Source organism: Mauremys mutica, chromosome 12, assembly GCF_020497125.1.
Source record: "Mauremys mutica isolate MM-2020 ecotype Southern chromosome 12, ASM2049712v1, whole genome shotgun sequence".
In the NCBI taxonomy this organism is placed as follows: Eukaryota; Metazoa; Chordata; order Testudines; family Geoemydidae; genus Mauremys; species Mauremys mutica.
Window position 1 is genome coordinate 53,227,517 of NC_059083.1, and position 115,792 is coordinate 53,343,308.

At 47.3% G+C, this 115,792-nt stretch overlaps 5 protein-coding genes across 6 annotated transcripts; 1 reads left to right on the plus strand and 4 right to left on the minus strand.

Annotated features, from left to right (window-relative positions):
* Positions 1–18,677: 18,677 nt before the first annotated feature.
* On the minus strand, positions 18,678–19,689 carry LOC123347039 (olfactory receptor 6N1-like). The gene has a single exon (XM_044984464.1). It carries the CDS (start codon positions 19,687–19,689, stop codon positions 18,712–18,714), a length of 978 nt encoding a protein of 325 aa, XP_044840399.1. The 3' UTR covers positions 18,678–18,711.
* A 25,392-nt stretch (positions 19,690–45,081) lies between these two features.
* On the minus strand, positions 45,082–46,035 carry LOC123346967 (olfactory receptor 6B1-like). The gene has a single exon (XM_044984402.1). The coding sequence runs from the start codon at positions 45,961–45,963 to the stop codon at positions 45,082–45,084; it is 882 nt and encodes a 293-aa protein (XP_044840337.1). The 5' UTR covers positions 45,964–46,035.
* A 958-nt stretch (positions 46,036–46,993) lies between these two features.
* Positions 46,994–89,721, minus strand: LOC123346295 (olfactory receptor 10A7-like). Of its 2 annotated transcripts, XR_006572967.1 has the most exons (3): positions 89,333–89,721; positions 47,356–47,502; positions 46,994–47,093 (listed from the first exon to the last, which is right to left on the minus strand). XR_006572967.1 is itself a non-coding variant. In XM_044983628.1 (2 exons), the coding sequence occupies exon 2, from the start codon at positions 87,527–87,529 to the stop codon at positions 86,546–86,548; it is 984 nt and encodes a 327-aa protein (XP_044839563.1). In that variant the 5' UTR covers positions 87,530–87,559; positions 89,333–89,721; the 3' UTR covers positions 86,235–86,545. The 2 variants fall into 2 exon arrangements, 1 of the variants encoding a protein (XP_044839563.1); XM_044983628.1 differs by lacking the exons at positions 46,994–47,093; positions 47,356–47,502 and adding an exon at positions 86,235–87,559.
* LOC123346296 (olfactory receptor 6N1-like) lies at positions 63,263–64,377 on the minus strand. Its single transcript, XM_044983629.1, has one exon. The coding sequence runs from the start codon at positions 64,375–64,377 to the stop codon at positions 63,397–63,399; it is 981 nt and encodes a 326-aa protein (XP_044839564.1). The 3' UTR covers positions 63,263–63,396.
* Positions 89,722–108,684: 18,963 nt separating the features above from the next.
* LOC123346968 (olfactory receptor 6N1-like) lies at positions 108,685–109,600 on the plus strand. Its single transcript, XM_044984403.1, has one exon. It carries the CDS (start codon positions 108,716–108,718, stop codon positions 109,598–109,600), a length of 885 nt encoding a protein of 294 aa, XP_044840338.1. The 5' UTR covers positions 108,685–108,715.
* The last annotated feature ends 6,192 nt before the right edge of the window (positions 109,601–115,792 follow it).

Here is a 115,792-nt window from a genome sequence, read left to right on the forward strand (position 1 = left end):
TTGTGGAGCACACAGCAAGCAGCAATAACAAAGAGGATATTGGTTTGGCTGAGGTCTGAGTGAGTCAGTAATGTGCGCCAGCGCACCTTTAAATGGCCAAATGCACATTCTACCACCATTCTGCACTTGCTCAGCCTGTACTTGAACAACTCCTGACCACTGTCCAGGCTGCCTGTGTATGGCTTCATGAGCCATGGCATCAAGGGGTAGGCTGGGTCCCCCAGGATAACGACAGGCATTTCGACATCCCCAACTGTTATTTTCTGGTCTGGGAAGTAATTCCCTTGCTGCAGCCATTTAAACAGAGTAGTGTTCCTGAAGACGCGAGCATCATGAACCCTTCCTGGCCATCCCACGTGGATGTTGGTGAAACGTCCCTTGTGATCCACCAGTGCTCGCAGCACCATGGAAAAGTACCCCTTGCGGTTTATGTAGTGGGTGCCCTGGTGCTCCGGTGCCAAGATTGGGATATGGGTTCCATCTATCGCCCCACCACAGTTAGGGAATCCCATTGCAGCAAAGCCATCCACTATGACCTGCACATTTCCAAGAGTCACAACCTTTCGTAGCAGTAGCTTAAAGATTGCTTTGGCTACTTGCATCACAGCGGCCCCCACAGTAGATTTGCCCACTCCAAATTGATTCCCGACTGACCGGTAGCTGTCTGGTGTTGCAAGCTTCCAGAGGGCTATTGCCACTCGCTTCTCAACTGTAAGGGCTGCTCTCATCTTGGTATTCTGGTGTTTCAGGGCAGGGGAAATCAAGTCATAAAGTTCCATGAAAGTGCCCTTACGCATGCGAAAGTTTTACAGCCACTGGGAATCGTCCCACACCTGCAACACTTTGCGGTCCCACCAGTCTGTGCTTGTTTCCCAGGCCCAAAATCAGTGTTCAATGGTTGGAACTTGACCCATTACCAGCATGCTCTCCAAAGCGCAGGGGCCCACGGTTTGAGAGAATTCTGTGTCCATGTCCTCATCACTCTCGTCGCCATGCTGCCATAGCCACCTCCTCCTCAACTGGTTTTGCAGGTCCTGGTTCAGCATTGACTGCACAAGAATGCATGAGGTGTTTACAACGTCCATGACTGCTGTCTTGAGCTGAGCAGGATCCATGCTTGCCGTGCTATGGCCTCTGCACAGTTCACCCAGGGAAAAAGGCGCGAAACGGTTGTCTGCTGCTTGCACGGAGGGAGGGGTGAGGCTGTACCCAGAACGACCCGCAACAATGTTTTTGCCCCATCAGGCACTGGGATCTCAACCCAGAATTCCAATGGGCGGGGGGAGACTGCGGGAACTAGGGAATAGCTACCCACAGTGCAACGTTCCGGAAATTGACACTAGCCTCGGTACATGGACACACACCGCCGAATTAATGTGCTTAGTGTGGCCGCGTGCACTCGACTTTATACAATCTGTCTTTAGAAAACGGTTTCTGTAAAATCAGAATAATCCCATAGTGTAGACATACCCTAAGGTTCCACAAGTACTCCTGTTCTTTTTATGGAAGTTAAGAATCCAACTCCCATTTCAAAATGATTTGGTGCCTAGCTCCATTAGGTCCCTTGGAAAATCCTTTGCTCAGGTCTTTCAGTGTATCACATTTCGGTAGTAGATACACAGTCATTATGGATCCATAGAAAATTGTCACCACAATCAGGTGAGAGGAGCAGGTGGAAAAGGCCTTTTGTTTCCCGGTGGTGGAAGAGATTCTCAGGATGGTGGAGATGATGCACATGTAGGATGTCAGGGTTAGTAGGAATGGAGGCAGGGTGAATACACAGGCTATTGTGAAAACCACCAGTATGACCTAGTGCGTGTCACTGCAGGAGAGTTCCATAAGTGGGATGGCATCACAATAGAAATGATCAATTTCATTTGGGCCACTGAATAATAACTGTGAGAAGAATGAGATTAAAATAATTACACTCAAACAACCATTTAACCATGACCCAGCAGCCAATTGGAGGCAAAACTTGCTATTCATAAGAGTTGAATAGTGCAGTGGTGTACATATTGCTAAATACCGATCATAAGACATCGCTGCTAGGAGATAGCATTCTGTACATGCCAGAGAACCAAAGAAATACAGTTGTGTGAAGCAGCCACTGACTGAGATGGTTTAGTCCCCAGTCAGGAGACTGGCCAGCAACCTGGGCAGGATGGTTGAGGTGTAGCAGGTCTCCAAGCAGGACAAGTTGCCCAGGAAGAAGTACATGGGGGTGTGAAGGTGCTGGCCAGCCACAATGAGCACCACAATGAGGGTGTTCCCAGCCATGTTTGCCATGTAGATCACTTGGAACATCAGGAAGAGAAGAATTTTCAGGTCAGGGAGATCCCCGAATTCCAGAATGATGAATTCTTTGATGGCCGTTTGGTTTCCCCAGTCTCTGTCTGCCATGGTTTGAGTCCAGGAACAATAAAACACCCTGTGCAATTGAACTGAAAGAACATAGAGTTAAAAGTTAATCAAATCTTGTTAAATAATGCCATAAATATTCAGAAACTCACTCCCTCTCCTGGTTACGGGATGAAATTTTAAAACTAAATGTAGATTACAGAGCAAAGTGCCAGGAGTCTCAGTCTGAGGACAAAACACTGCTCTGATGGGGAAGAGAGTGTATATGTGGATACCAATGATTACTATAACAGCCCAGTTCTCTGGCAGTCAAGTAATGATAGACAGAGAAAAGATCTTCTCTGTCATATCATATCCCATCTGGTGACATATCAGAGTGTAACACTGATGCTTAAATGCTGTATTTCACTTCTGACAATGCTCAGAATCATGCCATATCTTACGAGTCAAAATCAATAAATACATCAACTGAAATCTTGGACTGGGATTTCCAGTATGATCTAGTGTCTGTAGGCACTGATCTTCTGTTAGTATTAATGGAAATAAATCAAAGATTATGAGGGTTGGGAGAGACCTCAGGAGGTTATCTAGCCCAACTGCCTGCTCAAAGCAGAACCAATCCTCAACTTTTTTTTTTTGTCCTAGAACCTGAAATGGCCTACTCAAGAAGCGAGCTTATTACCCTGGGCTTAGCACACCAATGCTCAGGCCACTGAGCTATCCTTCCCCCTACAGATTAACTAATATATCCTGATATATTTAGCCTTTCAGTACATGTAGAACAAGAACAATTTTCACCCCCTCACAAGAGATCAGTTTGTTATAATTTATGAAGTGGTGCAAATTCTCCCTTAGTTCCTGTGATGGTGATGTGGTGAGGGAATGACAATCCCTCTTCTGTTTCCCAACATTAGCTATGTAGCAGTAATAAAATACAGCTCTTTGAGGGGTGGGTCTTAGGAAGAGGCAGAACCAGGCTGATGTTCAGCTCTAACTTGGGAGTGAACCTCCCCACTCCATAATGAGTGTGAGATGATAATACAGGAACAAGAAAGACACTGGGGTGGGGGGAAGATGCCAGAAGTCTCAATTTGAGAACCGAACATTTGTAGCCATGCAGAACAGCCTCTGCCATGATCAGAGCAATCACAACTGGAACAGCCCATATCTCTGGTAGGCGAGTACTGATATAACGGATCAGACTATTTCTTTTTCTAACATTATATCCCTTTCGTGACATATTAGAGCCAGGGGCGGCTCTAGGAATCTGGCTGCCCGAAGCACAGCGGCATGCCGCGGGGGGCGCGCTGCCGGTCGCGGTTCCCGCGGCTCTGGAGGACCTCTTGCAGACGTGCCTGTGGAGGGTCCCCCGAGCCGCGGTACCAGCGAACCCTCCGCAGTCATGCCTGCGGGATGTCCACCGGAGCCGCAGGACCAGCGCACCCTCCGCAGTCATGCCTGCGGGAGGTCCACTGGAGCCGCGGGACCAGAGCACCGTCCGCAGTCATGCCTGCGGGAGGTCCGCTGGTCCCGCGGCTCCGGTGGACCTCCCGCAGGAATGACTGCAGAAGGTCTGCCGGAGCCGCCTGCCGCTCTGCCGGCAAAATGCCGCCCCACACGTGCGCTTGGCGCGCTGGGCTCCGGAGCCAGCCCTGCTTAGAGCTTAACAATGATGCTTAAATGCTGTATTTCCTTTCCGGCAATGACCAGAATCATGCTATGTCTTAGGAGTCAAAATCAAACAAATAAATCTTGGACTGAGATTTGTCAATGTGGTCTAGAGTTCTTAGGCACTGACCTTCTGTTAGATTTATTTCCATTAATTCTAACAATATATCCTGGTATATGCAGCATTTCAATGCCCTGTAGGAAAAAGAACAATTTTCGCCCCCTCACAAGAGATCAGTTTATGCCATAAAATATGAAGTGGTGTAAATTCTCCCTTAGTTCCTGTGATGATGATGTGGTGAGGAAATGACAATCCCTTTTCTGTTTCCCGACATTAGCTATGTAGCAGTAATAAAATACAGCTCTTTTGAGGGTGGGTGTTAGGAAGAGGCAGAACCAGGCTGATGTGCAACCCTAACTGAGAAGTGACCCACCCTCGCTCCATAATAAATGTGGGATGATAATAGAGGAGCAAGAAAGGCACTGAGGTGGTGGGGGGAAGATGCTGTCCCTGAACTCAGAGTCTAGAAACAATCTGGCATGTGTGATCCAGGCTAGTAAGACTCTATCACTACTCACCACCCCATTGAAAAGTCATGGAAGATGGGAGACATTCCAGAAGACTGGAAAAGGGCAAATATGGTGCCCATCTATAAAAAGGGAAATAAGGACAACCTGGGGAATTACAGACCAGTCAGCTTAACTTCGGTATCTGGAAAAAGATAATAGAGCAAATAATTAAGCAATCAATTTGCAAACACCTAGAAGATAATGAGGTGATAACTAACAATCAGAATGGATTTGTCAAGAACAAATCATGTCAAACCAACCTGATAGCTTTCTTTCACAGAGTAACAAGCCTTGTTGATGGGGGGAAGTGGTAGATGTGCTATATCTTGACTTTAGTAAGGCTTTTGATACTGTCTCGCATGACCTTCTCATAAACAAACCAGGGAAATACAACCTAGATGGAGCTACTATAAGGTGGGTGCATAACTGATGGGAAAACTTTTCCCAGAGAGTAGTTATCAGTGGTTCACAGTCATGCTGGATGGGCATAACGAGTGGGCTCACACAGGGATCGGTTCTGTGTCTGGTTCTGTTCAATATCTTCATTTATTTATATAATGGCACAGAGAGTACGCTTATAAAGTTTACGGATGATACCAATCTGGGAGGGGTTGCGAGTGCTCTGGAGGATAGGATTAAAATTCAGAATGATCTGGACAAACTGAAGAAATGATCTAAAGTAAATCAGATGAAATTCAATAAGGACAAATGCAAAGTACTCCACTTAGGAAGGAACAATCAGTTGCACACAAACAAAATGGGAAATGACGGCCTAGGAAGGAGTACTGAAGAAATGGATCTGGGGGTCAGAGTGGATCACAAGCTAAATATGAGTCAGTGTAAGACTGTTGCAAAAAAAAAAAAGCAAACCTCATTCTGGGATGTATTAGCAAGAGTGTTGTAAGCAAGACACGAGAAGTAATTCTGCTCTACTCTGCGCTGATTAGGCCTCAACTGGTGTATTGTATCCAGTTCTGGGTGCCACACGTCAGGAAGGATGTGCACAAATTGGAGAAAGTTTAGAGAAGAGCAACAAAAGTAATTAAAAGTTTAGAAAACATGACCTATGAAGGAAGTTTGAAAAAATTGGGTTTGTTTAGTCTGGAGAAGAGAAGACTGAAAGGGCATATAACAGTTTTCAAGTATTTTGAAGGTTGCTACAAGGAGGAGGAAGAAAAATTCTTCTCCTTAAGCTCTGAGGATAGGACAAGAAGCAATGATCTTAAATTTCAGCAACGGCGGTTAAGGTTTGACATCTGGAAAAACTTCCTAACAGTCAGAGTGGTTAAGCACTAGAATAAATTGCCAAGGGAGGTTGTGGTATCTCCATCATTGGAGATTTTTAAGAGCAGATTGGACAAACAGGGATTGTCTAGATTAGCGGTTCTTAACCTGTACTGCAGCCTGCACCCCTTTGGTTCTCAAAATATATTCTCGCACCCCTTATGAAAAATCACTAAAGTAGGTCAGTTCTTTAAACCTAGATGTGTCCTAACTATAGAATGAAAAAGAATAATATATTTATTTTAATTTTGCAGTAAAATTAAGAATACATGAAAAATTACACACTTTTTTTTAAGTTTACAAGCTCAGTGACTCTTCTGCTGTTGCTTTTGTTCAATGATGTGTGAGAAACAAGGAAGTTTTTTTGCAATAGCCACACATGTCATCACTTGCATTTAGGCAGTTTCTGGCCTTTGTTTTGATATGTAAGAGTGATGCAAGTCGCAAATGGCACAAGGATCTCCAGCACTGTCTTCGCCAGTTGTGGAAACAGTGCTAGTTGAGCACACAAGATATTCTCAAGCTAAATTATCTCAATAATTTTACCACAATTAGCTTAAAAACGTGAAAATATTTTTGTTTGTATATTACAGTAATCGTTAATAAATGTATAATGTTAATAAATACCATAGATTTGATTAAACAAAGTAGTTGTACTTACGTGCCTGTGCTTAATTTGTGTTTTCGATGATTTGCCTTCTAAAAAGATCTGGCATCCCCAGAAAGGGCATCGCACACCCCCAGGGGGTGCGTGCACCCCAGGTTAAGAACCACTGGCCTAGATAATACTTAATTCTGCCTTGAGTGCAGGGGACTGGACTAGATGACCTCTCGAGATCCCTTTCAGTTTCACACAAAGCTGGATCCTCAGGGTAAATCAAGGTAGCTTCATTTGTGTCAGTGGAGCAGATCCTCAACTGAGGACCTGTCACAAGACATGGATCTCACACTCCATCTCTGTGAAATTGTGCTATGAACGCTGACTGCACTGCAGTGGGAAGGAGAGGATAAAACTGTTAACATTCATCTGAAGAAGAGCTCTGTGTAGCTCAAAAGTGTCTCTTGTTCACCACCAAAAGTTGGTTCAATAAAAGATATTACCTCACCCACCTTGTCCCTCTAATATTCATAAATCAAAGTCATGCCCCTGTTTAGAAGGTGGTATAGAAATGCAGTCAGGAAGACGGTGCTCACCTGTAACTACAAGACAACCCAAGATTGAAGTGATGAACTCTTGTTTCTCAGGGTTCGGCAGCCAGGACTCAGGATTCTCAGCTGAGGTTCTTGATGCTCCTCCTTCTGCAGAAACTGGGAGAAGGTAGAATGGGGAACTTCTGTTTTCCCTGCCCCTTACACCAAGAAGAAGGGGAACATACAACTAAAATAAAAGGTGGGTGTAGTGGGGCGGCTGCCCCATTCCTGCCCTGAAGGGGTTAAAAGCAGTCCTGGAGAGGGCTGCGCCTGGGTAAAAGGGATTCAGAACAGCTGGGGAAGCTGAGTGAGTAGCTGACCACAGCTTTGGCCAGCTCAATCAGGGCCCAGCTGGCCCTTATAAGAGGGATGTGGGCCAGAAGCAAAACACCCACTCTATCTAGCTTCTTGAGAGAGAAGGACCTGGCTGCCTGGGAGCTGAGACAGGTACCTGTGGTGGAGCAGAGCTGGGGAAGGGCAGAGGGAGCTGGGGAACTCCAGCCAGGTAAAACCCCAGGCTGCAGGCCTTGCTAAAAGGGCCAAATAGGTACCGGGGCTGCAGAGGGGCAGCCCAGAGATAGGCAAAGGAAGCAGGTCCTAACCACCTAACCTCCTTGCCGATGATGAGTGGTTTACAGACTGCAGTCTGCCCCAGGGAGTGGGGGCTACACGATGACGGGCAGTAGCCACTGAGGAAAGGTGGCGATAAAGGGTGGGGGTTCCCTTGGGAGGGGAGACCCAAAGTGCGGGGGCACTGCCAGGGGGCAGCACCCCAAGATAAAGGGGCACCAGGGTCCGAGACACCAGCTAGCAGAGGGCGAGACACCAGGCGAGACACTAGCCTGCAGAGGGCGTGCTAGGATGGAAGAGCTAATGCCCGAAACAACCAGCAGGAGGCACTGTGCCAGTGGGTCATTGCCCCCCCTCTGCCGCCCACAGAGGGCAATTTAAAATCTATAAAGTGAAATACTTGTTCACCCCAATTGTAATTAAACTGTGGAACTCACAGGGATGCTGGCAGATCAAGTGCTAGCTCATACCAAGGTCCCCCCATTTTCAGCAGGACAATAACAGACACAAAGGTGGAAACAGTCTGGCTCACTTGTGGGTTAATATTAATAAAATTGGAACTAGAATTATAAAAAAGGGTTTAATGTTTGGACTCTGCTGAATGCTGGTCAGTTGCTGCCTGCATTGATCTCCCTGTAATGTTTGTTCCATATGGTAATTTAATATTTGAGCGGTTGTAGTGAGCTTCTGTGAGTATGAATCACCACACAGGAGAGGGACATTAATGAGTGTGAAGAGCTGCTCTTCCACAGACATGAAGCCTCTCCTGAAAAAGGAAACCCATCAGTACCAGATAGGGTGACCAGATACAAGTGTGAAAAATCAGGACAGGAGATGGGGGGGTGAGGGGGGAATAGACACCTGTATAAGACAAAGCCCCAAATATCGGTACTGTCCCTATAAAATGGGACATCTGGTCACCCTAATACCGGGTGGGCAATGGGTGGATATTGCAACTATAATCTCCGTACAATTTGACTGAATCATAGAATCATAGAATCTCAGGGTTGGAAGGGACCTCAGGAGGTCATCTAGTCCAACCCCCTGCTCAAAACAGTACCAAACCCAACTAAATCATCCCAGCCAGGGCTTTGTCAAGCCTGACCTTAGAAACCTCTAAGGAAGGAGATTCCACTACCTCCCTAGGTAACCCATTTCAGTTCTTCACCACCATACCAGTGAAAAAGGTGTTCCTAATGTCCAACCTAAACCTCCCCCTCTGCAACTTGAGACCATTGCTCCTTGAGAAATAATCAAGTTGTTATTGACTATTAGAACTTATTGTTCTGCTCTCCTCCCTATGAAGATGAGTCATGGAAGTGGATTGAGTTTGCAGATCAGAGCAGATGGCAGGAGGGGGAGAAAAACCCCAAACAAAAGGAACTAGGGATCTCTATGCTGATTGGACACTTGGGGCAGGCAGGGTGTTTCTAGACATTAGCAAGAGATCCCCAGCTGCTTAGCCTGGGTTAGTACTAAAAGTCAAATACAGCTTGCTGCTGAGAGAAGCCTGTATTACCTTTTGAAACCTGAGACTGTGACTCATTTATGGGTCTGTTTTCTTGCTTTAACCTTGTAAATAACTCTCATTTCCTTTTCCTATTTAATACAACTTCCTATACAGGAGTTCACTATAGGATTGGCTCCAAGTGTCCTCTTTGGTGTGAGGCCTAAAGTGCAATTGACCTGGGGGATGTCAGGAGTAACCTGAATATTGCTGAGATCCTTGTCATAAGGGGTCGTGTACCACAGATATGCTCACCTGGGTGGCAGGACAGTGTGGCGCATCCAAGCAGAATTTTTGGGGGGACTATCTCAAGGCTATTAAAGTTCCTGAGGAGTTTGCACTAGGTGCAGTTGGTTGGTGAAATCTAAGTTTAGAACTGACAACCAATGAGGGCTTTGTGCCCTGGTTTGTAACTGTCTGTCCTCAGCTTGGCACTCACACTCTTGCATCCCCATTGGGAGCATCACACTGACTGCCACAGGAAGTCATTGATATCAAGGACTTAACTAGATTTCAGAAGAGATTGGATGTTCCTGATAGCCATATAAATATCCAGACTTATCATAATAAAGGCAACAATAGAGATTGGCTTAACCCCCAAACCATGAGGTTTAATAACCATTCCAAAACTAACTATTATAGACCAATATGACACATGTGAAGGGAGATTATCCCAGAACTGCTATTGCAGTGTTCTTACATTTGCCTCTGAAACATCTAGTGCTGCCTGCTCTCGGAGAGCAATACTGGAGAGAATGGCCTTGGGTCTGATCTAATCTGGCAATTCCTATATTACTACATTCTCCTAGAGCGATACAGAGAAACCCTAAATTCCAGTTAGTTCAATAATCTGCTCTTTTGATATTTCAGCCTCTGACCGGCTGTTCCCTGAAAAAAAGCTGACCTGGTTCAGATTACTTCATAACACTTTTTGGTGAAGATCAATACAAAAATCATTTGAGACGAGGTTGTCAAACTGTCTATAGGATTGCAACATTAATTCTAATAAAATATTAGGACATCCAGTTCCTAAGTGGCTTCATAATCTGAACCATAGCACCTAAGTGATGTCTATATCTTGTTTATTCTCTGGGTTCAGCTGACTCATGGATTCTCTTGCAACCTGCCTGACTCAGATACAGTGAAACAGTTTTTGTTATTTACTTTTAACTAAAGCCATTTGTTTTCCAAATTCCCTCTCAGCCTCCTAATTTCGTTCTTACACTTTATCCACTTCACAACCCATTTTAATGTTCATTTTTATCAGCTTCACTTAGTTTTGATTTCCATTATTCTATTCCAGGCTTCACCCTCGTTATCCTGAGCCAGATCCTTAGCAGAGGACCTTTCACAAGGCATATATCTCAATTTCCCCATGGAGAAATGGTGCTATTAACACCGATTGGCACTGGTGTGGGAAGGTGAGGCTAAAACTGCTAATATTCATAGAGACAAGGTGAGTGAGATAATATCTTTTATTGGATCAACCTCTGCTGGTGAGAGGGACAAGCTTTTGAGAGCTAGAGAACTTGTCTCTCTCTCCAACCAAACGTGGTCCAGTAAAAAATATCACCTCACCTACCTTGTCTCTCTAATATCCTGGGACCAACACAGCTACAACAACACTGCTAACAATATTCACAAAGCACATTCATGCCCCTGTTTGGAAGGTGGTATAGAAACGCAATCAGGAAGAGGGTGCTCACCTGTAACCACAGGACAGCTCAAGTTTTGAGGGATGACCTCTTATTTTTCAGGGATTGGTGGCCAGAACTCGGTTTCTTCCACTGAGGTAACTGGGTCTCTTTATTCAGTAGAAACTGGATCTGCTCAGCGAAGTCACCTGCATTTACCTGAATGGACGAGCTGCTGCTGCGATCTGTCTTAGAACATTGATGAGCTGGTGAATGTGATCTACCTTGGAAAATGGGCTTCCCCTTTGATTTAAGAAGTGTAAATGCTCTCTCATATTTGTATTCTTTCTTCATGCTTTTCAATATGGTCCCACTTCAACCTTTCTCCCACTTGGTTCATTTTGTGCCTCCAAAGCTTTGTAACTAACAATGCACAGCGTGACTTTCAATTATGCAGCTCCCACTGTACATCATTTTTAGTGTAATGATCCTTCGAGGAAAATATTTTAGATCATGCTGTAGACGTGCGGACTCACATCTGTGGCGCCTCCTGCTGGTCTCTCAGGGAATTAGCTCTTTTACCAGCCAGGAGCAACCTCTGCAGGCCGGTGACCCACTGCAGGCCGGGTCCTCTGGCCCCTGTGTCCCTCCCTGGACCCTGGTGCCCCTTTAACTAGAGTGCTGCCCCCTGGCAGTACCCCCACAGTTCTGGGTCTCCCCCTTCCAGGGGAACCCACTATCCCCACCTCGCCTCAGTATCAGGCTACTGCCAATCATCATCTAGCCCCCACGCCCTGGGGCAAACTGCAGTATCAGCCGTATCTGCAGTATCACTGGCAAGGTTGGGTTTGGACCTGCTGCCTTTGCCTATCCCCGGGCTGCCCCCTGCAACACCCAGTACCTGTTGGCCTTGTGCTAGGCCGCAGCCTGGAGCTTTGCACACTGGAGTTCCCCAGCACTGTTCTACTCAGGTATCCTGTCTCTAGCTCCCTGCAGCCAGGCCCATCTCCCTCTTCAGGCAGAGGGAGACTGACCCTTCCGGCTTCCCTGGCCTTCTTAGACTCATGGCCCCAACTGCAGCCACTTCCCCTAATCAGCCAGCGTTTTACCTTGCCCAGCCCCAGCCCTCTGCAGGGCTTTTCCAAACCCTTTCAGGCTGGAGCGGGTGGTCACCCCGCTACACATGGACAAACACCAGCTTACAATTTTGGGAGATGCCTGTCCAAGGTGATGGCCACTTATAATGTACTTGCACTGCCCCTTTATTAGTATTCAAGAGATGCTGCCATCTAATGGGCATTTTTGAAAGTAGCTGCCCATATCTCACGCCTACAACATGCTGCCACCTAGTGGCCATTTTACAGTAATAACTTTCCCACTATTATATTGGCTACTGAAGTCTTGGTCACTGGTCAGTATTTCTGACACCCCCCTCTCATTTCCTCTACTCTGCTGCCATCTAGTGTCGATTTCCCAGAATGGCAGCCTGATGCTCTCCTTTCCTCTATGGATTCTTCTTGCTATAATAGCTGACTCTTACCCGTTCTTGACTCTCATGGCACCTGGTAGACGTTTTTTAGTATAACTAACAGCCCATAACTCACTCCATAACATCTGCTACTAGCCACAGCTCATTACGCAGCACAGAGGTCCTCTTCTCTTCAGTGCTCTCTGCTCAACACTTATACACCATTATACAACTTCACCTCACCTTCCACTTCCCTCTGTTGGTCATTTGGCAACATAATGTCCCCTTTCTTGCCCTTCCACTTTGGCTGGTGTCCATTGGGTCAGTTTTGTCTGTTTAAGTGGAAGGACCAGGGACGGAAGTGGCTATAACCATGGTCACATCATGGAGTTTTTAGCTGGGTATCAGGCAGAGTGGAGACAAAATTTTAACCAGTTTTTTTAATAAAATAACTTCCTGATGACTGTTTGACAGACCTGACCCTAGGAACAGCCTCAGATACCCTGGCAAAAACCCCAGCAGGGTCAAAAGAACAGCCGTTCTGGGTCAGATCAATGGTCCATCTAGCCCAGTATCCTGGTTTCCGACAGTGGCCAGTGCCATTGGCTAGGGACACTATCCCTCCCCAATCTGGCTAATAGCCATTGATGGACCTATCCTTCATTAACCTATCCTTGGGTCTCGGCAGTCCCTGTGCCCCTGGCTTGTCAGTCTACCTCTTTGTTTGCCCAACCTCCCCACCTCCAAGGGCCCTGTGAGCCTGGAGCTATTGCTTTGCTGGAGCTGGTCACAGCCACGCGTAGCCAAGATAAGAGCTATGAAGCTGTTCCTGGTGATGTGTCAAGGGGTCACTGCTGGGCCTAGCGGATTGCATCCAGCCATGTAAGTGCAATGGAGGTGGTTGGTTTGTGTAGGCAAGAGAGAGAGCTTGGGGCACTGAGCCTGATATAAGATTTGAGGCCTGAACCATAGTCAGCAAAGTCCAGCCACGCCATGAACCAAAGTCAGGCCATGTATTACAGCAGATGCTTACAAGTTCACTGTCCAATACATGACCTTGGCAAAAGTATTACTAGCATTGCTAATACACAGGCACTCCTAAGAAGCAACAGACACTGGGTATGTGTGTGACCACACTCCAGGAGATTAGTATGATTAGTCAGAACATATTGTATGAAAAGTATAGGTGGTTAGAATATAGCCCTCAAAGGACGCAGCATTTTGCTTTTACTGCTTTTACTGCCGTTTCTTCTCCTCTAATGATGCAGCAAATCAAGGTCACACTGATCCAGCATTTATTGATAAAGGATTCAGAAACTGGCATAGGGCTAACGAATGTTTTAAAAACCACCAACTGTCAAAATCTCATGTGTTGAGCTGTTCTTCATGGTCAAGTTTTAATGAAGGGAAACCTATTGGTGTTTTGTTGGATGAGGGCAAGCAGGCTTATCTATCTAAACAAGAAGAAGAAAGGTGCCATAACCGAAGTGTAATGGAGCGACTGACTGACATTGTTCTGTGTTTGGCGAAAGGTGGGAGACCATTCGGGGTCACAATGGAAAAGCTGACAGTTTTGAGAAAGGTTTATTTTTAAATCTTGTCAATATGCTCCAATAATAGGATCCCGTAATGGCAAAGCATGTGCAACAATATCCTCAAAATGCTACCTATCTCAGTAATCGCATCCAAAATGATTTAATTGTGGCATTGCACAACGTTGTGCAACAAAAGATTGTGTCTTCACTAAATGGAAAAATGGTCTCAATAATTGCTGACGACACTACTGACTGTGGACACCATGAACAGATGTCCGTTGTGGTGCAGTATTTTGACAATGAAAAATACAGTCCAGTAGAACATTTTGTGTCTGTTCAGAGACTATTAACAGTTGATGTTTAGTCAATTTTTGACCAGTTAAATGACATCCTTGCCTTCATGGAGCGGAGTCCTGTGCAACATGCAGTAATGGAGAATATTTCACAAGAAGTAGGATCCCAGCTGAAGACATTGAAGTCACTGTCAAACACAAGGTGGGCATGCAGAGCAGAAGCAGCGGCTGCTGTAAAACAAAACTACTCCTTCATTTTACAAGCTTTACAAGAGATTATCGAAACAACTCACCTTGCTGACACTAAAATAAAAGCCAGGGGCCTTATCCATGAACTAAACTCATTCAAGTTCACCTTTACCCTTCACATGATGCACCCTATTCTCCAGATGGTGGTAAAAGTGAGTAAGGCTCTTCAAGCTCCAGAGCTCAACTTACTTACTGCAATGACTGGGGTGAAAAGCTTGCGTTAACTCTTTGGCTGCGATGAGAATTGGCCAAGAACAGTTTCAATCTCTTCTCAATGACAGTGTGAAAGGAATGATATATTGATTCCCCCAGTTAAGAAGCGAAAAACATCCACTCGTATTGATGACACATTTGAGTCCCAGCATCACTTTGATACAAAAGAGGAGCAGGAGAGAATAACTTCATTTTACCCACTCCTAGACTCAATGATTACCAGCATTGACCAGCAATTTGAAGAGGAGACTTGTAAAATTGTGACTGCAATGGGAAAACAGCCGAGCTTAGAGGATATGAGAATCATTGCCAACAAATGGAAAGTGTCCTTGGATGAGTTGGAAGCTGAAGTCGGATTGCTTCAGGGTCATGACGGCTCTGTTCATAAAGGTAGCACTACGAACACCACCAGAGAGTGTCTTGATTGGCTAAAGCAGGAGGCGGAAACCTATGGCACACGTGCCAAAGACGGAACGAGAACCGATTTTTAATGGCATGCTGCTGCCTTGTGGAGTCCTGGCAGGCAGCCGCGTGCCATTAAAAGTCCAGCCCGGCCCGGCCCACTCTTCTCTGCCCTCCACTCCCCCCACTCCCTCCCGCGGGGGCAAGGGGAAGGGGGCAGAAGCTTGGTTCTGCCGGCTCCCCTGCCTCTTCCTGCAGTGTGCTGGGTTCCTGCCCCTCCTTCTGCTCTCTGTCCCTCCCTCCCAGCTGGCCGATCAGCTGATGGCCATTGCAAGGGAGGGGGTCGGGGAGGAGCTCCCGGCTGAGGCAGAGAAGAAGCGGAGGAGGGCCTTGGGGAAGCAGGGGGTGGAATAGGGGCATATCCCCTCCAGACCCCTGCCATGAGCACCCCACGACCCCAGCCCTCACCCCCAGCCCTCTGCCCTGAGCCCCCCTTCACACACACACACAGCCCTCTGCCCTGAGCCCTGCAGCCCCGCAACCCCCCTAGGCCCCTGCCCTCTGCCCTGATCCTCCCACACACACACCCAGCCCTGTGCCCTGACCCCCACCTCACACACACCCAGCCCTCTGCCCTGAGCCCTGAAGCCCCGCACACACCCCAGGCCTCTTTCCTCTACCCTGACCCCCGCTCACACACCCACAGCCCGCTGCTCTGACCCCACCCCCACACACCCAGCCCTCTGCCCTGAGCCCTACACCCTGCACACTCCCCAGGCATGGGGGGAGGGATAGCTCAGTGGTTTGAGCGTTGGCCTGCTAAACCCAGGGTTGTGAGCTCAATCTTTGAAGAGGCCACTTAGGGATTTGGGGCAAAAATTGGTCCTGCTAGTGAAGGCAGGGGGCTGGACTCAATGACCTTTTGAGGTCCCTTCCAGTTCTAGGAGATTGGTATATCTCCTATTATTACCTTAGGCCCCTGCTCTGAGCCCTGTACCCCCCACACACACCCAGTCCTCTGCTTGACTCCTTCACCCCCCCACAACCCCAGTCCTGACTCTGGCACCCCCACACATACCCAGACCCCCACCCCATGCACCCCCCACATCCTGACTCTTGCACCCCCCACATCTCCACCCCCACCCTGAGCACCAAATGGAAGCTCCTTCACTCCCTCCACACATTCCCACCTGCACCCCTCACACCAAATTGGAGCTGCCCAGGTACGCGCTCCACACCTAAACCTCCTGCCCCAACCCTGAGCTCCCTCCCTCATTCTAGCTCCTGGCCAGACCCTACACCCCAACCGCCAGCCCGCTCCATCACCCCCAGCCCTGTGCTCAGTGCGCACCCACCCTCAGCTCAGCCTGCTGCCGGCCTAGGTGAACAGAATCCCAGACCAGCAGCGGGCTGAGCAGGTCGGCGGCGTAAGATCAACATTTTAATTTAATTTTAAATTAAGCTTCTTAAACATTTTGAAAACCTTGTTTATTTTACAATACAACAATCACTTACTTAGATATATATAGGCTTATAGAGAGAGACTTTCTAAAAAATATTAAAATGTATTACCGGCACATGAAACCTTAAATTAAAGTGAATGAATGAAGACTCGTCACACTGCTTCTGAAAGATCACCGAACCTTGAGCTAAAGGAATCGGATCGGTCTTCCATATTCCAGGCCTTTTACAAATCTATTCAGTGCTTTGCAGTCTTACCTGTTACAAGCTGTTCATGTGAAAGAGACTTTTTGAAACTAGCACATGTAAAAAACAAACTAAGAAGTACAGTGTCCCAACAGCACCTCAACTCACTCATGATTTTGGACATTGAACAAGAATTGGCTTTGTCAGTTAATTACAATGATGTGATTGAAGAATTTAAGTCCATAACACCTGGTGAGCGACGCCTCCTTCTCTAGGAAACCTTAACCTGTTTTGGTCAATTTGGGTTAGCTCATTAACTGGTTAAAGATACAGTGAATTTTCATGATCTTTATCTTTGTATACATCTGGTTATCACTACAGCAAAAATTTCGTATTTTGTGTCTCGTTTTTTAAGTTTGTGTTTTTTAACTAAAGTTTAGTTGTTAATTTTAAAAGAAAATAAGTTTAGTTAAGCTTTAGTTTCTTTAGTTTGTTTGATGAATAAAAATAATGTCCTTTATGATTGAATATCACTAAATGTTCTCCTTTTAAAAAATAATTTAAAAAAATTCCCTGGGTGCACACCCTAATGAAATGTGCTTCACATGCCTATGGTCAGGAGGCTATACAGAGAGAGAGAGAGTGAGAGAGAGAGATCTCACCACTCTCTGAAGCTTGAATCTCAGGGTTCCCAGGTGATGTTGGTCGTGGGTGGTCCGGAGTGCTGGAGACAGGAAGAGAGACCACAGCACAATGAATCAGAAAGATGAAGTTCCAATGGAACTGATGCAGAGTTTGGATACAGGCATCAGAACATTTACTTGGGTGGTGGTAAAGGGTTTTTGTAGGGAAATAACAATGAACACTAGATTTGTTTATGGGAAAATTGATGATTCAAGGGACTATAACAAAGTCGTTTGGTCCAGGCTACACAATAAGAACTGATCATTCCTGGCTATGGGCGGTGTTCCTTCGCGGGAGCTCCTAATGCAATTAGGTCGTTTCAGTACTTTGAATATCAATAGAGGATTTATTACTAGAATTGGTCTGATAATTACTGAGCTAGGTGTGTGCAGTCATGGGTTAATTTCCATCTGGAGCACATATTTCCCATCATGCAATGCTTCTCTGCTTTTCTGATCCCAGAGTTCGGTGCAGTTCTTGCCTTGGAATCTCTGTTCTCCATTCTCTATGCTAATAGAGATGCCTCCCTTTCCCATCTTTGAAGCAAATGAGGCTGGGGAGTTTCCTTAATCATATCACCCTTGTCTGGAGGGGCTTAGATGTGTCTCCCACTGTCTTTCTTCTGATCAGTTTTGGTTCAAGGAGGGGCTGGGGGAGGAGGCCTTTGTGAGTCAGACTGCAGCGCTCCTTGACACTGTAGGATGGGGGCGGAGGGCAGAGTGGCAGGGGAGACGTGCCAGACATGGGTGGAGGGAGACCCTGGACCTCCAAGCCCCCAACAGTGGGGGGTGGGGGCAGAGCCAGCTCAACAGCTGCACAATACCTCCACATTGTCACAATAATTATAGTAAAAGTCAGGGACAGGTCAGGGGCTTCCATGAATTTTTCTTTATTGCCTGTGACCTGTCCCTGACTAGATGACCTTCTTTTGTCTCTTCTAACCCTAAACTTCTATGATTCTTTGAAACCTTAGCCCTAATCAGAAATATTGCTATGGAAACTTAAGAAAGGCTGGATTTGAATACAAAACTTTATTATCTTACGTAGAGAAACAATGAACAAGGGATATACCCAGGGATTTATTTTCATTGTTAGTGGATTTTCTGCCTTACACAATGTCAGCTCTGTGTGGTTTCAGAAGCTGTACACACTCCTCACAGAGGGTGAACACTTAGCCAACACCCTGGAGAAAAATACCCTCATACTGTGTGTATCAGTGCTGAACATGAGAGAGTGACAGAGCTGTCAACATCCTCACTTTCCTGGATCACACAGCAGGGAATCATAAAGACTGTCTCGGTAACTCCATGCAGATCATCTCCTTTTCTTTTTCCTTTTCTTTTTCACATTAGTGCTGAGATTTTTAATGGGAGATTTCAAGTTAATTTTAATGGGGGCTGATTGCTTAAATCACCCAGGCAGCTTTGAAAACCTCAAGCTAAGTTATTCTCTTGGAGTCTCTGCACGTTTCGGTGAAAGCCAGATATATACTGATTGCTTTGCACAAGGCTTCCTTGACCTCTCTGTTTCTCAGGCTGTAGATGAGGGGGTTTACCAGGGGAGTCAGGACTGTGTAGCAAAGAGAGACCACTTTGTTCAGGTCTCGCAGTGTATCATGTTTCGGCAGCAGGTATACAATCATTATGGATCCATAGAAAATTGTTACCACAATCAGGTGAGAGGAGCAGGTGGAAAAGGCCTTTTGCCTCCCACTGGTGGAAGGGATTCTCAGGATGGTGGCGATAATGCACACATAGGATATCAGGGTTAGTAGGAATGGAGGCAGGGTGAATACAGAGACTAATATGAAATCCAGCAATATGACCAGGTGGGTGTCACTGCAGGAGAGTTCCATCAGTGGGATGACATCACAATAGAAATGGTCAATTTCATTTGGGCCACAGAATATTAACTGTGATAGGAATAAGAAAAAGATGGTAACAGCCAAAAAACCATTTAACCATGACCCAGCAGCCAATTGGAGGCAAAACCTACTATTCATAAGAGTTGAATAGTGCAGGGGTTTACATATCGCTAAATACCGATCATAAGACATCGCTGCTAGGAGATAACATTCTATACATCCCAGAGAACCAAAGAAATACAGTTGTGTGAAGCAGCCACTGACTGAGATGGTTTTGTCCCCAGTCAGCAGACTGGCCAGCAACCTGGGCAGGATGGTTGAGGTGTAGCAGGTTTCCAAGCAGGACAAGTTGCCCAGGAAGAAGTACATGGGGGTGTGAAGGTGCTGGTCAGCCACAACGAGCACCACGATGAGAGTGTTCCCAGCCACGGTTGCCATGTAGATCACTTGGAACATCAGGAAGAGAAGAATTTTCAGGTCAGGGAGATCCCCGAATCCCAGAATGATGAATTCTGTGATGGCCGTTTGGTTTCCCCAGTCTCTCTCTGCCATGGTTTGAGTCCAGGAACAATAAAACACCCTGTGCAATTGCATTGAAAGAACACAGAGTTAAAAGTTAATCAAATCTCATGAATTAATTCCATAAATATTCAGAAACTCACTCCCTCTTCTGGTTATGGGCTGAAATTTTAAAATTAAATGTAGATTTCAGAGCAAAGTGCCAGGAGTCTCAGTCTGAGGACAGAACACTGCTCTGATGGGGAAGAGGGGGTGTATATGGATACCAATGATAGACAGAGAAATGATCTGTCATATCATATCCCATCTGGTGACGTACCAGAGCGTAACACTGATGCTTAAATGCTGTATTTCACTTCTGACAATGCTCAGATTCGTGCCATGTCTTATGAGTCAAAATAAATAAATACATCAACTGAAATCTTGGACTGAGATTTCCAATGTGGTCTAGTGTCTGTAGGCACTGATCATCTGTTAGAATTAATGGAAATAAATCATAGAATATAAGGGTTTGAAGGGACCTCAGGAGGTCATCTCGTCCAACCACCTGCTCAATCCTCAACTTTTTCTTTTTTGCCCCAGAACCTGAAATGGCCCACTCAAGGACTAAGCTCATAATATTGGACTCAGCAGCCAATGCTCAGACCACTGAGCTATCCCTCCCGCTATAGATTGAACAATATATCCTGGTATATTCAGCCTTTCAGTACATGTAGAAAAGGAGATCAGTTTGTTATATAAAGAAGTAGTGTAAATTCTCCCTTAGTTCCTGTGATGGTGATGCAGTGAGGGAATGACAATCAATTTTCTGTTTCCCAACATTACTTATGTAGCACTAATAAAATACAGCTCTCTGGAGGGTGGGTCTTAGGAAGAGGCAGAACCAGGCTGATGTGCAACCCTTCTCACCCCATAATAAATGTGGGATGATAATAGAGGAGCAGAAAGGCACTGGGGTGTTGGGAGGAAGATGCTGTCCCTGAACTCAGAGTCTAGAAACAATCTGGCATGTATGATTCAGTAAGACTCCATCACCACTCACCACCCCACTGAAAAGTCATGGAAGATGGGAGACATTCCAGAAGACTGGAAAATGGCAAATATAGTGCCCATCTATAAAAAGGGAAATAAGGACAACCTGGGGAATTACAGACCAATCAGCTTAACTTCTGTACCCTGAAAGATAATGGAGTAAATAATTAAGCAATACATTTGCAAACACCTAGAAGATAATGAGGTGATAAGTAACAGTCAGTATGGATTTGTGAAGAACAAATTGAGTCAAACCAACATGATAGCTTTCTTTCACAGAGTAACAAGCCTTGTTTTGATACCGTCTCACATGACCTTCTCATAAACAAACTAGGGAAATACAACCTAGATGGAGCTACTATGAAGTGGGTGCAAAACTGATTGGAAAACTTTTCCCAGAGAGTAGTTATCAGTGGTTCACAGTCATGCTGGATGGGCATAACGAGTGGGCTCCCACAAGGATCGGTTCTGGGTCTGGTTCTGTTCAATATCTTCATCAATTATTTATATAATGGCACAGAGAGTACGCTTATAAAGTTTACGGATGATACCAATCTGGGAGGGGTTGTGAGTGCTTTGGAGGATAGGATTAAAATTCAGAATGATCTGGACAAACTGAAGAAATGGTCTAAAATAAATGAGATGAAATTCAATAAGGACAAATGCAAAGTACTCCACTTAGGAAGGAACAATCAGTTGTACACATACAAAATGGGAAATAGCAAAGAATCCTGTGGCACCTTATAGACTAACAGACGTTTTGCACCATGAGCTTTCGTGGGTGAATACCCACTTCTTCGGATGCAAGAAGTGGGTATTCACCCACGAAAGCTCATGCTGCAAAACGTCTGTTAGTCTATAAGGTGCCACAGGATTCTTTGCTGCTTCTACAGAACCAGACTAACATGGCTACCCCTCTGATACTTGACAAAATGGGAAATGACGGCCTAGGAAGGAGTACTGCAGAAATGGATCTGGGAGTCAGAGCGAATCACAAGCTAAATATGAGTCAGTGTAACACTCTTGCAAAAAAAAAAAAAAAGCAAACCTCATCCTGGGATGTATTAGGAAGAGTGTTGTAAGCAAGACACGAGAAGTAATTCTTCTGCTCTACTCTGCGCTGATTAGGCCTCAACTGGAGTATTGTATCCAGTTATAGGCACCACACTTCAGGAAGGATGTGCACAAATTGGAGAAAGTTTAGAGAAGAGCAACAAAAATAATTAAAAGTTTAGAAAACATGACCTATGAAGGAAGTTTGAAAAGATTGGGTTTGTTTAGTCTGGAGAAGAGAAGACTGAAAGGGCATATAACAGTTTTCAAGTATTTTGAAGGTTGCTACAAGGAGGAGGAAGAAAAATTGTTCTCCTTAACCTCTGAGGATAGGACAAGAAGCAATGGTCTTAAATTTTAGCAATGGCGGTTAAGGTTCGACATCAGGAAAAACTTCCTAACAGTCAGAGTGGTTAAGCACTAGAATAAATTGCCAAGGGAGGTTGTGGAATCTCCATCATTGGAGATTTTTAAGAGCAGATTGGACAAACACCTCTCAGGGATTGTCTAGATTAGTGGTTCTTAACCTGTATTGCAGCCGGCACCCCTTTGGTTCTCAAAATATATTCTCGCACCCCTTATGAAAAATTACTGAAGTAGGTCAGTTCTTTAAACCTAGATGTATCATAACTATAGAATGAAAGAGAATCATATATTTATTTGAATTTTGCAGTAAAATTAAGACTACATGAAAAATTACACACTTTTTTTTAAGTTTACAAGCTCAGTGACTCTTCTGCCCTTGCTTTTGTTCAATGATGTGTGAGAAACAAGGAACTTTTTTTGAAATAGCCACACACATCATCACTTGCATTTAGGCAGTTTCTGGCCTTTGTTTTGATATGTAAGAGTGATGAAAGTCAAAAATGGCACAAGGATCTCTAGCACTGTCTTCGCCAGTTGTGGAAACAGTGCTAGTTGAGCACACAAGATATTCTCAAGTTTCATTGTCTCAATAATTTTACCACAATTAGCTTAAAAACTTGAAAATATATTTTGTTTGTATATTACAGTGATCGTTAATAAATGTATAATGTTAATAAATACATAGGTTTGATGAAACAAAGTAGTTGTACTTATGTGCCTGTGCTTAATTTGTGTTTTCTATTATTTGCCTTCTAAAAAGATCTGGCATCCTCAGAAAGGGCATCGCACACCACCAGGGGGTGCATACACCCCAGGTTAAGAACCACTGTCCTAGATAATACTTAGCCCTGCCTTGAGTGCAGGGGACTGGACCATATGACCTGTCGAGGTCCCTTCCAGTTCTCTGATTCTATGATTGGGGCTCACACAAAGCCGGATCCTCAGCCGGTGTAAATCAAGGTAGCTTCATTTGTGTCAGTGGAGCAGATCCTCAACTGAGGACCTGTCACAAGATGTGGCTCTCACACTCCATCTCTGTGAAATGGTGCTATGAATGCTGACTGCCACTGCAGTGGGAAGGAGAGACTAAAACTGTTCATATTCACCTGAAGAAGAGCTCTGTGTAGCTCAAAAGCATCTCTCGTTCACCACCAACAGTTGGTCCAATAAAAGATATTACCTCACCCACCTTGTCCCTCTAATACTCACAAATCAAAGTCATGCCCCTGTTTAGAAGGTGGTATAGAAATGCAGTAAGGAAGACAGTGCTCACCTGTAACTACAAGACAACCCAAGCTTGAAGTGATGAGCTCTTGTTTCTCAGGGTTCAGTGGCCAGGACTCAGGATTCTCAGCTGAGGTTCTTGATGCTCCTCTTTCTGCAGGAACTGGGAGAAGGTAGAATGGGGAACTTCTGTTTTCCCTGCCCTTTACTCCAAGAACAAGGGGAACATACAAGAGAATTAAAAGGTGGGTGTAGTGGGGCGGCTGCCCCATTCCTGCCCTGAAGGGGTTAAAAGCAGTCCTGGAGAGGGCTGCGCCTGGGTAAAAGGGATTAAGAACAGCTGGGGAAGCTGAGTGAGTCGCTGACCACAGCTGTGGCCAGCTCAATCAGGGCCCAGCTGGCCCTTATAAGAGGGCTGTGGGCCAGAAGCAAAACACCCACTCTCTCTAGCTTCTTGAGAGAGAAGGACCTGGCTGCCTAGGAGATGAGACAGGCACCTGTGGTGGAGCAGTGCTGGGGAAGGGCAGAGGGAGCTGGGGAACTCCAGCCAGGTAAAACCCCAGGCTGCAGGCCTTGCTAAAAGGGCCAAATACCTACTGGGGCTGCAGAGGGGCAGCCCAGAGATAGGCAAAGGCAGCAGGTCCTAACCCCCTTGCCGATGATGAGTGGTTTACAGACTGCAGTCTGCCCCAGGGAGTGGGGGCTACACAATGACTGGCAGTAGCCACTGAGGCAAGGTGGGGATAGAGGGTGGGGGTTCCCTTGGGAGGGGAGACCCAGAGTGTGGGGGCACTTCCAGGGGGCAGCACCCCAGATACAGGGGCACCGGGGTCCGAGAGGGACATGGGGGGGCTAGCAGCAGGCGAGACACCAGCCTGCAGAGGGCGCTCTCGGCTGGAAGATCTAATTCCCGAGACAACCAGAAGGAGGTGCCGTGTGAGTGGGTCATTCCCCCCACACACACACAGTAGGCAATTTAAAATCTATTAAGTGAAATACTTTTTCACCCCTATTGTAATTAAATTGTGGAACTCACAGGGATACTGGCAGATCAAGTGCTAGCTCATGCCAACGTCCCCCTGTTTCAGCAGGACACTAACAGATACAAAGGTGGAATAAGTCTGGCTCACTTCAGGGTTAATATTAATAAAATGGATACTAGAATTATAAAAGGGGTTTATTATTTGGACTCCCTTCAGTGCTTGTCAATAACTGCCTGCATTAATCTCCCTTGTAATGTCTGTTCCATATAGTAATTTAATATTTGAGCGGTTGTAGTGAGCTTCTGAGTATGAATCACCACACAGGAGATGGACGTTAATGAGTGCGAAGAGTTGCTCTTCCACAGACATGAAGCCTTTCCTGAAAAAGGAAACCCATCAGTACCAGATAGGGTGACCAGATAGCAAGTGTGAAAAATTACGACAGGAGATGTGGGGGCGGGGAGGTTAATAGACACCTGTACAAGACAACGTCCCAAATATCGGGACTGTCCCTATAAAATTGGGACATCTGGTCACTCTAATACCGGGTGGGCTATGGGTGGATATTACAACTGGAAACTCCCTACAACTGGATTGAGAAACAATCAACAAAAGGACTAGCACAGGGGTTAGCAACCTTTCAGAAGTGGTGTGCAGAGTCTTCATTTATTCACTCTGATTTAAGGTTCTGCATGCCAGTCATACATTTTAACGTTTTTAGAAGGTCTTTCTATAAGTCTATAATATATAACGAAACTACTGTTGTATGTAAAGTAAATAAGGTTTTTAAAATGTTTAAGAAGCTTCATTTAAAATTAAATTAAAATGCAGAGCACCCCGGACCGGTGGCCAGGACCATAGGCTCGCCATAGGTTGCCTACCCATGGACTAGAAACTTATTGTTCTGCTTTGGTGTGAGACCTAAAGTGCAATTGACCTGGGGGAAGTCAGGAGTAACCTGAATATTGCTGTGATCCTTGGCATAAGGGGTCGTGTACCACAGATACGCTCACCTGGGTGGCAGGACAGAGCGGCGCAGCCAAGGGGAATTTCTGGGGGGGGGACTCTCTCAAGGCTGTTAAAGTGTCTGAGGAGTTTGCACTCGGTGCAGTTGGTTGGTGAACTAAGTTTAGACCTGACAACCAATAAGGGGTGTGTGCCCTGGTTTGTAACTGTCTGTCCTGAGTCTAGCACTCACACTCTTGCATCCCCATTGGGAGCATCACACTCACTGCCACAGGAAGTCATTGATATGAAGGACTTAACTAGATTCCAGAAGAGACTGGATGTTCCTGATAGCCATATAAATATCCAGAGTTATCATAATGGCAACAATAGAGATTGGCTTAACCCCCAAACCATGAGGATTAATAACCATTCCAAACCGAGCTATTATAGATGAACATGACATATGTGAGGGGAGATTATCCCAGCACTGCTTTTGCAGTGTTCTTACATTTGCCTCTGAAACATCTAGTACTGCCTGCTCTCGGAGAGCAATACTGGCCAGGATGGCCCTTGGTTCTGATCTAATCTGGCAATTCCTATATTACTACATTCTCCTAGAGCAATACAGAGAAAACCCAAATTCCAGTTAATTCAATAATCTGCTCTTTTGATATTTCAGCCTCTGACAGGCTGTTCTCTGAAAAAAAGTTGACCTGGTGCAGATTACTTCATAACGCTTTTTGGTGAAGATGGATACAAAGAAATAATTTGAGAGAAGGTTGTCAATTTTCTATAGGATTGCAACATTAATTCTAATAGGATATTAGGACACCCAGTTCCTAGGTGGCTTCCAAAATCTCAACAATAGCACCTAAGCGATGTCTATATCTTGTTTATTCCCTGGGTTCAGCTGACTCATGGATTCTCTTGCAACCTGCCTGACTCAGATACAGTGAAATAGTTTGTTTACTTTTAACTAAAACCATTTATTTTTCAAATTCCCTCTCAGCCTCCTAATTTCTTTCTTACACTTTACCCCCTTCACAACCCATTTTAATGTTCCTTTTTATCAGCTTCACTTAGTTTTGAATTCCATTATTCTATTCCAGGCTTCACCCTCGTTATCCTGAGCCAGATCCTTATCTGAGAATCTTTCACAAGGCATATGTCTCAGTTTCCCCATTGTTAAATGGTGCTATTAACACCGACTGGCACTGCTGTGGGAAGGTGAGGCTAACACTGCTAATATTCACAGAGACAAGGTGAGTGAGGTAATACCTTTTATTGGATCAACTTCTGCTGGTGAGAGGGACAAGCTTTTGAGAGCTAGAGAACTTATCTCTCTCTCCAACTGAAGTTGGTCCAGTAAAAGATATCACCCACCTTGTCTCTCTAACACCCTGGGATCAACACGGTTACAATAACACTGCTACCAATATTCACAAAGCACATTCATGCCCCTGTTGGAAAGATGGTATAGAAATGCAATCAGGAAGAGGGTGCTCACCTGTATTCACAGGACAGCTCAAGTTTTGAGTGATGACCTCTTATTTCTCAGGGTTTAGTGGCCAGTATTCAGTTTCTTCCACTGAGGTAATTGGGTCTCATCATTCAGTAGAAACTGGATCTGCTCAGCAAAGACAGCTGCATTTACCTGAATGGATAAGCAGCTGCTGCGATCTGATGAGCTGGTGTATGTGATCTACCTTTGGAAAATGGGCTTCCCCTTCGATTTAATCAGTGTAAATGCTCTCTCATATTTGTATTCTTTCTTCATGCTTTTCAATATGGTCCTACTTCAACCTTTCTCCCTCTTGATTCATTTTGTGCCTCTAAAGCTTTGTAGCTAACAATGCACAGTGTGACTTGCAATTATACAACTCCCATTGTACATCATTTTTAGTGCAATGATCCTCTGAGGAAAATATTTTTGATCAGGGTGTAGACGTGCAGACTCACCCCTGTGGTGCCTCCTGCTGGTCTCTCAGGGAATTAGCTCTTTTACCAGCCAGGAGCACCCTCTGCAGGCTGGTGAGTCACCTGTCCTCTGGCCCCTATGTCCCTTCCTGGACCCTGGTGCCCCTTTAACTGGGGTGCTACCCCCGGCAGTACCTCCACTGTTCTCGGTCTCCCCCTCCCAGGGGAACCCCCAACCCACTATCCCCACCTCACCTCACTATCAGGCTACTGCCAATCATTATCTAGCCCCCACGCCCTGGGGCAGACTGCAGTATCAGCCTACTCTTCACTGGCAAGGCTGGGTATGGACTTGCTGCCTTTGCCTATCCCTGGGCTTCCCCCTGCAACACCCAGTACCTGTTGGCCACAGTCTGGGGCTTTCCAGGCTGGAGCTCCCCAGCCCTGCTCCACTCAGGTACCCTGTCTCTAGCTCCCTGCAGCCAGGCCCATCTCCCTCTACAGGCAGAAATTGACCCTTCCGGCTTCCCTGGCCTTCTTATAAGGCCCTGTTGCTCAGTTTGGGGCATGACCCCAGCTGCAGCCACTTCCCCCATTCAGCCATGGTTTTACCTTTCCCAGGCCCAGCCGTCTGCAGGGCTTTTCCAACCCCTTACAGACTGGAGCCGGTTTCCGCTACACATGGACAAACACCAGCTTACATTTTTGGGAGATGCCTGTCCATGGTGTTGGCCACTTATAATGTACGTGCACTACCCCTTTGTTAGTAGTCAAGAGATGCTGCCATCTAATGGGCATTTTTGAAAGTAGCTGCCCATATCTCACGCTTATAACATGCTGCCACCTAGTGGCCATTTTACAGTATAACTTTCCTATTATTAAAAAGACAAGGAGTACTTGTGGCACCTTAGGCCTTGTCTACACTACAGGACTATTTCGAATCTACTTAATTCGAATTTGTGGATTCGACCTTATGAAGTCGAATTTGTGTATCCATACTAAATACACTAATTCGAACTTCTGAGTCCACATTAACGGGGCCGGCGTCGACTTTCGAAGCGGTGCACTGTGGGAAGCTATCCCACAGTTCCCGCAGTCCCCGCTGCCCATTGGAATGCTGGGTAGAGCCCCCAATGCCTGCTGGGGGAAAAAATGTGTCGAGGGTGGTTTTGGGTAACTGTCGTCATTGAACCGTCAATCACGCCCTCACTCCCTCCCTCCCTGAAAGCGCCTGCGGGCAATCTGTTCATGCACTTTTCTGGTCAGTGACAGCGTGGACGCCACAGCACTGCAAGCATGGAGCCCGCTGCGATCCTCGCCGTTTTCTCCTCCTCGCACTTTATCGTCCACCTCTTCCACATTCAGCTGCTGAGAAATTGGGCTACTTTTCAATGGTTCTGCAAGCACTGGGGGACCATAGGGGACGTTTTACCAACATGAACGTCGTATGGCCGGGCAAGGTTCCTGATGCGTGTGTTTTCAGGAACTGTGGGCTGCTCAGACGCCTGCTGGAAGGTAGTTTCTTCCCGTACCACGAAATAACTGTTGTGGATGTGCATTTGCCTATAGTGATCCTCGGTGACCCAGCCTGCCCGCTAATGCACTTGCTCATGAAGCCCTATACAGGCGCCTGGGACAGCGACAAGGAACTCTTTAAATACCAGCGAGCAGCGTGACCTGTGACTGTTCAGTTTCTTTACAGAGAAGCTGAACCTGCCCCTGTTTCTTTACCCAGTTACTGTTGACTCTCCTCTTTGGTTAAATACCCCGTTCTCCCCGTTTCCTCCACTTCCAAGACACGTGTAAAAATAAAATACATGTCACACTGTTACTGAGGAGAGGTTTCTTTATTCATGACTTTTCGTTAAAGGGTCGAAACTGGAACGCAGACTGCGGTGGGTAGGGTGTGCGCTGATGTAAAGACCGCCTCTAAACTCAAGGAATGACAGGCTCCTGCTCATACAGCGGTCCGCATTGCCGGACTGCTTGTTTCAACGGAGCCTGCCATCCCTCCTTTTTGGGATTCTGTGTGCGGGGGGCTATGTGGCCTTGTGGCGGAGGAGGACGGATACAGATTCCTCTGCTGCGTGACTCAGCGGTCCACGACAAGGACCGCTGTATAAGATCTGTACCTGCCCTCCCCCGCTAAAAAGTCACATCCCCACCGCCCACACAGAACCTGGAAACCACCTCCCATACCGAACACGGTGCCTGCTGACTGCACTGTGTGTGTTACCCGCTGCTGATCCGGCCCCCGTGTCTGTACCCTGCAAAAGGTGCCTGTCCTATGCAATTAGCAACGCACTTCCCCACGCACCCCATTCAAACACAGTCTTCAGTGAAGAAACATGACGGAAACAGTACTTAACAGCAAAGTATTTTTATTACTTAAGTACACAGTTATGGGATGGGACTGGGATTGGGACTTGTTTGAGTCCGGAAGGGAAGGACTTATGCAAATGTAGGGTAGGAGAGCTTTTGGTTACTTGAGCACTCTGCTGGGGTGCAGTGACAGTATTCACGGCCCAAGGCGGGCATCCTCCTGGTTATTTGAGGTGAGGGGGGAATGTGACTTTGTGGCGGGGGAGGGCAGTTGCAGAGATACTGCCGGGGGCTCTGTCCTGCAGCGGTCCTGCAGAACATACACAAGTCGCCGGAGCGTGTCCGTTTGCTCCCTCAGTAGTACAAGCATTGCTTGAGTCGCCTGCTTGTGTTCCTCACGCCACCTCTCCTCCCATTCGCTGTGTGAGCGCTGGTACAGAGAGACTTTCTCCCTCCACTGCCTCTGCTGGTCCGCCTCGGCTAGGTAGCAGCCCACACATTCATCGAAAATCGTGTCCCTTGTCTTTTTCTTTCGCCGCCTAATCTTCGCCAGCCTCTGCGAGGTGGATGCTGTGGCAGGTCTGGAGACAGTGGAAGCTGTGAGATGGGAAACAGTTAGTTAATTCCTTGCAATGATACTTTTTTGTGAACAATTAACTGAGTCTAGGCTGTCTCTGTGAATTTTTTGTTGAGACCCCTGTGCCTGCTGTTGCACAAATCATTTGCGCGGTGGATTCTGGGTACATGTCGCCAGTCATTCCTTCCTCCGGGAAAGCAATGGCAGACAATCATTTCGAGCACGTTTTCCATGAAATGCCCTGGCACACGCCATAGCGTGGCAACAATGGACCCTATTTTGCCTTTTGTATATGTCACCGTATGTGTACTGGATGCCGCTGACAGAGGCGGACCAGCAGCGCTACACAGCAGCATGCTTATGCTTTTGCATGACAGCAGCGATGGTTACCAGGCATACTGCACCGTCTACCATACCATGAACTGGTAAGAAGACGGTAATAAGATGGTCATGGTTACCTGTCCTTTTGCACTGCGCCATTTGGTGCTTTCATAAGTGCCCCTGGTCGATCAGCCAGGGGCGCAAAAGCAAAATTTGGGAATGACTCCCCGAGTCAATCCCTCCTTTTTGGGTATCTAAAAATAGAATCAGTCCTGCCTAGATTATGGGCAAGTGTACTAGAGAACCACTGTATCATACAACCAGAGACCACAGCTGCTCTCTGTCCAATCCTGCATAAATTTTGAGCTGAACGCTATTCACAGGGTGTGCTCCTGAAACAACCCCAGCTGTTCATTCCGTTCTTCCCCCAGCCTTCCTGGGTTCCAATACCATTGTCCCCCCACTTGTGTGATGAAGTAATATAGAATGCATGAATAAGACACAGGTAGTCGTTTGTGAGAAATGAGTGGAAGGAAGCCTCCAGCTGCAATGATAGTCCAGAGATGACATTAAGGGGTGTGGAGGAGGGAGCCCATCATCCCTCTGCTAGTCCAGGGGCAATTGAATCTTTTCTTTACAATGAAGGGTGGGGGCTGATGGAGCTCAGCCCCCTGTTGCAATGATGAGGACGGTTACCAGCCATACTGCACCATCTACCATGAAAAATTAGCAACAGGCGGCCTTGACCGACCTGTTCCAAGCAAGTTGGTACGGTCGTTATGGTTACCAGTCCTTTTGCACTGCCCCATGTGCCAATAGGCTGATGATGAGGATGGATTTCCATCGTTTTGTACCATCAGCCATCCATAGCGTGGGGGGAGCAAGGATGTTGGTGTTGAGTGCTGCACCATCGCGTCTATCTGCAGCATTCAGTACAGATACGGTGACATGTAAAAGAGTCAACAGAGGATTGTTTTCCCTTTAACTTCTGGGGGTCGGGGGGCTGCGTAAATTGCCGAGCTATGCCCCGACCCACCGCGGACACTGTGTTTGACCCTAGAAGCATTTGGAGATCAGCCAAGAATGCAAATGCTTTTCGGAGACAGCAGGAACTGTGGGATACCTTGCGTCCTCGTTCCCCCCTCCCTCCATGAGCGTCCATTTGATTCTTTGGCTTTCCGTTACGCTCGTCACGCAGCTGCGTGCTGAGTCTGTGCTATGCCGTCTGTCCGTTTATTTATTAAAAATACTTTGGACCAGGCGTAACGTAACATTTCTTCCCCTACTTAGATGCAGGAGTCTCCGAGCGAGATCACCGTGAGGACGGGCACTGAAGGAGATAGAGAGCGCATGCTGCGTGAAATCTAGCACGAACCACGGACCTATGCAGCCGTGCTCTGGGAGGCAGTGCTCCCTGAATACCGCGTGAAAGCCTCGCGCGGAAAAGTGTGCTACCACGGAGCACCCAATAAGGCAGCTCTCCCCAGGAACCTCCTGCTGATGCTTATCGATTAACGGCAGGAGAGCTTCGTGGCATTCTCCCAGGAGGATTTCTGTTCTATCACCATATATACAGAGACCTCCTTTTCACACACTTCAGATTCCTGTTATATTAAGAATAAAAGTTAACATGGTTAAAGCACTTACCGACAGATCCTACCCTTGATTCAGGATCCGGGTTCCTGGCCGGGGAGGGTTGGTAGGGGATCTCCGTGACGGTGATGAATAGATCCTGGCTGTCGGGGAAACCAGCGTTGTAAGCGCTATCGCCTGCCTCGTCCTCCACAAACCCTTCCTCATCTTCCCCGTCCGTGAACATCGTCGAGGAACTGTCCGTCGACACTGTCCCATCATCAGAGTCCATGGTCACTGGTGGGGCAGTGGTGGCAGGCTCCGTAGCGTCCGTTGGCCGCTTTGATTTTTTGGTAGGCTTGTCTGGGGTCCTTGATTTTCACGCGGCGCTGCGTTGCATCCCGGCTGTATCCTCTGTCTGGATCATGGCTTTGGAGACCTTCTCGTAGGTCTTTGCATTCCGTTCGTTGGAGCGCAGCTCCGAAAGCACAGACTCCTCGCCCCACACACCGATCAGATCGAAGAGTTCCCGGTCAGTCTATGCCGGGTCCCTCTTTCTATTCAGAGATTACATGAACTCCTCTGCTGGAGAGCTCTGCATTGCTGCCGGTGCTGCGGAGCTCGCCCCGATGTGCAACCAGAACGTCAGATTCAAACCGCCCAGACAGGAAAATGAATTCAAATTTTCGCGGGTCATTTCCTCTGTGGCTGGGCAGAGAATCCAAGCTCGGGCTGCTGTCCAGAGCGTCAACAGAGTGGTGCACTGTGGGATAGCTCCCGGAGCTACTAAGTTCGATTTCCATCCACACCTAGCCTAATTCGAACTAGCCATGTCGAATTTAGCGTTACTCCACCTGCCGGGGTGGAGTACCAAATTCGAACTAAAGAGCCCTCTAGTTCGAATTAAATGGCTTCCTGGTGTGGACGGTTGAGCGGTTAGTTCGAATTAACGCTGCTAAATTCGAATTAAAGTCCTAGTGTAGACCAGGCCTTAGAGACTAACAAATTATTTCAGCATAAGCTTTCGTGGGCTACAGATCACTTCTTCGGATGCATAGCTACTGAAATCTTGGTCACTAGTCAGTATTTCTGACACCCCGCTCTCATTTCCTCTACTCTGCTGCCATCTAGTGTCAAGTTCCCAGAATGACAGCCTGATGCTCTCCTTTTCTCTATGGATACTTCTTGCTATAATAGGTGACTCTTACCCGTTCTTGACTCTCATGGTACCTGGTAGCCGTTATTTAGTATAACTAGCAGCCCATAACTTATTCCATGACATCTGCTACTAGCCGCAGTTCATTACACAGCACTTCTCTTCAGTGCTCTCTGCTCAACACTTATACACCATTATACAGCTTCACCTCCCTTCCCTGCACCTCCTCTGTTGGTCATTTGGCAACATAATGTCTCCTTTCTTGCTCTTCCACTTTGGCTGGTGTCCATTGGGTCAGTGTTGTCTGTTTAAGTGGAAGGACCAGGGACGGAAGTGGCTATAATCATGGTCACATCATGGAGTTTTTAACTGGGTATGAGGCGGGGTGGAGACAAAATTTTAACCAGTTTTTTTATATCCATAAAAAAACCTCTTGATGACTGTTTGACAGACCTGACCCTAGGAAAAGCCTCAGTTACCCTGGCATAACCCACAGCTTGGTCAAAAGAACAGCTGTTCTGGGTCAGATCAATGGTCCATCTAGCCCAGTATCCTGTCTTCCGACAGTGGCCAGTGCCATTGGCAAGGGACACTATCCCTGCCCATCCTGGCCAGGGGTGAGCTGCAGCGGGTTCGCACGGGTTCGCGCGAACCCGTTGTTAAATTTAGCAGCCATTTTAGAACCGGTTGTTAAGGGCTGCTAAATTTAACAAGTTCCCGCCCACTCCTCTCCTGCTCCGCCCCCTTCTCCTCCCCCTCCCCTGCTTCCCGCGAATCAGATGAACAAGCAGCATGGAGGCAGCCAGCAGGTAAGCTGGGGCGCGGAGGGGGAGGGGAGGTGCGGCTGGCTCAGCAGCTCCCGGTCCCAGACCGCCTCTCCCTCCAGCCCAGCGCCGGCCCAGGGAGTCGGGCCCCGTGGCTGCTGCCGAGCGGCCGGGCCCCGGTGCCGGCCCGGGGAGTCGGGCCGAGCGGCCGGGCCCTGGTGCCGGCCCGGCCCGGGGAGTCGGGCCGAGCGGCGGGCCCCGGTGCCGGCCCGGCCCGGGGAGTCGGGCCGAGCGGCCGGGCCCCGGTGCCGGCCCGGCCCGGAGAGTCGGGGCAAGTGGCTCGGCCCGGCCCCGGTGCCGACCCGGCCCGGGAGTCGGGCCGAGCGGCTCGGCGAGTCGGGCCCCGGTGCCAGCCTGGCCCGGGGAGTCGGGCCGAGCGGCTCGGCGAGTCGGGCCCCGGTGCCGGCCCGGCCCGGGGTGTCGGGCCGAGCGGCTCGGCGAGACAGGCCCCGGTGCCGGCCCGGCCCGGGGAGTCGGGCCGAGCAGCACGGCGAGTCAGGCCCCGGTGCTGGCCCGGCCCGGGGAGTTGGGCCGAGCGGCTCGGCGAGTCGGGCCCCGGTGCCGGCCCGGCCCGGGGAGTCGGGCCCCGGTGCCGGCCCGGGGAGTCGGTCGTGGTCCTGGCAGAGTGGACCTGGTCCCCAGGCAGTGTGGTAAGGGGGCAGGGAGGGGATGGGTTGTGGGGGGGTGGATAGGGGTCAGGACAGTCAGAGGGCAGGGAACAGGGGGATTGAATGGGGGCAAGGGTCCCGGGGAGCAGTCAGGAAAGAGCAGGGTTGGATGAGGTGGTGGGGGCACTCAGGGACAGAGAGAAGGGGTAGTTGTATGGCGTACGGGTTCTGGAGGGCCATTGAGAATGAGAGGAGGGGTTGGGTGGGGCGGCAAGGGGCAGTCAGGGGACAGGTAAGGGGGGGATGGGTCAGGGGTCTCGGAGTGTGTGTGTTAAGGAACATGAGGGGTTGGATGGAGCACGACCCCGCCCCCCACGGAGGGGGCGGGGGAAGGATGGAACCCATTGTTAAAATTTTGGAGGGAGGAGGGAACCCGTTGTAAAAATTTGGCAGCTCATCACTGATCCTGGCTAATAGCCATTGATGGGCCTATCCTCCATTAACCTATCCTTGGGTCTGGCCAGTCCCTGTGCCCCTGACTTGTGAGTCTACCTCTTTGTCTGCCAAACCTCCTCACCTCCAAGGGCCCAGTGAGCCTGGAGCTATTGTTTTGCTGGAGCTGGTCACAGCTGGGCCTAGCGGATTGCATCCAGCCTGTGTGAGTGCAATGGAGGTGGCTGGTTTGTGTAGGCGAGAGAGAGAGCTTGGGGCACTGGGCTGATGTAAGACCTGAGGCCTGAACCATAGTCAGCAAAGTCCAGCCACGCCGTGAACCAAAGTCAGTCCATGTATTACAGCAGATGCTTACAAGTTCGCTGTCCGATACATGACCTTGGCAAAGGTATTACTAGTGTCGCTAACACACAGGCACTCTTAAGAAACAACAGACACTAGGTATGTGTGTGAACACACTCCAAGAGATTATTATGATTAGTCAGAACATATTGTTAAAGATGATTAGTATGGTCTGAAAAGTATAGGTGGTTAGAATATAGCCCTCAAAGGATATAGCATTTTGCTTTTACTGCCATTTCTTCTCCTCTAATGATGCAGCAAACAAAGGTCACATTGATCCAGCATTTACTGAAGAAGGATTCAGAAACTGGCATAGGGCCAACGAATATTTTCAAAACCACCAACGGTCAAGATCTCAGGTGTTGAGCAATTCTTCATAGTCAAGTTTTAATGAAGGGAAATCTATTGGTGTTTTGTTGGATGAGGGCAAGCAGGCTTATCTGTCTAAACAAGAAGAAGAATGGTGCCATAACCGAAGTGTAATGGAGCGACTGATTGACATTGTTCTGTGTCTGGCGAAAACTGGGAGACCATTCAGGGGTCACAATGAAAAAACTGAGAGTTTTGAGAAAGGTTTATTTCTAAATCTTGTCAATATGCTCCAAAAATAGGATCCCGTAATGGCAAAGCATGTGCAACAATCTCCTCAAAACGCTACCTATCTGAGTAATCGCATCCAAAATGATTTAATTGTGGCCTTGCACAAAGTTGTGCAACAAAAGACAGTGTCTTCAATAAATGGAAAAATGGTCTCAATAATTGCTGATGACACTACTGACTGTGGACACCATGAACAGATGTTCATTGTTGTGCAGTATTTTGACAATGAAAAATATAGGCCAGTTGAACATTTTGTGTCTGTTCAGAAACTATTAACAGTTGATGCTCAGTCTATTTTTGAGCAGTTAAATGACATACTTGGCATTCTTAAAATTGATTGGTCATCAGTGATGTCTGTCTGTTTTGATGGAGCATCCACTATGTCTGGATGTCCTGCAGGAGTTCAAATGAAATGTAAAGAAAGAAATAGTGAAATACTCTATGTACATTGCTATGTGCATTGTTTGAACCTCGTCCTAGTAGATGAATGCACTTCAAGTAAACAAAACAGAACTGTCTTTGATTTTTTTGGTGTTATTCAGACTCTTTTTGCCTTCATGGAGGGGAGTGCTGTGCAACATGCAGTAATGGAGAAGATTTCACAAGAAGTAGGATCTCAGTTGAAGACTTTGAAGTCACTGTCAAACACAAGATGGGCATGCAGAGCAGAAGCAGCAGCTGCTGTCAGACAAAACTACTCCTTCATTTTACAAGCTTTACAAGAGATTATCGAAACTGCTCGCCTTGCTGATGCTATAATAAAAGCCAGGGGCCTTATCCATGAACTAAACTCATTCAAGTTCAGCTTTGCCCTTCACATGATGCACCCTATTCTCCAGATGGTGGTAAAAGTGAGTAAGGCTCTTCAAGCTCCAGAGCTCAGCTTACTTACTGCAATGACAGGGGTGAAAAGCTTGCATAACTCTTTGGCTGCGATGAGAAGTGGCCCAGAATATTTTCAATCTCTTCTCAGTAACAGGGTCAAAATGTGTGTAGAGAATGATATATCGATTCCCCCAGTTAAGAAGCGAAAAACGTCCACTTGTATTGATGACGTGTTTGAGTCCCAGCATCACTTTGATACAAAAGAGAAGCAGGAGAGAATAAGTTTATTTTACCCACTCGTAGACTCAATGATTACCGGCATCGACCAGCGATTTGAAGAGGAGACTTGTAAAATTGTGACTGCAATGGGAAAACTGCCGAGCTTAGACATTGGCAAGGATGATATGAGAATCATTGCCAACAAATGTAAAGTGTCCTTGGATGAGTTGGAAGCTGAAGTCGGGTTGCTTTGGGGTCATGACGGATCTGTTCCTAAAGGTAGCACTACGAACACCACCAGAGAGTGGCTTGATTGGCTAAAGGAATCGGATCGGTCTTCCACGTTCTTGGCCTTTTACAAATCTATTCAATGCATTGCATACTTACCTGTTAAAAGCTGTTCATGTGAAAGAGACTTTTTGAAACTAGCACATGTAAAAAACAAACTAAGAAACACAATGTCCCAAAAGCACCTCGACTCACTCATGATTTTGTACAAATTTGTCAGTTAATTACAATGATGTGATTTAGGAATTTAAGTCCAAAACACCTGGTGAGCGATATCTCATTCTCTAGGGCAGGAAAATGAAGAAACCTTAATCTGTTTTGGTCAATATGATTTAGCTCATTATCTGGTTAAAGATCATGAAAGTTGACTGTATCTTTCTATACACCTGGTTATCACTACAGCAAAAATTTGGTATTTTGTGTCTCATTTTTTAAGTTTATATTTTTAAGTAAAATTTAGTTGTTAACTAAACTTTTTTTTTAATTAAGTTTCGGTTTCTTTAGTTTGATGAATAAAAATAATGTCCTTTATGATTGAATATTCAATAAATGTTCACCTTTAAAAAAATAAAAAAATAAAAATTCCCTGGGTGGACACCCTAATGAAATGTGCTGCACATGCCTATAGTCAGGAGGCTATACAGAGAGAGAGAGAGAGAGAGAGATCTCACCACTCTCTGAAGCTTGAATCTCAGGTTCCCAGATGGTGTTGGTCATGTGAGGTCTGGAGTGTTGGAGACAGGTAGAGAGACCACAGCACAATCAGTCAGAAAAATGAAGTTCCAATGGAACTGATGCAGTGTTTGGATCCAGGCCTCAGAACATTTACTTGGGCAGTGGTAAGGAGTTTATGTAGGGAAATAACAATGAACACTAGATTTGTTTATGGGTAAACCAATGATTTAAGGGAGTATAACAAAGTTGTTTGGACCAGGCTACACAATATGAACTGATCATTCCTGGCTATAGGCGATGTTCCTTGGAGGGAGCTCCTAATGCAATTAGGTTGCTTCACTATTTTGGATATCAATAGAGGATTTATTACTAGAATTGGTCTGATAATTTCTGAGCTGGGTGTGTGCAGGCATGGGTTAATTTCCATCTGGAGCAGAGATTTTCCATCATGCAATGCTTCCCTGCTTTTCTGATCCCAGAGTTCAGTGCGGTTCTTGCCTTGGAATCTCTGTTCTCCATTCTGTATGCTAATGGAGATGCCTCCGTTTCCCATCTTTGAAGCAAATGAGGCTGGGGAGTTTACTTAATCATATCACCCTTGTCTGGAGGGGCCTAGGTGTGTCTCCCACTGAATTTCTTCTGATCAGTTTTGGTTCAAGCAGAGGCTGGGGGAGGAGGCTTTCATGAGTCAGACTGCAGAGCTCCTTGACACTGTGGGATGGGGGCGGGGGGCAGAGTGGCAGGGGAGACCTGCCAGACATGGGTGGAGGGAGACCCTGGACCTGCAAGCCCCCAACAGTGGTGGTGGGCGGGGAGCAGGGGCAGAGCCAGGTCAAGAGCTGCACAGTACCTCCACATTGTCACAATATTTATAGTAAAAGTCAGGGACAGGTCATGGGCTTCCATAAATTTTCCTTATTGCCTGTGTCCTGTCCCTGACTTTTACTATAAACATCTGTGACAAAATAAATGATCTGAATAATGGGAACGATTGTACACTCAGCAAATTTGCAGATGACACTAAGGCCTGGTCTACACTAGGACTTTAATTCGAATTTAGCAGCGTTAATTCGAATTAACCGTGCACCCGTCCGCACCAGGAAGCCATTTAATTCGACATAGAGGGCTCTTTAGTTCGAATTCTGTACTCCTCCCCGACGAGGGGAGTAGCGCTAAATTCGACATGGCTATGTCGAATTAGGCTAGGTGTGGATGCAAATCGAACTTAGTAGCTCCGGGAGCTATCCCACAGTTGACGCTCTGGACAGCAGTCCGAGCTTGGATGTTCTGACCAGCCACACAGGAAAAGCCCCTGGAAAATTTGAATTCCTTTTCCTGTCTGGACAGTTTGAATCTCATTTCGTGGTTGGACATCGGGGCGAGCTCAGCAGCACCGGCAGCAATGCAGAGCTCTCCAGCAGAGGAGTTCATGTAATCTCTGAATAGAAAGAGGGACCCAGCATAGACTGACCGGGAAGTCTTGGATCTGATCGGTGTGTGGGGCGAGGAGTCTGTGCTTTCGGAGCTGCACTCCAAAACACGGAATGCAAAGACCTACGAGAAGGTCTCCAAAGCCATGAGAGACAGAGGATACAGGCGGGATGCAACGCAGCGCTGCGTGAAAATCAAGGACCCCAGACAAGGCTACCAAAAAATCAAAGCGGCAAACGGACACTACGGAGCTTGCCACCACTGCCCCACCAGTGACCATGGACGATGGGACAGTGTCGACGGCCAATTCCTCGGCGATGTTTGTGGACGGGGAAGATGAGGAAGGGTTTGTGGAGGACGAGGCAGGCGACAGCGCTTACAACGCTGGTTTCCCTGACAACCAGGATCTCTTCATCACCGTCACGGAGATCCCCTACCAACCCTCCCCGGCCGTTAACCCGGACCCTGAATCAGGGGAAGGATCACTCGGTAAGTGCTTTAAACATGTAAACTTTTATTCTTAATATAACAGGAATCTGAAGTATGTGAAAAGGACGTCTCTCTATATATGGGGATAAAACAGAAATCCTCCTGGGAGATCTCCACGAAGCTCTCCTGGAGGTAATCGAAAAGCCTCCGCAGGAGGTTCCTGGGGAGAGCTGCCTTATTGGGTGCTCCGTGGTAGCACACTTTTCCACGCCAGGCTTTCATGAGGTACTCAGGGAGCATTGCCTCCCCGAGCACGGCTGCATAGGCCCCTGGTTTGTGCTGGCTTTCACGCAGCATGCGCTCTCTATCTCCTTCAGTGACCCTCCTCAGGGCGATCTCGCTCGGCGAGTCCTGCATCTAATTAGGAAAATTACCATAATGTTACGCCTGGTCCAAAGTATTTTAAAAAATTCTCCGGACAGACGGCGTAGCAGAGAGTCAGCACGCTGCTGCGTGACAAGCGTAACGGGAAGCCAAAGAATCAAATGGACGCTCATGGAGGGAAGGAGAGGGGGGGGGCTGAGGACGCAAGCTATCCCACAGTTCCCGCTGTGTCCGAAAATCATTTGCATTCTTGGCTGAGCTCCAAATGCTTCTAGGGTCAAACACAGGGTCCGTGGTGGTTCAGGGCATAGCTCGTCAATGTACAGCCACCCCCCACCCCCAGAAGGAAAAGGGAAAGAAATCGTCTCTTTACTCTTGTAAATGTCACCCTATGTGTACTGAATGCTGCTGGTAGACGCGATGCTGCAGCACGCTACCGTAGCATCCTCGCCCCCCCTCCCCCGCCTCATGGGTGACTGATGGTGCAAAACAACTGGTACCCGTCCTCATCATCAGCCTTGCGGTAGATGGTGTAGTGCAATAGGACTGCTACCTGTCCTCATCATCAGCCCATAAGTAGATGACCTGCTAACCGTCTTCATCATAGCAACAGAGGGCTGAGCTCCATCAGCCCCCGCCCTTCATGTGTAAAGAAAAGATTCTGTACTGCCTGGAGGCTGCCTTACCCTCATTTCATTTCCCTAACAAGTCACTGTTTCTTATTCCTGCATTCCTTATTACTTCAGCATACAAATGGGGGGACACTACAATGGTAGCCCAGGCAGGCTGGAGGAGGAGGGAAGCAACAGGTAGGGTTGTTGCAGGGGCACCCCCTGTGAATGGCACGCAGCTTGTCATTCCTGTGGGATCTGACACAGAGCGGCTGTGCTCTGTAGTTCTCTGATACACTAAAACCCTAGTACAGTTGCCCCATATTCTAGGCGGGACTGTTTCTATTTTTAGATACCATAAAGGAGGGATTGACTCGGGGAGTCATTCCGTTTTGTCTTTTGCGCCCCCGGCCGATCTCGGCCAGGGGCACCTATGACAGCAGCAGAAGGTGTAGTGCAAGAGGACAGCTACCCGTCATCACCTTGCCAATTTACATTGGCGTGGTTGATGGTGCAATATGGCTGATAACCATCTCTGCTGTCATGCAAAAGCAAATGAATGCTGCTGTGTAGCGCTGCTGAATCGCCTCTGTCTGCGGAATCTAGTACACATACGGTGACAGTGACAAAAGGCAAAACAGGCTCCATGGTTGCCACGCTATGGCGTATGCCAGGGCAATCCAGGGAAAACGGGCTTGAAATGATTGTCTGGCATTGCTTTCCCGGAGGAATGACTGACTACTTTACCCAGAACCACCCGCGACAATGAAATTTGCACCATCAGGCACTGGGATCTCAACCCAGAAGTGCAAGGGTCGGGGGACACTGCGATGGGGTAGAACAGGGGCAGAGTTTATGCTTTCAGGATTGCCTGCTGCAGGAGTGCGGACGAGATAAGTGCTGTGCATGGTGGTGTTCACAGACACAGACTAGACTGTGTTCATTGTTCGCAGAAATGTATCTTTGCAAGGAATTCACTCCCTCTTTCCCATCACACAGCTTCGACTGTCTCCAGACCTGCCACAGCATCCCCCTCACAGACGCTGGCAAAGATTAGGCGGCGAAAGAGAAAGACATGGGACGAGATGATCGCTGAAGTTATGGGGTGCTCCCGAGCCGAGGCGGACCAGCAGAGCCAGTGGAGGGAGACCCTCTCTCTGTACCAGCGCTCACACAGCGAACGGGAGGAGAGGTGGCGTGAGGAAGACAAGAAGGCGACTCAAACGCTGCTTGGACTAATGAGGGAGCAAACGGACACGCTCCGGCGCCTTGTGGATGTTCTGCAGGACCGCAGCCAGGAGGACAGAGCCCCCCCGCAGTGTATCTGCAACCGCCCTCCCCCGCCAAAAAGTCCCATACCTCCCGTCACCCAAAGTAACCAGAAGGAGTGGCGCCAGGGGCCGTGAAAACTGTCACTGCACCCCAGCAGAGTGCTCAAGTACACAAAAGCTCTCATACCCTAATTTTTGAGAATTCCTTCCCTTCCTGACTCACCCTAGCCCCAGTCCCAGTTTCATCCCCTGACTGTCTGGTTAATTATTAAAAATACTTTGCTGTTAATTACTGTTTCCGTCATGCTTTTTTACACAACGCTGCGTTTGAAGGGGTGGGTGGGTGGGGAAGGGGGTAGGGTATTGCATAGGACAGTCACCTTTAGCAGGGTACAGAGACGGGGGCAGGATCAGCAGCAGGTCACACACACAGTGCAGTCAGTAGGCACCCTGGTCGGTATGGGAGGTGGTTTCCAGGTTCTGTGTGGGTGGGGGGTACGTGACTTTGTAGGGGGGGAGGGGGGTTACAGATCTCATGCAACGGTCCCTGTCCTGGACCACAGAGCCACGCAGCAGAGGAATCTGTATCCGTCCTCCCCCGCCACAAGGCCACATAGCCCCCGCACACAGAGTCCCAAAAAGGAGGGATGGCAGGCTCCGTTGAAACAACCGGTCCAGCACTGCAGACCGATCTGGGAGCAGGAGCCTGTCATTCCTCGAGTTTAGAGGTGGTCTTTACATCACCGCACACCCTACCCAGCACAGTCTGCGTCCCAGTTTCAACCCTTTAATGCAAAGTCATCAATAAAGAAACCTTTGTAAAGTTACAGTGGAACATGTATTTTATTTTTAAATGTGTGTTAGAAGTGGGGGAAGCGGGGTGGACGGGGTATGTAACTGCAGATGCTGGTCAACAGTAACTTGGTAAAGAAACAGGGGCAGGTTCAGCTTCTCTGTAAAGAAACTGAACAGTCACAGGTCACGCTGCTCGCTGCTCGCTGGTATTTGAAGAGCTCCTTGTCGCTGTGCAAGGCGCCTGCATAGGGCTTCACGAGGCAGGGCATTAGCGGGTAGGCTGGGTCCCCGAGGATCACTATAGGCATCTGCACATCCCCAAGAGTTATTTTGTGGTCCGGGAAGAAACTACCTTCCTGCAGGCGTCTAAACAGAGCAGAGTTCCTGAAAACACGCGCGTCATGAACTTTGCCTGGCCACCTGACATTGATGTTGGTAAAACGTCCCCCATGGTCCACCAGTGCTCGCAGCACCATTGAAAAGTAGACCTATTTCTCAGCAGCTGACTGTGGAAGAGGTGGACGATAAAGTGCGAGGAGTTGACAACGGCCATAACTGCCGCGGGCTCCGTGCTCGCAGTGCTGTGGTGCCCGTGCTGTCACTGAGCAGAAAAGTGTACGAACAGATTGCCCGCAGGCGCTTTCGGGGAGGGAGGGAGGGCGTGATTGACGGTTCAATGATGACAGTTACCCAAAACCACCCTCGACACATTTTTTCCCCCAGCAGGCATTAGGGGAAATCCCAGAATTCCAATGGGCAGCGGGGAGTGCGGGAACTGTGGGATGGCTTCCCACAGTGCACTGCTTCCAAATTCGACGCTGGCCCCGTTACTGTGGACTCACACAGTCGAATTAGTGTTTTTAGTGTGGATACACAAATTCGACTTCATAAGGTCGATTCCACAAATTCGACTTAAGTTGATTCGAAATAGTCTTGTAGTGTAGATATACCCTAAACTAGGAGGAGAGGTAGATATGCTGGAGTGTAGGGCTAGGGTCCAGAGTTACCAAGACAAATTGGAGGATTGGGCCAAAATAAATCTGATGACGTCCAACAAGGACAAGTGCAAAGTCCTGCACTTAGGACGAAAGGATCCCATGCACCGCCAGAGGATGGGGACCAACTGGCTAAGTGGCAGTTCTGCAGAAAAGGACCTGGGGATTATGATGGATGAGAAGCTGGATATGAGTCAGCAGTGTGCTCTTGTTGCCAAGAAAACTGATGGCATATTGGGCTGCATTAGTAGGAGCATTGACAGCAGATTGAGAAAAATGATTATTCCCCTCTATTTAGCACTGGTGAGGCCACATCTGGAGTAGTGCATCCAGTTTTGGGCCCCTCACTACAGAAAGGATGTGGACAAATTGAAGAGCGTTAGCTCAGCAGAGGGAAATAAAAATAATTAGGGTGCTGGGGCACATGACTTCTGAGGAGAGACTGCAGGAACTGGGGGGTTCCAAAGAGACTGGAGCTTGGCTGTTCTCAGTGGTGGCAGATGACAGAACGTGAAGCAGTGGTTGAATATTAGGAAACACTATTTCACTAGGAGGGTGGTGAAGCACAGGAATGAGTTACCTAGGGAGGTGGTGGAAACTCCACCCTTAGACATCTTTAAGGCCTGGCTTGACAACGCCCTGGCTGGGATGATTTAGTTGATGTTGTTCCTGATTTGAGCAGGGGGTTGGACTAGATGACCTCCTTTTGTCTCTTCTAACCCTAAACTTCTATGATTCTGTGAAGCCTTAGCCCTACTCAGAAATATTGCTATGGAAACTTAAGAAAGTCTGAATTTGAATACAAGACCTTATTATCTTACGTAGATAAACAAGGAACAGGGGAGATATCCAGGGATTTATTTTCATTGTTAGTGGATTTTATGCCTTACACAATGTCAGCTCTGTGTGGTTTCAGATGCTGTACACACTCCTCACAGAGGGTGAACACTTAGCCAACACCCTGGAGAAAAATACCCTCATACTGTGTGTATCAGTGCTGAACATGAGAGAGTGACAGAGCTGTCAACATCCTCACCTTCCTGGATCACACAGCAGGGGATCATAAAGACTGTCTCAGTAACTCCATGCAGATCATCTCCTTTTCTTTTTCACATTAGTGCTGAGATTTTCAATGGGAGATTTCAAGATAATTTTAATGGGGGCTGATTGCTTAAATCACCCAGGCAGCTTTGAAAACCTCAGGCTAAGTTATTCTCTTGGAGCCTCTGCACGTTTCAGTGAAAGCCACATATTTACTGACAGCTTTGCACAAGGCTTCCTTGACTTCTCTGTTTCTCAGGCTGTAGATGAGGGGGTTTACCAGGGGAGTCAGGACCGTGTAGGAAAGGGAGACCACTTTGTTCAGGTCTCGCAGTGTATCATGTTTCGGTAGCAGGTATACAATCATTGCGGATCCATAGAAAATTGTCACCACAATGAGGTGAGAAGAGCAGGTGGAAAAGGCCTTTTGTTTCCCGGTGGTGGAAGGGATTCTCAGGATGGTGGCAATAATGTACACATAGGATATCAGGGTTAGTAGGAATGGAGGCAGGGTGAATATGGAAGCTATTATGAAAGCCAGCAATATGACCAGGTGGGTGTCACTGCAGGAGAGTTCCATCAGTGGGATGGAATCACAATAGAAATGGTCAATTTCATTTGGGCCACAGAATATTAACTGTGATAGGAATAAGACAAAGATGGCAGTAACCAAACAGCCATTTAACCATGACCCAGCAGCCAGCTGGAAGCAAAACCTGCTATTCATAAGAGTTGAATAGTGCAGGGGTTTACATATTGCTAAATACCGATCATAGGACATCACTGCTAGGAGATAGCATTCTGTACATGCCAGAGAACCAAAGAAATACATTTGTGTGATACACCCATTGACTGAGATGGTTTTGTCCCCAGTCAGGAGACTGGCCAGCAACCTGGGCAGGATGGTTGAGGTGTACCAGGTCTCCAGGCAGGACAAGTTGCCCAGGAAGAAGTACATGGGGGTGTGCAGGTGCTGGTCAGCCACAACGAGCACCACGATGAGGGTGTTCCCAACCACGGTTGCCATGTAGATCACTTGGAACATCAGGAAGAGAAGAATTTGCAGGTCAGGGAGATCCCCAAATCCCAGAATGATGAATTCTGTGATGGCCGTTTGGTTTCCCCAGTCTCTGAATGCCATGGTTTGAGTCCAGGAACAATAACACACTCTGTGCAATTGAATTGGAAGAACATAGAGTTAAAAGTTAGTCAAGTTTCATTAATTAATTCCATTACTATTCGGAATCTCTCCTTCCTGTCCTGATTATAAGCTGCAATTTTAAACCTAAATGTAGAGTTCAGAGCAAAGTGCCAGAAGTCTCAATTTGAGAACAGAATATTTGTAGTCATGTAGACCAGCCTCCGCCATGATCAGAGCAATCACTACTGGAACAGCCCATATCTCTGGTAGCCGAGAACTGATATAACAGATCAGACTATTTCTTCATCCACCATTATACGCCTTTAGTGACATCATAGAGCTTAACAATGATGCTTAAATGCTGTATTTCATTTCTGGCAATGACCAGAATCACGCTGTGTCTTAGGAGTCAAAATCAAACAACTAAAATCTTGGACTGAGCTTTTTCAATGCGGTCTAGAGTTCTTAGGCACTGACCTTCTGTTAGATTTATTTCTATTAATTCTAACAATATATCCTGGTATATTCAGCATTTCAGTGCCCTGTAGGAAAAAGAACAATTTTCGCCCCCCTCACAAGAGATCAGTTTATGCCCTAAAATATGAAGTGGTGTAAATTCTCCCTTAGTTCCTCTGGTGGTGATGCTGATGTGGTGAGGGACTGGCAGTGCCTTCTCTGTTTCCTGACATTGACTATGCAGCAGTAATAAAATACAGCTCTTTGGAGGGTGGGTCTTAGGAAGGAGCAGAACCAGGCTGATGTGCAACCCTAACTGGGAACTGACCCTCCCCACTCCATAATGATTGTGGGATGATAATACAGGAAGAAGAAAGGTGCTGGGGCAGAGGAGGGGAAGGGGAAAAGATGCTGTCCCTCACCTCGGAGTCTAGAAACAATCTGGCATGCGTGATCTGGGGTAATAAGACTCTATCTCCACTTACCACCCCATTGAGGCACACATGAGCCAGATCTTCTGCTGGTGTAAATCAAGGTAGCTCTATTTTTGTCAGTGGAGCAGATCCCCAACTGAAGACCTGTAACAAGACATGGATCTCAAACTCCAACTCTGTGAAAAGGTGCTATGAACACTGACTGGGACTGTGGTGGGAAGGTGAGGCTAAAACTGTTTGAATTCACCTATAGAATAGCTCTGTATTGCTCAAAAACTTCACCAATAGGAGTTGGTCAAATAAAAGATATTACCTCACCTGCCTCATCCCTCTAATATTCACAAAGCACATTCATGCCGCTGTTTAGAAGGTGGTATAGAAATGCAGTCAGGAAGATGGTGCTCACCTGTAACCACAGGACAGCCCAAGCTTGAAGTGACGAGCTCTTGTTTCTCAGGGGTCGGCAGCCAGGACTCACGATCCTCAGCAGAGGTTCTTGTCTCTCCTCTTTCTGCAGGAACTGGATTTTCTCAGAGAAGAGACCTGCAGTTACCTGAAGGGATAAACTGGTGCATTTGATCTTTGTTTGGAAATGGGGCTTCCCCTTTCATTTACCAAGTATAATGCTCCCTCATATTTGTATTCTGTCTTCATGCTTTTTAATATGGTCCCACTCTAACCTTTCTCCCTCTTGGTTCATTTTGTGTCTCCAAAGCTTTGTAGCTAACAATGCCCCATGTGATTTGCAATTATACAAGTCCCATTGTACATCATTTTTTAGTCTAACGATCCTTTGTGGAAAATATTTTAGATCATGAACAAACACCAGCTTCCATTCTTGGGAGATGCCTGTCCAAGGTGATGGGCTGTTATAATGTACAGTAGAACCTCAGAGTTACGAACTGACCAGTCAACCACACACCTCATTTAGAACCTGAACTACACAATCAAGCAGCAGTAAAGACCAATAATAATAATAATAAAAATTAAAAGCCAATACAGTACAGTACTGTGTTAATCATAAACTACTAAAAAAACTAAAGGGAATGATTAAAAAAAATGTGACAAGGAAACTTTCTGTGCTTGTTTCATTTAAATTAAGATGATTAAAAGCAGCCTTTTTCTTCTGCATAGTAAAGTTTCAAAGCTGTATTAAATCAATGTTCAGGTGGAAACTTCTGAAAGAACGACCATAACATTTGTTCAGTTACAAACATTCCAAAGTTAGGAACAAATTCCATTCCCAACATGCTCCTAGCTCTGAGGTTCTCCTGTACTTGCACTGCCCCTTTATTAGTATTCAAGATATGCTGCCATCTAATGGGCATTTTTGGAAATAGCTGCCCATATCTCAGTCTTACAGCTTGCTACCACCCACTTTCCCATTATTGTATTGTAGGAACTTTACACTTCTCAAGCACTAAGGGGGTTGGAAAACCGCCCCCGAATTTAGAGCGGCTGAAGTGGTTCCCACCCCCCCACACTTGATCAGGAGACACACAGATTAAGCGCCGACCAGGTGTGTACCACTGGAACACGCAATGCATAGAGCACCAATCAGGGGAGGGGGCGAGGAGTTGGATTGGGGTTGCACATGTGCATAATAGAATGATTTATGTAACCATTATAATAAAAGGACGTGGAAAACCCCCGCTTGGGGCGCTCCACTGGAACAGACTGACGGACTTGGCTTTATTTATTGCAACATCTGGTGACCCCGACGTGATTCCCCCTGCTCACCGGCTGGAATAGCCCTCGGTGCACCGAATCTCGCTGAAAAAGCTTCATTCCGTGAGTATGGGGGGGAAACAGTCAGCTCAGCAGAAAGTTCATGCGAAAGAGCTGCAGGCTATCATGCAACAGGCTGGCAGGCCAGTCTCCCTGGGTCAGTTAGAACAGCTACTTGCTGAAATCAATCGCCAATGTCCTTGGTACCCGGATCACGGGTCACTGTCGGTAGATGATTGGATAAAGATAGGGGCGACACTGCACGCGGAGCCTCGAGCCGCGGTGCAGTGGCTCCTGCTTTGGCAGCGATGTAAGGAGGCTCTGGAGACAACTGGGATTGGAGCGTCCTCCAGGGCTATCCTTCTCGCCCCCGTGCCTTCGGCCCCCCCTCCTTACCCTCGGATCTTGCCCCCCAAGCCGCCTGAGACGGTACCCGAATGCCATGATGCATGTCCGGGTGCGGATGGCTCTTCACGGCCGAATTTTCTCCTGTCCCCTTTTCAGGCAATGATACAGAGGGAAAAGGAAAAAGGGGAATTAAATGGGGAGGAGATGAGAGAGCTATTGGCTGCGTTCCCAGTGACACATCGCCCTGGCAACGCAGAGGGGGAGGTTGAAGTGGAGATTACAGCCCTCCCCTATTCCGTTCTCCGAGAGGCGAGACGAGCGGTTACTGAGTCTGGATTGAAATCCACCTTTACCCGAGGCATGTTAGAAGGGATTGCAAACGGATATAGCATGCTCCCCCAAGATTGGAAGGATCTTTGTAGGATGCTTTTAAGCCCCGCGCAGTATGTTATTTGGGATAGTGAATTTCAACAGGAAGCATTACAACAGGGGCGGGCATCGGGGGGGGCCTATACTCCCGAGCAGCTGTATGGAGCAGGACAGTTTGCCAGCATACGGGAGCAGGCTGCGAATATCCCTCTCGTAACGCTCCAAGTTGTGGGGCGTTGTGTTTTAAGAGCCCTGTTCAAAGTACCGGTGACAGGGAAACCCTCCCGGTCCTTTACCGTTACCCGCCAGAGCCCTCAAGAGTCGTATGTGGAATTTATTAACAGATTACAGGAGGCTATTCAGAGGCAGGTAGATAATCCTGACGCCCAGTGGGAATTAATGAGGAAACTCGCTTATGAGAATGCTAATGTGGACTGCCGCAAGGTGTTACAGTCCATTGTGACCAAACCGGAGTACACTCTGGCAGAAATGCTAAAAGCGTGCACAGATGTGGGCACTCAAGTGCATCAGATGAATTTGCTGGCAGCAGCCATGCAGAAGGGGTCCAAACCCCAGGGAAAGTGTTTTAATTGTGGGAAACCAGGCCATTTTAGGAGGGAGTGTCGGGCCCCTGGGGGGGGGGGGCAATACCGGGACGCAACAGCAGTCCAATAGGCCAAGGTCTATTTGTCCCCGATGTAAGAAGGGTTACCACTGGGGAAATCAATGCCGTAGCAATCCCCCGCTCCATGCCCAGCCTCCGGGAAACTGGGCAACGGGCGATCCCCCAGCCCCGGCCCAAAGGTGGGAGGAGGCACCGCCTATGATACCCCGGTGACCACCCTAGGAAGTGCGGGAATTGATTTGTTGTTGCAGGAAGATAGGGAGCTCACTTTCCCCGGGGAGGTGGTGGCGATTCTTACCCAACTTTCTGGACCCCTGCCCCCGGGCACTATGGGGCTAATCCTCCCTCGTTCCCATGCTGGAAAACATGGCATTCAGATAGTCCCCGGGGTAATAGATAGTGATTATAAGGGAAGTATTTATGTCCAAATCTGGGCTCATATGCCAAAACAGCTGCATCGAGGGGATTCATGGGCCCAGATGGTGATCCTTCCCTTCTGTTTGCCCGCAGGGGGAACAAATGTGACCCGGGACGCTGGGGGTTTCGGGTCCACCTTAGCGAAGGCCCATCCTCAGGTGGCGGCGATCACTCAAGCAATAGGACGAGCAAAATTTAAGCGTACCTATTACTGCAACGGTATCCCCCTTGAAGGGCTGGTGGATACTGGAGCTGACGTTACAGTCATCTCCGCTCGGCAGTGGCCGTCCACCTGGGACAAATCCGAAGTGCCAGCTATTTGGGGAGTGGGCGGATTGCAGGCTGCTCAACAAAGCACCCGATGGATTGCTATAACTCCGCGACAAGGGGGAAAGGAGATTCTCCTTAAACCCTATATCATGGATATTGCTGTATCCCTATGGGGAAGAGATTTGTTAAGCAAATTTGGATCACATCTTACCATTCATGACTGAGTTTACTGCCCTTCCCCTTTTTGGCTAACACATTTTGTTAGTGCCTGGCTGAGTCCTGCCATTTTCATAGCAGCTTTTTTTGACTGTCCGCCAAGCCCCCCGCTTTCTTGGCTGTCCGCCAAGCCCCTCTTTCTTGGCTGTCCGCCAAGTTTTAGCTGTGCGCGGTGTCCTTGACTGTGGCCAGTGTTTTTTCTCTGTAGCTTTTTTCAGTTAACTCATTCTGTTCTTTTCGGATCCCATTGATAGTTATGCATTTTTCCATCAAAATGCTAAATTTTTAGTGAAGCATTTTATGATTTTTTTAATTTAGGCCCAACGTATTGTTCAAACCTGTAATCATTGTGCAAGTCTTCATCATTACCCCGAACTGGGTGTTAATCCCCGCGGCCTTCAATCCAACTAAATTTGGCAAATGGATGTCACGCTTTATCCCCCTTTTTCTCCTTGGAAATATTTACATGTTACCATTAATACCTACTCTCATTATATTTGGGCCACCCCCCGACGGGGCGAACAGGCCAAACACGTGATTAATCATGTTCTTGCTGCGGTGGCCGTTATGGGCCGCCCCCGACAGATAAAAAACGATAACGGCCCCGCCTACGTTTCTCACAGGTTTGCAGATTTTTGCACGCAGTGGCAAATTAACCACGTTTTTGGTATTCCGTACAATTCCACTGGTCAAGCCATTGTGGAACGAACCAATCGTACACTTAAAGAGTACCTGATAAAGCAAAACAAAACAGTGGGGGATGATGGGCCAACCCTGGGAGCCAAGCAAAACCAATTAGCGATAGTATTGTTTACCTTAAATACTTTAAATATTTTTCAAAATTTTACAGCCACTGAACGACATTTTAAGACGGAAACCCCGCTCCCACGCCCATCTGTCAAATATAGGCAGAGCCCAGACCCTAAATGGTATGGCCCCGTTCCATTGATAACCTGGGGACGGGGGCATGTCGCTGTGCTTACTCCCACAGGTCCGTTGTGGGTCCCTGCCAAAAACGCGCAACCGTGTCACGATGATGTGGCATTAAAGCCCCAAGAACCCGATACCCAACTTCAATCTGAACCTAACCGAAACCTTTCAAGCGTGCCGAGCCACAAAGACGGCACCAAAGGTTACCTGGGGGCAGATGAAGCGACTGGCGCAGCAGGCTCAGCAAATGCTGGAGAATAACAAGGCCGAGCCTACCCCCAAAAGTTTTACTGCTGCTATTTTTGCCTGTTTGATTGCTAATTCTTTTATTATATTGTTGTGTTGTTTTTGTGTGTTACCGGCTAGGGCCGAACTCGAATTGCATAGCCGCATGCATTATAATATATGGGCTTGATTTGCGGTCCTTGCCAATCAATCCTCCTTTTGTTTACAGCAGGCCCCTGAGATGCATGGCCTGTTGGGCACCTGCCTGGTCCCAGTATGTAAGGCGCCGGGCAGTGCTGCACATGCAACGGGGATGTCTAATTTTATAAATGTTACCGAGATTCAATATTTTTCAATGAGCCTATGGGGCCAGGCCACTTATGTGAAACCCGCGAGTGCCCTGTCCCTTTTTACCCCATGAGTAGCCAATTATTAATAGCTTAGTCGATTGGCATGTGCTTTAGCGAAAAATATTAATTATATGTCTGCCGCCTTAGCCTTGCTGAATCAAGAACAGGAGGAGCTTCGCAATGCCATATTAGATAATCGAGCGGCAATTGATTACCTGCTATTGCTCAGCCATGTGGGTTGTGAGGAGGTATATGGCATGTGTTGTTTTAATCTAACGGACAATTCTAAACAGATTCAAGCACACATAGATAACCTCCAAGAACTGGCACAACACATTCAGCAGGACAGGAACCCATCATGGTGGGATGACCTCTGGGCGTGGCTGCCATCCATGGGATGGGTCCGAACTGTTTTGCAATATGCTTTGATTGTTATTGCCTGCTTGATTGGTTTTTTTTTGCTTTGCTCAGTGTATTCCTAATATAATTAGGATGTGTTTTACACCCTGTCGGCGCAAACCCCTGCCTACACCCCAAGCCGTCATGTATGCATATAAAATCATGAAACATGCGGACCAGGCACGGGTCGACAAAACAGAAAAGGAGGGGATGTAGGAACTTTACACTTCTCAAGCACTAAGGGGGTTGGAAAACCGCCCCCGAATTTAGAGCGGCTGAAGTGGTTCCCACCCCCCCACACTCGATCAGGAGACACACAGATTAAGCGCCGACCAGGTGTGTACCACTGGAACATGCAATGCATAGAGCACCAATCAGGGGAGGGGGCGAGGAGTTGGATTGGGGTTGCACATGCGCATAATAGAATGATTTATGTAATCATTATAATAAAAGGACGTGGAAAACCCCCGCTTGGGGCGCTCCACTGGAACAGACTGACGGACTTGGCTTTATTTATTGCAACATTGTATTGGTGGCTGAAATCTGTTGGTCACTGGTCAGTATTTCTGACCTCCCCTCTCCCTCTCTTCCTCTACTATGATGCCATTTAGTGTCCATTTCCCAGCATGACAGCCTGTTACTCTGCTATCCTGTAGTGCATTCTTCTTTTAGCTTTCCCATTCTTGCCTCTTATTTCACCTGGTGCCCATTATTTAGTAGAACAGCCCATTTCTCACTATTTAACATCTGCTTCTATCCACATTCATTACACAGCATTGAGGTCCTTTTCTCTTCAGTGCTCTTTACTCACAACTTATACACCATGATCAGGGGCGGCTCTAGGATTTCCGCCACTCCAAGCAGGGCGGGACGCCGCGGGGGGCGATCTAGCGGTCGCCGGTCCCGCGGCTCAGGTGGACCTCCCGCAGGCACGCCTGCGGATGCTCCACTGGAGCCGCGGGACCAGTGGCCCCTCCGCAGGCACGTCTGTGGGAGGTCTACCGGAGCCGCGGTCCCAGCGGCCCTTCTGCAGGTATGCCTGCGGGAGGTCCGCCGGAGCCGCCTGCCGCCTTCCCGCTGGGACGCCGCCCCAAGCGCGTGCTTGGCGCGCTGGGGTCTGGAGCCGGCCCTGACCATGATACAGCTTCACCTCCCTTTTCACTTCCCTCGGTTGGTCATTTAGCAACACAACATCTCCTTTCTTGCCCTTCCACTTTGGCTGCTGTCCACTCGGCAGTACTGCTACACCTGTCCCATTCCTCTGCCCTCTAGTGGCCCTACACAGCATAATCTCATCTTGTCTCATTTCTTATCTACTGCTGGGTGTGCACTGTTCCAAATTATAGCCACTAGGAACCAAATCAAACATCACGATTGCAACATTAGTGGCTACGAGAGCAAGTACAAAAGCAGCAGCTTTCAAAGTATTAGCAGGGGTTTCCCCTACATCCCCTGCAACTGTTTCCAATGGAAAAGCGTAGATTGACCCTACAATGACCGAATCCCCATTGCTCTCCAGACTGAGATTCTCAGAGGCATCTATGGAAGTTAAGTTTCAGAGTAGCAGCCATGTTAGTCTGTATCTGCATCTAAGAAGTGGGTTTAGTTCTCAAACAAATTTTTTAGTCTCTAAGGCCTGGTCTACGCTACATGTTTATACCGAATTTAGCAGCGTTAAACCGATTTAACCCTGCACCTGTCCACACAGCGAATCCCTTTATATCAATATAAAGGGCTCTTTAAACCGATTTCTGTACTCCTCCCTGATGAGGGGAGTAGCGCTGAGATCGGTATTGCCATGTCGGATTAGGGTTAGTGTGGTCGCAATTCGACTGTATAGGCCTCCGGGTGGTATTCCACAGTGCACCATTTTGACCGCTCTGGACAGCCATCTGGAGTCGGATGCACTCGCCAAGTAGACAGGAAAAGCCCCGTGAACTTTTGAATTTCATTTCCTGTTCGCCCAGCATGGAGAGATCATCAGCACAGATGACCATGCAGAGCTCATCAGATAACAATGCAGTCTCCTGAGAATCGAAAAAGAGCTCCAGCATGGACTGCACGGGAGGTACTGGATCTGATCGCTGTATGGGGAGAGGATTCCGTGCTAACAGAATTCTGTTCCAAAATACGAAATGAAAAAACATTTGAAAAAATTTCCAAGGCCGTGATGCAGAGAGGCCACACCAGGGACTCACTACAGTGCCGTGTGAAAGTTAAGGAGCTCAGACATGCCTACCAGAAAACCAAAGAACGTCTGTGGCAGGGCCGAAAACATGATGCTTCTATGCCGAGCTGCATGCAATTCTAGCGGGGTCTGCCACCACTACCCCACCCCTGTCTGTGGATTCCGAGGTGGGGGTGGTAATCTCAGCCATGCCTGAGGATTCTGCAGACGGGGAAGATGAGGAGGAGGAAGAGGAGGACGAGCTTGCAGAAAGCACACAGCATTCTGTTCTCCCCAACAGCCAGGAGCTTTATCTCAGCCTGACAGAAGTACCCTCCCAGCCTTCCCAAGCCACTATCCCAGACAATGAAGCCATGGAAGGGACCTCTGGTGAGTGTACCTTTGTAAATATAAAACATGGTTTAAAAGCAAGCATTTTTAATGAATAATTTGCCCTGAGGAATTGGGATGCATTCACGGCCAGTACAGTTACTGGAAAAGTCTGTTAACATGTCTGGGGATGGAGCGGAAATCCTCCACGGACATCTCCATGAAGCTCTCCTGGAGGTACTCCAAAAGCCTTTGCAGAAGGTTTCTGGGCAGCGCAGCTTTATTCTGTCCTCCATGGTAGGACACTTGACCACGCCATGCATGTAGCAAGTAATCTGGTATCATTGCATGACAAAGCCTAGCTGTGTATGGTCCCGGTGTTTGCTGGCATTCAAGCAACATCCGTTCTTTATCTCGCTGTGTTATCCTCAGGAGAGTGATATCGTTCATGGTAACCTGGTTGAAATTCAGGAATTTAATTAAGGGGACAGAGATGGTTGGGCTGTTTGCCTGTGGCTTAAAAGAAATCCTTCCCTGCATTTAGCCAAGCAGCGGGAGGAGGCAGGGTTGACTGGCGCTAAGCTTTTTGTATTTGGCTAGCTGGGATCTTCCCTGCTACCAGCCACGCGGTGCGGGGGAGGGTGCCTAGCAGCGATCGTCCATGATACCAGCCATGCGGTGGGGGGAGGGGTAAAGTGATCATCCCAGAGAATTGGATGGGGGCGGTTCTGGTGCTGCACGTTAACAGGAAAGAAGCAGCACTCAACGGGCTTTGCTTGCTATTTGGGAAAGGAGGGCGCTGGATATATGAAGGCTGCAGAAGCCGAAAGACAATGGCTTACCATGGCCGCATGCATCCCGAAATCTGATGCCCGGACCTGCGTCTGTGATCTCTAACACCAAAGCCGCAGGCACTTAATATTAAAATGCAAAATGCGACCTTGTAGTGAGATCACACGTGCTATGTAAGGTGAATAGTGTTGTTCACCGTGAAAGAGTATAACCATTGTTCTGTAAAATGTATCTTTTTAAATACTTCTCTCCCTTTTTTACCTCCCTCCTGCAGCTGCAAATTTTTCAAGACTCCCTCCTCCGTCCCGAAGGCTATCTCAGATAAGGCGGCGGAAAAAAAAGACGTGAGACGAAATGTTCTCGGAAATCATGAAAGTGACCTGCAATGAAAGAGCTCATCTGACTGAGTGGAAGGATGTGGTATCAAAGGACAGGAAAGATGCCAGTGAATGTGAGGAGAGAAGAGATGTTCGAGATGAGAGGTGGTGGCAGGAAGATCAGAGGAGGCATGATGCAACGCTGGGGCTGCTGCGTGATCAAACGGACATACTCCAGCATCTGGTGGAGCTTCAGGAATAGCAGCAGGATCACAGAGTGCCGCTGCAACCCCTGTATAACCGCCCTCCCCCCTCACCATGTTCCTTAGCCTCCTCACCCACCAGACGACTAAGAAGGCGTGAGGGGAGGCTCTGTGCACCCGCCCATTCCACCCCAGTGGACAGCCCAACCAAAAGGCTGTCATTATTTTGAAATTCTTTTAGTGTCCTTTTCCTTCCCTCCTAACCTCCTCCCAAACCCCACCCGGGCTACCTTGTCAGTTCTGCCAACCTGCCAACCTGAAGCATATTCTCACCAGCAACTGCACACCGCACCATAGTAACTCTAGCTCAGGAACCAATCCATGCAACAAACCTCGATGCCAACTCTGCCCACATATCTACACCAGCGACACCATCACAGGACCTAACCAGATCAGCCACACCATCACCGGTTCATTCACCTGCACGTCCACCAATGTAATATATGCCATCATATGCCAACAATGCCCCTCTGCTATGTACATCGGCCAAACTGGACAGTCTCTAAGGAAAAGGATAAATGGACACAAATCAGACATTAGGAATGGCAATATACAAAAACCTGTAGGAGAACACTTCAACCTCCCTGGCCACACAATAGCAGATCTTAAGGTGGCCATCCTGCAGCAAAAAAACTTTAGGACCAGACTTCAAAGAGAAACTGCTGAGCTCCAGTTCATCTGCACATTTGACATCATCAGCTCAGGATTAAACAAAGACTGTGAATGGCTTGCCAATTACAGAACCAGTTTCTCCTCCCTTGGTTTTCACACCTCAACTGCTAGAACAGGGCCTTATCCTCCCTGATTGATCTAACCTCATTATCTCTAGCTTGCTTCTTGCTTGCTTATATATACCTGCCCCTGGAAATTTCCACTACTTGCATCCGAAGTGGGTATTCACCCATGAAAGCTCATGCTGCAAAACGTCTGTTAGTCTATAAGGTGCCACAGGATTCTTTGCTGCTTCTACAGAACCAGACTAACACGGCTACCCCTCTGATACTTGTCAGTTCTCTCCCTCTTTTTATAATTAATTAATAAAGAATACATGATTTTTAAATTAGAGTGACTTTATTTCCTTAAAAGCAGCAAAGAATCCTGTGGCACCTTATAGACTAACAGATGTTTTGCAGCATGAGCTTTCGTGGGTGAATACCCACTTCTTCGGATGCAAGTAGTGGAAAGCTCATACTGCAAAACTTCTGTTAGTCTATAAGGTGCCACAGGATTCTTTGCTGCTTTTACAGAACCAGACTAACACGGCTACCTCTCTGATACTTTATTTCCTTAGCAAGCAAGTGGTAATCAAAGGGGGAGAGTGGGTGGCTTAGAGGGAATGAGTCCATCAATGGGGGGTGGTTCATCAAGTAGAAATAAACACAACAGTCACACCGTACCCTGGCCCGTGATGAAACTGGTTTTCAAAGCTTCTCTGATGCGCACCGCTTCCTTGTGTGCTCTTCTAATCGCCCTGGTGTCTGGCTGTGCGTAATCAGCGGCCAGGTGATTTGCCTCAGCCTCCCACCCCGCCATAAAGGTCTCCCCCTTACTCTCACAGAGATTGTGGAGCACACAGCAAGCAGCAATAATAATGGGGACATTGGTTTGGCTGAGGTCTGAGCAAGTCAGTAATGTGCGCCAGCGCGCCTTTAAATGGCCAAATGCACATTCTACCACCATTCTGCACTTGCTGAGTCTGTAGCTGAACACTTCCTGACTACTGTCCAGGCTGCCTGTGTATGGCTTCATGAGCCATGGCATCAAGGGGTAGGTTGGGTCCCCCAGGATAACTACAGGCATTTCAACATCCCCAACTGTTATTTTCTGGTCTGGGAAGTAATTCCCTTGCTGCAGCCATTTAAACAGAGTAGTGTTCCTGAAGACGCGAGCATCATGAACCCTTCACAGCCATCCCACATGGATTTTGGTGAAACATCCCTTATGATCCACCAGTGCTTGCAGCACCATGGAAAAGTACCCCTTCCGGTTTATATACTGGGTGCCCTGGTGCTCCGGTGCCAAGTTAGGGATATGCAGTAATGAGCTGCTAAAATCTTAACAACCGGTTCTCTATAAAAAGTTCTGATTTAAAAGATGTGCCAGAGCATGTATTTTTTGTACCAATAGGGTTACCATACATCCGTATTTTCCTGGGAGGAATTTTTAAAATTTAAAAATTCCGCCCAGACAGCAATTTAAGAACCGAAAAGCTGGACATGTCCAGGAAAATGCGGCTGTATGTTAACCCTACCTAAAGTTCTTTTTTAAAAAGATGGGCCTGAACTAGAAATGAGCTCCTTTTCACACGTGTGGGTCCCCGCCACTCCCTTGCGGTGTGCTAGGGTGACCAGATATCCCTATTTTACAGGGACAGTCTCAATTTTTGGGTCTTTTTCTTATATAGGCTCCTATTACCTTCACCCTCTGTCCCGATTTTTCACACTTGCTGTCTGGTCACCCTAGGATGTGCACATGTGTGGGTCCCAGCTGCTCCCTGCCCCCCCCCCTCATTGAAGCAGGTGTGCAGGGTTAGTGCCCTGAGAACTGCAGGGCACCAGTGAACATGGGGCTGGCTGCAGACAGGGGCGTGGGGCAGGGCTAGCTGGAGGCAGGGAGTGTGACACGGGCTAGCTGCAACAGGGGCTGGCTGTGGGTAGGTGATGCAGACAGGGGCTAGCAGGGGGCAGCTGCGGGCAGAGGGTGGCTGTGGGCAGAGAGTGGCTGGGGCAGGGGCTGGCTGCGGCTGGGGGTGGCTGCGGGTGGCTGTGCCTGGGGGTGACTGTGGGTGGCAGGGGCAGGGGAGCAGGAGCTGTGGCAGAGGGTGGCTGGGGCAGGAGCTGTGGCAGGGGCTGTGGGCAGGAGATGCAGGTATTCACACGCGGGGAGCAGCTGGGAGCAGCCGGACGCATCCCGGGACCCACCAGGCAGCAGCAGGAGCCCCAGGGCCAGAGGTCCGAGGAGCAGCAGCAGCAGCAACTGGGCCAGGAGGCAGCCCACATGGCTCCCGCAGCAAAGCAAAGCGCCCCCCTGTGGCCGGGAGGAGGAATTACACCCTTCAAGCCAGAGCCCGTCAAAGCTTCCCTCACAGGGAAGCCAGTTTCCAAGCGGTTCTAAAACCGCTTCTAAATTTAACAACCGGTTCGTGCGAACCGGTGCGAACTGGCTCCAGCTCACCCCTAGGGATATGTGTTCCATGTATCGCCCCACCACAGTTAGGGAATCCCATTGTAGCAAAGCCATCCACTATGACCTGCACATTTCCCAGAGTCACTACCCTTGATAGCAGCAGCTTAATGATTGCTTTGGCTACTTGCATCACAGCGGCCCCCACAGTAGATTTGCCCACTCCAAATTGATTCCCGACTGACTGGTAGCTGTCTGGCATTGCAAGCTTCCAGAGGGCTATTGCCACTCGCTTCTCAACTATGAGGGCTGCTCTCATCTTGGTATTCTGGTGTTTCAGGGCAGGAGAAAGCAAGTCACAAAGTTCCATGAAAGTGCCCTTACACATGTGAAAGTTTCTCAGCCACTGGGTATCGTCCCATGCCTGCAACACTATGCGGTCCCACCAGTCTGTGCTTGTTTCCCGGGCCCAAAATCGGTGTTCAATGGCTAGAACCTGCCCCATTACCAGCAGGATCTCCAAAGCGCAGGGGCCCACGGTTTGAGAGAATTCTGTGTCCATGTTCTCTGGTCAGGTGTTCATCAGGTTATTGAGCTTGTTAACCCTTTACAGGTAAAAGAGACTTTAACCCTTAACTATCTGTTTATGACAGGTCCAATAAAATATATTATCTTGCCCACCTTGTCCCTCTAATATTCACAAAGTACATTCATGCCCTTCTTTGGAAAGTGCTATAGAAATGCAGTCAGAAAGACAGTGCTTACCTGAAACCACAGGACAATCCAAGCTTGAAGTGATGGGTTCTTGTTTCTCAAGGCTTGGCTGCCAGGACTCAGGATCCTCAGCAGCCACCAGAACATAGGTTCATCAGCTAAGGTTCTTGTCTCTCGTCTTTCTGCAGAAACTGGATGTTCTAAGTGAAGAGACCTGCAGTAACCTGAAGGGATGAATCGGTGCATTTTATCTTCGTTTGGGAAAGGGGCTTCCCCTTTGATTTACAAAGTGTAAATGCTCGCTCGTATTTGGATTCTGTCTTCAAGCTTTTTAATATGGTCCCATTTTAACCTTTCTCCCACTTGGTTCATTTTGTGTCTCCAAAGCTTTGTCGCTAACAATACCCTGTGTGACTTGCAATTATACAAGTCCCATTGTACATCATTTTTTAATCTAATGATCCTTTGTGAAAAATATTTTAGATCATGAACAAACACCAGCCTACACTTTTTGGAATATGTCTGTCCAAGGTGATGGGCTGTTATAATTTACATTAGAACCTCAGAGTGACGAACTGACCAGTCAGCCACACATCTCATTTGGAATCAGAACTATGCAATCAAGCAGCAGTAAAGACTAAAAATAAAAATTAAAATTAAATCCAATACAGTATAGTACTGTGTTAAATGTAAACTACTAAAAAAAAATAAAAGGAACATTTTAAAAAAAAGATTTGACAAGTAAAGGAAACTTTCTGTGCTTGTTTCATTTAAATTAAGATGGTTAAAAGCAGCCTTTTTCTTCTGCATAGTAAAGTTTCAAAGCTGCATTAAGTCAATGTTAAGTTGAAAACTTTTGAAAGAACCAACATAACGTTTTGTTCGGTTATGAACATTTCAGAGTTAGGAAAAACCTCCATTCCCAAGGTGCTCCTAACTCTGATGTTCTCCTGTACTTGTACCGCCCCTTTATTAGTATTCAAGATATGCTGCCATCTAGTGGGCATTTTTGAAAATAGCTGCCCATAACTCAACCATACAGCTTGCTACCACCCATTTTCCCGTTATTGTATTGGACACTGCAATCTATTGGTCATGAATCAGTACTTCTGAGATCTCCCCCCACCCCTCACTTCCTCTACTCTGCTGCCATTTAGTGTCCATTTCCCAGCATGACAGCCTGTTACTCTTTTCTCCTGTAGGGCATTCTTCTTTTTGCTTTCTCATTCTCGTCTCTTATGTCACCTGGTGCCCATTATTCATATAAAAGCCCATTTCTCACTACTTAACATCTGCTACTATCCACAGTTAATTACACAGCATCGAGGTCCTTTTCTCTTCAGTGCTCTTTACTCAGCACTTATACACCATGATACAGCTTCACCTCCCTTTCCACTTCCCTCGGTTGATCATTTGGCAACATAACATCTCCTTTCTTGCCCTTCCACTTTGGCTGCTGTCCACTGGGCAGCACCGCTACATCTGTCCCATTCCTCTGCCCTCTAGTGGCCCTACACAGCATAATCTCATCTCTCCTCATTCCTTACCTATTGCTAGGTGTGTGCTGTTCCAAATTATAGCCACTAGGAACCAAATCATACAACATCATGACTGCAACATTAGTGGCTATGACAGCGCATACAACAGCAGCAGCTTTCAAAGTATTAGCGGGGGTTTCCCCTCCATTCAGTGCATTTGTGTTGATGTGGGATCTGCTTCCAATGGAAATGCATAGATTAAACCTACCGTGACAGAGTCCCCATTGCTCTCCAGGCTGAGATTCTCAGAGGCGTCTATGGAAGGTAAGAGTCCAACTCCCATTTCAAAGTGATTTGGGTTCCTAACGCCATTAGGTCCCTTGGAAAATCCTTTCCATTGTGTTGGAGCCCTATGGTTCTCTCACCATTGCCCAGGTCCCTTACCTCTGGCCAAGCCCTGACGTGCTCCTAGTGACTGAGCCAGCGCTGCCATGTTAGGCACCACAGGAGCTCTGCCCGTTGGTAGGCAGTAGCTTTGTAAGGCACTTGGGGCTGACTAGACACAGTGTCCTGAGAACTAGCCCTCTCGGAACATGTGTTTGTTGCAGTGATTTCTGGGGGCACTGATTGTAACAGGTCCCCTCCCTTTGAACTTCTCTGTGCAGTTGGTGGCGGAAGAGCAGCAGCTGCCTTGAAGGGCTGAAGGCAGAGTCCCTCATCAGTGATGGTTTGACAGACCCAACCGCAAAAGTAGCCTCAGATCTATGTGTGCCTGGCAAAACCACAGCTGGGTCTGGAGAAAATCCCAGTGGACCTAACATGTGCATATACTTCTCTGTGGTTGCCCAGCCTCCCCGCCTCTAAGGGCCCAGTGAGCAGTTGCTTTGCTGGAGCTGGTCACAAGCCGGGCTTAGCTCAGATAAGAGCTATGAGGCTGTTCCTGGTGAAGTGTCCAGAGATCACTGCTGGGGCCTGGTTGTTTGCGTCTGGCCTGTGAGCGCAGTGAAGGTGGTTGATTTGCAGAGGGCTATGCTGGCAATAAGCACAATTTCAGAGGTGGCATATTTCCCAGGCTTACGTCCCTGCATATTTCCCAGGCTTACGTCCCCACATATGCTGCACCAGGAGTTAGTATTTTTATTGTCCAAACATTTATTTTGATCAAAAATGGCTTTTTTACAGATATAAACATTGGTTAAAATTTGGTCTCCATTCTGCTTAGTGACCAGTTAAAAACTACATGACGAGAATCTGATTATGGCCACCTCACTCCCTGGTCCTTCCACTGAGATGCACAACACTGAGTGCTGAGATTTTCAAAGGGAGTTTTCAACTTAATTTTAATGGGGGCTGATGGCTGAAATCATCCAGGCAGCTTTGAAAACCTCAAGTTACATTATTATGTAGGTGTATCTGCACGTTGTTGTGAAAGCCACATTTACTGACTGCTTTGCTCAAGGCTTCCTTGACCTCTCTGTTTCTCAGGCTGTAGATGAGGGGGTTTACCAGGGGAGTCAGGACTGTGTAGCAAAGAGAGAGCACTTTGTTCAGGTCTTTCAGTGTATCATGTTTCGGTAGCAGGTACACAATCATTATGGAGCCATAGAAAATTGTCACCACAATCAGGTGAGAAGAGCAGGTGGAAAAGGTCTTTTGTCTCCCAGTGGTGGAAGGGATTCTCAGGATGGTGGAGATGATGCACATGTAGGATGTCAGGGTTAGTAGGAATGGAGGCAGGGTGAATACACAGGCTATTATGAAATCCACCAATATGACCTGGTGAGTGTCACTGCAGGAAAGTTCCATCAGTGGGGTGCCATCACAATAGAAATGGTCAATTTCATTTGGGCCACAAAATAATAACTGTGATAGGAATGAGATTAAGATAATTACAGCCAAACAACCATTTAACCATGACCCAGCAGCCAACTGGAGGCAAAACCTGATATTCATAAGAGCTGAATAGTGCAGGGGTTTACATATTGCTAAATACCGATCATAAGACATCGCTGCTAGGAGATAGCATTCTGTACATGCCAGAGAACCACAGAAATACAGTTGTGTGATGCAGCCACTGACTGAGATAGTTTTGTCCCCAGTTAGGAGACTGGCCAGCAACCTGGGCAGGATGGTTGAGGTGTAGCAGGTCTCCAGGCAGGACAAGTTGCCCAGGAAGAAGTACATGGGGGTGTTAAGGTGTTGGTCAGCCACAACGAGCACCACGATGAGGGTGTTCCCAGCCACGGTTGCCATGTAGATCACTAGGAACATCAGGAAGAGAAGGATTTGCAGGTCAGGGAGATCCCCGAATCCCAGTAGGATGAATTCTGTGATGGCCGTTTGGTTTCCCCAGTCTCTGTCTGCCATGGTTTGAGTCCAGGAACAATAAATCAAGCTGTGCAATTGAATTGGAAGAACATAGAGTTAAAAATTAGTCAAGTCTCATGAATTAATTCCATAAATATTTGGAAACTCCCCTTCCTGTCCTGATTACAGGCTGCAATTTTAAAGCCTAAATGTAGAGTTCAGAGCAAAGTGCCAGAAGTCTCGGTTTATTTCTCAGGGTTTGAGACAAGGTGGGTGAGGTAATACCTTTTATTGGACCAACTACGTTGGTGAGAGACAAGTTTTCGACGACACAGAACTCTTCAGGGTTTGGCAGACAGGACTCCGGTTCATAGGCGGCAGGTTCGTATAATTTTTGGTGGGGCCCAAAATGGTGCCCTCCCCCCCCGCGCTCTCACCCTGTAAACTGATATAAAATGAAGCTACAATGCGTCAGCACCACAAGATTACAAGGGTCAATTAAAAGTGGAAAGTCAGAAGCAGCACTTGTCTATTAATACCTAATATACGGTATTAAATTTTGTTGCACCTATTGTGACAAAGTGGGAATGTTCTTAATGTTTTCTCTGAATACTGTGTGGGTGCCTCAGTTTCCCCTGCAAAGTGCCAACTGACGGTGTTGGGGACAAAGAGATCAGGTGGCCTCCTTGTCCGGAAGAGACACAAAGGCCAGATGAGGGAGTGTCAGTTTGGAGCTGGCTGGGGAAATCGGGAGAGGCCCAGAACTTGGGTCTGGGCTCCCCACCCCGCAAGATGGACCTGACTGAGGGGTCCTGTTTTCTGTACATACAAGCTCTGTTTTAGACTGTATCCCTGTCATCTAATAAACCTTCTGTTTTACTGTCTGGCTGAGAGTCACATCTGACTGCGGAGTTGGGGTGCAGGGACCTCTGGTTGCCCCAGGACCTGCCTGGGCAGACTCGCTGCGGAAAGTGCACAGTGTGGAAGGGCATGCTGAATGCTCCGAGGTCAGACCCAGGAAGGTGTAAGCTTCTTGCCCTGGAGACAGTATGCTCAGAGAGGAGGCTCCCCCAGAGTCCTGACTGGCTTTGTATGGAGTTGTTCCAAAGCATCCCAGCATCCCCTTCCACACCATGCGCTTCCCAGAAGTCTGCACAGGCACTGACACTCCCTCCTCTGGCCTTTGTCTCTTTTCCAAGCATTAGGAGGCCACCTGATCTCTTTGTTCTCCAGCACCTTCAGTTGGCACCTTGCAGGAGAGTGGCCCAGGCCATCAGTTGCCCGGAGACAGGGTTGCAGCCATTCTCTGTGCAGACAGCATCACACTGGCCCTCTAGGGCTTTACAACAATCACACCCCCTTATCCCACCATCTAGAGCCTTAAGAAATGCATTGGGGAAACTGAGGCACACAGACAGTATTCAGAGAAAACACCTGTATACGACCAGTTACATACTTTGAAGGGTGTAAAATAATCAAATATTGTGCTAAATACAATGATACTCCAAACTGACCACCAAAGTTGCATGTTTTTCCCCTCAGGTGAGGGTTCTGGGGTGGGGCTGGGGATGAGGGGTTCACAATGCAGGAACGTGCTCGGTGCTGGGGGTGAAGGCTTTGGGGTGAGGCAGGGCTGAGGATGAGGAACTTGGGGTGCAGACAGGCTGCCCCAGGGCTAGGGCCAGAGAGGACTCCCCATCACCACCACTGGCAGCAGCAAGCTCCAAGGGAGGGACCCCTCCTCTCCCCCCTGCCCCCCACAGCACACTCACTCTGCACCACAGTCACTGCATATGTTCCTTCCTAGGGCCCCTCAGGTCCAGAAAGCCCACTCACCTCCCCTGTGATGGGTACTAGGGGGTGGGGGTTGCCATCACAGGTGGCCTTCCATGTTGCTGCCCCTCACCATAACTTCACTGTGGATGGGGCTGCCCCTTGCCCAGCATGGGGCAGAAGTGGGGTCTGTATGGTGATGGCTATGGGGCAGGGGAGCAGGGTGTCATAAAATTCACCCAAGCCCCAGCTGCTCAGGTAGGTCTATGAATCCCCCTCCCCCATCTGCCCTGTGGTGGGTGGATGCTGGAGGGGAGGGGCACTGCCTTCACATATGGCTTCCTGCCTCCCTGACCCCTGCTGCAGCCTGCAGCCCCTCACCGTAGCTTCAGTGGGGGGGGACGGTGGGAGGGGATGGCATGGGGCTGCCCCTTCCCCAGCGTTGGGCAGGAGTGGGGGCTGGGGGGGAATCATAGGGTCAAACACTCACGGAAGCCCAGGACCTGCTCAGGTGGGTGAGGTCAGTCTCCGAGTCCTGGCCGGAAGTGCCCTTTGCATCTCCTCCAGGTAGGGGGAGGGGAGGGCTGCCAAGCATGGCACAGCCCCCTCCCCTCCCCCGGCCGGTGCTCCAGCAAGCAACAGCAGCAGAGGCAACAGGCAAGGCAAGGGAGAGAGACATGCCTGCGTTTAAGCCTCCAGCCTCCGGGGTGGGGCAGAGGAGAGGGCTGCCACCAGCACGGCGGGGCCCCCTCCCTCTCCCTCTCCCCATCCCCCTCCACTCGGAGATGGTACAGTCAGCAACAGTCAGCAGCAGCTTGCACTCACTGCTGACTGCTGTTGCTGTTATGCTAGGCAGCTGAGCGGCAAGGAAGAGACTGAGACATGCAGACGCAGCTGCCTGCGTTCAGGCAGTTAAGCTCTCTGGGGCCGGGCGGGGAGGGGAGGGGGGAAGCTCTCCAGCCCTGGCGGTGGCGGCGGCGGGGGGGCGCTCCAAGCAGGGGAAAAAAAACATTGGTGGGGCAGAGCCCCTGCTTGGGATTTATTCCTGGGGCTAAAGCCCCAGAGCCCCATATAAGTCGGCGCCTATGCTCCGGTTCCACTGAGGTTCTTGTCTTTCAACATTCTGCAGAAACGGGACTTTCTCATTAAAGAAACCTGCAGTTACCTGAAGGGATGAACTGGTGAATTCTGTGATGGCCATTTGGTTTCCCTAGTGTCTGTCTGCCATGGGTTGAGTCTAGGAACAATAAATCTTTTCCTAGATTGAATGGGAAGGACATAGAGTTAAAAGTTAATCAGATCTCATGAATTAATTCCATAAATATTCAGAAACTCCCTCTCTCTCCTGGGTACAGGCTGAAATTTTAAGGCTAAATGTAGATTTCAAAGCAAAGTGCCAGGAGTCTCAGTCTGAGGACAGAACATTGCTCTGATGGGGAAAAGGGTGTTTTACGTGGATACCAATGACAACTATAATGACCCGTTTCTCTGGTAGCCAATAATGATAGACAGAGAAATGATCTGATCCGTCATATCATATACCATCTAGTGACATACCAGAGCTTAACAATTATGCTTAATTGCTGTATTTCATTTCTGACAATGGCCAAAATCATTCCATGTCTTAGGAGTCAAAATCAATAAATACATCAACTGAAATCTTGGACTGAGATTTCCAATGTGGTCTAGTGTCCGTAGGCACCGATCTTCTGTAATAATTAATGGAAATAAATCTAACAATATATTCTGGTATATTCAGCCTTTCAATTCTCTGTAGGAAAAGAAACAATTTTCACCCCCTCACAAGAGATAACTTTATCATAATTTATGAAGTGGAGTAAATTCTCCCTTAGTTCCTGTGCTGGTTACATGGTGAGGGACTGGCAATGCTTTTTCTGTTTCCCGACATTAACTATGTAGCAGTAATAAAATACAGCTCTTTAAATGGTGGGTCTTAGAAAGGGGCAGAACCAGACTGATGTGCAACCCAAACTTGGGAGTGACCCTCCCCGCTCCATAATGAGTGTGAGATGATAATAGAGGAGCAAGAAAGGCACTGGGGTGGTGGAGGGAAGATGCTGTCCCTGAACTCAGAGTCTAGAAACAATCTGGCATGTGTGATCCAGGCTAGTAAGACTTTATCACCACTCACCACCCCATTGAAAAGTCATGGAAGATGGGAGACATTCCAGAAGACTGGAAAAGGGCAGATATAGTGCCCATCTAGAAAAAGGGAAATAAGGACAACCTGGGGAATTACACACCAGTTAGCTTAACTTCGGTATCTGGAAAAAGATAATAGAGCAAATAATTAAGCAATCAATTTGCAAACACCTAGAAGATAATGAGGTGATAAGTAACAGTCAGCATGGATTTGTCAAGAACAAATCATGTCAAACCAGCCTGAGAGCTTTCTTTCATAGGGTAACAAGCCTTGTGGATAGCGGGGAAGCAGTAGATGTGGTATATCTTGACTTTAGTAAGGCTTTTGATACTGTGTCACATAGCCTTCTCAGAAACAAATGGGAAATACAACCTAGGTGTATAAGGTGGGTGAATAACTGATTGGAAAACTGTTCCCAAAGAATAGTTATCAGTGGTTCACAGTCATGCTGGAAGGGCATAATGAGTGGGGTCCTGCAGGGATCAGTTCTGGGTCTGGTTCTGTTCAATATCTTCATCAATGATTTAGATAATGGCATAGAGAGTATGCTTATAAAGTCTCCTGTGGCACCTTATAGACTAACAGACTTTTGCAGCATGAGCTTTCGTGGGTGAATACCCACTTCTTCGGATGCAAGTAGTGGAAATTTCCAGGGGCAGGTTTATATATGCAAGCAAGAAGCAAGCTAGAGATAACGAGGTTAGTTCAATCAGGGAGGATGAGGCCCTGTTCTAGCAGTTGAGTGAAAACCAAGGGAGGACAAACTGGTTCTGTAGTTGGCAAGCCATTCACAGTCTTTGTTTAATCCTGAGCTGATGGTGTCAAATTTGCAGATGAACTGGAGCTCAGCAGTTTCTCTTTGAAGTCTGGTCCTGAAGTTTTTTTGCTGCAGGATGGCCACCTTAAGATCTGCTATTGTGTGGCCAGGGAGGTTGAAGTGTTCTCCTACAGGTTTTTGTATATTGCCATTCCTAATATCTGATTTGTGTCCATTTATCCTTTTCCTTAGAGACTGTCCAGTTTGGCCTATGTACATAGCAGAGGGGCATTGCTGGCATATGATGGCATATATTACATTGGTGGACGTGCAGGTGAATGAACTGGTGATGGTGTGGCTGATCTGGTTAGATTCTGTGATGGTGTCGCTGGTGTAGATATGTGGGCAGAGTTGGCATCAAGGTTTGTTGCATGGATTGGTTCCTGAGTTAGAGTTACTATGGTGCGGTGTGCAGTTACTGGTGAGAATATGCTTCAGGTTGGCAGGTTGTCTGTGGGCGAGGACTGGCCTGCCACCCAAGGCCTGTGAAAGTGTGGGATCATTGTCCAGGATGGGTTGTAGACTGAAGGACTGTCTGGATATGTGGACTCTCTACTCAGACCCTATGCCACCAGCACTCCCAGCTATCTCCGTGACACCACTGATTTCCTGAGGAAACTACAATGCATTGGTGACCTTCCAGAAAACACCATCCTGGCCACCATGGATGTAGAGGCTCTCTACACAAACATCCCACACGCTGATGGAATACAAGCTGTCAGGAACAGTATCCCTGATGATGCCACAGCACAACTGGTTGCTGAGCTCTGTGTCTTTATCCTCACACACAACTATCTCAAATTTGATGACAATATATATCTCCAGATCAGTGGCACCGCTATGGGCACCCGCATGGCCCCACAATATGCCAATATTTTTATGGCTGACCTGGAACACTCCCGTCCACTCACGCCCCTTCTCTATCTATGCTACATTGATGACATCTTCATCATCTGGACCCATGGGAAGGAGACTCTGGAAAAATTCCACCACGATTTCAACAGCTTCCACCCCACCATCAACATCAGCCTGGACCAATCTACACGGGAGGTCCACTTCCTAGACACTACGGTGCAAATAATTGATGGTCACATTACCACCACCCTATACCGAAAATCTACCGACCGCTATGCCTACCTTCATGCCTCCAGCTTTCATCTGGGCACACCACAAGATCCATTGTCTACAGCCAAGCACTGAGGTACAACCGCATCTGCTCTAACCCCACAGACAGAGACCAACACCTACAAAATCTCCACCAAGCATTCTCAAAACTACAGTACCCGCACGAGGAAATAAGGAAACAGATCAACAGAGCCAGACGTGTACCCAGAAGCCTCCTACTGCAAGACAAACCCAAGAAAGAAACCAACAGGACTCCACTGGCCATCACATACAGTCCCCAGCTAAAACCCCTCCAGCACATCATCAGGGATCTACAACCCATCCTGGACAATGACCCCACACTTTCAGAGGCCTTGGGTGGCAGGCCAGTCCTCGCCCACAGACAACCTGCCAACCTGAAGCATATTCTCACCAGTAACTGCACACCGCACCATAGTAGCTCTAACTCAGGAACCAATCCATGAAACAAACCTCGATGCCAACTCTGCCCACATATCAACACCAGCGGCACCATCACAGGACCTAACCAGATCAGCCACACCATCACCGGTTCATTCACCTGCACGTCCACCAATGTAATATATGCCATCATATGCCAGCAATGCCCCTCTGCTATGTACATCGGCCAAACTGGACAGTCTCTAAGGAAAAGGATAAATGGACACAAATCAGATATTAGGAATGGCAATATACAAAAACCTGTAGGAGAACACTTCAACCTCCCTGGCCACACAATAGCAGATCTTAAGGTGGCCATCCTTCAGCAAAAAAACTTCAGGACCAGACTTCAAAGAGAAACTGCTGAGCTCCAGTTCATCTGCAAATTTGACACCATCAGCTCAGGATTAAACAAAGACTGTGAATGGCTTGCCAACTACAGAACCAGTTTGTCCTCCCTTGGTTTTCACTCAACTGCTAGAACAGGGCCTCATCCTCCCTGATTGAACTAACCTCGTTATCTCTAGCTTGCTTCTTGCTTGCATATATAAACCTGCCCCTGGAAATTTCCACTACTTGCATCCGAAGAAGTGGGTATTCACCCACGAAAGCTCATGCTGCAAAAGTCTGTTAGTCTATAAGGTGCCACAGGATTCTTTGCTGCTTCTACAGAACCAGACTAACATGGCTACCCCTCTGATACTTATAAAGTCTGTGGATAATACCAAGCCAGGAAGGGTTGTGAGTGCTTTGAAGGATAGGATTAAAATTCAAAATGATCAGAACAAACTGGAGAAATGGTCTGAAGTAAAAAGGATGAAATTCAATAAGGACAAATGCAAAGTACTCCACTTAGGAAGGAACAATCAGTTGCACACATACAAAATGGCAAAAGACTGCGGAAGGAAGGAGTACTGCAGAAAGGGATCTGGGGATCATAGTGGATCACAAGCTAAATATGAGTCAACAGTGTATCACTGTTGCAAAAAAAGCAAACCTTATTCTGGGATGTTGTAAGCAAGACCCAAGAAGCAATTCTTCCATTCTGCTCTGTGCTGATTAGGCCTCAACTGTAGTATTGTGTCCAGTTCTGTAAGCCACCTTCAGGAAATATGTGGACAAATTGGAGAAAGTCCAGAGAAGAGCAACAAAAATGATGAAAGGTCTAGAAAACATGACCTACGAGGGAAGATTGAAAAAAATTGGGTTTGTTTAGTCTGGAGAAGAGAAGACTGAGAGGGGACATAACAGTTTTCAAGTACTTAAAAGGTTGTTACAGGAAGGAGGGGAAAAAATGTTCTCCTTAACCTCTGAGGACAGGACAATGAGCAATGGGCTTAAATTGAAGCAAGGGCGGTTTAGATTCGACATTAGGAAAAACTTCCTAACTATCAGAGTGGTTAAACACTGGAATAAATTGCCTAGGGAGGTTGTGGAATCTCCATGATTGGAGCAGATTGGACAAACACCTCTCAGGGGTTATCTAGATAATACTTAGTTCTGCCTTGAGTGCAGGGAACTGGACTAGATGACCTCTCGAGGTCCCTTCCAGTTCTACAGTTCTATGATTGGGGCTCACACTAAGCTGGATCCTCAGCTGGTGTAAATCAAGGTAGCTTCATTTGTGTCAGTGGGCCAGATCCTCAACTGAGAACCTGTAACAAGACATGGATCTCACACTCAATCTCTGAAATTGTGCTATGAACGCTGACTGGCACTGCAGTGGGAAGGTGAGGCTAAAACTGTTCATATTCATCTGAAGAAGAGCTCTGTGTAGCCCAAAAGCATCTCTCGTTCACCACCACAAGTTGGTCCAATAAAATATATTACCTCACCCACCTTGTCCCTCTAATATTCACAAATTGCATTCAATCCTCTGTTTGGAAGGGGATATAGAAATGCAGTCAGGAAGATAGTGCTCACCTGTAACTACAAGACAACCCAAGCTTGAAGTGATGAGCTCTTGTTTCTCAGGGTTCACGGGCCAGGACTCAGGATCCTCAGCTTGACGATCCTCTTTCTGTAGAAACTGGGAGAAGGTATAATGGGGATCTTTTGTTTTCCCTGCCCCTTATTCCAAGAACAAGGGGGGCATGCAACAAAATTAAAAGGTGGGCAATTTAAAATCTATAAAATGAAATACTTGTTCACTCAAAGTGTAATTAAACTGTGGCACTCACTGTGATGCTGGCAGATCAAGTTCTAGCTCATGTCAAGGTCCCCCGGTCTCAGCAGGACACTAACAGATACACAGCAGGAATCAGTCTGGCTCACTTGTGGGTTAATATTGATGTAAGCAGAGTCAGGATGAGCTCTACCCTGACATCTGGTGGTGAATTATGGCGAGTGTGGAAAAGAACTTAGGGAGCTGATCTTGTTTGCATAGGCACATCCACTCCGCGTTGCATGAGCCCCAAATGGTCACTTTGAAAGCTCTGGGATCCCCAATTTCTCAGTTATTGGGGTAGGGGGAATAAAGTGTTGTTACCCTGATTATGTGAATGAAGGACTATGAGTCTGTTTTATGACAGAAAGTAACACTCGCTAGACAAAGGACATGGGTTCCAAAACCCAATGAATAGAGAGAGGTTGGGGGCAGGTGTGTGTACCTGATGGCATGGGCCCCTTTTGAGGGCCTGACACACCAATTGCACCTCCTTCTGCCTCTCCACTGTTGAATAGCAGAGCTAATTTTGATTCTATTAGAAGTCTAGCTAGAGGCTTCTGAGCTGAATTCACTTTGTGCCAATGGTGCACTGGGGCTCCCCTACTACAAGCTGAAATAATTAAGAGCTGAAACCACTAAAAGAGCTAAAATTACTGAGCTGAGATCACTGAGTGCTGTGTTAACTAGTGTGGGAGCCTGAAGATATATTGCTAAGAAGCTGGCAGAGCAGTTTGCAGGATGGTTGGAGCGGCGAGCGCAGTGGAGTGGAGCAGCTAGTGGAGCGGAGCAGTGTGTGGGACAGTTGGAGCAGCCCACAGAACAGTGAGTGGAGCAGAGCGGAGCAGTTTGCGGGGACGGCTGGAGGACAGAAGTGGAGCGGAGCGGCTGGAGTAGCAGAGCCATTCGTGGGGAAGGCTGCAGCAGACCTCCACGGAGAGGCGGGGTGGTCAGCCTCAGCCCACGTAAGGTGCCCCTTAACACTCTGTGTGCACCCCCCCCCCCAATTCCACCCATGCTGGGGGGAGGGTAAAACTCTGCAGATGAACTTTTGAACTCTGGGGCGGCACTGACCAGGGACAGAGACTTTTGGGTTGTTGGACTTTGAGGTGATTTGAACTTAAGACCCTGAGGGAAAAAGACATTGCCAAACTTACTTGGAGGTGGGTCTTTTGCTCATGGTTTGTGTCATGAATCCTGTTTGTGGTGTTTCCTGAATGTAATGCCTCATTGTTTCACTCCTTTACGCTACACTCAGACTCCGTGCTTGCGAGAGGGGAACTATTGCCTCCTAGAGGCACCCGGGGGGGGGGGTATGTAATTGTCCCGGGTCACTTGGTGGGGCTCGACCCGGTTTTGCATTGCGCTATTGAAACGGAACTGCTGGATACTGAACCCGGCCCTTGTTGCTGCCAACTCAGAGGGGCAGAAGGGTAACATTAATAATATGGGTATTAGAATTATAAGAAAGTTTGGAATGCTTGTCAGTTGCTACCTGCATTAATCTCCCCTGTAATGTCTGTTCCGTATTGTAAATTAACATTTGAGTGGTTATAGTGAGCTTCTGTGAGTATGAATCACCACACAGGAGAGGGATGTTAATGACTGTGAAGAGTTGCTCTTCCACAGACATGAAGCCTCTCCTGAAAAAGGAAACCCATCAGTACCAGATCAGGTGACCAGATAGCAAGTGTGAAAAATCAGGACAGGAGATGGGGGGTAATAGACGCCTGTGTAAGACAAAGCTCCGAATATCGGGACTGTCCCTATAAAATAGTATCAGAGGGGTAGCCGTGTTAGTCTGGTTCTGTAGAAGCAGCAAAGAATCCTGTGGCACCTTATAGACTAACAGACGTTTTGCAGCATGAGCTTTCGTGGGTGAATACCCACTTCTTCAGATGCAAGAGATAAAATAGGGACATCTGGTCACCCTAATACCAGGTGGGCAATGGGTGGATATTCCAACAGTAATCTCCCTACAACTGGATTGAGAAACAATCAACAAAAGGACTAGAGACTTATTGTTCTGCTCTCCTCCCTATGAAGATGAGTCATGCAAGTGGATTGAGTTTGCAGCTCAGAGCAGATGGAAGGAGGAGGAGGTAAACCCCAAACAAAAGGAACTAGGGATCTCTATGATGATTGGGCGCTTGGTGCAGGGTGTTTCTGGACATTAGCAAGAGATCCCCAGCTGCTTAGCCTGGGTTAGTCCTAAAGGTCAAATACAGCTTGCTGCTGAGAGAAGCCTGTATTACCTTTTGAAACCTGAGACTGTGAATCATTCATGGGTCTGTTTGCTTGCTTTAACCTTGTAAATAACTCTCATTTCCTTTTCCTATTTAATAAATCTTCCTATACAGTAGTTAACTATAGGATTGGCTCCAAGTGTCCTCTTTGGCGTGAGACCTAAAGTGCAATTAACCTGGGGGAAGTCAGGAGTAACCTGAATATTGCTGTGATCCTTGGCGTAAGGGATCGTGTAACACAGATACGCTCACCTGGGTGGCAGGAGAGACCAAGGGGTCTTTCTTGGGGGACTCTGTCAAGGCTGTTAAAGTGTCTGAGGAGTTTGCACTTGGCGCAGTTGGTTGGTGAAATCTAAGTTTAGACCTGACAACCAATGAGGGGTTTGTGCCCTGGTTTGGAACTGTCTGTCCTGAGTTTGGCACTCACACTCTTGCATCCCTATTGGGAGCACCACACTCTCTGCCACAGGAAGTCATTGATATGAAGGACTTAACTAGATTCCAGAAGAGATTGGATGTTCCTGATAGTCATATAAATATCCAGAGTTATCATAATAATGGCAACAATAGAGATTGGCTTAACCCCCAAACCATGAGTTTTAATATCCATTCCAAACCGAGCTATTATAGATGAACATGACATATGTGAGGGGAGATTATCCCAGAACTGCTACTGCAGTGTTCTTACATTTGCCTCTGAAACATCTAGTCCTGCCTGCTCTCAGAGAACGATACTGACCAGGATGGCCCTTGGGTCTGATCTAATCTGGCAATTTCTATATTACTACATTCTCCTAAAGTGATACATAGAAACCCCAAATTCCAGTAGTTCAAGAAGCTACTCTTTTGATATTTCAGCCTCTGACAAGCTGTTCCCTGAAAAAAGTTGACCTGGCGCAGATTACTTCATAACGCTTTTTGGTGATGATCGATACAAATAAATCATTTGAGAGGAGGTTGTCAAACTGTCTATAGGATTGCAACATTAATTCTAATAGGAGATTAGGACACCCAGTTCCTAGGTGGCTTCAAAATCTCAACCATAGCACCTAAGCAATACCTATATCTTGTTTATTCCCTGGGTTCAGCTGACTCAGGGATTCTCTTGCAACTTGCCTGACTCAGATATAGTGAAACAGTTTTTGTTATTTATTTTCTTCAAATTCCCGTTCTTACACTTTACCCACTTAATAACCCATTTTAATGTTCCTTTCTATCAGCTTCACTTAGTTTTGATTTCCATTATTCTATTCCAGGCTTCACCCTAGTTATCCTGAGCCAGATCCTTAGCTGAGGACCTTTCACAAGACATATATCTCAATTTCCCCATTGTTAAATAGTGCTATTAACACCAACTGGCACTGCTGTGGGAAGGTGAGGCTAAAACTGCTAGCATTGATAGAGACAAGATGCGTGAGGTAATATATTTTATTGGACTGACTTCTGCTGGTGAGAGGGACAAGCTTTTGAAAGTTAGAGAACTTGTCTCTCTCCAACAGAACTTGGTCCAGTAAAAGATATCACCTCACCCACCTTGTGTCTCTAATATCCTGGGACCAACACGTTTACAACAACACTGCAGACAATATTCACAAAGCACATTCATGCCCCTGTTCGGAAGGTGGTGTAGAAACGCAGTCAGGAAGAGGGTGCTCACCTGTAACCACAGGACAGCTCAAGCTTCGAGTGATGACTTCTTATTTCTCAGGGTCTGGTGACCAGGACTCGGTTTCTGCCACTGAGGTAATTGGGTCTCATCATTTGACCGAAACTGGATCTTCTCAGCAAAGACACCTGCATCTACCTGAATGGACGAGCAGCTGCTGTGATCTGTCTTAGAACATGCTCTTCCCCCTCCACTTACAAAGTGTAGAGTCCTCATATTTGTAGCCTTCTCCATCGAAGGCTGCATCTCCCGTGATTCACCTCTGAAGAGGTTGAGCCTGGGGAGTTAGTGCTGTGTTTTCTGTGGGTACAGTACAACTGTCCTCATGCAACCAACCTCTCACGCCCATAGGAATCACCTTTCTGCTACCAGCTGTATGAGGTTATTGCTCTGCATGGCTGAAATGTAACGTAGTGTCCCTGGAGTGCATGGCCATGCAGAGACTGAAACTACTCAGCAATCTTTACTCATGTCGATTGTCCCATTGCCTTGAGTAGAACAATTGCATAAGAAAAAATGGGTAAGCTGACTTAAGCCTGCCAGACTGGGTGCTGAAGCCACAGTTTAACAGACACACAGGAAACTGAATGTAAAGTAAATTTAATCCATAGTTTGCAATAGAAAGATTTGGATGAAAGAATCTCTTTCTCCCACTTACACCCTGTAGTGAGGTGGTCTGGCTCCCCGCCACCCCAGAGGGGGACGAGCCTCTCTGGACACCAAAGTGGGCGGAGCCAGCAAACCCTGCACCTGCCCCTCAGAGGTCAGGGTGCAGGACAGGAAGTATAAAAGCCCGACCCCAGAGCTCACTTGGAACTCAGCCACCAAAGTGACCAGATGCTTGTGGCGTAGCTCCCGATGGGGAGATCACGGCGATTGGTGGCTGACATGAGGACTGGCCAGACCAGCTAACGCCTGAGCGTAGCCCGAGCCCAGTGATGCTGCCAAGCCTACCGCTCACCTGTTACCCTGAGGAACTGCCAGGCCTACCACTTGCCAGCTACCCCGAGGAGCCCATGGTGTGTGACCCCGTGGAGGATGCTGTCCAGACCCTGGTACCTCTAGACGGGGAGGTAGGAAGTAGCCCGGAGGCAGCCAACCCGAGTCTGGCTGCAACACTGCCAGAGCCAATGTCAGTGTGTTGCGGTCAGGATCCCCACTGACACAGCAGCGGGTCTTCTGACGCTGCTAGGGCCCCGGGCTGGGATAGTCTCCCCATCTCCCAGGCTGCTCGGAGCCAGGAGCCTGGGGTTTGCATTTGAATCTGTCTGCTCAGCCTTGCCTGAGGACCTGAGCTACTGACTCTTGCCCGCCCTGATCCAGGGCCTGGGCTTGCTACTATTGAACTGTTTGCTCAGCCCCCGCCCCCAGAGGGCCGGAGCTGCTGACTGACACACCTGACCAAAGTAGCGAAGTGGTCTGGCTCCCCCCCACCCTGGAGGGGGACGAGTCCCGGACGAACAGCCCACACATGGTGGAGAATATGGGCCTTATGACAAGGGATCTGCGGTGGAGTGTGCCCAAGCGACCATGGATATGGACAAGCTTATTAAGTTCTTAGCCGAATGCCAACAACAGCAGCAGCAGCTGGTCCAGCATTGGTCGGGACCCAATAGCAACAGCTGATTTTGGAGCTGAGACGTCAGAACCGGGACCACCAGCAGCAGTGCCTGCAGCAGTTGGCGACCTTGCTGCCCTGTCCTGCAGAGCCCCAGCCTGTGGGTGCCACTGGGCCCCCCAGCCTGGCCCCTCCCATCCGGTTGACAGAGATGGCCCCAGCGCCGACCCAGAAGCTTTTCTGGTAACTTTTGAAAGGGTGGCGTTAGTCACAGGCTGGGCCCAAGACCAGTGGGCTACACTTTTGGCCCCATATTTGACCGAGACCGCCCAAACCGTATATTGGTGCCTGTCCACGGATGCGGCTTGGGACTACACCCAGGTAAAGGCAGCAATCTTAGATGGCTTGGACATTAACCCGGAGACCTTCCGACAGAGGTTCCGGAGCTTGGTCTACCTTATGGGGGCCCGACCCCGGATGGTAGCCCAAGAGTTGAGGGAAGCCTGAAATCGGTCACTACAACCCAAAAGGCAAACCTCAGATGAGCTCGTTGAACAAATTATTCTGGAGCAATTCATCCATATACTCCCATCACGAGGGAGGGCCTGGGTCCTCCGCCAATGGCCTACAACCTTAATGGCTGTCATCACACTCATGGAGGATTTTCTCGCCGCCGAGGCACCAGTGAGACCGTTCACTCAAGCTGCCCTGACAGGACTGGAGCGCCCTAACCCAGAGAAAAGGGGAGCCACCCGCAGCGAACCACTAAATTCGTCATGGAGCCCGAGTCCTGACCCCTGACCTGCCGAGGTCCCGGTTCGACAAGCCCCGGCACCTCGACCAGATGCCCGAGGGACCAACTGAAGCCTTCCCTGGGGCCAGATGGGAACACTCTCCCAGCCTGGATGCTCGGATATTGGACCCTGTTTTTCCTGTGGGAAATATGGCCATTTACAACAAGACTGCGCCAAGATGGATTGCAACTTTGGCCAGGTCTGCACGAGAGAAGCCCACGCCCGATGCTCACAAGCCGCCAAGATTACAGTGCCAGTGGTTGTCAGGGAATGTGCAACCTTGGCCCTAATTGACTCAGGCTGTGGCCAGATACTGGTTCACCAAAGCCTCGGCCTCCAGGCTGACCCATGCCTGGGGATGATCCGTCTACAATGCATTCACGACGACATACGACCCTACCCCAGTGCCCAAGTCCGACTGACCATGGATGGGGTCACGTGATCGATGGTTGGTCTGGCTCCTCGGATCGCCTACCCAGTGATCCTGGGGCGGGACTGGCCAGACTTCCTGGAAATCCTCCACTCCAATGCCAACGAGAGGCCCGCAACTACCCCAGTACTGGAAGGGAGCCTCCCTGAGACCCAGTCAGAGGGGGAGGAGGTGCCAGACCCCAACGGGACCAGAAGAAGAGCCCAAGGACATCCCTCCAGAAGCTCCTGCTGAACCCCTGCTTCATACTGACTTTTGTCATGACCCAAGGGCAGATCCCACCCTCAGTCATGCTTACGAGCAACTAGCCACGATTGATGGGGCCATAATTGACCCGCACCAGGCGAAGCAGTGGCCACACTTCGAACTGTGACAGGATTGGCTATATCGGGTAGAATGGGACCCACGCACTGGAGAACCCCAGAGCCAACTACTCGTGCCTCGATGTCACCGGCGGCCAGTAATGAAACTCACCCACGAAATCCTTGCTGCCAGTTACTTGGGCCATGAAAAGACTCTAGCCCGAATACTGACATGCTTCTTCTGGCCCGGCGTCCATGAGAAAGTAAGGAACTATTGTAACTCCTGCCCAGAGTGCCAGCTAGCCGCACTCCTGCGGACACCCCATTAACCCCATGCCCATAGTCGAAATGCCCTTCGAACGCATGGCCATGGACCTGGTGGGGCCCCTCCTGAAAAGCACTGCGGGGTTTCAGTATGTGTTGGTCCTAGTAGATTATGCTAATCATTTCCCAGAGGCAGTACCGCTGCAGAGCATCACTGCCCAAACCATTGCGGGCGAGCTCGTGAAGGTCTTTGCTCATGTAGGCCCTGGGAGATTCTCACGGACCAGGGCACCAAGTTTACCTCCCAACTGCTGTGGCAGGTGTGTAGGCTCCTGGGGATCAAGCAGTTGCACAACACTATCCACCATCGACAAACCGAAGGTTTGGTTGAACGGTTTAACCGTACTCTAAAAGACATGTTGCGCAAATTCCCCCCAGAAGAACTACGCCAGTGCGACCAGCTACTCCCGCCTTTGCTTCTGGCGATCCGGGAGGTGCCCCAGGCCTCTACGAAGTTTTCCCCTTTTGAGTTGTATGGCCGCTGCCCACGGGGGTTGCGCAACCTGATGCACAAAAACTGGGAACAAGCTCCATCACCAACCCAGGGCCTTTTTAAGTATGTCTTCCAGCTCCAGGAACACCTCGCTCAGGCCGGGAAGCTCGCCCGGGAAAACTTAAGGGCCGCCCAGGATGCTCAAGCACGAACCTATAACCGAGACACGCAGAGCCGTGACTTTAAACCTGGGGACTGGGCCCTGAGGGCCTGAGCTACTGACTGATTGTTGCCGGCCCCGATCTAGGGACAGGGCTTGCTACTATTGAACTGTTTGCTCATCCCCCGCCAGAGGGCCAGAGCTGCTGACTGCTGCACAGCCAAGCTAATTCCCCGATAGACCCGATCAAAGTAGCGAGGTGGTCTGGCTCCCCGCCGTCCCAGAGGGGGATGAGCCCCGGCCGAACAGCCTACACACCCCCAGTGGAAATATTTTTCCCAAGGAACTTTGATGTTATCAGTAATTACTAATGTTTGTTTATTTTACAATATTCTCACCCTTCTGCTGAGCAGTAGCAGAATTCAGGGTCTTGCAGATTGGTTTCCCATCGGAAAACCAGTGATGTGGAGTCTGGGTAATTTCTTAGTGTAACATTTTTGTTTTTACATTAAACACACCAGTCCTGGAACAGAGGTGACCACAGACAACATGATCCTCCTTTTAGGGATCCCATACGTCAGGAGCAGGACTAGTGTGCAAGGACCTTCCCCCACACAATACTTTCAGCCCAGGACCCTAAGGGTGAAAGCTGGGCCATCACCATTGAGTGGGAGCTGGGCAAGACAGGATACTTCTCTGTGTGACCTCTCTGACAAGTGTAGCTGTGATTCTCTCTTATGCTGTTGCATCATGAACTAACTTCACATATTTTTCATGCAACAGCCCTCCGGTCTGCATCCTAATAGCGATTGCAATAGCTTCTCTATAGTCCAGTGTCATTCATGGGATGTGCCTTGTGGGTGGCCTGACCATTTTGTGTGTTGGATTCTCATTTCTGAGAGATTCCCATCTCTCCCAAAAGAACAGAAAATAAATCATTTGAGATGGGAAAGGAAATGTCCAGGATTCTCGGTCTACTGGGGTGATGCACAGTGCCCACTTTTGGGGGAAACACTGCTTTAAAGTAAACTTCTTAGGTTTTCTGATCTTTGCTTTGGCCAAGGTTCATCCCAAGCATCACTGAGTCCTCAAAACTGTACCTGCAAAAGTGCCAGAGAGATTGTACAGATGACAGTTTGGAAAGGGTTTTCCATATATGTGTCCTTTTTTATATTCAGTTCTTTTTGAGCCCCTCCCTGGTTACAGAATGGAACCTAGACATTTGGAGGCTGCCTAGCTAGTATCCCCTATCCCTGGTCTTACTAACTGAAGAGATAGGGAGCAGGACAATGTATTTGAACTCACGTCCTAGACGGAAATATCTGAGGTGTGAAAAACCTCATGCTTTAGGGCTTGAGCCAATCTCTAAGTATTAGAGATCCAGGTGAGAGCTATAAGGGGGGCAGATTATCTCACCTCTGCCTCCTGTGGCATTCTTACACCTTCCTCTTAAACATCTGGGTCTGGCCACTGTCAGATATTGGACTAGATGGACCATGTGTCTGATCCAGTCTGGCAATTCCTATGTTCCTATGGAAACAGAATAGGTGAAACTGGGATCATCCTGCTCAAAGCACAGACCAGTATCTGAGTTCTGGAATGCTTGAATTAGACACTAACATAAGAGAGCACATTTGACAAGGTTAAGCTCCATCCACTAGATGGCAGTTCCCCGCCCTATTTCACCTGTGCCCCCGCCCCCCACACACAGTTGCTTAAGTTCTTTTGATATTGTCTATAGATCCATTCCGTTTCTGCATTACACCGTTCTCCACACACCTGCCTTCCAGAAGCTGGTATACAAGCACAATGTTCTTTTTGGCTAAAAAAAAAAATTCTCCTATGAACCCAAATAAAATAGTTTGTTTCAGCCTTTGGGCGACAAACCGCTGTATATTTATTTATTATTAGCATGAGGGCAAAATTGATTGGGAAAACAAAATTCTCAACCCCTTTTAGGCGTTGTTCATTTTTATGGTGATGGTTTTTTAACTTTGTAATAAGGGTCCCACTTTAACCTATCTCCCAGCTGTCTAATTTTATGTCTCCAAAGCTTTTTTGCAAACATTGCCCAATGTGACTTCTTGATTCCTTATAAAATGCAGGAAAAATCCCATGGGGGAAAATACTACACATAACGAACACTAGTTTAAATTTTTTGGAGATACCTGTCCAAGGTGGTGGCCTGTGATAATGTAACATAATAAATATAATAAATAATAATCCTATATCCGCTGCCATCTTGTGGGCATTTCAGAAAATAGCTGCCCATTGTTCCTGCTTAGAATATGCTGCCCTCTAGTGGACATCTTGCAGCATCACTGACCTTTCCACATTACTTTATCCTGTTCTTAAATCTATTGGTCAATACTCCTGACCCTTCCTCATTTCTTCCAATCTGCTGCCCTTAGTGTCGATTACGCAGCATGATAGTCTATTGCTCTGTTCTTACCTTCTCCTCTCTTCTAGAGTTAGCTCCAGTGAATGCTATTAGCTGCCTCTTTCCATCCTTGATGCTCTTGTGTTCCCTTTGGTCATCATTCAGTATAACAGCCCATTTCTCATCCCTTACCATCTACTACCATTTCACATTACTTGTTCCACCGTGGTACACTTTTTCTGACTTTAGGTAATGTTGGTGTCCTAGGAATGGCTTGGCTGTCTGCCTCTAATCCCCTAATTAACGTGACTACAGGGATCCTCAATATCTTAATTTATGCATTGCTCACTCGCATATTCCTCACTTTGGTTTCTAAAGAATTTTCCAGTTCATTCCGTAGCATAGAGGTCCATTGCTCCACAAAGTTCTTTCTTCACCGTTTATACTGGCGCCTTCTAGTCTGTATTATACAGCTTTACCTCTTTACACTGCCCTCTGCTGGTCACTTGGCAGTGTGACTTCTCCTTTCCTGTCCTTCCATTTCTGCTGCTGCTATCCATTGGCCACTGACCAGCATCACCACACCCTTCCCATTCCTTACGTCCTCTGCCCTCTAGACACCTAAGAACACAACCTCTCATTTCTTACCTTCGGCCATGTATGGTCTATTCCATATTATAGCTGCTAGGAAATGTTGTTGTCAATTTTAATGGAATCAATGAGCCCACAGAGTCAATGCTCTTCACATGACCTTGTCACTGTACAACATTAAATAGTTACATATGGCTTGGGGTTTGGAATACAGAAACCTCAGCCTGCTTAGACTCATGACAAGCACCCTAGAAAATTTATGCAAAAATTTGGAATTGCATTGGTTAGTATACAAGTCATGAAGCATTTTGAATCAGGAATTTGGTTTGTATAACCGCTCATCTCAATTAAAACTTATCTAAGTGCTTCTTTCAGAGACCGGCTCTTGGGTTGAATCCTTCTTTCACCAGAATCCTTAGTGGGGAAGACAGAGTTAGTTGTGTTCTTGGATTTTTTACTCAGCTGTGAGTTTTGTGGTCATTTTTCCTGCTTGTCAGAAAACAGACAAAATGGGGGAGAAGAGAGAGGACAGCAAAAATGGGAGTGGGGGCATGTGGCTTTTTACTGAAGTTCTCAATATTTGAGGTAGCTGGTCCATGGACAGATTCTCTGGGTTGGCAGGTTGGCCACGACTCTTGTTGCTCTGCGTGTGGGTTTAATTCCCCAGTCTGGGACATGATCTTTTTGGTCTGGGCAGTGTCTTCTCTTTCATTGGTTGTTCTGAGGCTGGGCAGGGCTGGATGGGCCGTCTCATTGCATTAATACTTCAGGATGCAGAATCAGGTCAAAAGAGATGGACAGGGCACAGGGTCATGCAGTAAGGTGCATGCGGGGGGTGGGGGGAAGATGAGCAAGTGATGACGGGAGCATACTGTGATTATGGGGGATGAAATGAGTGAGAAGATGATGGAGAAAAAAAACACGGTGCAAAGAACGTGTCTGTATGTGCAAGAGGGAGTGAAAGAGACTCTGCATGGGATATTTCAGCTGAATTAGTTAAAATTTGCAAAAGTTATAAGCAGCTGAAAATCTCATCTGGGAAGTGTCAAACAACCTGAACAGTAGATGTTGCTATGTGCTATACACACTGCATGTTATTAAAAGCATCTACACTTCTCATTAGAACACCCAGCTCTCCATTGCTTATGACTAGGGTTATGATTTTGTCACAGCTATTGTTAGAAAAAGTCACAGGCAGGATGTAGGCAATAAACAAGAAATCACTGAAGCCCGGGGCTGAAATTGCGGAGGTCATGTAAAAATCCCAGACTCAGTGACTTCCAGGACTAACTCGTAGCATTACTTATGGTTTTGCCACACGTTAACCATTTCAGCTGAAATTGTATATGCTGCTCTCAAGTCTGATACTGTTGTTATCACGAAGGCTGTGGTACAGATTCCTTTTGATAGTGGAAAGGATGGTGACAGATTGTCTACTATTGGTGTGTACATTAAAGATTAAAATGTTTAAAATGAGGTTTGGGTAAAGAGGATTTTTTTTTTATCATTTGAAGTGTGGGAATGTTGCTAATAAAAGATCTAAAAATTGCTGCTTTAAAGACTTTTTTTTCCTAGGGAATATCTCATCTTTTTTCAACACACACCCCCCCCCCGCAGAGAAGAAATGACCCAGAAAGCTGATGTTACCAGCTGTGCTTAAATTTATGCCATTTTCAACCCAGTAGATTCCTTTCTGTTAACCAGACATTTGACACTTTGTAGGATTAGATTTAATTTCTCTCTCCTACTACTGGGACATCCTGCCCAAATAAATCCATCCCGCTCACGACCTTTAGCCCTTCCCAGCCCCTTATGAATCCACAACCCTTGATGCACCAGCTCCCTGACCCCTTCCCCACTCTGCCTCCAGCCCTCCTGGCTCTCCTGTGCCCCGCAGCACCAGTTCGCTGAACCACAATGGGACCTCAGGCACCCTTGTATCAACAGATCAGCACATCAGTCACATGCTCCATGCAGTTGGAAGTTGTTCTACCGTAATGATGCCGAGGTCACCATTGGGGTGTTGGGTTGGAGGGCGAGTGCGATGAAGCTGGGGTATGTATTGCACTTCAGTGTGAATTGGAGATGGAAGCAAAAGCCTCCCAGTGTCATGATGTGTTTTACCCACAGCATCGCAGGCAATGTGTATGTAGCAAGGGACATCAGGGGGCTTTTCCTTGACCTTCTGATTTCCATCCTGATAAGGTATGGGGTGGCAGGGGTGTGTCCTGATGCAACCTATACAAGATTTGTTTGTTCTATTCCATTCTAGTCTATTCATCTGTTTATATGACACCTATCTCCATGGTATATGAGTAGGCTTGGCAGAATTATATTTTGATATTTTTTAAATAATTTCAGTGGAGAATATCACTGTTTGCTTTCAAGCATTTTATTTTTTATTTTTATTGATTTAAATGTTCACTATTCCCCCAAATTATGGGGCGTGTGTCAGACTAGGGATGTCAAACAATTATTTAGTGACCGACACTGAGCTTCGTGAAGTTAAAGCTTTATAATCCTTAAAATACAAATTGTCAATATCACATGTCAAAATACACAAAGTAAATATCCGTAAATCAAAATCAAATATGTCCTCAAGAAGCATTTTTCTTACTTTGTCCATAGGTAAGTTTTGATTGGTGTTGATGGAAATATATTTTCGGTGGTTTGTGTGTACAGTGAAATCGATGTTTACCAATCCTTACCGAAAAAATCGAAATCCTTCCAAGCCTATACATGAGCAGCTTCTAGCAATGCATTGAGCAATGTGACTAGTAAGGATGTGGTTCTTTCTCTCCATCTCCTCAGTGAGAACATTTCATGTGGATAATTTTTTAAATATTTGTGTATCTAGTTCATTTTAACCTAAAAAACCCCAGTTTGGTAAAATTTTTGAACTCTGGAAAGTTATATATTTCCTAAGAGCTTTCCTCATGGCCTCCTTCACCTCTTTGTTTCTCAGACTGTATATGAGAGGATTGACCATGGGAGTCAGGACTGTGTAGAAGACAGAGAACATTTTGCTTAAGTCTTTCAGCTTATGGGTTGCTGGAAACATATAGACAACAGTTATGGTCCCGTAGAAAAGTGTAACCATGATGAGGTGAGAGGAGCAGGTGGAAAATGTTTTTTTCCTCCCTGTGGTGGAAGGGATGCTCAGGATTGTGGAGATGATATAAAAGTAGGATGTCACAGTTAAAAGAAATGGGATCAGAGAGAAAATCAAGGATAGTGTAAAAGCCAAAACTTTTATCAGGTGAATGTCACTGCACATGAGCTTCATCATTGGGACAAAATCACAAAAGAAATGGTCAATTTCATTGGGACCACAGAAAATTAACTGACACATTGATAATGTTGATATGATACCAGATAGGAATCTGCTTATCCAAGACCCAGCTGCTAGCCAGAGACAGGACCTGCTGTTCATAAGGGCTGCATAGTGCAGAGGTTTACATATCGCTAAACACCGATCATAAGACATTGCTGCTAGGAGATAGCATTCTGTAGATGACAGAAAAACAAAAAAGTAATATTGTGTGATGCAGCCACTAAATGAGATGGTTCTGTCCTTAGTCAGGAAACTGGCCAGCATCCTGGGCAGGATGGTTGAGGTGTAGCAGGTCTCCAAGCAGGACAAGTTCGCCAGGAAGAAGTACATGGGGGTGTGAAGGTGCTGATCAGCCACAACTAGCACAACAATGAGGATGTTCCCAGACATGGTCACGATGTAGATCACCAGGAAAACCAGGAAGAGAAGGATCTGTAGTTCAGGGAGATTCCCAAATCCCAGGAGGATGAAATTGGTGATGGACGTTTGATTTCTCCAATCTGTCTTTGCCATTAAGAGTATGTAGAGGAAACTAAGGAAATTCTTCAATATAAAAATAATACTAAAGTGAAATTTGGGGACATAGTAATCAATATAACTTGATAATATTTAAAGCCAAGATCCTATGAGCCTCACAGTTGCATCTCCCCAGACTAGGGAGATTTTTTTTGTCTGGGAAGTTCTCAACTGTGTTATACCATCAGACTAGATGGTCACAATGGTCCCTTCTGGCCTTGGAATGTCTATCTATAAATCTTAACAGCTGAAATAGATTATTTATAGTCTATGATCCCCCCACAATTTGGAGAAGATAAACTTAAAAATTATTGTAATTAATGCTATAACCTCTTTCTGTTTACCTAATGGCCCCATAACCAGATCTTTGATTTTTCAATCGCATTTAAGTGCCTAAACCTTAGGCCCCTTTCAGATCTCAGCCTGATATTTCACTATCTCACCATCCTGTGTGGGGAAAAAAGTCTGGTCATTGTTTCATCTATTGAGGTATCCCACCTCCTAGGGCAGAAGTACAACCCACCTACTCTGGGGTTCTGCTATGAGTATCAGAGGGGATGATGAAGATAGATATTTATAGACCACTTTTCACATTCAAAACACTTTACTATAGATACCAAATCTGATTTAAAAATGCCTATTACTTTCATGGAAGATTTTGGAAGGAAACAGAATTAAAATTTACCATTAATTTTTTTCAGAGGTTTTGCAAAAAGAATAAAAAAAGGGGTTTCCAAAACACAATTTTTAACTGAAAAAAATTCCATTTCTACTTATTTGAAAATATCACAGGATGCTCAAAACCTATATTTTTATTTTGTTTTGATGAAATATTGAAATGAGATTACCTAGCTACCTAACATAACTTGCTCCCAAGCCATTATTTTACTGAATATTAAATATATATACCAGGGGTAGGCAACCTATGTCACACGTGCCAAAGGCAGCATGCGAGCAGATTTTCAGTGGCACTCACACTGCCTGGGTCCTGGCCACTGGTCTGGGGGGCTCTGCATTTTAATTTAATTTTAAATTAAGCTTCATAAACATTTTAAAAACCTTGTTTACTTTATATACAACAATAGTTTAGCTATATATTATAGACTTATAGAAAACAGGGCCGGCTCCAGGCACCAGCCCAGCAAGCAGCTGCTTGGGGCTGCCAACGGTGAGGGGCGGCACATCCGGGGCTTCAGTGGCAATTTGGTGGCGGGTCTCTCACTCGCTGTCAGAGCAAAGGACCTGCCGCCGAAATGCCACCGAAGGCTCTAGCGGCGGTGGTAGAGCTGCAGATCATGATCGTGGATATTTTTGTTTTGTTTTTGGGTTGTTTTTTTTGCTGCTTGGGGCGGCAAAATCCCTGGAGCCGGCCCTGATAGACAGAGACCTTCTAAAAATGTTAAAATGTATCACTGGCACGCGAAACCTTAAATGAGAGTGAATAAATAAAGACTTGGCACACCACTTCTGAAAGGTTGCCGACCCCTGATATATACTTTTTGAAAGTCTGGAATGAAAACCAGCCATCACAAAACCAAACAAAATATAATTACCAAATACAATTGTAAAAAAAAAATAAAAAAATTCCAGCCAGTTGTCCTCAATAATGCCATGATGGAAATTCAGCCTAGTGGTAGAAAAATCCTGAGTTGGGCTGGAGAATTGGAGAAATTAATCTCCTAGTTGATTGAAACTAGGAGAGGAGCGATGGTGAAATTATTTCATTCTATGACAATGGAGACCATAGAAAAAGATAATGATTCAAATTTTAACCTAAAGGACTGGGAAAGGTTTGTTTACCTGATGTAAAACAAAGCTGAGTCTCTGTTGTGATCTCTGGACTCAGAAGTTTGGAGACCAGGCTACAGGATTCTTAGTCTGTCATCTAACCATACCTCTTTCATGTACTTCACTTCATTCGGTAAGAGAGCGGCAGATACTTGAAGGAACTCTCTAGTTCTGGTGAGATCCAAGGTACGTAGAGTTTTGTATCTCTTACCAGACAATGAATGTGTCTTCTGATTTGTTGTTCACCCTTCATATGAGAAGGTGAAGTCTCCCTTGATATATCTAATAATGAGTATCGTAGTGGGAAGAAAAATTAATAATCATATTTTTTTTCAACAGTGGAAACATCATTAATGGAGTGAGATCTCTAATCTGAAAGGGAAAGCAAACCCAAAGGATGTTTTCAGACCACTCTAGAACTATGGAAAAAACACCCCATTGGTTGAAGCAGGAGAATTTTAAAGGCCCAGTGTATCATTCCTTGTGCACCTCATCCACTAGAGGAACTATGAGGATCATAGAATCATAGAATCATAGAATTCAAGATCAGAAGGGACCATTATGATCATCTAGTCTGACCTCCTGCAAGATGCAGGCCACATAAGCCGATCCACCCACTCCTGAACTAATTCTCTCCCTTGACTCTGCTGTTGAATGCTCCAAATCATGATTTAAAGACTTCAAGTAGCAGATAATCCACCAGCAAGCGACCCCTGCCCCATGCTTCGGAGGAAGGCGAAAAACCTCCAGGGCCACTGCCAATATACCCTGGAGGAAAATTCCTTCCCGACCCCAGATATGGTGATCAGCTGAACCCCGAGCGTGTGGGCAAGACTCTCCAGCCAGACCCTCCGGAAAAGGCTAACAATATCCCAACATTGACCCTTTGTACTAATTACCAGTGTGGCACGTTATTGACCTATTGACTAAACCCGTTATCCTATCATACCATCCCCTCCATAAACTTATCCAGCTTAATCTTAAAGTCATGGAGGTCCTTCGCCCCCACTGTTTCCCTCAGTAGGCTGTTCCAGAATTGCACTCCTCTGATGGTTAGAAACCTTCGTCTAATTTCAAGCCTAAATTTCCTGACTGACAATTTATATCCGTTTGTCCTCGTGTCCACATTAGCACTGAGCTGAAATAATTCCTCTCCTTCCCTGGTATTTATCCCTCTGATATATTTAAAGAGTGCAATCATATCTCCTCTTATCCTTCTTTTGGTTAAGGAAAACAAACCGAGCTCCTCAAGTCTCCTTTCGTATGACAGGCTTTCCATTCCTCGGATCATTCTAGTGGCCCTTCTTTGTACCCGTTCCAGTTTGAATTCATCCTTCTTAAACATGGGAGATCAAAACTGCACACAATACTCCAAATGAGGTCTCACCAACGCCTTATATAACGGGACTAGCACCTCCTTATCTCTACTAGAAATACCTCGCCTAATGCATCCCAAGACCGCATTAGCTTTTTTAATGGCCACATCACATTGCCTACTCATAGTCATCCTACGATCAACCAGGACTCCTAGGTCCTTTTCCTCCTCTGTTACTTCCAACTGGTGCATCCCCAGCTTATAACTGAAATTCTTGTTAGTCATCCCTAAATGCATAACCTTACACTTCTCATTATTGAATTTCATCCTGTTACTAATACTCCAGTTTACAAGGTCATCCAAATCTCCCTGGAGGATATCCCGATCCTTTTCCGAATTGGCAATACCTCCCAACTTGGTGTCATCCGCAAACTTTATCAGCCCACTCCTACTTTTGGTTCCGAGGTCAGCGATAAATAGATTAAATAAAATCGGACCCAAAACTGAACCTTGAGGAACTCCACTGGTAACCCCCCTCCAACCCGACAGATCACCCTTCAATATGACCCTCTGCAGTCTCCCCTTTAATGGCCAGAAGTTAGAACATTCACATCCAGCCTGCGAGTTTTCAAAGCTGCCTAAGAGATTGGAAGCCCAAATCCCATTACATTTTAATGAGAATTGGATGTCCTATTCCTTGAGATAGCTTTGAACATCCAACTCCATCCTGTCTCCCACTTCCTCCTCATGCGACAGAGGGATGCACCAGCTGCCACCTGAAATGAGCTCAAGTCTCCATCCACATGGCCACCTTACAACCCTGTGAAATCCCCAAAGGGACTCAGGTGGCATGCCCAAATGAAGATTTATTAGGAAACCAGAGCCATGAGGGCTGAAAGAGGTCTACAGCTGCTGAGAGCTGTATCACATCACTCCCAGGGGCAGGAAAGCAGTGCTTGGTTCAGGGTATGGACTGAGGACAGAGTTTTATCTGTGGCTCCTCTCCAGGCACCAGCACGCCAAGCGTGTGCTTGGGGCGGCAAGCCACTGGGGGCGCTTTGCCAGTCACTGCGAGGGCGGCAGGCAGGCTGCCTTCGGTGGCTTGCCTGCAGAGGGTCCACTGGTCCTGCGGCTTCGGTGGACCCTCCACAGGCAAGCCGCCGAAGGCAGCCTGCCTGCCATGCTTGGTGCGGCAAAATGCCTAGAGCTACCCCTGTGTGTCTCTTGCCTTCCCTGCAATCTTGAAGACTGGTAGGTGAGCAGCGAGGCCAGGATCCTCAGGCCAGGATGGAGATGGACCAGGGCGGAAAAGGAAAGGATCCTGCTGGATCAAATGTGAAGAGAGGACAGAACCCTGAGATGCAAGAGGAATTTTCCATAAACAGGTCCAAGAGGGCAAGGTGCAGGCAGTGAGGCAGACCACAAAAAACAAAACAAGACAAAGGTGCTCAGGGTCTTAGAGCAAGGCAAGAACCCTGACCTGGCAGAAAAGCGAGAGCACAAGATGGGGAGCTGAGCCCAAAGTGTAACCCAAGCCAGTCCCAGACAGGAGGCCTGGCTCCCACTGAAAACTAGCAGCCCAGACAGTAACAGCAGCAAAACATAGGTAGGGAAATTGTGGCACACACTCCAGATCGATGGTTTGAGCCAGTTACCTGGGACCCACCTGTGATTTAGTGAGGACAACACCTGGGCCAATCAGCAATCTCCTGCTTTGGTCATCACCAGTGGATGGGAGCTGAGAGGGGTGTAACAAACACCCTGGAGTGTGTCTCTTCATCTTGATCACTGCTGCGTTTCTTAACTGGACACAGATTCCACCCCCTGCTGGTCACTATTGTGGTAGCCTCCTGCTACGGGAGAAGTACAAGTGTCATTTGCTGGACCTCATTCTACAAAAAGCATTTACCACATCTGCATGTTGAGATTCTCATTCCCAAAATGCTCCTACCTCTCCCAAATGCACAGGAGACATCTGAAGGGTCCTCAGGCTTGAGTGCTGTTGATCATTCATGGTCTCCTCTTATGAGGATAGACCACAGTCTTAAATGGACTTGTTAACAATCTCTTTGACTGAGTCTATATTCTTCCACAGTGTCATTGAGGATTTCTCAAAGCTAGGTCTGAAAACATTCAGGAAACATTTTGGTTAGGAAATTAGAGAAGGTACTTTTATAACTGGGGCCTTTATTGTCCAGCTGGGTTTGAAGTGTCTTTGCATGGTTGCAAAATGAAATGTGGACATTAAACTTTGGTGCCTTAGATGTTTCTGAGATCTTTGATTTCCTTCTTAGTATTTCCTCCACACACACACTATCAGCTCTTCCTCCCTACCTTTACCTGCACAGAGCACCTTCCAATAAAGCAGAACACTCAGAAAAAGCGTTGTGCGTGACCAAGTATTCATGGTTGGAGGGAGGGTAAGGCAGCTGTGAATAAGTTTGTACTGAGTCCCACCTCTCAATCCTAAATATCCTGGCACTGCACAGATGAGGGTCTTACATAGGAACTAATCCTTGACCACCTTAAATTTGGCTGAAATTTTCAAAGGAGCCCAAGGGAGTTAAGCATCCATATCCAACTGGGATTTGGGTGTGTAATTACCTTAGTCTCCTTTGGAAATCCCAGCCTTCCTGTTTGCCATTCAAGGTTATCATTTTGGCTATCACTTGAACTCAAGAGAACTTGCTCTACGAGATTTAGAAAAGAGCAAACTTGAGGCTATCTAAAACCATACAGAAGAGGAGAGTGGTTTGTGTAGAGGCACAATTTACACATGTACAGATGTGTGTACACACATCAATCTATGCAAATATTGTGGTATAGTCTGTGTAACCACTGTATTTGTGCATCACAGTGTATTGTCTATATTCCCTGAAGTTGGCATTTCTATCAGTAAATTTTCTTTCAGATGACAGCTGTTCTATTTTGACCTGAATTAAACTAGTGTTTTGGGGCATGAATAAGACCATCCACTTATATCTGATTACAGATCCCTGTAGGAGATTGTTGTTTCTTATCCAATTCCAAATTTTTAAATAAGTACAATTTGGTTCCAAAACTTTTTAATAAGGTCTCACTTCAACTCATCACCATACGGATAATTTTGTGTCTCCTCATGTGTCTTGACTTGTTTTTCCCCAAATGTAATTGCATTTAGAGAAACTGCCTAATGAGTCTCGGGGGTCGGGGGACGTTTCATATCATCATGAAGCTCTAGTTTACCTTTTGGAGTGATGACTGTGCAGTATGATGGTGCATTACAATCCACTGCTTTTTGCTAATATTCATCCTCTGCTGCCTTGTAATAGTTATTTCATGGAATAGCTGTCCATTATTAATTCCTGACAGTACTGTCATCTACCGGACACCTCAAAGAACAAATATCTTTTCCATTAGGAATCCTGAAGAGATATCTAGTGGCCAATATAGCTGACTATTTTTCTCCCTCCTTCCCCCTCATACACTTCTTGCCACCTAGTGGTCATTGTGAAGTATAACATCCCTTTCCTTGTGCTCTCCAATAAAACATTACGGGCCATATTCTACTCTGGTGTAAACTGCTGTAGCTCTGAAGGAGACAGTGGGCCAGATTCCCTGCTGGTGTACCTCAGCGTTGCCCCATTGAAATAAACAGAATTATTCAAGTTTTGCCAGAGCTGAGAATCTTGCTCTATAGCTGACCCTTTCTTATCCTGCATTTTCTGCACCCCTCTAGAGAGGTCTTTCTATAATGTATCAGCTGCTTTCCCACCCCCGAGATTCTGCTGACCTCTGACCTCCATTATGCATATCACTCATCCAGTACAGTATCCATGCTAAGTTGTCATCAGTAATCCTATGCAGCAGCAGTTAGACAGTATAGCTGTCCTTCCTTCCTTCCCAGGCTAAGGGCACATTTGCTTCCTGAATCTTCCACTTATTTGCTAGGTAGCCTGTGGAAAGTCACCTTGCTTCGCTGTACCTCTGTTTCCATTCCCACCTTTGCTCTGGTTTATCTATTTAGAATGTAAGGGAGGAGCAGGGGGGCTTCGGCTGAGGTGGGAAGCAAGGGGCTCAGGGGGGAAGTCAGAGGTGGGGGGGCTCTTGTTTAGGCAGGAGGGTGATAGGTTAGCTTGTAGGGATATTAAAGAAGGTTTATAGTAGAAATGAAAGTGATTCCCCATAAGAAGGTGTCAAGTGGGCAGGGCCAGTGCAAGGATACTTTGCACCCTAAGCAAAACTTCCACCTTGCGTTCCCCACCCCTCCCCCCAGAGCATCGATTATAAACTTTCAAAAATGAATACTGCATAATTTGGCATTGTTCATTAGAATTAATACACATTCAGCTTGAAAATTTATTAATTTCATTATTTAGTCTACATATTTAATGAAAATAAATGAATAACCTGACAAGTTGTGGGGCTGGCTGGCTTCAGGCAGGGGGTGTGCGGCAGGGGTTGGCTGGAGACAAGGGGGTGCAGGGCTGGCTGGAGGCAGGGGAGGAGTGTGGGGTTGGCTACAGGCAGGGCAGGGTGATGCAGCAGGGGCTGGCTGGAGGCAGGGGGTGTGGGGCTGGCTGGAGACAGGGGTGTGGGGCTGGCTGGAGGCAGGGCGGGGGGGTGCAGCAGGGGCTGGCTGGAGGCAGGGCAGGGGGGGTGCAGCAGGGGCTGGCTGGAGGCAGGGTGTGGGGGTGCAGCAGGGGCTGGCTGCGGGCAGGGGGTGTGGGGCTGGCTGGAGGCAGGGCAGGGGGTGCAGTGGGGGCTGGCTGCAGGCAGGGTGGCGGGTACCAGGGCCATCCCTAGATATTCTGGGGCCCTACGCAGGCTTTCGTGGGGGGGGGCAGGCCTTGGGGGAGGCTGGCTTTGAGGGCAGGGGGAACCACTCCCCCACACTCCCCGGTGGCGCGACTGGGGCCGGGCCTCTGTGTATGCAGACCCAGCCCTGCTGCAGAGCTCAGGGGAGTGGGGGCAGAGCTGAGCGGGGGGGCGGGGGCTGGGGAAGAGCCCGAGCAGCAGGGAGCAGTGCAGCGCCCCCGGCGGCCAGAGGAGAAATGACATCACTTCCCGGCCAGCTGGAGCTGATCAAAGCCGCAGCACCGGGTGAGCATCCCAGACATTTCGGGCACCGCTTTTTGGCGCCCTCAAATCTTTGCGACCTAGGCAGCTGCCTAGTTTGCCTAATGGTTGCACCGGCCCTGCAAGTGGGAACAACCAGCTGACCCCCGGAGGGCAAACTGGAATCCACCCCACCATCTCAAAGGATGAGAAAAACAAACATCTGACAGCATGGAGCCATCAGGAATGTGCCATCTACTGACTGATTCAGCAACAGCAGGATGAGGCAATTCCCATAGACGGACATAGGAATAAATCCCTATAAAAATGGACTCTAAAGACTAAGAACTTTGAGTCTCTGGTTCTGCTACCACCCCCCAGGAGCATCAGGTGCGCATCTGACACAGACTCAGCTCCACTCTCATGGACAGGATACCTGGCCAGTATTCTGTCATGAACAACTCCCAGGCTGGTAACTATAACATCTATACAGAACCTGAATGGATGATTGTGTGAATGAATATATATATATAAGAAAAAAGTAAGTGATAGGAATAAGTAGTCAAACAATGTTGTTTACTGTTATCTTTTGTTTTATTATTATGTTTACAATAAATGTGACATAAATGTCTTATCCCCTTTAATAAGATCCTGATGGTTTTTATTTTATTGGTATAACAAGGTCGGGGTGAGAGATGGCGGCTCAGGCTGAGGTGGGAAGCGAGGAGTGTGGGGGATTAGGCTGATGCGGGAAGTGAGAGGCGGGGGGGTGTGCGCTCAGGCAAAGGCAGGTAGCCCTGAGGCAGGTGGTGAGAGACAGGTCACACTGAAGTGGGAGGTGGGAGATGGAGGGGATGAGGTGAGACACATGGGGCTGTGGCTGAGGTGGGAAGCCAGAGGCAGGAGCAGGAGGTGAGAGAGATGGGGGATCTCTCTGAGGCAGGAAGTGCTGAGGAGGGGAGAGTGAGAGACAGATGGGCTCTAGCAAAGGTGGGGGCACTGAGGAAAGGCCTCAGGGTGAATTACAGGAGATCAGACTGAGGTGGGGCACGCTGAGGAAGGTCCTGGAAATGGGAGATAGGAGCTCCGGGTCAGGCAGAGTGGAAGGGCTCTGGCTGAGGTGGGGTGCACTCAGGCAGGGGACAACTATGGCTAAGGGAGCTGTCTTGGGGCTAGAATTTCAGGTTGTCTGCCAACCCGGGAAATACAATTGGTTCATGCTCAGTTTGAGCTGAGGACATGGAGTCTGCTCAGAACTGTCTTAAGGCTCCCTTAATGCTCACACACTCTCTCTCTGATGCACCTTCCAGAACACTGGATATGAGAAGCTGGATATGAGTCAACAGTGTGCTCTTGTTGCCAAGAAGGCTAACGGCATTTTGAGCTGTATAAGTAGGGGCATTGCCAGCAGATCGAGGGACATGATCATTCCCCTCTATTCGACATTAGTGAAGCCTCATCTGGAGTACTGTGTCCAGTTTTGGGCCGCACACTACAAGAAGGATGTGGAAAAATTGGAAAGAGTCCAGCGGAGGGCAACAAAAATGATTAGGGGGCTGGAGCACATGACTTATGAGGAGAGGCTGAGGGAACTGGGATTGTTGAGCCCGACAATCTAGCCAGCTTTCTAACCACCTTATAGTCCATTCATCAATTCCATGTCTCACCAACCTGATTACCTTCTATGATGAGATAACTGGCTCTGTGGATATGGGGAAAGCAGTGGATGTGATATATCTTGACTTTAGCAAAGCTTTCGATACAGTCCCCCACTGTATTCTTGCCAGCAAGTTAAAGAAGTATGGATTGGATCAATGGCTCGATGTCAGGTTGGCAGCCGGTATCAAGCGCAGTGCCCCAGGGGTCAATCCTGGGGCTGGTTTTGTTCAACATCTTTATTAATGATCTGGATGATGGGATGAAGTGCAGCCTCAGCAAGTTCGGAGATGACACTAAGCTGTGGGGAGAGGTAGATATGCTAGAGGGTACGGATAGGATCCAGAGTGATCTAGACAAATTGGAGGATTGGGCCAAAAGAAATTTGATGAGGTTCAACAAGGACAAGGGGAGAGTCCTACACTTAGGAGAGAAGAATCCCATGAACCGCTACAGGCTGGGGACCGAATGGCTAGGCAGCAGTTCTGCAGAAAAGGACCTGGGGATTACAGTGGATGAGAAGCTGGATATTAGTCAGCAGTTTGGCCTTGTTTCCAGGAAGGCCAATGACATATTGGGCTGTATTAGTAGGAGCATAGCCAGCAGATCAAGGGAAGTAATTATTCCCCTCTATTCAACACTGGTGAGGCCACACCTGGAGTATTGTGTCCAGTTTTGGTCCCTCCACTACAGAAGGGATGTGGACAAATTGGAGAGCATCAAGCAGAGGGCAACGAAAATTATCAGGGGGCTGGATCACATGATTTATGAGGAGAGGCTGAGGGAACTGGGGTTATTTAGTCTGCAGAAGAGAAGAGTGAAGGGGATTTGATAGCAGCCTTCAACTACCTGAAGAGGGGTTCCAAAAAGGATGGAGCTAAGCTGTTCTCAGTGGTGGCAGATGACAGAACAAGAAACAATGGTCTCATTGTTTATGAGAAGGTCATGCAAGACAGTATCAAAAGCCTTACTAAAGTCAAGATATACCACATCTACCGCTTCCCCCCATCCACAAGGCTTGTTACCCTGTCAAAGAAAACTATCAGGTTGGTTTAACATGTTTGGAATGTCAGGGATTGGATATTTGCATGACTAATCCATGGGGAGAGGGATAGCTCAGTGATTTGAGCATTGGCCTGCTAAACCCAGGGTTATGAGTTCAATCCTTGAGGAGGCCACTTAGGGATCTGGGGCAAAAAATGGTTCTGCTAGTGAAGGCAGGGGGCTGGATTCAATGACCTTTCAGTCTCTTCCAGTTCTAGGAGATTGGTGTATCTCCAATTATTACCTAATGTTCAGAGTTATCCTAATTAATGATAACCAACATTCTGGGAAAAGATACTAAACCTCATGCTTCAGAACTTGAGCCAATCTCTGAGTATTAGAGATCCAGGTGAGAGCTATAAGGGGGGCAGATTATCCCACCTCTGCCTCCTGTGGCGTTCTTACACCTTCCTCTTAAACATCTGAGTCTGGCCACTGTCAGGATATTGGACTAGATGGATCTTGTGGCTGATCCAGTCTAGCAATTCCTATGTTCCTATGGAAACAGAACATTGTGCTTCCCACCTCTCTGGTGGCTTCCCACTAGTTCTCCCAGTCCGGTATGTTCTGTTCCGTTGGGAGAGGCAGGAATCTCTCAGAAATGAGACTCCAACACACAGAATGGTCAAGACCCCGTAGGGCACATCCCAGGAACCACACTGGAACTATAGAGAAGCTATTGCAATAGCTATTAGGATGCAGCCCAGGGGGCTGTTGCATGGAAAATATGTGAAGTTAGTTCATGATGCAACAGCATTAAAGAGAATCACAGCTATACTTGTCAGAGAGGTGATACAGAGAATTACCCTGCCTTGCCTAGCTCCCACTCACTGGTGATGACCCAGCTTTCACCCTTAGGGTCCTGGGCTGAAAGTATTGTGTGGGGGAAGGTCCTTGCATGCTAGTCCTGCTCCTGATGTATGGGCTGAGATCCCTAAAAGGAGGATTCTGGCATGTTGTCTGTGGCCATCTCTGTTCCAGGACTGGTGTATATAGTATAAAAACAAACACGTTATGCTAAGAAACTACCCAGACTCCACATCACTGGTTTTCCAATGGGAAACCAATTTGCAAGACCCTGAATTCTGCTGCCTCTCAGCAGAAGGGTGAGAATAGTGTTAAATAAACAAACATTAGTAATTACTGATAACATCAAAGTTGCTTGGGAGAAATATTTCCATTGAGGGTGTGAGTGGGAGAGAGATATTCTTTCATCCAAATCTTTCACATGCAAACTATGGAATACATTTACTTTACATTCAGTGTCCTGTGTGTCTGTTAAACTGTGCGGCTTCAGCACCCAATCTGGCAGGCTTGAGTTAGCTGAGACATTGTTTCTTATGCAATTGTTCCACTGAAGGCAATGGGACAACTGACATGAGTAAAGATTGCTGAGTAGTCTCAGTCTCTGCATGGCCATGCACTCCAGGGGCACTACATTATATTTCAGCCATGCAGAGCAATGACCTCATACAGCTGGTAGCAGAAAGGCGATTCCTCTGGGCGAGGGAGGTTGGTTGCATCAGGACAGTTGTTTGTACTGTCTGCACAGAAAACACAGCGCTAACTCCCCAGGCTCAACCTTTTCAGAGGTGGAATCACAGGAGATGCAGCCTTCCATGCACTCTGTAAATGGAGGAGGAAGAACATGTTCTAAGACAGATCGCAGCAGCTGCTTGTCTATTCAGGTTAATGCAAGTGTCTTTGCTGAGCAGATCCAGTTTCTACTGAATGATGAGACCCAATTACCTCAGTGGCAGAAATCGAGTCCTGGCCACCAAACCCTGAGAAATAAGAGGTCATCATTCAAAACTTGAGCTGTCCTGTGATTACAGGTGAGCACCCTCTTCCTGATTGCGTTTCTATACCGCCTTCCAAATGTGTTTTGTGAATATTGTTTGCAGTGTTGCTGTAACCATGTTAGTCCCAGGATATTAGAAACACAAGGTGGGTGAGGTGATATCTTTTACTGGACCAACTCTGGTTGGAGAGAGAGATAAGTTCTCTAGCTCTCAAAAGCTTGTCCCTCTCACCAGCAGAAGTTGATCCAATAAAAGATATTACCTCACTCACCTTGTCTCTGTGAATATTAGCAGTTTTAGCCACACCTTTCCACAGCAGTGCCAGTCGGTGTTAATAGCACCATTTAACAATGGGGAAATTGAGATATATGCCTTGTGACAGGTCCTCAGCTAAGGATCTGGCTCAGGATAAGTAGGGTGAAGCCTGGAATAGAATAATGGAAATCAAAACTAAGTGAAGCTAATAAAAAGGAACATTAAAATGGCATGTTAGGTGGGTAAAGTATAAGAATGAAATTAGGAGGATGAGAGGGAATTTGGAAAACAAATGGTTTTAGTTAAAAGTAAATAACAAAAACTGTTTCACTATATCTAAGTCATGGGTTGCAAGAGAATCCATGAGTCAGCTGAACCCAGGGAATAAACAAGATATAGACATTGCTTAGGTGCTATGGTTGAGATTTTTAAGCCACCTAGGAATTGGGTGTCCTAATCTCCTATTAGAATTAATGTTGCAATCCTATAGACAGTTTGACAACCTCCTCTCAAATGATTTATTTGTATTGATCTTCACCTAAAAGTGTTACAAGTTATCTGTGCCAGGTCAACTTTTTTCAGGGAACAGCCTGTCAGAGGCTGAAATATCAAAAGAGCAGATTATTGAACTAACTGGAATTTGGGATTTCTCTGTATCGCTCTAGGAGAATGTAGTAATATAGGAATTGCTTGATTAGAACAGACGCAAGAGCCATCCTGTCCAGTATCGTTCTGTGAGAGCAGGCAGTACTAGATGTTTGAGAGGCAAATGTAAGAACACTGCAATAGCAGTTCTGGGATAATCTCCCCTCACATGTGTCATATTGGTCTATAATAGTTAGTTTTGGAATGGTTATTAAACCTCATGGTTTGGAGGTTAACCCAATCTCTATTGTTGCCATTATTATGATAACTCTGGATATTTATATGACTATCAGGAACATCCAATCTCTTCTGGAATCTAGTTAAGTCCTTCATATCAATGACTTCCTGTGGCAGTGAGTGTGATGCTCCCAATGGGGATGCAAGAGTGTGAGTGCCAAACTCAGGGCAGACTGTTACAAACTAGGACACAAACCCCTCATTGGTTGTCAGGTCTAAACTTAGATTTCACCGACCAACTGCGCCAAGTGCAAACTCCTCAGGCACTTTAACAGCCTTGACAGAATCCTCCCAGAAAGTCTTCTTGGCTGCACCGCTCTGTGCTGCCACCCAGGTGAGTGTATCTGTGTTACACAGCCCCTTATGCCAACGATCACAGCAATATTCAACAAAGAGTTCTGTGGCACCTTATAGACTCACAAACATATTGGAGCACGAGCTTTCATGGGTGAATACCCACTTCGTCGGATGCAAGCAATATTCAGATTACTCCTGACTTCCCCCAGGTCAATTGCACTTTAGGTCTCACACCAAAGATGATGTTTGGAGCCAATCCTACAGTGAACTACTGTATAGGAAGATTTATTAAATAGGAAAAGGAAATGAGAGTTATTTACAAGGTTAAAGCAAGAAAACAGACCCATGAATGAGTCACAGTCTCAGATTTTAAAAGGTAATACAGGCTTCTCTCAGCAGCAAGCTGTATTTGACCTTTAGGACTAACCCGGGCTAAGCAGCAGGCATCGCTTGCGAATGCCTAGAAACACACTGCCCCGAGCATCCAAGCAGCCTAGAGATCCCTAGATCCTTTTGCTTGCAGTTTTTATCCCCCTCCCGCCATCTGCTCTGAGCTGCAAACTAAATCTACTCACATGAATCATCTTCATAGGGAGGAGAGCAGAACAATAAGTCCAGTGGTAGGCAACCTATGGCGAGCTGATTTTCAGCGGCATTCACACTGCCCAGGTCTTGGCCAGTGGTCTGGGGGGATCTGCATTTTAATTTAATTTTAAATGAAGTTTCTTAAACATTTTAAAAACCTTATTTACTTTACATACAACAGTAGTTTAGTTATATATTATAGACTTATAGAAAGAGACCTTCTAAAAACATTAAAATGAATGACTGGCACACAAAACCTTAAATCAGAGTGAATAAATGAAGACTCAGCACCCCCCTTCAGAAAGATTGCCAACCCCTGCTCTAGTCCTTTTGTTGATTGTTTCTCAATCTTGTTGTAGGGAGTTTCCAGTTGTAATATCCACCCATAGCCCACCCGGTATTAGGGTGACCAGATGTCCCGATTTTATAGGGACAGTCCTGATATTTGGGACTTTGTCTTACCCCCCATTCCCTGTCCTGATTTTTCACACTTGCTATCTGGTCATCCTAACTGGTACTGATGGGTTTCCTTTTTCAGACAAGGCTTAAGTTCTGTGGAAGAGCAACTTTTCACACGCATTAACTTCCCTCTCCTGTGTGATGATTCATACTCACAGACGCTCACTACAACCGCTCAAATATTAAATTACAATATAGAACCGACATTACAGGGGAGATTGATGCAGGCAGCAACTGACAAGCATTCAACAGAGTCCAAACATTAAACATTTTGTTATAATTCTAGAACCGATTTTATCAATATTAACCCACAAGTGAGCCAGACTGATTCCACCTTTGTATCTGTTAGTGTCCTGCTGAAACAGGGGGGACCTTGGCATGAGCTAGAACTTGGTCTGCCAGCATCACAGTGAGTGCCACAGTTTAATTATACATTGGATGAACAAGTATTGCATTTTCTAGATTTTAAGTTGCCCACCTTTAAATTTTGTTGTTATGTCCCCCTTATTCTTGAAGTAAAGGGAAGGGAAAAGAGAAGTTCACCATTCTACACTTCTCCCAGTTTCTGCAGAAAGAGGAGCGACAAGAACCACAGCTGAGGATCCTGAGTCCTGGCCGCTGAACCCTGAGAAACAAGAGCTCATCACTTCAAGCTTGGGCTGTTCTGTGGTTACAGGTGAGCACCATCTTCCTGACTGCATTTCTATACCACCTTCTAAACAGGGGCATGAATGTGATTTGTGAATATTAGAGGGACAAGGTGGGTGAGGTAATATCTTTTATTTGACCAACTTGTGGTGGTGAATGAGAGAAGCTTTTGAGCTACACAGAGCTCTTCTTCAGGTGAATATTAACACTTTTAGCCTCACCTTCCCATCGCAGAGCCAGTTAGCGTTCATAGCACCTTTTCACAGAGATGTAGCGTGAGATCCATGTCTTGTTACAGGTCCTCAGTTGAGGATCTGCCCCACTGACACAAATGGCACTACTTTGATTTACACCAGCTGAGGATCCAGCTCAGTGTGAGCCCCAATCATAGAATCATGGAATCAAGGAACTGGAAGGGATCTTGAGAGGTCATCTAGTCCAGTCCCCTTTATTCAAGGCAGTACTAAGTATTATCTTCACCATCCCTGACAGTTGTTTGTCCAACCTGCTCTTGAAAATCTCCAATGATGGAGATTCCACAACCTCCCTAGACAATTTATTCCAGTGCTTAACCACTCTGACAGTTAGAAAGTTTTTTCCTAATGTACAGCCTAAACTGTCCTTGCTGCAATTTAAGCCCATTGCTTCTTGTCCTATCCTCAGGGGTTGTAGCAACCTCTTCCTTGTAGCAACCTTTTACGGACTTGAAAACAGTTATTATGTCCCCTCTCAGTCTTCACTTATCCAGACTAAACAAACCCAATTTTTTCAATCTTCCCTCATAGGTCTTGTTTCCTAGACCTTTAATCATTTTTGTTGCTTTTCTCTGGACTTTCTCCAATTTGTCCACATCTTTCCTGAAATGTGGCACCCAGAACTAGACACAATACTCCAGTTGAGGCCTAATCAGCATGGAGTAGAGCGGAAGAATTGCTTCTTGTGTCTTGCTTACAACACTCCTGCTAATACATCCCAGAATGATGTTTGCTTTTTTTGCAACAGCGTTACACTGATGACTCATATTTAGCTTGTGATCCACTATGACACCCCAATCCCTTTCCGCAGTACTCCTTCCTTCCACAGTCATTTCCCATTTTGTATGTGTGCAACTGATTGTTCTTTCCTAAGTGGAGTACTTTGCATTTGTCCTTATTGAATTTCATCCTATTTACTTAAGACCATTTCTCCAGTTTGTTCTGATTATTTTGAATTTTAATCCTATCCTCCAAAGCACTCGCAACCCCTCCCAGATTGGTATCATCCGTAAACTTTATAAGCATATTCTCTATGCTATTATCTAAATCATTGATGAAGATATTGAACAGAACCGGACCCAGAACCGATCCCTGCAGGACCCTACTCGTTATGCCCTTCAAACATGACTGTGAACCACTGATAACTACTCTCTGGGAATGGTTTTCCAACCAGTTTTGCACCCACCATATATGGAGTAGCTCCATCTAGGTTGTATTTCCCTAGTTTGTTTATGAGAAGATCATTCAAGACAGTATCAAAGGCTTGCTAAAGTCAAGATATACCATATCTATTACTTCCCCGCTATCCACAAGGCTTGTTACCCTGTCAAAGAAAACTATCATGTTGGTTTGACATGATTTGTTCTTGACAAATCCATGCTGACTGTTACTTATCACCTAATTACCTTCTAGGTGTTTGCAAATTGATTGCTTAATTATTTGCTCCATTATATTTCTGGGTACAGAAGTTAAGCTGACTAGTCTGTAATTCTCTGGGTAGTCCTTATTTCCCTTTTTATAGATGGGCACTATATTTGCCCTTTTCCAGTCTTCTGGAATATCTTCTGTCTTCCATGACTTTTCAATGGGGTGGCGAGTGGTGATAGAGTCTTACTAGCCCGGATCACACATGCCAGATTATTTCTAGACTCTGAGTTCAGGGACAGCGTCTTCCTGATATTCCTGGTGATGTACATGGCAACTGTGGCCAGGAACACCCTCATCGTGGTGCTTGTTGTGGCTGATCAGCATCTTCATACCCCCATGTACTTCTTCCTGTGGAATTTGTCCTGCTTCGAGACCTGCTCCACCGCAATCATCCTGCAAAGGATTCTGGCCAGTCTCCTGACTGGGGACAAAACCATCTCAGTCAATGGCTGCATCACGCAACTGTATTTCTTTGCTTTTGTGGCATATACAGAATGCTATCTCCTAGCAGCGATGTTTTATTATCAGTATTTACCGACACATAACCCCCTGAACTATTCAACTCTTATGAATACCAGGTTTTACCTCCAATTGGCTTATGGCTCCCTGTTAAATGTTGGGTTTTGGTGTGTTTTTGTTTTTTGTTTGTTTGTTTTTGGCTATTACCATCTTTGTCTTATTGCTATCACAGTTAATATTCTGTGGCCCAAATGAAAATGACCATTTCTATTGTGATGTCATCCAACTGATGGAACTCTACTGCAGTGACACCCAGCAAGTTATATTGATGGATTTCATATTAGTCTCTGTATTCACCCAATCAGTAAATGTGGCTTTCACAAAAACCTGCAGCTATACCTACATAATAATGTAACTTGAGGTTTTCAAGACTGCCTGGGTGCTTTGAGCAATCAGCCCCCATTAAAATTAAGCTGAAAACTCTCTTTGTAAATCTTAGCACTCAGTGTTTCCCATCTCAGTGGAAGGACCAGGGACAGAGGTGGCCATAACCAGGTTCTCATCATGGAATTATTAATTGGGCACTAGGCAGAATGGAAACAAAATTTTAACCAATATTTTAGATCTGTAAAAAAGCCATTTTTGATCAAAATAAATGTTAGGAAAATAAAAATAGTAATTCCCTGTGCAGCATAGATGGGGACGTAAGCCTGGGAAATCTGCCACCACTGAAATTGTGCTTATTGCCAGCATAGCCCTCTGCAAATCAACCACCTTCACTGTGCTCACAGGCCAGAGGCAAACAACCAGGCCCCAGCAGTGACCTCTGGACACTTCACCAGGAACAGCTTCATAGCTCTTATCTGGGCTACACCCGGCTGTGACCAGCTCCGGCAAAGCCACAGCACCAGGCTCACTGGGCCCTTAGAGGCGGGGAGGTTGGGTAACCACAGAGAAGTAGATGCACATGCCAGGTCCAAAGGGACTGTCCAGACCTAGATAGGGTTTTGCCAGGGCACACAGAGATCTGAGGCTAATTCTGCAGTTCAGTCTGTCAAACGGTCACTGACTAGGGACTCTTCCTACAGCCCTGCAGGGCAGCAGCTGCTCTTCTGTCACCAGCTGCACAGAGAAGTTCAAAGGGAGGGGACCTGTTACAATGAGTGTCCCCAAAACTCACTGCAACAAGCACATGTCCCGAGAGGGATAGTTCTCAGGGCACAGTGTCTAGTCAGCCCCAGGTGCCTTACTCAGCTCTGCTACATGCAGGGCCCTCTCCTCGGGACGTGATGCAACCTATGGCGAGAGGAAGCAGCTGCCACCTACCGGGCAGAACCCCTGTGATGCCTAACATGGCAGTGCTGGCTCAGTCACTGAGAGCACATCAGGGCTTGGCCAGAGGTAGAAGAGCTGGGCAATGGTGATGATGGTAGGGGTCCAACACTGTGGAAAGGATTTTCCAAGGGACCTAATGGTGTTAGGAACCCAAATCACTTTGAAATGGGAGTTGGACTCTTAACTTCCTTAGACGCCTCTGAGAATCTCAGCCTGGAGAGCAATGGGGATTTGTCACGGTAGATTCAATCTATGTATTTCCATTGGAAGCAGACTCCACATCAACACAAATGCACTGGATGGATGGGAAACCCCTGCTAATGCTTTGAAAACCACTGTTGTTGTACGTTGTCTCGTAGTCACTAATGTTGCAGTCATGATGTTGTGTGATTTGGTTCCTAGTGGCTATAATTTGGAACAGCACACACCCGGCAGTGAGTAAGGAATGAGGAGAGATGAGATTATGCTGTGTAGGGCCACTAGAGGGCAGAGGCATGGGACAGGTGTAGTGGTGCTGCCCAGTGAACAGCAGCCAAGGAGGAAGAGCAAGAAAGGAGATGTTGTGCTGCCAAATGACCAACCGAGGGAAGTGGAAAGGGAAGTGAAGCTGTATCATGGTGTATAAGTGGTGAGTAAAGAGCACTAAAGAGAAAAGGACCTCGATGCTATGTAATGAACTGTGGGTAGTAGCAGATGTTGAGTAGTGAGAAATGGGCTTTTATACTGAATAATGGGCACCAGGTGACATAAGAGCTAAGAATGGGAAAGCGAAAAGAAGAATACACTACAGGATAGCAGAGTAATAGGCTGTCATGCTGAGAAATGGACACTAGATGGCAGCAGAGTACAGGAAGTGAAGGAGGGAGGAGGGTCAGAAATACTTTACTATCTGGAAAAAAAATGCTGCTATTAACCATCTTAATTTAAATGAAACAAGCAAAGAAACACTTTCCTCACCTTGTAACATCTTTTTTTTTATGTTCCCTTTATTTTTTTAGTAGTTTATGTTTGACACAGTACTGTACTGTATTGGCGGGTTTGGGGGATTTTTTGGTCTTTACTGCTGCCTTATTGCGTAGTTCCGGTTCCAAATGAGGTGTGTGGTTGACTGGTCAGTTCGTAACTCTGAGGTTCTACTGTACATTATAACAGCCCATCACCTTGGACAGGCATCTTCCAAAAATGTAGGCTGGTGTTTGTCCATGATCTAAAATATTTTCCACAAAGGATCCTTAGACTAAAAAATGATGTAGAATAGACTTGTATAATTAAGAGTCACACAGAGCATTGTTAGCTACAAAGCTTTGGAGGACAAAATGAACCAAGTGGGAGAAAGGTTGAAGTGGGACCATATTGAAAAGCATGAAGAAAGAATACAAATATGAGAGAGCATTTACACTTATTAAATTGAAGGGGAAGCCCATTTTCCAAACGTAGATCACATGCACCAGCTCATCTCTTCAGGTAACTGCAGGTCTCTTTAATGAGAAAGTCCTGTTTCTGCAGAATGATGAAAGACAAGAACCTCAGTGGAACCAGAGTCCTGTCTGCCAAACCCTGGAGAGCTCTGCATAGCCGAAAACTTGTCTCTCACCAACAGAAGTTGGTCCAATAAAAGGTTTTACCTCACCCATCTTCTCTCAAACCCTGAGAAATAAACAGAGATTTCTGGCACTTTGCTCTGAACTCTAAAATTAAGCCTTAAAATTTCAGCGTGTAAGCAGGACAGGAAGGGGAGTTTCCAAATATTTATGGAATTAATTCATGAGACTTAACTAACTTTGAACTCTATGTTCTTCCAATTCAATTGCACAGCTTGATTTATTGTTCCTGGACTCAAACCATGGCAGACAGAGACTGGAGAAACCAAACGGCCATCACAGAATTCATCATCCTGGGATTTGGGGATCTCCCTGACCTGAAAATTCTTCTCTTCCTGATGTTCCAAGTGATCTACATGGCAACCGTGGCTGGGAACACCCTCATCGTGGTGCTCATTGTGGCTGACCAGCACCTTCACACCCCCATGTACTTCTTCCTGGGCAACTTGTCCTGCTTGGAGACCTGCTACACCTCAACCATCCTGCCCAGGTTGCTGGCCAGTCTGCTGACGGGGGACAAAACCATCTCAGTCAGTGGCTGCTTCACACAACTGTATTTCTGTGGTTCTCTGGCATGTACAGAATGCTATCTCCTAGCAGCGATGTCTTATGATCGGTATTTAGCGATATGTAAACCCCTGCACTATTCAACTCTTATGAATAGCAGGTTTTGCCTCCAATTGGCTGCTGGGTCATGGTTAAATGGTTGTTTGGCTTTAATTATCTTAATCTCATTCCTATCACAGTTATTATTCTGTGGCCCGAATGAAATTGACCATTTCTATTGTGATCCCATCCCACTGATGGAACTCTCTTGTAGTGACACCCACCAGGTCATAGTGCTAGATTTCATAATAGTCTCTGTATTCACTGGGCCTCCATTCCTACTAACCCTGACATCCTATGTGTGTATCATTGCCACCATCCTGAAAATCCCTTCCACCATTGGGAGGCAAAAGGCCTTTTCCACCTGCTCCTCCCACCTCATTGTGGTGACAATTTTCTATGGAACCATAATGATTGTCTACATGCTACCGAAACGTGATACACTGAGAGACCTGAACAAAGTGCTCTCTCTTTGCTACACAGTCCTGACTCCCCTGGTAAACCCTCTCATCTACAGCCTGAGAAACAGAGAGGTCAAGGAAGCCTTGAGCAAAGCAGTCAGTAAATGTGGCTTTCACAAAAATGTGCAGAGACTCCAAGATAATAACTTAGCTTGAGGTTTTCAAAGCTGTCCGGGTGAGTTAAGCTATATATGCCTCTTTTTTCCTGTAGGGTACGGTAAGGCCTTGAGCCAAAATACCTGAATGAATCTAAGGCCTGGTCTACACTATGCATTTAAACCGAATTTAGCAGCGTTAAACCGATTTAACCCTGCACCCGTCCACACAACGAAGCCCTTTGTATCGATATAAAGGGCTCTTTAAACCGATTTCTGTACTCCTCCCCGACGAGGGGGGTAGCGCTCAATTCGGTATTGCCATGTCAGATTAGGGTTAGTGTGGCCGCAAATCGATGGTATTGGCCTCCGGGAGCTATCCCACAGTGCACCATTTTGACCGCTCTGGACAGCAATCTGGAGTCGGATGCACTGGCCAGGTGGACAGGAAAAGCCCCATGAACTTTTGAATTTCATTTCCTGTTCGCCCAGCATGGAGAGATCATCAGCACAGGTGACCACGCAGAGCTCATCAGATAACAATGCAGTCTCCTGAGAATCGAAAAAGAGCTCCAGCATGGACTGCATGGGAGGTACTGGATCTGATCGCTGTATGGGGAGAGGATTCCGTGCTAACAGAACTCCGTTCCAAAAGACGAAATGAAAAAACATTTGAAAAAATTTCCAAGGCCATGATGCAGAGAGGCCACACCAGGGACTCAGTACAGTGCCGTGTGAAAGTTAAGGAGCTCAGACAAGCCTACCAGAAAACCAAAGAAGCAAACAGAAAGTCCAGGGCATGGCCGAAAACATGCTGCTTCTATGCTGAGCTGCATGCAATTCTAGGGGGGTCTGCCATCACTACCCCACCCCTGTCCGTGGATTCCGAGATGGGGGTGGTAATCGCAGCCATGGCTGAGGATTCTGTGGACGGGGAAGATGAGGAGGAAGAGGAGGACGAGCTTGTAGAGATCACACAGCACTCCGTTCTCCCCAACAGCCAGGAGTTTTTCTCACCCTGACGGAATTACCCTCCCAGCCCTCCCAAACAACTATCCCAGACAATGAAGCCATGGAATGGACCTCTGGTGAGTGTACCTTGTAAATATAAGACATGATTTAAAAGCAAGCATTTTTTAATGATTAATTTGCCCTGAGGACTTGAGATGCATTCGCGGCCAGTACAGTTACTGGAAAAGTCTGTTAACATGTCTGGGGATGGAGCGGAAATCCTCCAGGGACATCTCCATGAAGCTCTCCTGGAGGTACTCCAAAAGCCTTTGCAGAAGGTTTCTGGGCAGCGCTGCTTTATTTCGTCCTCCATGGTAGGACACTTGACCACGCCATGCATCTAGCAAGTAATCTGGTATCATTGCATGACAAAGCCTAGCTGCGTATGGTCCCAGTGATTGCTGGCATTCAAGCAACATCCGTTCTTTATCTCGCTGTGTTATCCTCAGGAGAGTGATATCGTTCATGGTAACCTGGTTGAAATTCAGGAATTTAAGTAAGGGGACAGAGATGGCCTTTCCTACTGGGCTGTTTGCCTGTGGCTTAAAAGAAATCCTTCCCTGCAGGTAGCCAAGCGGGGGGAAGGGCGGGGGCGATTGGCGCTGAGCTTTTCCGCGTTTGGCTAGCAGGGATCTTTCCTGCTACCAGCCATGCGGTTGGGAGGGGTGGGGGGAAAGGGGGTGTTTAGCAGTGATCTTCCATGATACCAGCCATGGGGGTGGTTTCTGTTGCTGCACGTTAACAGGAAAGAAACAGCACTCTACGGGCTTTGCTTGCTATTTGGGAAAGGAGGGCGCTGGATAGATGAAGGCTGCAGAAGCCGAAAGACAATGGCTTACCAGGCCGCATGCAAGCCGAATTCTGCTGCCTGGACCTGCGTCTGTGATCTCTAACACCAAAGCCGCAGGCACTCAATATTAAGATGCAAAATGCGACCTTGTAGTGAAAACACATGTGCTATGTAAGGTGAATAGTGTTGTTCATCGTGAAAGAGTATAACCACTGTTCTGTAAAATGTATCTTTTTAAATACTTCTCTCCCTTTTTTCCCTCCCTCATGCAGCTGCAAATTTTTCAAGCCTCCCTACTCCGTCCCGAAGACTATCTCAGATAAGGCGGCGGAAAAAAAAGACGCAAGAAGAAATATTTTCAGAAATCATGGAAGTGACCCGCAACGAAAGAGCTCATCTGAATGAGTGGAAGGACGTGGTAGCAAATTACAGGAAAGATGATCTGGGGGTCATAGTGGACCACAAGCTGAATATGAGTGAACAGTGTAACGCTGCTGCAAAAATACAGAACATCACTCTGGGATGGCCACTCTACTCGTTGCTGATTAGGCCTCAACTGGAGTATGATGTCCAGTTCTGTGCACCACATTTCACGAAATATGTGGACAAATTGGAGAACGTCCAGAGAAAAGAAAAAAAAATTAAGGAAATATGACCTATGAGGGAAGATTGAAACATGATACAGTTTTCAAGTATGTAAAAATCAAGTAGCATTTTTTTACAAAAGCAGTTTCTATACATATCAATGGCTGCTAGAGATAGCACATTTCTACATCTATCAATTTCACATACATAATAGTGCAAGAAACTGCTACCTGTAGGCATTTGCTACATCAGGTAGCAGTTTACTACAATAGCAGTTTCTTACAATCTAACCTATCAGTAACTGCTACCAATAGCACTTTCCCACATGGAGCAGTTTACTACACTACAAGGCAAATGTCCAAAAATGAATGTTAGCTGGCAAAGACAGTTCCTTTGGGCTCCTTGTACAGTGTCTGTGCTTTTGAGGGCCCTTCAAGCATGACTTGACTAGCTCAGCTGGTAGAAGTATGTGACCCTTAATTTCAGGGCTGTGGGGTTTGTGCCTCACTTTGGGTGTTTGATCTTGTAGCCTTAGATGTCACTCTTTTCCTTGTATTCTCAGACCAGAATGAAATCTGCCTCTGTCCTCTCAATGGTTTGAGGCAGGAAATGTAGAACATGAAGAGAAGACAAATGAACAATTCTGTCATCCTGTGAGAGTTGAGTCTCTTCTAGCCTGCCAAGAGAGGGGGAAATTAACTTTTCAGGAGCTGATTGCCCCACTTCAGCGATCTGTAGTTTCTCTACTTCTTTCTACATCTTCACCAGCGTTCCGTAGTTCAGATAACTGCTTCTTTCTTAAATCCTCCCCAGCCCTCTTCATTTTCATGGAGATTACTTCAGGCTCAAGATTCTGACCACATCTTATTACTCCCTTGTACATTTCTGTAACCCCTTGGAGAGTAAAACAAGATAGCAAGAAAAACTATTTAAAAAAAAGGCGTGGCCTCAATGTATAATACTGGAAATTGTTTTAATATGTTTTCTGTTTCTCTTTTATATCAATTTACTGTGCTAAAAATATCAAGGGAACAGTAAACAAGGAAATGAGAAGCTCAGATCTTGTGTTAACAGCCTTTAGAGAAACATCAATTGCTTCAGTTAGACATGAAGTAGCTCTAGAAAGTCAAGTCTAGCCTCTCAAATATCTGGGGTTCAATTCCTAGTCAGGGAATTACACTCTTCAACAAAAGCTCCCTTTTATTCCTAACTTGCAGTTCTATGGGAAAAAATGCAAGTCCCTGTTAGAAGCCTTTGTGCTGCTGGAAAACTGTTTGGCAGCCATGTGAAAACCAAAACTTCACTGTACCTACTAGTAAAATATGGGCAACTTCCCACTCTGCACCTTAGAGTGCTTCCAGACGCATTGGCCAGAATTTTCAGAAGGTCTCACACCCACTACTAGAGCCAGATTTTCAGAAGAACTCTGCTCTCTGTGCTGCTAGGCCATCCCTAGCTATTCTGGGGCCCTATGGAGCCCCCTCATTGGGGGGAAGGGGACAGGCCTCGGCTTGGGGGGAACCCCCACCCAGCAGTCACCAGTGGAGCGGCTGGGTCCGGGTTGCTGCACTTCCCACTGCTGGTGGGTGGAGGCCCAGCCATACTGCAGTCCTCAGGGGAGTGGGGGCTGGGGCGGAGGCTTTGGGGAAGGGGTGGAGTGAAAATGGAGCAGAGGTGGGAAGGGGATGGGGCGGAACAGGAGCAGGGGCCATGGGGAAAAGGTGGGGCAGGGCTGGAGCAGCATGCAGAGGGCATCAGGAAATTTGGTGCCCCAAAATTCCTGATGCCCTACGCAGCTGCGTACTTTGTGTATGGGTAGGGACGGCCCTGCTGTTAGGCACTAAAATCTTTTGCCAGATTTTCAAAATCGCTCAACACACTGAGTGCTGAGTTATTTTAGAAAAAAAGCTGGGTGCTGTTTACTTGTCTATGTGGCCCACACTGCTGGAGTTTGAAGTTCACCATTGTTTTCTCATAATGCTGTGTCTGTATTCTGCCTCAGTTCCGGTGTCCATCTTTTATTATCATAATAAATCAGCAAGGAGACTAATACACCAAAGAACTCACAGGGCTCCCAGAAACCTGCAAATTTGGCTCATGGTGAAGGTGTATACAAATCATCTGTGCTGTAGAAGGGCTCTGGGTGTTGAAAGAGTTGTGCCATCTTCAGGGCCAGCTCCAGGGTTTTTGCCGCCCCAAGCAGTGAAAAAAAAGAAAGCCACGATCACGATCTGTGGCAGTTCCACTGCGCCGCTTTCTTCTTTGACAGCCATTCGGCAGCAGGTCCTTCCCTCCGAGAGGGACCAAGGGACCTGCTGCCGAATAGCCGCAGAAGAGCCCGATGTGCTGCCTCTTCCTCTTGGCCACCCCTGCTGGTTCAGCTGGTGCCTGGAACCAGCCCTGGCCATCTTGGCCTGCTTGCACAGCCCATAACGTGTTAAAGGAAACTAGGGTGGATAAGTCACTGTCTGCACAGTGGCAGGGTGACCATGTGGTCTAAGGAGCCTGACACAAGGGTCTGTCTTGCTCTCACTTGGGTGTTATGGGCTCTGAATGGAATTTCAAATCAGTGGCATAGCCAGGTTCTAAGAGCAGGGGAAGCAAACATAAAAAGGCATCCCCCGCCCTTGGCTCCTCCTCTGGCCATGCCCCCCTTGGCTCCTCCTCCACTCCGCGCCCCCCCCCCTTTGGCTGGCTCCTCTGGCCACACCACGCCCTCCCCCCTTCCCCCCCCCGGCCTCATAGGGTCCACTCCATGCTGGCCTCCCCTATGTGCTGCTACGGTGCAGAGCCCTGCATGCACCCTGACACCCCACACGTGCCCCGGGCCGGGCTGAGCTGTGGTGAGGTCCGTGTCCCATGGGCTGAGCCAAGCCGGCGGGGGGTGGCTCTGCTCCCTGCTGCAGGCTGATGCTGGAGCCTGGGCTGAGAGCCAGGATCGTCTCCTGCACCAGCTCTGGGTGGGGCTTTGCTGTGGGTCCCCCAGTCCCCCCAGGCCGGGCCGCCCCCTGCACCTGTACGGTAGGGGCAGGTTGCATGAGGGCAGGACCCGATGGGGCCGAGGACTGAACAGGCCCAGCAGGGCGGTGCGGGGGCTGCTGGAGGGGGAAGCTGGGGAAGGGGTGGCACGGCCTCAACCCCCTGGGGCTGCCTGCCCCGTGGAGGAGGCAGAGAGGCGTAAGCCGCAGCAGGACCCCAGTCCCCTGGGGGAGGGATTCTGGGGTCAGCCTGGAGAAGCAGGAGCAGCCCCGGGGGTGCCGGGTGCGTGCAGGGCAGAGCCCCGGGAGAGCCCTAGCCCCGCGGCGGGCAGTGCTGCAGAGGAGGAGCCTGTGCCCCGTGGCAGGCAAGGGGAGCCCCTACAAGCCCAATGAGTTTGCCCAATGCTTCCCTGTTCTGCCTTGCACTGCGTCAGGCGAGCCGGTCCCCAAGGAGCAGAACAAGGCAGAGCAGGCGCGTGGCTTCCCCAAGAAACACGCTGTGCTGCTAACCACTCCCAGCGCAGCAGGGCTGGGGCTTGGGGCAAACAGCCTCAGAGCCTGGCTCAGGGGGCTTTACCTGCAGCCGGGAGACCAAACACTGCTGCAGAGGAGCCTGTGCACGGGGCGACGCGCTGAAAGTGGCCATGCCCAGCACCGCCGGTGTGCGGGCAGACTGGGGAGCCCGGGCTAGGCCACACAAAGGCAGGCACCGCCCCCCAGCAGCATACGGAGCCGGAGCTGACCCAGGAATTGCTAGCGCTGCTGCTTTCTGTGCCCTGCGCCGCCCCAACCCACCGCAGAGACCAGCCCCTGCCTCCCCTCCCCCTTGCCTGCAGGCATTACGCTAAGGCACTGCTTTTAGAAAATGTCCTGAAGGGAAGCAGCTGCT

What these genes read in the sequence shown, in the direction of transcription:
- LOC123346295 (XM_044983628.1), bottom strand. Translation starts at nt 87,529, where the DNA reads ATGGCAAAGACAGATTGGAGAAATCAAACGTCCATCACCAATTTCATC.
- LOC123346296 (XM_044983629.1), bottom strand. Translation starts at nt 64,377, where the DNA reads ATGGCAGACAGAGACTGGGGAAACCAAACGGCCATCACAGAATTCATC.
- LOC123347039 (XM_044984464.1), bottom strand. Translation starts at nt 19,689, where the DNA reads ATGGCAGAGAGAGACTGGGGAAACCAAACGGCCATCACAGAATTCATC.
- LOC123346967 (XM_044984402.1), bottom strand. Translation starts at nt 45,963, where the DNA reads ATGTTCCAAGTGATCTACATGGCAACCGTGGTTGGGAACACCCTCATC.
- LOC123346968 (XM_044984403.1), top strand. Translation starts at nt 108,716, where the DNA reads ATGTTCCAAGTGATCTACATGGCAACCGTGGCTGGGAACACCCTCATC.